At 47.3% G+C, this 117,887-nt stretch overlaps 13 protein-coding genes across 13 annotated transcripts; 5 read left to right on the plus strand and 8 right to left on the minus strand.

The window, feature by feature from the left end:
- Nucleotides 1-12,802: 12,802 nt before the first annotated feature.
- LAJ45_11461 (uncharacterized protein) lies at nt 12,803-14,677 on the plus strand (the record flags this gene model as incomplete). Its single annotated transcript, XM_046120968.1, has 3 exons — nt 12,803-13,414; nt 13,470-14,413; nt 14,482-14,677. The coding sequence occupies 3 exons, from the start codon at nt 12,803-12,805 to the stop codon at nt 14,675-14,677; spliced, it is 1,752 nt and encodes a 583-aa protein (XP_045965825.1).
- A 1,152-nt stretch (nt 14,678-15,829) lies between these two features.
- LAJ45_11462 (uncharacterized protein) lies at nt 15,830-19,838 on the minus strand (the record flags this gene model as incomplete). Its single annotated transcript, XM_046120969.1, has 8 exons — nt 15,830-15,891; nt 15,953-16,830; nt 16,886-16,946; nt 17,011-17,221; nt 17,297-17,373; nt 17,436-18,149; nt 18,219-19,764; nt 19,836-19,838. The coding sequence occupies 8 exons, from the start codon at nt 19,836-19,838 to the stop codon at nt 15,830-15,832; spliced, it is 3,552 nt and encodes a 1,183-aa protein (XP_045965826.1).
- A 17,317-nt stretch (nt 19,839-37,155) lies between these two features.
- LAJ45_11463 (uncharacterized protein) lies at nt 37,156-39,181 on the minus strand (the record flags this gene model as incomplete). Its single annotated transcript, XM_046120970.1, has 7 exons — nt 37,156-37,224; nt 37,296-37,438; nt 37,534-37,784; nt 37,902-38,036; nt 38,106-38,518; nt 38,572-38,772; nt 38,840-39,181. 7 exons carry the CDS (start codon nt 39,179-39,181, stop codon nt 37,156-37,158), a joined length of 1,554 nt encoding a protein of 517 aa, XP_045965827.1.
- Nucleotides 39,182-40,258: 1,077 nt separating this feature from the next.
- Nucleotides 40,259-41,905, minus strand: LAJ45_11464 (uncharacterized protein; the record flags this gene model as incomplete). The annotated part of the gene is made up of 1 exon (XM_046120971.1): nt 40,259-41,125. One exon carries the CDS (start codon nt 41,123-41,125, stop codon nt 40,259-40,261), a length of 867 nt encoding a protein of 288 aa, XP_045965828.1.
- A 1,976-nt stretch (nt 41,906-43,881) lies between these two features.
- LAJ45_11465 (uncharacterized protein) lies at nt 43,882-44,508 on the minus strand (the record flags this gene model as incomplete). The annotated part of the gene is made up of 1 exon (XM_046120972.1): nt 43,882-44,508. The coding sequence occupies one exon, from the start codon at nt 44,506-44,508 to the stop codon at nt 43,882-43,884; it is 627 nt and encodes a 208-aa protein (XP_045965829.1).
- A 6,503-nt stretch (nt 44,509-51,011) lies between these two features.
- Nucleotides 51,012-52,242, minus strand: LAJ45_11466 (uncharacterized protein; the record flags this gene model as incomplete). The annotated part of the gene is made up of 4 exons (XM_046120973.1): nt 51,012-51,819; nt 51,897-51,944; nt 52,011-52,027; nt 52,240-52,242. The coding sequence occupies 4 exons, from the start codon at nt 52,240-52,242 to the stop codon at nt 51,012-51,014; spliced, it is 876 nt and encodes a 291-aa protein (XP_045965830.1).
- Nucleotides 52,243-58,737: 6,495 nt separating this feature from the next.
- On the plus strand, nt 58,738-59,114 carry LAJ45_11467 (uncharacterized protein; the record flags this gene model as incomplete). Its single annotated transcript, XM_046120974.1, has 3 exons — nt 58,738-58,787; nt 58,848-58,968; nt 59,025-59,114. 3 exons carry the CDS (start codon nt 58,738-58,740, stop codon nt 59,112-59,114), a joined length of 261 nt encoding a protein of 86 aa, XP_045965831.1.
- Nucleotides 59,115-67,346: 8,232 nt separating this feature from the next.
- Nucleotides 67,347-67,634, minus strand: LAJ45_11468 (uncharacterized protein; the record flags this gene model as incomplete). The annotated part of the gene is made up of 1 exon (XM_046120975.1): nt 67,347-67,634. The coding sequence occupies one exon, from the start codon at nt 67,632-67,634 to the stop codon at nt 67,347-67,349; it is 288 nt and encodes a 95-aa protein (XP_045965832.1).
- Nucleotides 67,635-71,821: 4,187 nt separating this feature from the next.
- LAJ45_11469 (uncharacterized protein) lies at nt 71,822-73,316 on the minus strand (the record flags this gene model as incomplete). Its single annotated transcript, XM_046120976.1, has 2 exons — nt 71,822-72,561; nt 72,782-73,316. 2 exons carry the CDS (start codon nt 73,314-73,316, stop codon nt 71,822-71,824), a joined length of 1,275 nt encoding a protein of 424 aa, XP_045965833.1.
- A 4,001-nt stretch (nt 73,317-77,317) lies between these two features.
- LAJ45_11470 (uncharacterized protein) lies at nt 77,318-79,398 on the plus strand (the record flags this gene model as incomplete). Its single annotated transcript, XM_046120977.1, has 2 exons — nt 77,318-77,402; nt 77,474-79,398. 2 exons carry the CDS (start codon nt 77,318-77,320, stop codon nt 79,396-79,398), a joined length of 2,010 nt encoding a protein of 669 aa, XP_045965834.1.
- A 10,629-nt stretch (nt 79,399-90,027) lies between these two features.
- LAJ45_11471 (uncharacterized protein) lies at nt 90,028-91,446 on the plus strand (the record flags this gene model as incomplete). Its single annotated transcript, XM_046120978.1, has 3 exons — nt 90,028-90,187; nt 90,250-90,729; nt 90,806-91,446. The coding sequence occupies 3 exons, from the start codon at nt 90,028-90,030 to the stop codon at nt 91,444-91,446; spliced, it is 1,281 nt and encodes a 426-aa protein (XP_045965835.1).
- A 1,798-nt stretch (nt 91,447-93,244) lies between these two features.
- LAJ45_11472 (uncharacterized protein) lies at nt 93,245-94,303 on the plus strand (the record flags this gene model as incomplete). The annotated part of the gene is made up of 1 exon (XM_046120979.1): nt 93,245-94,303. One exon carries the CDS (start codon nt 93,245-93,247, stop codon nt 94,301-94,303), a length of 1,059 nt encoding a protein of 352 aa, XP_045965836.1.
- A 3,122-nt stretch (nt 94,304-97,425) lies between these two features.
- On the minus strand, nt 97,426-99,194 carry LAJ45_11473 (uncharacterized protein; the record flags this gene model as incomplete). Its single annotated transcript, XM_046120980.1, has 2 exons — nt 97,426-99,008; nt 99,080-99,194. The coding sequence occupies 2 exons, from the start codon at nt 99,192-99,194 to the stop codon at nt 97,426-97,428; spliced, it is 1,698 nt and encodes a 565-aa protein (XP_045965837.1).
- Between the last annotated feature and the right edge of the window lie 18,693 nt (nt 99,195-117,887).

A 117,887-nucleotide genomic window follows, 5' to 3' on the forward strand; every position in this document is an offset into this window, starting at 1 on the left:
CCCGGAATTCTAAAAAGATATCCTTGTGCTTATGGAAATCCTCGAGATAGCTCTCCATATAATTCAGTGTGCTCGTCGTATGACTCCCATACTGCGCCATTAAGTGGAAGTCGATTAAGCCTCGTACACATTTCAATGCCTTTGCGAAGTCGCCCCTGACAGCCACCCCCGGTTTCTCAAAGCAGCCGCGAGTGCTCCAAGAACGACCCGCCCAGATTTCTCATCTCCTTCCCTTGCCATTGGGTTGTGGCAACGATATGCCTTGTTCGGTACTGCCAGTCCAGGGTAAGGCGCAATCGAGGCCCAAGCCTTGTCAAATTCCTCCAATCGATTGTGCTTCTTCAAGAAAGCCTGAACCCACTCCATCATGTGCTTCAACATCCCTAGGTAGATATTGTGCAGAATGTCCGGTTTGTTGAGATCGTATGGATTAACCCTCGGCATACCCCAGAAAGCATTTGAAGAGTGTCTTTACTGATCTCTCGCGACAAGGTATTCCACCGGTCCCAGGTTTCCCGGGTTCTCCCTGAATAGCTTTACCCTCTCCCGGTAATCCTCGTGATCGCGCGTAGGGCTCCGGCGAGTGCTCCCAAGACTGTGGAATTCCACCTCGCATCTTGGACAAGAGCGAGTACTAATATTTTGTAAATTTGAATGCTCAGGTTGATCAGCGATCCAACCCGACAACACCGGAAAGCATAGACGTTCGTACCCGTCGGCGCATGCGATTAGCTCGCCTTCCTGAGAGCACTCCCGAATGCTATGAAAGATCTCCCCAAGGGCGCGATGCAGCGCCATTTGACTCTGACGTCGTCAAGCGGGAATTAACGAGTGAGTTCTTCCCGAGCTTAGGTGGGACTGGCAGTAGCCCTAGGAGAATTAACGAATGCCCGGTGGGCTTGCTCCGGACCGATGACTTGATGTTCCCGATGGTAAGATAGATTGGCCAGGCTTTCTTGTCCCCACTAAAATTTGTCAAATGTGTGCCATCTGACGCGCATATAATTGGTACCACAGTCGACCCCTCCGGTAAGGTATTCTGTCCAGAAAGCATTAGCGACTGCCTCTAGAGCACTTGTGAGGCTTACCAGACCTGCGTCTCCCACCACCAATCTCCCGTATGCATTTCCCCGTACATTCTCTCGCCAGATTCATTATGCTCTACCACTGGCGCGTACACCAATGACTCCGAAAGGCCCGTTGGCCTAGAAGATATCGCACAATTACCATTGGATCCCGGTAATAGTAAGGGATTTTCTCTCCCCCAATATCCACCTCCGAATGATGCCAGCTCGCCTTTCCCAATATGTCATTCATTTCGTCCAACCTCTTTATAAAACCTCGCCCAGTCCTGTAGGAGCATTCGCCACTGCTTGACAGAGCGTGTAGAAAGAAACTGTCGATATTTCCTTGTGAGGCCTTCGAGAGTATGAAATAACGTGCCATTCTAAACTCGTATGCTGAGTTGAATGGGTGCCACGGGTATCGGAGAAGGTTTTGTGAGCATTCGTCGTAAGTCCTCCGAGCGGTAGAGACGCTCCCCAGCACCCTCGTAAATCGTTGTCACTGCCTCATGCCTATGTGCATCTCCATCTGTCTCTTCCATCATAAAATATGATTCGGATTCCAGATCTGAATTATTATCGGGATCTTGGTCATGATAATTGATACTGTTGCTCTCCGAACTATCCGAGTCGTCATGGGCATCTGAATAGAAATCGTGAATGCCTTCCGGGCTGTAGTGAGTGTCATCGGGTGCCTCTTGATCGCGCTCCAGGAGTAAAAATTGGTTTCCCAGCCATTCATCTGCTTCAAATGGATGTGTAGTTCGAAGATGTTTATCGAAGTTCGCGGAGGAGCTGTACCGCTTGCTGCAAAAGGGGCAAGACGATTTCATTGAAGTCTCATGATGCTAGCAAAGCACTCCTGAGTGCTCTAAAAATTTGGTTTCTGCCAAGGCCGAGGAGGCTCTTTCCTGCAGGTGCTGCTGCAGAGTGCTCGAATGATTTGATTTGTCAGCCAATGAGGCTCCTCTCACCTGCACCCCGGTCGGCAAGGCTGATTTTCAATACGAGTCTGATGTCATACATCACCAACCTAATACAAACATCAACACCAACACGAAGAAACACCCACCACCCCAATCAGGCGGCCAGTTATGCTAGATTCTATCGCCCTGAGCATCTGCACTCTCTCCCTGAGCACTCGCGGAGTCTCTTCAGATCGAGACAGTTTTCTCAGCGCCAAATTCAACACTAATATCGACTACGAGCTCAAAGAATACATTCTCTCCGAATCAGCTTCCTAGAGGACAGAGTACCAACACCAACAAGAACACAAGCACCAACCCCAACACCAGAATGTTATCGACGTCACCATTGGTACCGTCAGAGCATCCCGAGTGCGCCTGGAGCATTTAGATCAACGTCATATATTGAAGCAAACATTGAGTACGAGCACCCTTGAGTGCTTCTAGAGCATTCGTGGGTTCTCTCGGAAGCGTGATAAGCTCAAGAAAAAAGCTGATCGTACTCGGTATAAGAGCACCCCTCCCTTCCTTCAAGTTCGTGAGAAGTTCCTAACCACCTTCAAGTTCTCCTCTACCTATCACTTCAAGTTTTCCATTGCTTTCAACATTACCTGTTGAAATCTCATCCTTCAAGTTCCTCCGTTTTCAAGCGATTTAACCTTTGCAATCTTTATAAAGAGGATGGTATTTCTCTCTCCTAATCCAATTAATTTTAGAACCATACTCACCACAGTGATACATTAACATTATCAGACTCCAAACACCGCTCAGAGCACTCCCGGTAGCCCACAGAACACAAATCAACTTCCCAATAAGAAGCGATTGCGTGACATAGACGAAGACGATAACGAAAAAACCCACCGAAAAACCAAGAAACACAAATCGTCCCGGAAACATAAGAAACACCGAACTTCCTCAGGTCGCAAATCGTCCCGCAAAACTGTCAAGCCTATCCCGGAGGAGATACCAGATACACCCCCTAAGCAGTCGCCAGTGCTTTCCGGGTTCACCCCGATCAACAAGAGCTAAAAACAAAACCCTGTACCTCCACCAATCCGGACTGAAACCCGGACTCCGCCAAATACTAACCTAGCTCCATCGGACACTGAAGGGATCTTCCCGAGTAACTGGGGAGCAACCCTAACTGATTCCGACTCCTTTCCCGACTTTAGTTCCGAACCCTCTGAACCATACATAAGTGACGATCAAGACCCAGCAACAGGTCCAGCAACAGGCCCACTAGCAGCAGTCTCCACTGCTTCCTCAGCACGCAGCAGTGCTTCACCAGAGGCCCTTGTACGGACGACCGTACTTAGGGTTAGTGCTACGCCACCAGCACCCGCTAGTGCTCCACAAAAGAACGTTGCCCGGAAGACCATAGTCCCAAGTCAAGTTCTCACTCGGTCCAAGTCTAGTGCAGTCCGCTCAACAGGCCCAGCAACAGGCCGCTCAACAGGCCCAGCAGGCTCTGCTACTCACTCACCAGCACCCGTCAGTGCTCCACCGAAGGTTCTTGCACCGGAGACCCCTACATTCAAGCCCCGACGCCCCTCTCGGTTATTTTCTAGTGCAAGCCCGTCCGAACTAATAGACCACCCTCACCAGTACGACAGAGACGAATTAGACCCGAGCCATCGCCGATTGTCCAAGAGACATCCCGAGTGTTCAAGAGACATCCCCGAGTATTCAAGAGACATCCCCGAGCTCGACCGCATTCAAGATGACTCAAGCAAGCAAAGCGAAGATGACTTTAGGTCTACTCAACCTACCTAAAGTGTATACCAGCATCTGCAACAGCCTAAAGGCGGAAATGCAAAATGTGGGTTGGGTCAATAAAAGCACGTCCGGTATGGCTGCGTTCAATGCCCTATGCATTTACTTGATGAACTTGCCCTCCCTCAACGGTTTTCTGCCAATTTGGACTGGGGGTGACTCCGATGCCCGTAGAGCACTGGCGAGTGCTCTACAGTGGCTCATCGCAGATGTTGGTATGAAGGATAGGTTATCAAGGGGACAGGGAGACCGTCAGTTCAAAGAGGCTGCCGGTGATATTGATGATGATGATGACGGCGGTGGTAAGGCAGCCGGAAGACGCTCTCGCAAAGGGAAAGAGCGTGCAGTACCTCCGGAACTCGTGCGAACTTCCATAATGGTTACCGTGGTGGACCCCGATGCTCTAGGGGCATTCTTTATGCTCGTCCCACCTCCTACTTATGACTGGAATGATCCCCTGAACGAACCTTCGTTCATCGGAATTTTGACCAAGATAACTTTCCCCAAGCTATGCAACTTGATCCTGAAGCACACCGCACCCGGCAGAGCAGTCAGGACTATCTGGGGGGCAATTGAGAATGTCCCCCCAGCAGCTGTTCCTCCCGTTCGGCCGGTGGAGGTACAAATTACCGATTCAGAGGAGCTCGAAGGTTGGTTGAAGAACAGCAATGCCAGGCCTCGGAGGATATTGGCGGTCCTCCATAGAGCAGGCGCGGGTGCTAACCTGGGTGGTGCGGAATCCCCCCCGTTGAACCCGGCTTTCCTTCACGTTGAGGAAGATGATTATAGCATGATCGATATTCCTGCAGAGGATTCGGATTACGAGGAGGGAAAGCACCGGATAAATGCCAAAGGACTAAGGGTATATATGCCTAGAACTGATGCCAGTAATCAAAGGCTAATTCAGACTCTTGTTAGGCGTCGCGATAGACAGCAGGATGCTATCGACGATTTAGACCCCAAATACTTTAGGAAGTATCCTTTGGGTGTCGGGGTTGCTGACCCAAACTTCTTACAGGGGACGATCTGGACACCTGCCGGGATAGCAGCCAAGAGAGCTGCTGACGCACTCGCGGCTGCTGGTGCTGGAGGTGGTGGTGGTGGTGGTGGAGGTGGTGGAGGTGGTGGTGGTGGTGGTGGTGGTGGTGGTGTGGTGGTGGTGGTGGTGGTGGTGGTGGTGGTGGTCTAGGACCTCCACCGCCTCCTGGCGGACCTCCTCCTCCTCCGGGCGGCGGTGGTGGTGGAGGACCAGCTGGAGGCGGTGGTGGTGGTGGTGGTGAGCCAGCTGGAGGCGGTGGTGATGGTGGTGGTGGGCCAGCTGGAGGCGGTGGTGATGGTGGTGGTGGTGATGGTGGTGATGGTGGTGGGCATCATTAGTTCCCTTTGGTATAATCTCTAACTTCCCTTCCTGCGGAATTGTCACTAACCTTTTAATAGTTGTTAAGATTACTCCCTGAGCACTCGCGATAGCTATTGAGGTGCGGTACGATTTGGTGTTTTGGATTTCCCTTTGTCTTGCGAGAGTATATCAATGGATGGGTCATATCGGATAGGATTAGATTAGATTAGATTAGATTAGATTATTCCAGGTAGTAATTGCATTGCTTTTATTTCAAAGTCGAATCAAACTCCTAGATTGCTCTCAGAGCACTCGGTACCGCTTCAGAAAGTGCAGTAAAATGAGTGATGATAAATGATACGGTTGAGTGCAGAAATTGTGGTAACATAGAATGATCCCTGCCGTAAGAGGATTAGCGGTGCAAATTTTTCTTGATTAGCGGCGCAAATTTTCTCGCCAAGAATTGATTTCTAATCGAAGATATCGCGAGTGCTCCTAGAGCACTGCGGATATTCCTGCCAGTCATCAGAATGGCTCCCACCAAGCGCTCCTCCGGTTCAGCACCTCTTGCCCCAAAGCGCCCACGACTCCCAAAACGACCTGAAGAACATGAAGATTTACTGACTGACGAGTCTGAAATATCTTACCGAACATTGACTCCACTGCCAGCCGGCACTCGGAGTAGTCAATCGACCACCGCCGCTCAAATAACTCGGAAAGGTCTTCTCCGTTCCTCCGAAACCCCACTGGGAGGAGCAGTCCTAGGAGGGTAGAATTTCATCTCCCTGAGGACCATACTGATAATTTTGAAGCGCAGGAGGAGCCTGAGGCAATTGAGGCGCCAGAGGCAATTGAGGCGCCAGAGGTGGAAGAAACTGTTGATACTAGCCACTCAGACTATGATGATGCTCCGGAGAATGACCATGAGAGCTCTGAGGAGGATGAGGATGAACCGGAGGATGAACCTCAAGCCCCCCCCCATCTTACACCCAGAAGTCTCAGACTGTCGGAAAGAGACCTCATACAGTTCAGCCGACTACTGCCAGAGCACTGGGCAATGCTCGGAGGAAACCAACTGGCGCGGTAGCGGAGGTCATTGCTTCTTCAAACGTGTCGGTGGACGTGGTACAGGTTCGACTCTATCTCGCTCATTGATGCTTTTTAACATGTAAGTATTAGTGGCTAACGATTCAGAGGGGAACTCGACCGGGGCGCGAAAGTAATACGTAAACAAGGTCAAGGGAGAGCAGCACCCACTTCAGCACCCAGCCAGAATGCATCCCAGAGAGCACTCCCGGCATCCCAGAGAGCACCCCCAACACCCTCACAGTCTAGGCCCTCTGCACCTGTTTATGCTCATGAGTATACCTCTTCTACGCGCCATATCGATTTTTCCTCGATGCGCTCTCGATACGGGGAGTCGTCCCCCACTTACCGGACATATCATTCTTCACCGTCTAGCGAGGTAATTGGCGAGAACTCTGTGAGCAGTCGTCAGATTCCTTCAAGCCAACTTCACGGTCAAGGTAGATCGCGAAGAGTCTACGAAATCGAGTACCTTTCCTCATCTAGGGAGGAGGACGAGAGTACTCCGATGCCGGAAAGCGAGGGTATTTTGATTCCGGGAAGCGAGGTTAGTATTCCGGAGGACACTCACGACGTCTTTGAGAACACTGGCGACATTCCTTCGAGCCAATTGACTCAGAGGTCTGTGGTCCCTAATTCTAGGAGTGCAAATGTGCTGTCAGTGCAAACTCAGAGGATTGAGAAGGAGTGTAGCGTGTTAATCGGGGAGCATACTCTTCTACATGAGCCCTTTCCACCTGCAGCAAGACTTTTGGTACTGGTAGTGAGCATGTGGGCAACTGCTAGTCGCCGAGTGGGGTGTAGAGTAGACCTTGATGAGGTCGTTATTAAACAGGTGAGTGCCCCCAAAAGGATTACGAGTGCTCTGGAAGCATAATTGAGAATGATAGGTCAGAAGTCTGCACTCCCGTGTCCATTCCCACTTGATGCACGAGGTGAAAGGGTGCCTGGCGGACTCTACGATATACGGGCTTGGAAATTTTGTGGGGCCTGAGGCGAGGGCGGCTCAAGTGGAATACCTTTTGAAGAATGATCGTTTCTTGAGCCCCCAACAGCATTACGAGCTATGATGCCAGTGGATGCCCAGAGAGCACTCGGGATAGCCGGTAACATATTCTAGACCTACCGACTGCGCTTCCTGGCTCCGGAAATTATCGATATATTGTATTTTAAATACTTCGATGGGGTAAGAATGCGAGGGGTTAGGGATCCCGAATTTCTAGAGCGGATAACCCCTACCCTTATTTGCCTGATATCGACGGCGATCTGGCACGGCATTCGGGCGTAGTCAACAGGGAGTTACGTGAAGCCTGATAATTTTCAGTCGCAGAATGAGAGTGTTGTGAGTAAGTATGGCCCGATGCCCTCATTGATATGGCGGGTGCCTTTGGAGCAATGACGGATGCTCCTAGGGCTATACGGGATTGCCAAGCTGACATCCAAACACGAGTAGAAACGTTCAACAGTATGAGCAACACTTGGAAGGGGAGAAGTAAACAGAACCAGGAGGCAACCTTGGAGGTAATCAAAGATAACCTTCGAGAAAAGGTATGATACTTCTAGATGCCGGTAATGCGAGTGGTATTCTAAATGCTAACCCTAATAGATACGAGATAAAAAAGGGGTAACGATTGAGATTATACCGGAGGAGGGTTTTAGCGAGGACGATGAAGGTCTGGCTGCGGATCTTGCCGTATTCCGAGATGCTCGGAGAACACCCACAAGTGCTCCAGGAGGTCGGGTTGATTCCGACAGTGCCCAGGACGAAGTGATTAATGCCCGACTTCGCGGCATTGACACCGAAGAGGAGGGGGAGGAGGAAGAAGAAGAGCCGGAATTACCTGTAGTGGGGGATTACGAAGGGGGGGGGGGAGGAGGATGTGTAGAACAATCACGAGTGCTAAGGGAGGTAGTGGGGGATTTCTTCTGATTCGTATATTGTATTAGGGTTAGTTAGGGTGTTAAATGGCGTATTGTATTTAGTATTAGGCGGAGGATCACGGTGTTGAATACACCAATTCTCAAAGTGCAGTCGCGAGTGCTCTGGAGACAGTAGAGATCGTCGTGCGAGTGATGTTTTTGTAATCTCATGGGGGAATTGTGAATACCAGAGGCCGGAACGGCGGAGAGGTGTATGCCTAGAGAGAACGGGGCGCCGACATGTAGGAATCGGTACGTCGGGCATGAGCCAGATTTCAAATCACCCCATCCGGCAACGTCAGGGGGAGTCAGGGCAATCATTCTATCCCCAGAGCCTGCTAGAGCAGTGAAGAGTGCTCCAGGAGCAGTCAGGATATCCAACCGCGCAACTGGCGTTCTCTAGCGGGTAGAGTGACGTCCTAGTTACACCGGGCGCTATTATTTAGTGTCGGGGCCCGTTGTGCGGACTAGTGTGCCCCGGGGTGGAATAATGTGCGCCAGACCTCGCCAGGGGCACTGGCGGTATCTCTGGACAGGTAGTTTACCTACCGAGCGCCCTGAGCGCCCTGAGCGCCCCGGGCGTCTGGCGAAGGTTACAGGTTTGCTGATGTAGACGGCGGATGAAGTGGGTGTTTGCGTTGAAGTTTGGGGATAGCCAGAAGCCGACCCATCTGACTTGATGTCCTGGGTGGAAGACCTGGTTATCGAGGGTGATAGGGAGTGTGCAGGTCGGCGCCTTGTCTTTGAGGGTCGCCAACGCATGAGTTCGGTTTTGGGGATTGAGAAGGTGGTGTTCTGGGCGTCTGTGATGGTTGTGATCGCCTTGAAGTGTTCTTCGAGGATGTGGATGTTTTGTTGGTAACTGGGGGATCCCACGATTATTGCAAAATCATCCACGTAGCATAGGGTGAGCCCCGGGGAGGGATCGTGTAGGTGGAGGATGTTCATGTATATGACGAAGAGTAGGGGCGATATGGGGGAGCCTTGGGGAACTCCGACTTGAACGGGGGTTGGGATTCTCGGGGAGCATTTATAGAGGAGGGTGATGTGCCTGTCTGAGAGGAATGAGAGGACCCAGTTAATGATGTAGGTGGGGGTGGCGTTGGCCGCGAGGGTGGAGGCAAGGGTGTGTTTGACGACATTATCAAAGTCTCCCTTGATGTCGAGGAAGAGGGTGGAGACTTTTAGTTTGGCGTGTTGCATGGCTTTGGGCTCGTGGAGGAGGGTGGTGACTGCGTCGGCTGTGGAGAGGCCGGCTACTGCTCCGAATTGGTGGGGATGGATGAGGCCTACTGCCTTGGCGATAGATGCGAGGCGAAGGGTAACGATCTTCTCGAGTATTTTGGAGAAGGTTTGGAGGAGGACGATTATCCTGTAGGAGGTGGGGAGGGTGTAGTCGGTTTTGTTCGGTTTTGCCAGAATAACTCCATTTGCCCTTTTGAGAGAGAGGAGGTGGTAGCCGCTTTTTAGGAGTGGGTTGAGGAGCGCGGGGATGATTTTTGGGTTGGCCTTATGGACCCCTTTCCATACTGAATAGGGGATGGTGTCTGGGCCAGGGGCTGAAAGATAGGAGGTGGGGAGGAGGGTGATTCTTACTGCTTCGGGGGTGATGTCTGGGACATGAGCGAAGTTGAGGGGGGGGGGAGAGCCGGTATCAGGTCTGGGCGGAAAAAATGCTTTGACCAGATTCTGATTCAGAGGTGCGGGGGTAAGGGAGTTGGGGAGGGATGGGACTCTGTCCTCCGATCTTGTTGCCACTTTTTTTAGTTTCCAGACGTCGCTGGTGGCTGCGTTGGACACGAAGGATTTCCAGTGAGCGCGTTTCGCATTTTTGATTGCGTTGAAGTAGGCATTCTTTGCCGCTTTGACTTAGAAAGGGGTACTGAGGCCGCTTCTGAAGTCGCGGTGGACAGAGTGGTAGATAGTGCGGAGTTGGGTTATGTTGGTGTTCCACCACGCTTTTGACCATTTGGTGACTGTTTTGGTGGGGGTGTGGCCTTTCAGGGTATCTGTGAGCTTCTGCAGCGATTGTTCAAACCAGGTATCGAGGTTTGCTGAGAGGTCGGGGCTGGGGACTGTGAAGTTCTGGAGCGTGGGTTGGAGGCTTGGCCAGTCTGTAAGTTTCCAATTGGGGCCAATGATGGGTGTGAAGTCAGTGTTAGGGAGGGCGAAGGTAATGGCGATGGCCCTGTGGTCGGAGCCGGTGGCCTCGGGAAGGGGTTGCCATTTGCTGAATAGGGAGAGGGCTCTTGCATTTGCGAAGGCGAGGTCAATTACTCCATGCCTTTCCCGGGGATCTGGGGAGTGACGGGTGTAGGGGCCTGGGTAGTTCAAGAGTGAGAAGTTGTTGGTTGTGGCGGAGTGAGTGTATGGCCCTGAGAGGCGAAGTTCCCCATCGGAGAAGTTCCTCATTGGGTCTGCTGCAGGGGAGTCGATATTGAAGTCTCCTACTACGATGAGGGGGTTGGGGGTGTGGGCGAAGATTTCGGATGGGTTGACCGATCTCGAGGAGTTGGATAACTGTCTATTATAGATGTTGGTTATCGTGAGGGTGGAGTGGGAGTTTAGGGAGGTTGGGAGGAACAGGTTGATTGAGATGAGGTCTCCTCTGTGAGAGGGGGTTGCCGTTGCTGAATTGCGTTCGGGGAGATAATTGGAGACGTAGATGCAGGTGGATATCTTGTCCTCTGCATTGGTAGGGGAGGGGGAGTATAGTGTGAATTTGGGGGCATTGAGGGGCTTTCCTTTGAGTAAGGGGGGTTCTTGGATCGCGACGACGTGGGCCTTCGAGACTGTGAGGGAGGAGAAGAGGGAAATGAAGACATTATTGCTCCCAGCGCAATTATGTTGTATGATGCGTAGAAATGGTGTCGGGGGACAGCTAAGGTCTCCTAACATTTAGGCGTTGTTGAGGTCCATCTCCGTCACCGAGGTCTGGGGAATCTCAGTGACTTCTTCGTCAGGGTGGGTGGACGGGGAGCCGATGGGGGAGAAGATGCGGCCTCCGTCTCTCATGCCGTTATTGGCCGAGTCTTGTCTTTGGAGGGCGAGTCTGTGCGGGCAGGAGGATACGAAGGCTGGGTGAAGGCCTCCGCAGTTGGAGCATTTGGACTGGGAGACCTCGCAGCAATCCATTGTTGATAGGTTGTATCCTTGGCAAGTGGGGGCAGGGCAGTGGTGTTCAGCTTTGGTGTGGGAGAGAGTGCAGTAGGGGCAGGTCGGGAGTTCCTGTTTGCATCCTCTGATGACGTGGCCAAACTTGTAGCAGTGGGAGCATTGGGTTCCTGCTGAGGCTGACCATATGATGGCGCAGCGGCGGGGTCGGGAAAAGAGACGTATGGTTGTACCGATGTCAGCGGCTTCAGAGCGGGAGACACTGATGACGATGGTGGAGGAGGTTTTGGCGTTGCGGGCTGTGTCGTCAGCGACGAGGAATCTGCACGATGAGGGGGTGATGCCTGTGGCTAGGCGGACGGCCTCGGGGAAGGTAGCCTGTAGTGTGGGTTTGTCACGGATGCTGTATAGGGGGACCCCGTGTACTGCGACGTCGATGGTGTCAGGCGCGGGGCGGAAGGAGGTGTAGGGGTTGTCGGGGGTGGGGATTTTCTGGTTGAGTATGGCGGTGAGGCTGTCATAGAAGGGGGCGAAGGTGGTGTTCAGGACTGTCGGGGCGGCAAGGAAAGTTACTGTACCTTTGGCATTGACGGTGACCGAGAGGGCGGTGGCAGGGGCGACGAGGCCTTGCCTTGCTAGGAACTGGCCAAAGAGGACAGGGAGTTCGGCTGTTAGGCGGTCGGAGTCGGGTACGAGGGTGGGTGTGGTCTTAGTGGCGAAAAAGCGGCGTTTGTAGGTTGGAAGGGGCGTGTCCTTGGAGGGGGATCCTGTAGCCTTTTCGTTCCTTTTTCCGCGTCGTCTTTGCGGCCTGGCTGGTTGTGCGGGAGGGGTTACCGCTGATTTGGCGGCATTGGCGTAAGAGGAGGGCCTGAGGTTGGGGGGGGCAGTGTGGGGGGTGGTAGTTGCTCTTGGGGTTGGGGGGGGAGCAGGGGGAGCGGCGGGGGTCGGGGTATTGCGGAGTTGGGAGATGATGCTGTCGAGGCGGTTGAGAATGCGGGGATCGGGGGAGCGTTGATGGCGGTGGACCTCCTCTTGGAGGTCCTCGTGGTCCTGTTGGAGGGAGGCGATATCGCCTGCCATGGTTGCGTTTTGTTTGGCGATGCCGCACAGGAGGGTGATGACGAGTCTGGTTTCGTCCGAGGTGTTGGGGTTGGCCAGGATGGCGATGGTAAGGGCGGAGAGGGCAGTATTGTTGGCTACGCCTACAAGTTCTTGGTCGAGGTTGCGAATTCCAAGGGCGTTCAGGGCCTTGGTCATGTCAGGGGTGGGGCTTGGCATTTTGAAGCCTGAGTTTTACAGAGTTTTGGTGGGGAATGTTGGTTGCCACGCAGGGTTTTGGTGGTTATTTTCAAAAAAAATGTGCTCGTTATTCCCTATCATTGCGAATCATATCTTGATCATCAACAGATAGTAGCATCTGATAGCGCTCGTCCTTTTTCTTCTTTTTCTTTCTTTCGCCACCTCGATCCACCTCCAAATCATCCAAGGTGTCGCTGCGAGAGCTAGAGTCAAACGAGACAGCCGCCTCCAAACCATCCAGAATGTCGCTGCGAGAGTCAAACGGGACAACTTCCTCAAAATTAACTTTGCTTGGGGAAATCTGGTATCTCCTAAAGACATGGTACAGCCCGGAGGAGATCATGGGACATCTCGTCCTCATACACTGTCGTGAAGATGCCGACGTTGTGGACAAGCTGAATAGCCCGCCTTTCTTTGATCTGGTCAGGCAGTTAGCAACCCTTTTTCTTCAGCTCCAATCCCAGCTTCAGACAGAAAAGAAAGACACCAGTACCTCCCAAATTCTGTCTCTTCCAAGCTACAAATCACTCAAGCAGACGATAACAATTTTGGTTGAGAGGTTGCGAACCCTACTCTTGACGCCAACAGCCGAGTTCGAAGACGACCTCCCAGTGCAGAACCTTCTGGTGATGACCATTCTGGCTGGCTTCCAAATCCTTCGCCGCTACTCGGATGCGCATGACCTACCCGATGCACGGTGCACCTCACTATTGAGAGAGGTTGTAACCAGTAAAAAATGCTTAGGACGATTATTGTTTGACGAGACGACGATGCTGCGGATCTCTCTGGAGTTGGTCATGGATCCTCCGTCGGGGAATCAGCTCAGTTGCTTATGCGACGCGGGAGTCGGATTGGTAATACGCGCGTCTCTAGTGAATATTTCACGTTTACTGACGCTGCAGTTAATAGTCTCCAGTCGACACAGCGTCTCTATTGAAGGCTGTGAAAAGATTGGTCAAAGAGTTTCAGGATAATTGGCTGGCGAGCTACTGCGCTATTTACGATATCATACACAGCATAGCTATCAGCATCATACATTGCCAGGCACATGATATAAACGATCTACAAGACCTATCCGAACTATGCGAGGAAATCTTGAATCACCTCCAGATAGCTCCTACACCCTACGGTGACGGTAGAGGGGACGTGATAAGTTTAAAAATCGATTCTCTGAATAGCCTTGCAAACATATTGAGAACCATACAATCTGAACTATGCGAGACAACACCGCAGCCACAAAGCGACGAGGGCGACGTAATTCTCCAATCGCCAGGAGAGGTACTAGAGTTGCAATCTCTCCAGCGATTCCGAGATCTTCTTTCCTATCGCAAGGACGACGTGTTTCATCAGGACCTGAAAGCTCATGTAACGATTTCTAACTTTATTATGGCCGATAATACCCACACAGAAGACTCGAGCTCAGGCGTTGCAGATATGCAGAGACTTTATTCTGTGAATTGTATTAACTCTCACCAGCACAAAGAAAGCGCGATATCTTCTATCCTCAAAAAGAATCGCGTTGGACCAGATTCCAAACATTTCAACGGACTCGCTCTCTCAGATCTAGAAAATTGTCCGAAATGTTTTAGGACTTTTAACTATCTACGTGAGGTTGAGCCTGTGCGAAAATTGGTTGATCAGGCAAGAGAGCAGAAGATGGAGAAAGAAACCTGGGAGAAAGAGTATCTTGACAGACGTAAGGTTACCAAGCCGAATGCCACCAAGGTATCAACGAATGATAGTGCGTCCACCACTGGTTTAGCCAACCACTCCACACCGGCCAGATCCCCCATTAGTGATATGCCCAGCGGTCCCAACCATGTATCAGCGGAGTGCGAGCTACTTTTCAGTAGGTCCGCAACCCCTCAGACCCTTGTGAATGCTCTCCGGTCCGATCACTGACCATAGTCTAATACTCCAGGCCTAGCCCGTTCAGCCAGAAAAGGAAGATCTTCGGCAAGTTCTCGAAATGTATAGGACGGATGTTCAAGTTAGGACAGACGAAAAGGTCAGGAGAGAAGAGATCAACGGGTATTTGGGAAAATGGTGACACGATACCGACGGCAATCACCGAACGCCCTCAACGTTCGTTTGGCCTTCTGCGCTCCAGGACTTGAACTATCGAATCGACTATAATATCAATTCCATTTTCCAATGACATTTCATGGCCTGTTCACAAGCATACGTGAGGTGAGAACAATGGGCGATCTAACGGGTGATGTGGTTCAACTGATAGCTGACGAGACCAAACTTTGAATAAGATAGTAGGAATGAGGTGATAGGGAAAATTAACCAGGCTTGAATAACCAGAAATTTCCACTATTGCTTTCATCTGAAGCGGCAATAACTACATCATGGGCACCAAAGTACAACACTTGGAGATCCACTGTGTGTAGAGCTGTCCACGACGCTACCGGTCAGAACCCATGTGTGTTAAAGTCGGAGCAAGCGCTAGATGGCCCAAGCCACTGATCGAAGATAGCTACCGTCAAGGACTGTACAAACCCCTGGAATTGTATTGGATTTGGCAGTAAATGAGATTACTCCGGGATAATATATCCGCTCTATCAACCCCCTCCTAATTCTCGTCCTCCGCCTTAGGGCTGTTGCCACTGTGGAAGAACGGAGATTCATTTTGGGTTGCACGCCATGCATGTAGTCACCCCGACATTTGACAGCCCTCGATAACCTCTCAGTGCGGAGAGGTCATCTCTTTGCGTATTATTTATGAATGGCAACCTGTTTACTGCGTCCCTTGATTACTGCACCCCCTTTTCCTTTAGATATAGTCTGAGTAGTGATATAAACTTCTTGTTTTTCTCATGTACTAAGCGTTTTCTCTGTCACGTTCTTACATATTTTAATCCTTATACCTACTTAACGGTTCTCGATACTAGATTATAACTATGGTGTCACTTGATTTCAATTTAACATCTCATCAGTCAAATCTGGAAAGCCATGCATGTATATATATGCTTCTTTGAAGACAAAATCTTTTTCTTTAAAATATGCGCCTACTTTTGAGAAGAATGGTTCAGACAAGCTGGCTCAATTGCAGGACTTGATACAACCCCACCTGTGAGCCGGGACGAAGCGGCACATGAACTTTATGGAAGCGCTATATGTCTTGAGTACATGCCTTAATCTTTGTTATGAAAAAAGATGAAAATGTGAGACATGAATACCAGAATCATCTGGTCATTGTTCAAATTCTCCACGAATACCTGCACGGAAACCCTAACTAATCTTACACCTATTAAACAGTAAAGCTATGCTTCTATAACCCACTTATAACGATGGGCTTTCTCTGCCTCAAAGACATACACTAATTCTATTTTACCATCGGGTCAGTGATCTTTACCCCGGCTCAGCCCAGGTCGCGAAGTACGTACCACTGATATTCCTTGGAAAGCCACTGATTGGGATCGGGATCGGTCCATCTTCCCCGGACCCTGGACATTTGATCAGTACATTTATGATCTGCCGGCTGCAACCAAATCCTGTGATAGTATGAGGTATCTGAAATCGTCCCCCGTCTACGACTGCCTTTATGAAGGTCTTCAGGGGACCTATTTGCGTCTTTCGCTCAATTTCGACTTCAGCCGGAGTATCACTTGCACTGAAGGCAATGATTCTTTGGACGAGAATCTTCAACTCGATCGAACCCTTAGGCAAACGACAGAGAATGCTACCCTCCACTCGATACTTTTTCTCGTCTCTGCAGGAGGCACATGAGTCCGGTATTTGATATATTTTAGTGGGTTCGAAGAAAAATAGCTTTGCGACGAGAAGGTCTGCGCTATGTTGCAATTGCTTATCAAGATCGGTTGAATCTACCTCTAACGATTCTTTGAATATATTGGCTAATATATTTATCGCTTGGTAGTTGTCAAGAGCGTAGTACTCCCCGTCGAATTTGTGGTTTAGTCGATGGTGTACTTCCGGATCATATTCACCCCCTTCCCGGAAGTCCGACCAAGTACTCTCACAATCAATTGTGGAAAAGTAGCTATTGGCCACCGCTTGTGCCGAGGGGAACCTAGCATAGACTGACGTTTCACGAATACGTTCACGATTAGGGAAGTATCCCGTTCCCAAAGAGAGAAGGATATCTAGCTTTGCGTTGGGCCATATCTTATCTCGTTCTTTCGCCGCCCACCTGATGGGGTTGTTGTGGAGGATACCACCATCAAGATATGACACTGTTGCTGATTCGGACACCTTTTTGAATGGTTTAAAATAAAATGGTGCTGCAGAGGTGCATAGACCACTAGTATTGCCCAGGACTTAGAAGTATTTCATCAATACAAAGTGGGTGGTCTTACGCTTCCCAACACTTGATCTCTGCTTCCTCGCCCTCAGCACGTTCAAAGTCATTGTTTTGATCTCAAATAACCATTAGCCAGTTCAATTTCACCTAGATGTAGAAAGGTTATGAGCATCTAATTACCTAGAGACGGGCGGTTATAGTTTGTAATTGCGGCAGCCTGTTTTCCAGAGTCTTTGACGGTCATCAATGCCACCCGGGTCCTTCTCTGGACTTTGCGTCCCATGGCACTTCCGAACATACTCCACTTCTCTCCAACGACATCTTGAATTCCTTCTCTGAGAGGACTGGTTCGATAGGTACTCTCCCAGAGGCCTGTCATATACAGAATTGCCTGTGCAGGTGAGGAATGGAATAATCTTTGCGCAGGCTGGAACCGGGGCCCCCGAGTATGTGTAAATGTACGAACCGATAAGTCTTCAAACTTTCTTATCATGTTCTCTAGACTTAGCCGCTGTACAAAGAGGCCCAAAGCTATGATTCCACCTAGCATAGATAGATTGTTAGCCATAATGCTTGTGATATTGGGCGTCTTCTCTAGGTTATACCTGTACTTGTGCCAACCACCAAATCAAAAAACTGATCAAAGCGAATATTCAGTCCAATCCGTTCCTGGATCTCTTTTAACATCAATAATTCCAATATACCCCTGATTCCGCCACCATCCAGGGTGAGAATTCGCACTCCCGCGAATGGAGGTTTTGTTTGAATACGCTGCTTGCGCTCCCAGGATTCCCCGCAAAAGACACATTCATTAATTTCTATCTCCCGTTCAGTGATATTTGACGGTTTGCCAAAGTCAGAAATACACCGTTCACATAGTGCATGTCCACATGGCAAGACATGATCTGGACATGAGAGTAGACACGAAAAACAGGTCTTGTAGCTACGAACCAGGCCCCAAAGCTCGTGATGTGGGCTCCGGAGAACCTCTTTGCGATGAGCAATGATTCTCTCCACCGATCTTCCCTCCCCTCTCCTGCAAAGATATTTATAGGAGCTCCCGAACTCTTTCCCGATGTTGCTGGTTCTTTCGCGTACAATGTCCCCAGTGTCAGAGGGTAGGAAGTCACCAGTACCGATGAGACTGCCGTCCTTACTACGATGTATAGATTTGTGTACATGCTTTTTTATCGCGCAAAATTCGAGAGGCAGCCCCTCTTTTTGGAATTGACAGTCCGCATGCTGTTTGTAGAAGTTCTCTATGCCGACGGTGCATTTTTCTTCATATGTTTCCGTCCAGATAACCTCGGGACCTAACGCTATTTTAAAGATTAGTATGGTATCCTCGAATTGGTCATCCAATCTAGATCTATAAATGAAGGTATTACCCGGGCCGCTTCCACGAAGGCAATTGTTTAAAATGCTTGAAGCGACAAGCTTTGGAAAGTGGTTGATTAAGTCTCTATTCCTCGTCATCTCTAAGTTCCGTAGCATGTTCATTATGTGGTCCTGCATGCTTTGTGGATTAGGATTATCCTTTCTCGTAGCTTTGTAAAAATTGAATGGGTTGTCATCTGTTGCGAAATGTTCAAATGCCTGGTTAAGTAATTGCGATAGGTCCCGGATACTATAACGCGTCCAAGATTCCTCTTTCTCCTTTGACGTCTTATCCACGCTTTCAGTAATATGAGATCGAAGTAACTGGCACTGTTTGTGCATCTCGTCTGGATTAGCACTGCCCTTTGTTGGAATATAACAGACACGGATGCTCTGGAAATATCGTAAGATGAATGATTCTGTAGAATTGATTTCATCTTTCTTGGGAAGAGTATCGTTCAACTTTTTTCGTTCTTCTTTCAATTCTTCTGAATCATCCCAAACCTTTGGCATATTATCGAAGATGTATTTGTGGAGTGCGATTGGACTCATCAGACTGGGGTTATGATCATGACTAGGTGCGTTGAGAACAATGATGAGGGTTTTTGCCTGAACCTGGTTGATAGATGCCCGAAGTCCTCGGTAAGCCCACAGGAGCAGATCCGAGATCTCCTTAGAAATCTTTTGGGCGTTCCTTGTAACTAGACAGACAACATCGCTGAAGGCGTAAAGAAATCTTGAGTATAGGTCTGTATTTCTATCGGAGAGGGCGAGCTGTCTGCCCGCGCTCGAGTATGTGGATGAGGTGATCCGGATTGCCCGGGCAACTGTATCGCCATCGCTATCCCATGCGGTGTGGGAAGTAGGCAACCCGGCCCCAGAGTTAAATCCTTCGCAGTCCGCAAAGAGAATGGGCGTCGGGGATGCAAATGTCGCTGGATCTTTGTAGAGATGAACGCCAGAGCTAGTAGGGCTTGTCAACGAAGATGCGGCTTCCAATCGAGTGACCGGTGTTTCGAGCGTTTCTGAATGCTGCGCTTGGCCCGAGAAAAACTTGATGGACGCTCTTATTAATGTCGACTTGCCAGTACCGGTCTCGCCAATAAAAGATACCAAGCTCGGAAATTGTTTGGAACTATTTTCCGATCTCGGCTGCAGTAATTCTTCGAACCTATCGGTCACACGTAATATGCCATCCCCTGTTTGCTGATCAGTTCTAGGGTCGACCATGAACCACCTAGCCTCCTTATCCTTTGCGTGAAGTTCGCTCTGTCTCTCCGGATTTTTCTCGCAATAAAACACTTCGTTGATACGAACTTGATCGCGTGCTGGTTGTTTTTGGTGAGCAAGAGCAGTTTTCCCTCGAGGCATATGTTGCTGCCAGCAGGAGATATTATAATGAGGGTTTTCGCCTCCGCATTGTCCCAATTCTTTCAGACATTCGATGCAGGATTCATCACAGAACGCATTGTTCGCACCACATGCGCGGCTACTACACACGTAGAGATTGGAAAGATCTGTGTGCTGACAGTTATAGCAGACTTCCGGGGTTGGATACTAGAGTGAATCAATTAGCTTGTTTGTACATATAGACGTCAAGATATATATCCAGAGTACTATTACTGTACCATTTCGTTGACCTTTGGCTTGTATAATGTAGTCTGGTAATTAAAGTCTTGAAATATGTGAATAGAACGCCGTGTCGAGCCCTTATTACTATAGATATGCTCCCTTGTATACGGAATCAAAGGGACCGATTGCCAAGTAGCATGCTTTTGAGGGAGGATCTCTATTTAATATTTTCATTTCCTCTGCACCTCTTCCGATTGAGAACCAGCGAGGCTGGCGAAGTATATATCTCATGTGTAATCAAGGTAAAGCCTTTCTACATATTCAAATCTCAGAGCGGGGTAATTCAGGCCCCGTCGCGCGCGGCCGCAGCTCAGGCTGGGCGATAGGGGGATTTAGAAACAGTCCGTCTGTTCTCTACATACGTGTAATAGTGCGCACTTGTATGTGCGTATCATGCAAGCCGGGCTGCATTAATAATTAGGATTCTAACACATTCCATTGCAGCTAGTACCTAGTATTGTACGTGCCATTCTTTTACGAGAGGAAATGCTACAAAGTACTTCGGTACTAGTACTAGCGAGAATATCAAATCTGTCAGTTTTGGTACATATTAGGATGTGGATTATGCATGGTTGATATCTATGTATGTATATACGTACCAAAATTTTATATAAGACTTGTCTCCCTCGCGAGTATTTAAGAAGTTTATAAAAATTGTGCTTTATAAAGGATAAAAGAATCGCGAGGTCCGAGTCCCCGAATATTAGGTACATGGCATTATTTTCTCAACCTCGTCTCAGCCTCGTCTCCCTCCCATATCAAACTCATAGATACGGTCTCTCTCTACTCCTAGCTGTGCCTCTTCGGTTAGGAACGTAATAACGTTTCTCATAATTTAGATAAGCATTGCAATTGGAAAACCGAAAACTGAGTTCTCGAGGTGAACACTTTGGCGACCGGCCTGTCATAGTACCCAGAAATAGATGTATGTTGAATAAAAATTTCTTCATGTGGAGAATATTTCTAAAACGAGGCTGTTAGTTCTAGCTGTAATGGGCCACTAGGAATTCAACTCGATATACCCGATTACCATGCAAGACATTTGACTGGTAGCCTTGCAAGTTATCTAGCTACATAGAACTACCAATCAATGTTTTCCCATGGGCCAATGGAATTAAATACACTAAGACCTACATGCATCCTTCCGATTCTGTATTGTTGGATAATAGATTTCACATCTGGTGGCGCGACTATGGTAGTGGTTTGACTTAGAGTATTGATGTTGCATGTTCACTTGTACCCGGTAAGATCCCACTGGGGTTGGTTACATGCGCAACTCTGATATGTAGGGCACGCCTACTATGAACAGAAATCACCCCGGAGTTTGTGTGACGGATTATACGTTAGTTGCAACGCAAACATGCGCACAAATATTGCGTTTAACATATCACGGCTTCTACTTTGCATTAAATTTCATTTCCATATTACCATTGGGTCTGTCAGTATAGTATATATATACTTGTGCAATAGTGGCCCAGTACTTTACAATCACAACTCACAATTTCCTTTCCCACATACGGGCCTAATTAATTTGTAATACATAATATATATATACTCGCGTCCAGAAAAAGAGCCAGAACATGCAAGTGAGAAAGCAGGGATTATTTGTATGGAGTGGCGCTGATCTGCCATACAAACTAGGCATTTTCATTTTCTGGTTCTTTATGCTAGAGGTGGGTACATACTTTTGGGCCATGTGCCAGGCTTCCACCCAATACTACAGTACGATGCCAGCCGTGAGGGTCAGGCGCAGCGTCGCAACGCCCCCCGAACCATCACGGGTACCAGCACAGCAACCACAATTGATCCTTTGGAGAGCTGAATTTTTGTATAGTTGTTAAATAGTAGATAAATAACAATAATTTGACATTTAACATCTTGTGTACCAACCTGCCGTGAAAAGGTTGTGGAAATCTGGTTGCGCGCGCGGCGTTGCGATGCCGCGCCTGACCATCACGACTGGCATTGTACATGTAGTCCTATTGCCCGAAATTAGGTAACTACACGTTAATTAATGGCTATATGTGTATGTATATATGATATTATGTAGTTAATTGGACAACTCTAGAGTACTCTACATCTTCTTAATTGACCTTGTAAGTCCCGCGCTATATGAATCCTTCCTTTCGCCCCGTGTAGTTGTTTCCAGGTGATTTATTTCATCGCGAATCCAACCACCAACCGACACCTACATCCTACCAGATCCAGGCGTTTCTGTTGACTTGTATTGATGATAGATACACGGTCGTACTCGTTGGTGATGATAAGGAGAAGAAGAAGAGAACGGGCTGACAGATAAAAGGAAAGACATGACAGGAGCTCCCCTTTTCCTCCACGACCCAGACCCCTGTCTAGTCGACGCCCCTCTTCTCCTACCTGTTTGACATCCAGCATAACACTACCACAACAGTTTCTTATGTAGAGTCTCTTCCAATCTACATTCCTTCATCGCTCACAGCTCAAAAACTTCTACATATATCTCTACGCAAATTGAGAGGAATCAATAGGGGTTTTTCTTCTTCATAATTAAACGCTTAGTCTTACTACTGCCTGATGACAACCCGTCTTAATGGGTAGACGCTAATCTAGTAAGAGAAGGTTGGAAGATGGGAGAGCCTGTGTTAGATCGACCTGGATAGAGAAATTCGAAGCAGGAGAGACTCTTTGAGAGGGATTACACAGAGGAAGGATACTTAAGGGAGAAGGGTAGGGATTGAAGAAGATCTATTTTGATGGAAAGGAAGGGGTCTTGGGTTCAAATTGACATAACGCTAGTTAATGAAGTTGATGAAGTTATTAAAAGTAAAAGGGGAAGCTGCCATACAATGAGTCTATATAGCTATCTTCCCCTAATGGTGTAGAATACCGTGCGGCGCTATGGCGGCCTTGAAAAGCTTACTTCATGTATAGAGAGCATTCAACTCAACAACGATACCACCCACGGCCAAATCTACTTTCAAGAGATACAGGCAACATATTTTATAAATAAGAAGTCTGTTACCACTTATCTCTAGCTCTACCATCCATCACAACATATCCATTCACTTTCCCTATTACAATATCGAACATGTCTACCTATCTAGATTTCCACGTAATCAAGACTATCGTACTTGCACACCTGATCCACTGGTTCTACCTTGGCCCGCTAGGCGATATCTCTCGTATCCTCTACCGGTTAAGTCTTTGTCCAGCCAGGGTGCTGACTATATTCATATTTCTTTCCGCTGTGTGGATAGCAGTTCTCTGTTACGTGACAATCAGCATCTTGGACGGGTTCGCTACTTGGCTGCGGAGATGATCGCGTAGCGGCGGATAAGCTTTTGTTATGAAAAATAAGAGAAAAATAGGCTCTGCTCCGGGCTTAAGGTTTTTGGAAGCTGGGTGTGCGGCCTAGTAGATAGAAGAGATAGATGAAGTCAAATACAGGTTACAAGATATAAAGCTCCGAGTCCATAGTGACTATGCTATAGCACGGCCTTTCTTCACATCCTCCATGGAAGACAGATCCAAGACTATTAAATTCCGCCACTTTCATATATATAATCGTGGTTATAGGCCTAATAGCAGGGCTAGGAATCGGTACATAGTCAAAGAAATTGCACTAGGTAGATATGCTTATCCCAAGTTTAAATTTCAATGCTCAACGCCCGAGGGCATTGTTTCTATGCGTCAGCTTATACAACTGAGTACGAGACCACAATTATCCTTCGATACTCTCGGAAGATAGTTTCTTAAATAGGAAAGATCTAGGATGAATTTACGAGGAAATTAATACTTGGCAAATACGAGACATTTCAGAATTGAAAGTCAAGCGTGACGCGTGACCTAGGGCCTCACGCAGCACCACTCGTTACTAAAACGGGCCAGAAATTCGAATCAAACCCTATGGATTTTATGCATATCATTCACTCTCCACTCCCGCGGCATATATTCATACTGTCTCCCTTCTATGCACCTTACGGGTTATTGCGGAAATAAAATCGAGTTACATGCCTGTCGATAAATCATATAGTAACGTATGTCACCGGGAAAGCGATCATCACCGGGAAAGCAACCGAACCTCACAAAAAGAGGTTGTGGGCATCAAAATATAATATATGAAGGTAGGTATATATAAGAGGGTTCAGTGTGTCTTTTCCGAACCCTGGAGTTATATAATGAATATAAACCAAAATTTGGTAAAGTCGATAAAGCTTACACTCCCTAACCCAGTCAACGATCTCTCTGAAACAATACTCTCGCCAGATAGAGGTAAATCATGTCAAAAATAGTCGGAAGACATCTAAATAACACTTCTGGCTACTTGGTTCTGTAATTGTATATATATTCAACTTTCTTCAGCAACTTTGGATCAACCCGTTGTCACCCTTGATTGCTTTCCCGGTGACGATCGCTTTCCCGGTGAAACACGTTATCACTCGACACGAGATATCACGGGGACGCAATAAATATTGAGATCTAGACAGGTATGTAGGTTTGAAACTTAATCCTAATACTCTATTAGAATGATCCCGCTGCCTGGATTACGATGCCTAAGGAGTTACTAATGCATACATGATCTATAATAATACACACACGCAGGCCTAGCGCATGCCGAAGAAAAGGGGGTTCAGGACAGTTAGGGTTCCTCCAAAAGTAGTAAATATCGGGGATAAAAGCATGATCCCATGCGCGTACCCTTCCTTATCCATGTGATCTACGACAAACATAGCCTAGCAACTACAATGCCCGAACCACACCCTAGCCTTGTTTTCACAAGTTCTTGTCGCGCGGGTTTCCTATTCCGGTGTCCCAAGTGTTTTGGGGTAACCCTAAACGCGCTATCCAACATAGGAAATGCGTAAGCGGGGATGGGTGGCACTCAACCGGAGTAGGTGGGGGAGGTAATAAGTATCTATGTAGTAAGTGCGGGTGAACAGAAAATACAGGGCATTCTTGTTTCAACGCTTTTCATTGCTTCAAATTACTATTCTTTGCGTAAGAGAGGAGGTGTTATATAATATGTGGGCGTCATATATATATGATAAAAGAAGAAAGTAACCAGATCTTTGGGGTATTAGTGTTACAGGAACTACGGAACACTGTTCTAGAGGCTTAGGACAATGAGGGATACGAGTGACGGGTTGTGATGCGAGGACGGTCGGGTAACGAAAGGACAAGCATAGAAAGGTATCGGGTAGTGTGGGAGCACGCGATGTTACCACACTAGTGTTATACTATTATGACGGCACGTTTACTATTGGGTGTCTCACCCGGAATAGAATAGGAAGCGGGGCTTACGGCTGTAGGCTGTTCTACTTAGGGAAGTAGGTCTAGGATAATAGTATGGTACAACCCGATGACTGGCAATTGCAAGGTTCATGGTTACGTGTCGGAATTAGAATGGAGGACGGGACTATGCGGGGGCGCTTTTCTATCTGGGTTATCTTCGGGAGCGTTATCTTATTCTATTATCGTTGTATCAGTTAGTATTAGAAAGCGGGCCTTGGCATAGGTTCCAACATGTATAAATAGGGCTTGATTCTGCGAAGACTTGAGGGTATCATCAACCATCAAGTCAAGAATCCGAAAGGAATAGGGGACTACAGAACAGCGACTCGCTAAGACCTGTAGAGACCGCCGATTTCTGAGTAATATCTGTTTGATGAGTTGCAAGTTGGACCTGGCGGGTTTCTTAGCGAGGTATTTACTACCTACTCTACGCTATTGGAAACACTAGAGATCCTTGAAATACTTGAAGAGCAAAGCCAGATTTTATTTCTTAAGTACGCTTTACATAGTTACTGTTGTAATCGGCGGTAATTTTTTCAAATGTATGGCTTATAGGAATTTAACACTATATTGTACCTTATCCCTAACTTTTACTCTTTTTACTATATCGCATACACTACCAAAAGTCTCGATAAGACAACTACTCGCTTAAACCAATACTCTGAGTATTTTGCTTAGTGGCGGATAGTCACCGTGCTCTCAGTAGAAGAATAAGCGCTTAGTCTATTAGAAAAGACCAAGGTACTATATGCACCCCCGAGTGGCAACAGTAGCCATCGATAACTACCTTTGCGCTACATCCTTCATCGTTCGAAGAGGAAGCGCCGAACATCTATACTGCGGATATCTTCACTACACAGGTTTTTTCGCAGAAGCAGGAACTACCGCTACTTTCGAGGAACACGACCCCGAAATCCTCAACTACCCAGAACTCTTCCCGATCAAGATCACTCTCTCCCAACGATCTTTCGGACCTGCTCATCCAGCCCCCTGGTTCATTGCCCAACCCTGGTGCAGAAGGCATCCACAGCTCAAACTCGAGCAACTTAGCAATGTCAAGGGCTCATCAGCAACGGTCGGAGGAAGACTACAACATGGAGAGTTCAATCGCCTTGAGAGATCGAGGTATATTAGAAACCCAGGCGAAGAGGCGCCACAGGAAAGAGAGAGATGTGCCGATAGGCTCCCTCTTCGCATCGACGAGGCAGGAAGAATCCTATGGGCAGGCGAGGAGGAGGCAGGTAGACCACCGGGAGTTCTCCCCATACGTCACCCCAATCAGAGAGAGATCCTCTACTCAGAGGCCTCGGTGCCTCGGGTAATGGACGACGACGAGGATACCAACATGGACGTAGAGGAACGGCGGGTGGAGAACCCTTTCGGCGACCTTATTGGGCAAGAAGTCCAGCGACAAGGGGCCCCCGTGGTACAACAGCTCAGCCGCGGGATCGAAGAACTCAGCATGCACGTGCGGGATATCCCCATACTCAGGGAACTCACCCGGCAGCAGCAGGAGTATACCAACAAGATCGTCGAGGACCTCCACGCCAAGTTCGCTGGGGACAGAGCCGAACGCGACAGTCAGCTCAACCAGGTCATGGCTCAGCTACGAGCGGAATCCACCGCCGCTACCAACAACCTCGGCCAAGTCCTTGGACAGATCGTGGAAGCTACTAGGGCGCATCAGGAAAGGCAGGAGCGACAGGATCAGCACATAAATGCGCTGACCAACTTCGTTCAACAACTCCCGAAAGATGGCCCTGTGCAGATACCCGCGGAGGTTATGGCTGCCCTCGAGAGGATGGAACGGGACAGACAAGCTGCGATGGAAGACCAGTTCGCAGGTACGAAGAAGAACCTGGAGGAGATCATTGAGCAGATGCGGGTAGCAGCCAACAGAACGGCAGCAGCCCCCGAAGGCTCAGGAGGCGGAGGCGTAGTACCCCCCCAACCCCCTCAGAACCCCCCTAGCAATTCCGGAGAGAGACCGGAAGGATCAGGGAAACAACCCCCCGTACCCCCTCGCTCCGAGGCAAGAAGCCAGCAAAGTGAACAAGGAGGCAGGGGAGGCAATGGCAATAACGGCAACGGCGGAAACCGCGCAAGACCACGAGACCCATCCCCCTCAGACTCATCCAGCTCCTCCGATTCAGAGGACGATCGTCGAGCACGCGAACGAAGACAGAGAAGACGAGAGGAGCGGAGGCGCCGTAATTGTAACGGGGGCAGCCTATCTATGTATCGCTAGAATCCAATAGAATAGATGCGGCCGTGCAAGATAGAAATCAGGTGCAGATTTATTCAAAGATACTATCGCTAGAACTCAATAATCTTTAAGGGCTCTGCTACCGATAATGGTCTACTCGAAGATGAGGATCCGGTCAGTTGGGCGGGAATGATCCTGAGTACTTATACTCCAAAGGATTCTATTCTCTGCTCCTACTTCCTTACTAAGTTCCGGTGCTGCCTCCTAGTGGAAGGGAAGCAATACCATCGCTACCCCGCTTCTCTCTAAGCGTCAGCGAGTGCTTCCGATTCCGAAGGCAACCACCCTTAGTCAAAGCCTTTGTAACACCTGCAGCCTTTGTTGCCACACAACTAGGGGCCTGCATGAATGAGCTGCCGCTCAGGTGTAAGCTTAATCATTGCTGTAGAGCTTCCGCTTATTGTAGACTTCCCAGGCATAGTCTCTTCCACTGCTGGCGGACTTCCAATGCTCAGAGGATGTGGAGGATCGCTGAGCACTCAGAGCTTCACTCTGGCTAGCCTTCTAATCATTGGCGAGGCACAGACTCGTCAGTCATTGCTCCCATGAGTAGATCCTCTTCCTAGCGCTCAGAATGTAGTTACTCTGACAGTTGGTAGCTAACCACACTGCCGGTACTTGCATGTCACTGTGCAACTGGCTTCTAACAATAACTCTCAGCATGTAACCGGGCCCTGTGTGTACTCATACACCAGACAGTTGAAATGGCTCCGTTACAGTAATAGGCAACAAGAGGTAGAGCTCATGCACCCCCCTCGCACCACCCTGGGTGATACGCCAAAACAGGCAAAGATCCCCTTCTCCGGGAAAGCCGACGAAGACGTACGACACTGGATCGACCAAATGGAAGTCTTAATTGAACTTCAGAGGAAGGTCAGGTGGGACGACCAGACCAAGATCCTGTGGGCATCCCTGGAACTTACCGGAAGCGCGGCAAAATTCTGGCGAAACTTCGTGGAGCGACTATCGGTTGACCCCAGTATCGGGACCTGGGAGAATTTCAAAAACGAATTACGGATTCAATATGGCAATCGGACAAGTCAAGAACAAGCCAAGCAGAAGATGGATAATCTCCGTCAAACTGGCATGATCGATGACTACATCAATGAAATGCAGAATCTGGAATGGGACGCGAAGGTCGGACCCATCGTAATGAAATCCATGATCCTAACAGGAATAAACTCCTCGCTGGAACAACGCCTCTCGAACGCGATCGAGGAACCAGAAGATTTCGCGGAATGGCTAGCCTGGGTTAGGAAGGTCGGACGTAAGGATCACGAGGTGAAGGCCCGGAAAGAAATCCTACGTGGCAAGGATGTCGTGAAACCTCGCGAGGAGAAGTCGGAACGACGAAAATCGCGCAACCCCGCACCTCGGGAAACCTCCTCCGCAACAGCGCACAACTCCAAGGCCTCGGATGACTTAGGTGTCACCAAGGACGAGAAGGAGAAGTGGCAAAAGGAAGGAAAATGTTTCCGTTGTGGTAGAGATAACCACTTCGCGAAAGATTGCGTGGCGACGAGTAAGGTCAGGTTAACCGACCTGAAGAGGAAACGGTATCCTTCCGGAGGAAAGGACCACGGAAGGGAGGGTGAAAAGAAGCGGAAATTGGGCCCCCAGAATGAGGCTTTTAGGGCAAGGATTACAACTTTGGAGGATCAAAATTGATTGGGTATTTCTATTTTTCGGTGTTTTATACTGCGTTACGGTTTCTTTCTTTTGGTTATTTGGAACAAGGTTTTTATGTATTACGGTTATTCTTATCGGTTGGCTACGGGATTTTTCTATATTTGTTTTGCTACACGCGCGGAAATTCAATTCTCTTTACACACACTTTGAGGATGGGGTTACACCCCGAAACGCCTGGTGCGTAAGTGTTGTACCATGATCTTCATCAAACACTCGAACTCTCTATATAAACCCCCTCACCCCGCGCTCAACGAAGAAAAAATCATCGAAAACCACACCCAGAACCAATACAAAACCTTTATCAAACCAACATACAAACATGTCTTCCAACACACAAGAAACCCGCCTCGAGATCGAGATCTCTTGGGATCACCCCGCAACTAGTACCAAACATGTCGCAACAGTCAACGCACTCTTGGACAGTGGCACAGAAGACTGGATCATGTCTTGGGACTGTATCCACCGCGCGGAAATACCCACCCAACCTCGACCAAAGCCTCTCATCATCAGACAGGCCGATGGCACCCCTATGCCCAATTCCGGCACCCACATCACTCAACCCCTTACCCTCCGCATCGGCAACCATCTAGACAGGGCTATCACCTGTGAGGTTGGCTCGTTTGCAGGAGAAGACCTCGTCATACCACATCGATGGCTCAAGGAGCATCAACCAACCATCCATTGGGGACGCAACAGTGTCAGCTTCCATAGCAACAACTGTATAGTCAATGGATGTTTCGTATCAGTCGAGGACATATACGATCAAGACCCAGAAGAGCTGGTCATCAGGCTGTTGAGGGCGTCACCCAAGAAGCAGACGACGATCGAGCAACACCCCTTTTGGGCAAGAGCATCGGTAAACGAGGCTCTCGTTAGTGCTATACCGGTGGAGTTTCAGGAATACGCCGACGTGTTCTCCAAGGAAGGAGCCGCTCGACTACCTGACCACTCTGAATGGGATCATACCATTCCTCTTATGGAAGGAAAGCAGCCTGGGTGGGGACCGATCTATTCGCTCTCCCCACCTGAAGATAAGGCACTCCGGGAGTATTTGGACGAGAACTTGCCCTCCGGCAAAGTCGTCCCTCCACTAGCCCAGCAGCGGCACCCGTCCTGTTCGTTCCGAAAGCTAATGGTAAGCTTCGGTTATGTGTCGACTTTCGTGGTTTGAATGGAATCACAATCAAGAACCGTTATCCACTGCCACTCATGAACAAGCTGGCCGACGCAACGAAAGGAGCACTCTACTTCACGAAGATAGACCTGAAAAATGGCTATAATCTGATTAGGATTGCTAAGGGCGAAGAATGGAAAACCGCTTTCCGAACGAAATACGGCCTTTTCGAATATAGGGTAATGCCTTTCGGCTTGACCAATGCTCCTGCGTCGTTTCAGGCCATGGCCAATACCATACCCAAGGACCTTCTAGATCAAGGCGTAGTAGTCTACCTGGATGACATCTTAATGTATTCAAAGACTAGAGAAGAGCATACGACTCTTGTACGAGAAGTTTTGGAGCGACTGCGACGACACCATCTATACGGAAACCTTGAGAAAACGGAATGGTATCAACAGGAGGTAGAATTCCTGGGATTTATACTATCAGGAAAAGGGAACCGAGTATCACCAAAGAAAGTCCAGGCGATCGAAGGTTGGTTAGCCCCAACCAAGGTCAAGGAACTTCAATGCTTTCTCGGCTTCGCCAATTTCCTAAGACGGTTCATCCACCGATACTCCGAGGTTTGCAGACCTATGACCGACCTCCTGAAGAAAGGTTCCGTATGGAAATGGGGCAGGGAACAGCAGGACGCGTTCGACGAGCTCAAAAGGAAATTTACGTCTGCTCCAATACTCCGACACTATGACGAACACCGCGAAGCAATCGTGGAAACTGATGCGAGTGACTGGGCTGAGGCCGCAGTACTCTCTCAGGTGTTCGAGGACGGTATTCTACATCCGGTAGCTTACCACTCTCGCAAGTTCAACGAGGCAGAGGTTAACTATGAGATCTACGACAAGGAGATGCTCGCAATAGTTTCTGCCCTCTTGACTTGGAGACATTGGCTGGAAGGGACGGACATCCCTATCCAGATACATTCGGATCACCAAAACCTGCAGTATTTCACAACGACCAAGAAGTTGTCGAGAAGACAAGCCAGATGGGCCGAGAAGATAGCACCTTTTCGCTTCAAGATCCATTACCGACCAGGCGAAAAGAACGGCAAGCCAGATGCACTTACAAGGCGTCCGGAGTTCGCAATGGAAGGGGGAGTAATGCGTGAGCAGCCCGTAAAACAGCTACTCAGCGCAGAACAATTTGTCAGAAAATCACGGACCAGCGTAGAAACTGGGTCCGAAGTGGTTGGCAACCCCGAAGAGGAATGGAATCAGTTGGATCAGTGGTACGACATACCAAGCGTAGAGCTGCCTCAGCCACTACAGGGTTGGTATGAACAGGAAAGACGCTGGGTTCGGAGGACGGGTCCGGATGAACACCTCCCTGACTCAAACCTGGAGATCTTTGGACCACCGGAGGCTGCTATCGTAAAGTTAGAGCCTGCCGCTGAATGGAGTCCCGATTCGAATGACCCCACCCACGATGGTCGATGGGTAGTACCGGGCTACGCGGTCAAGCAGGTCATTGAGGAACATCATGATCGACCCGTAGCGGGGCATCTAGGAAGGGATAAAACCCTCGAGTTGATTGATAGGAACTACTGGTGGCCAGGAATGTCCACGGATGTAGCCAACTTCGTCAAGACTTGCGATGTATGCCAGAGAGCCAAGCAACGTCGGAGACACTTGTCACTCCCTCAACCCCTAGAGTTAGCCACCACACCTTGGACTGATATCTCGATGGATTTCGTAGTAGAAATGCCTAAGGAGAAATCAGGATTCCGCAACGTATTGGTAGTCGTGGACCGTTTTACGAAGATGGCTCACTTCATTCCAATGACGGGAATCAACGCGGAACAAACCGCCAACGCATTCGTCAAAGACATCTGGCGTTTCCACGGACTTCCTAGGAGCATCGTCTCAGACAGAGGAACGCAGTTCGTGTCAGCATTCTGGGCGGCAATTACGGACAGACTGGGGATTCGTAGAAGACTCTCCACCTCATTCCACCCCCAAACCGACGGCCAAACAGAGCGGACCAACCAACACATGGAAGGTTATATTCGGGCATATACGGCAGGAACAGGCAAGAAATGGAAGGACCTGTTACCTATCTGTGAATACGCCTACAACAATGCGAAGCATACGTCGACGGGGCAATCGCCGTTCTACTGCAATTATGGCTTCCACCCTCGAACGGATTGGCCTACGGATGCAGAGATCGAACGATTAGACGCCAACGGGAACAACTACTTGGATGAGATCATCACGGCTCATGAGTTAGCGAGAGACACGCTACAGAAGACCTTCGACAGGATGGCGTCAAAGCCAGGACCGGCAGTACAGCGGTTCACTATCGGTCAGAAAGTCTTGCTGGACACTCGGAACCTAGGAGGATACTCCAAGTGGTCAGACAAGTTCACAGGGCCATTTACAGTTTCAGCAGTGGTGGGCAATCGGGCTTACCGTCTCGAACTTCCGGTAGAATGGAAGGTTCACGACGTCTTTCACGAGATGCTGCTGCGACCCTATCGCGAGGACCCGGATCCCACCAGAAAACAAAATACACGAAAGCGACTGGCAACACCCGAGCCACAGGAGGCATTGGCAGACGAGAATTTCCAGCCAACCTCGAACACACGACCCCATACGCGAAGTCGAGGCCCAGCGATCGATAATGACCGGGCTCATAAGCTACAACGGAACAGGCGGGACTAAGCTCGATACCTTTCCCTACTCTATGACTTTTCCCACAGGGTTTTTATTATAGAAGGGTTTTAACGGTCGAGGGCGACGTCTAGGAAGGGGGAGTAGTGTTACAGGAACTACGGAACACTGTTCTAGAGGCTTAGGACAATGAGGGATACGAGTGACGGGTTGTGATGCGAGGACGGTCGGGTAACGAAAGGACAAGCATAGAAAGGTATCGGGTAGTGTGGGAGCACGCGATGTTACCACACTAGTGTTATACTATTATGACGGCACGTTTACTATTGGGTGTCTCACCCGGAATAGAATAGGAAGCGGGGCTTACGGCTGTAGGCTGTTCTACTTAGGGAAGTAGGTCTAGGATAATAGTATGGTACAACCCGATGACTGGCAATTGCAAGGTTCATGGTTACGTGTCGGAATTAGAATGGAGGACGGGACTATGCGGGGGCGCTTTTCTATCTGGGTTATCTTCGGGAGCGTTATCTTATTCTATTATTGTTGTATCAGTTAGTATTAGAAAGCGGGCCTTGGCATAGGTTCCAACATGTATAAATAGGGCTTGATTCTGCGAAGACTTGAGGGTATCATCAACCATCAAGTCAAGGGAATCCGGTTTTACAATATCATCAGTTTAAACGCTACAGAATTATCGCTTAGCACTAGCCATTTTCCTTAACAATTAGACCATAGGGGTTATGGCAGCTCAGAATGTTCCTAGACCATATTAACAGAGAGTTTGTTGTGTCCGATTCATGCAGGAACGTTGCATACAATTCAGAGACATTCCTAAGAAGTACTAGTGTCGATCCGTACCTTTCAGGAATGAATGCATGTACCAGAACAAATTTATGGGCCGTCCAGTGTCAATAACTTGCTTAGGGAGGCTTACGATTAACAGTTAGAGCCCTTTTACTTATACAAGCAGAGCTAGAGGGAAGAGGTATGCATGGGTATCAGGTATCCGCTTGTGTAAAGGATCTAGTATATAACCGAGATTGTAACTTGGAGGGTGACCTTGAATCACGTATCTAAGAATCTATATAACAAGTAGTGGAGAGACTTATAAATGTCTCTTGCAGGTACGTGCTGAGTGTTGCATATATATCTCCTCAGGGTTGGGGTTAACGTCAAACTTCGAATTACGAAGATTTCAGCAGTACTACTGGACGTCTAGATAAGGTTTATGTGCCTGCATTCCCCACATTAATTATTGACCCTGTCTTATGAGCTTCAGAAAACTAGCATAGCCACAGTCTTGGCGCCCAGGATCCATAAAAGAATCAGCATTTGGCATTTGGGCCTGAGATGATCGGGATTAGAGTACTCTAGAGCGATTGGTAGTTGCGGGGGCCATGGACCGGCCGTGTGGAAAGTTCCTTGTACAGAGAGACGAAAAGTAGATTACCTATTAGTAAATGGTGTCATGATTCGTCACTCGGGTGGACCGGAGGTGGTTTGCGGAGATGTTGTGAGACAAGGGTCTCTGTGTAAACCTGTCCGACCAATTGAATACCAGAAGTCGTGCACGATCTACTCGCGGCAGGCAAAAAGTACCGGACAATGCAGGTTTTTGGTTCACCAATGGGTGCGCGTGCTAGGCGTGAACTACTGCAAAAAAAGCCCAGAGACAAAACTTTCATTGTCCGGTACTTTTTGCCTGCCGCGAGTATTTATGATACTACCTACATAAATTCTCCTACCCCGCGCGCGTAGACATCGTTCATGAGATAAACATACCCCATCGATTAGCTCCAATGTACCTACCTTGCGGTTTTTTGTCTCCAATACATAGAGCAGCACGTAGCTACATAGGCACGTGCACATGCACATTGACCAGTATCACCTATAGAGTATACTCGTATTTTCGTGACGTTTGTAAAAGGAACCGCTATTGCATACCATACTAAATTGTGGACTTGGCGCGTAATTGTATGGTATGCAATAGTGGTTCCTTTTACAAACGTCACGAAAGTACGAGTACCAGTTCTTACCTGCATGCAGCCAGTAATATCTCGATCGATCGCCGAGCAAAGCGGAAATACCCTCAATACCCTCGGTTTCAAGATAGAGTTTTAATGAAGAGGCGAAAACGATCGGTTCTACTAGAAATTTATTTACCGATCAGCTAAGAAAATCCTGCCGTGTTATCACGTAGTACGATGGAATGGAGGGCAGAGATAATCATGGATCATCACTCGATTCTATCAAAAGAACACAACTGAAAGGAGCAATAGCCCCCTCATACCACTTCGTAGTGAACCCAAAACTATACAGCAACTCCGAAAAGAAAATACACCTACAAGAGGGGGGGAAGTCTTTCTCAACCCCTCGACAGCGCCCAAGATTAATCGAGAGAAACCTTCCCCCACAAAGCGGCAGACAAAGAAACAGATCGACCTAACGTAAAAGGGCCCTCCTGACCCCCCGGCCGGAGCCAGAGGACCAGAAGAGGCGCTTTCATACGAATATCTACTACCCCCCACCTTCCCCCCTCTCCCGAAGAGGAAGCACCACCAGCCATATATAGCGGAGACCAAGAGAGGCCTTTTTACTATCACTTCCTCCCCCGCGAGGAGGGAGCTCGAGCAGGGCCGTGAGCCATCGACGAGGTAACCTAACGTGACCCGTGCCCCTCTCGGCCCTCACTGCAACCGCAGCGGGGTCCAAGAGAGGCGGGTTTTAACCTCCGTTTCCCGGGCGACAGCGTACGGTTGGAGTCGGGCTAACAAACAAGCCACGCTGTTCAGCAGACGCAGGGTATGAATGTTTGGGTACTTGCAATAACCGATTATGTTATTTTTCAATGTCTTTCATGCAAGTACTTGTATAGTTCTAGGCCATAAATCATGGGAAAGCGCGGCGTAGCAACCTCCCGAGCCACCACGACTACCCACCCAGCAACCACAATTGATCCTTTGGAGAGCTGATTTTTTGTATAGTTGTTAAATAGTAGCTAAATAAAAAATAATCTGACATTTAATATCTTGTGTACCAACCCCTTGCCTTATAACAGCTCTATTCTCCTCAACTAGCTACCAAATAAATCATCAGGTAACAGTTCCCAGCAATGAATTAGACCTTCCTCCACGAGGGGATTTAATACTTAAGGTGATCTAGTACCATATGCCAAATGGGGGTACTGTTGATGGTAAAGCTTCTTGAGGTGTACCCAAACATGTTCAATGGGATGGAATAGGCAAGCCAGTCCTCCAGAACATCTACCCTATTCCCCTCCAACCAGAGCTGTAGACTCCGGTTTTTTGCCACAGCAAGGAGGCTGGTCATTCCCTCCTAGCTGTCTGGCGAGGTACATGGTCTCTGGGCGCCATCGGTGGTGGTGAAAGATTTTGTGTTCAGGCGTTGCGACCTCGCGCCTTCCCATGACTTATGGCATGGCGCTGTACATCTTCTTTTCTGGTTTACAATCATCTGCCACATCCCCTACTCAGGAAGCTGAGGGAGTAAACGAAACTTCCATCTATCGCCACCGCTCTCCACCCCCCCCCCCCCCCGGGGGAAAAAAAGAAGAAAGAAAAAGCACTAGTTACTCCCCCACTACATACCTCCAAAGAACACTGCAGACCCCGAAACAACGCGCACAACACAACGGCCATACAGAACGCAATAAAGGCCGGAAGAGCGGTCTCCACGATGACGGGCAGAAACAGAAACAAATGAAACACTCGAACGACCATTATCACGGACGCCACGCTGCTGGGTAGGGCTTCGTTGTCGCCTAGGGCTCTGAGCGTGTGGGTGGGGGACGGGGTGTTTCCACGGTTGTGGGTGCATGGTGGGGTGCTTTCCATGGTTTTTCTTGGGGTACCGGTTTTTCCATGGTTTTGGTTGTTTGGGGCGGGGCCACGGGGGCAGGAGATATAACTCCAACCCGGAGATGCAACTTCTACGCACGAAAGCCCAAACCCACACGATAAAACCGACTCGCACGAGAAAGTCGAGTGATAATGTATGACGTAATATATACATTCAGCGGTAATATTTTCCCTTACAAGGAGGCACTCTGTACTCTGTCTACTACCTCTTTAAACCGATCAGAGAGCGTACCGTTTATCTACCCATCCTTTTTCTAATCCGCGGCCAGCCAGGGATAGACATCATAGAAAGATCCGCCACAAACGAAAACCGCACATTAAAAAGAGAACGAAAAAGCGTAGTCACAATATCCAATATATGGTATTGCATCTACACCTCTAGCAAAGGACCCCACGCACCTCTATCCTTCCCCCAGGGCATCGATCGATCTAGATATCGTCCGCCCACCCCTCATGCTCATACCCCTTGACAATCTCAATCGAGCGCTTAATCACCAGCTATCACTCGCCCGCACCATCAGCCGCCGTCCTATCCCATAAAACACAGAAAAATGAAGGAACAAACAAACCTTCGCAGCCACCACCGCCCTCATGGCCGGGAACACATCCTCCATGTCCTCAAACCGACTCGGCACGGGATGCACCGGCCCCGTACGCAGCAGGCACACATTCCTACTCACAAACCCCATCCGGAGAATCTGCACGGAGGAGCCTTCACCCTCTATCAGCCTCTATCCAAACTTCTTACCCATCACTCTTTACTTGCTCAAAGAGCGGACATCAAGGGGATGGGGGAGAGTAGCTAACCAACACAATGCACGCCCACGGTCTCCAAGCCTCTCGCCACCTCCCAGCGCCCGCCTACCTCGGCGGCGAGGCGGTGCAGCATGGCGTGAAGGATGTGTACGAGCTTGAGCTTGTCGGTGTGCCGCTTTGTGCCCAGCGTGTTGCGGCCGACCTCGATGGCGCCGTATTCGCGTGCGCCTTGGCCGGACTGGTGTTGCAGGAGGATGCCGTCGAAGCGGAAGTGTGGGGCAGCGCGGGACATGATTTCTTTTCTGGGGGGGGGGGGGTCAGTGGGAGGTGGAGGAGGGGGAAAGGGAGAAGAGGGCAGGAGGAGAATGAAAAGGGAGAAGAGAGAGAAGAGGAGGGGAGGAGGGGAAAGGGAGAGATACCGTGAGAGAGACACGCCGTGCAGGTCCTTGAAGCAGTAGTCAATCAGCGGGGCCCAGATATTCGCATCAAACCAGCCCTCGTTCGGCTCCGGCGCAAAGCTGCACGTCTCCGCCAGATGTTCCATATTGCCCAATCTTGCCCCTCTCACCGTATCAGCAAAACTCCCACAGAAGATAACTACTATAGAGGATAGGAGCACTCACATAGCCCCCACCGCATGGTTAACATACGTCGCATTAAAGTTGACCCCCCTCTCATACCGCACCCCCGCCGGCCGCGGCGGCGTCTCCGACACCACCCGATACCACTCCGCGTCGCCCCTCCCCCCCGTGTACCGCGCACACGCATACTCGAACGCCGCATCCTGCTCCGGCGGGCGCGGTGCCAGCGCCGATATCGCCCTCATCTCTGCGGTTGTGAACAGCGCAGCGGCCTCTGCGTCGTCGCGGTCGATGATGCCGTGCGTGAGCAGCACTGAGGAGGCGGGTGCCTGCTGCAGGTGGGTGTGGAGCGTGTCTTCGAGGGTCTTGACGGCGGTGATGCGCGCTTTGTGTGTCATTGCGGGGAAGCGCGAGAGGAAGGTGCCGGGCGTGGTGATGTCGGTGGGGATGAGGGTCTGGAAGGAGGTTGGAAGAGTGCACGGGCGCGGGCGGGAGAGGAGAGACTTACCGGTAGGCGGTCGTCGTCGGTGTCGGGCTCCGGTTCAGCGGCGGGCTCAGCGGCGGGCTCAGCGACCGGCTCCGGCTCAACCGGGGGTGCGGGAGATGCGGCGGGCGCGGGCAGTGTTCCGGCAATGTTCGCCACACTCGAGTTGATGATGTCGCCGTGCACGACGATGCTGTTTGTCGCCGTGTAGCGCGGGTGCTTCTTCTATCATTACCCCCGCAGTCCATCAGCCTCCGCACACCCGGGTCCCCACACCAGAGCAGACACATACCCTCCCCCTCCCCTTCCACTCCTCCTGCACAGCCCTCGCCCGCTCCCTCCTCTCCCCATCTCTCTCCCGCTCTCCCTCATTCTCACCCTCCCCCTCTTCACTCTCCTCCGCAGACAGGATGTTCTTCAACTCAGTCAGCCAGTAGTTGACCATTGCCGGCGTCTTCTTCGCCGCGAAATGCGCGTGCGTCCTGCAGTGCGCTGTGAAGGCCTCGAGGCTCCAGGCAGCCGGCGGCGTGGCGCTGAAGTAGGCGCTGATGTGCCGCGAGATCTGGGTGGGCGTGTAGCCGGTGCTCGCGGGACCGGACGCTTTGGCGGCGCGGGGGCGGGGGGCGCGGGGCATTTCAGTGAGGTGCGGGTGCGGGTGCGGGTGCCGGGTGATGCGGGTGCTGGGTGCTGCGGTGCTGCGGTGCTCCGGTGCCCGCAGACGAGGGAGACGAGGGCGCGGGAAGACGCGTGCTCGTTGTCTTGGCGACAGCGGGACACGGGTGGTGCCAAGACTGGGAAACCTGGTTCTGGGGTAGTGATCAGAATGTCCCTTTATTTGTCTCGACGGGGGAAGTCGGGACAAGCAGAGATATTCCCATTTGAAATCCACATATGTAATCTCGCAATAAAGTCTCGGCTCCCGTGCATCACTGTGCAAACCAGAGAATTCGGACGGTGACGAGATATTGGCCTCTACTGTGATGCACGAAGCACTGGACGCGATAGTTAACGAATAAGGGTAGATCAGGTAAAAATGACAAATGTCATATTCTCTTGCGATATTTTGATAAAGTGGTCTCAGAGGAAACGAGTGATATTATGTGATTGATACTCAGGCTATTGTAAGGTGCATCCCAAAAACGATGGGGAGGATCTCTCGTGGAAGAACAGGCAACTGTAAAGAGTAAGATTTCTCAAATTGTACACCTCAGATTTTGATATGTAGCTATATATATTTATGGCTTATACTGCAGCTGCTGGGGAACCTTTGTTGAGCAAACAGAGAAAGAAGGCATGGATGGTCAAATGAGCATGAGACGCTTTGCAAATAGTCAGGCTTGATATTATGCCGAGTTCGTTCATGTAGTTAGTAGAGCACGGCAATCCCGGGAACATTCCATGCGACAAAGAAACGAAGAAACCCACCATATTGTCCGTTATAACCCCCCTACGCCTTACCCACAGAAGAGATCGTAGAAACCTGAAATCATCCAAATATATCCATTCCCTAGTGACAGCACCATCGAGACCCCCCAGTATAATATAGAGACGCAAAGGAAAAAAAGATAAACATAATGAAGCAAAATGATGATCGAAATCCAACGCGAGAACACATCTATAGCTCTAAGCTACCCACTGCATGGAAAACATGAGTTTATAACTAAAGGGAGCGCAGAAGGATGCGCATGGGGTATATATGTGAGGCAAGATATCAGAGATGAGGCCAGTAGTCGCTCCACCGTGGGGTCTTGAATGCCCCTGGCGGAGGATCCCGCATGCTGATGTAGGACTCCACCACAATGAATGTCGTGGAGAGAGCGTAGCAGAGGAGCGACAGAAGACAAAGATAAACGAGTGCATAATGCATTAAAACAAGCAAGCCATAGTAAACTAGCCTGGAAAGAGATGGTTTCGGTTGCGGGGGCTCCCCCGGGCCCGATTCTGGGGGCTCCTCCGGGTCCAGTTTCGAAGGCTTCTGCGGCAATCCCGCAGATTTCCTTGCATGCTTAGTACAGATACCGTGAATCTTTCCGATCCCATACCCCAAGAGACCGCGATGCGTCGGGGGCTTGAAAGTGATCCTCCACAAGATAGGAAATAAATCGCGCTCGTATCTGGTGAAGGACGCAATGAAGACGACGATAGATGGGAAGAGGATCATTCCGAAAGAACAAGCTTTCCATAAAAGCGATTCAATCGCAGACGGAAAATAGACATTCCATGCAAGCAGGTGAAGTCCTCCCACAAGGACCACGAGACTGCCCTCAACCACCATGCCAACAACCCCGTATAGTGCTGTTTTCTTTTTGCGTTCCGGCGATGCCACTTTGATGCCTTCAGAGTAGATGTATGTGACGAGATCGAAGAAGGCCTTCGACTTGATGGCGATACTTCCCGGACATGGTAGCTTTGTTACTAGATGGTTTAACCTACTATATTTCTTGCTTGCTTTGACCTGCGCTTGCAAAACACCTGGTATTGTAAAGTCTGGCGGCGTATTCCCGTCCTTTCTCAAGGTAATCTTGACAGGCTCATCAACGTCCAAAGGCTTCGACCACCAGCAAGCGTAGATGAACATTGTGCAGAAAACCTGTATGAGCACATGAATCTCCAAGAGAGTGACTGGAAGTAGACTTCCCCAGCGCGCAAAGGACTGTACGACCAGCCATAACGCCTGACCACAGGCTAGTAGCTTTGCAATATTGTTGGCCTTGCCTTTATCAGCAATCTCTGCCACGTCGAATGAGTTCTCATCGATGTAACCGTTCTCCAGATAGTGTAGGAAGCCAGTAGGGGTTAGAATTGCCGTATATGTGCCTGGCTCCAGCCCCTTGCGCGCCCCTGGTAGTTGATTGTGGTATTCGGGATTGGAGTGCTTGATGGTATCCGTAAGAAAACCTCCCATGACGATGAAGAAAGCCTCATTCATGCCTAGCATCTTCACCACGGGCTTACCCTTGCCCTTCATCTTATCTCCCCACGCCTCTTTGAGTGTTCTTGCCTCGAGGTACTGCCCAACTGCACAGACAAGTAATCCCTCGGGAACGATAACAGAGAGGACCATTAACACACATTTATACCATAGCCGACCGCTCCAGGTTGCCTTCACGTTGATATTCGGATGTACAGCGGTCCAAACACAAAAGATATATGTGGCCGTGCAGCTAAAAATAATACCAACCGTTCCTCGTCCGGCAGGCTCCGCGTGGAATTTGACTTTTCCTAGAGGTGTGTGGTACTCGGACACGGTTTCATTGTATTTTGACGGTGGTGACGAGGGCAGAGCGAAAACAGAGCTAAGAAGTCCCACGAACAAGAGAAGGTACCAGAGTAGTGCCGGTGGGTGGCCGGAGGTCATGCTGAATCGTAGATAGTGGGACAGCAAGCCAGCTCGAAAAGGCGGTGTTTTGGCTCAAGTTCTTAAACTGTACGTAGCCGTCAGTTCATGCCTTTTCTACATATATATATATGCTCTTTACCCTTTGATGATTGCAATCACAGTGGAATTTAGTTTATTATTCCTTGTATAACCAGCCTCACTATTCGATGTGCAATATTGAGATATTTTCCCGAGTGAGAGTTTTGACACAAATTCTGAGGCAAGGGAGCTCAATATTAGCATTGTTAAAAGCCACAGAGAGGTATGGGTATCGGGATACCTCGGAAGAATTTGCAACTACCCCTCAAAGATCTTGGTGAAAGGAGAGATTAGTTTGTCACGCCTCGGTGTAGCGAGGTAAAACCTAAGAGTAATGAAGATCAGAGGAAGTGGTGGGAAAAGAAGTGAGAAGGCCGATCAAAATAGCCACTGTCCCCCCGGTTTAAATAAAGATTCCATTCAGTCTCGGAGCCTTCGCCTGACTGGTGGAGTTTGATAAAGTTTATATCTCATGCGCACGCTGCGCACGCTGCGCACACTCACAAATGATGTACAGTGATATAGCCACCCAGCGAACACACCCACCTGGCGAATAGGGATTAAGGCCAATAAGAATTAGGATATCTTAGTCAAACTCGAAGTTTTACTGACTACTACATACAAGTTCGCTAAATAGGTGTACACTATTTGCTAATGCCTGTACTTGTATGTAGTCGATTTTAAAAATTGCCTTGGCAAAGCCCTCAATTCTGCACTGGCAAGGCATCCAGCTTTGAGGTGACCTTCGGACCGTATCAATTACCTTTAGCCTCGTGTATCTTTGCTGGAGTGGTGTATCGATTTCCAGTAAGAAGACTGGCTCACACAAGTCAGCTGTGATACAAGGCAAGTGAAACTTTCATCATATCTATACCTGATATGCACATATATCTAGAAGCACATTTTGATCGGAGTATCACAGCTGGTTAGAATATTGCTTTATTATGCATGTATGATAACTTGAGATCGACTTAGATATAGAAAATATCGATCGCATTACCGCAGCAGCGCTTGATTATTGGAGATGGCTTATCTTTTGCACACGACAATACATAGTCTCCAACCAGCGATGGTATGCGAGTATCAACGCAGCCAAAGGAGTCAAGGCCCCATGAGCTGTGAAAAAACATTTTCATCCCGGGTTGGATCTAGTTGTAGATAATACGGGTGTGTTTAATTCTAGTATTCGGGGGTGTCTAGGCAGCCACCATCAGATGGACAAATTTTGCCAACGAGTAATAAGGTATCTAGAGAAGGCATTCAAGTACTGAGAATTAATACAGCATGACTCTAAGTTGTGATGCAGAAGCTGGGTCCATGCAGGAAATGTGAGGATAGTAAAAGCACGGAAGATGAGATTATTGTATAGAAAGATAGATCTGCTTCTGAACTATATAGAATTAAAGCACATTGTGTGTAGGATGACTTTGAATGGTTGTTTTGGGTGGTTATGAAGTTGTCTTTGTTGATGGGGTTTTCCTTGGCAATTACGGCCAAACACGAGGGGCGCCCCCATATATATGACGATCAAATATAAGCCGACGACTCGGTATCAACACATATATATTGACATAGTTACAGGCACTCTTGATAATATAATCAAGCGTTACTGGTTGCCATATATCATTTTGTCTGCATACAATAAATAACAAAACCTAGCGGTACGCATGATGCCTGCATACGGGACCCGGGATCGCGAGAAATAAATAAATTCGTACCCATAGAGTAGAAAGATAACGTATACGTACATACTCGAGAGAAGATTCAGGCTTTAGATGTACTAGAAAGTAAAAAAGGAACGGATGGTATACTACCATACCGGATAGATCACGACACACATCTCAAAACATAAAATGAAAGAAAAAGAAACTGAAAGTGTTTCCGGAACCGCCCGGATGGCTTTAACATGGCAATATCTAGGCCTCGGTGTGGATAAAAGGTGCCCATTTGAGAGGTTGCGCGAGATTCTGAGCTCGTAGCTTTTTCACAGCGCTATGAAGTGCAGCGCTGACCTTTCGATGACTGTCCTCACTCTCACCACCCCCGGATCCACCAAGCTGGTCACTGAATAAAAATCGATAGAAATCTCTTGCAACCTGTCGACAAGCAGTATCTTTCGACTCCCATTGAGTTGCGAGAACATGACTAAAACCTGCGAGCTGAAAACCGCTAGCAATGTAGATGTTTTCATCTGAAAGCTTGATGGAAGAGTTCTCTGCAGTCGAACAGGCAGAGGGATATGCAATTTGAGCATTTTGGAGCTTTGCTTTTGATATGTCCGTAACAGTTAACCTATCCTGTGTCCCCAGATCTGTCCCATCATCTTTTCGGAGGATTAGATGACTGTCGGAGGGACGTTCACTATTTGAGATACCATGACAGGCAAAATGAACGGCATGAGAGATCTGAGGTTTTTCAACAACCTTCATTGCGCTCGGACAGTCTAAGTGACTGACGATTGCTTTTCTAATAACCGTGGCCTTAATATCTTCGATTTCATGCGTCGCACTGTGGAGGTTACCTGCGCCAGGGGTAGTTGGCATTGTGACAAGTAGTAGGCAGGGCCTAGATCCAGCTAGAAGTTCCAGCTTTCTTTCTCGAGCATAGGAGAGGGCCTTGATAGTAAGAATGTAAGACGAAATGACTCTACTGATGGTGTTACGCCGGGAATGGCGTGAGTGTTCCCCCGCGGCGTGGAAGGGTGCCATAGCTAGAGGCCCTACTCCGATCCACAAAACCCTGGGGAGCTTACCAAGCTCATGGCTCTGTTTGGTAGTTCCGGTTTCTTTGCTCCAAAAAACCGTTTGTAACCTGTCGAGAACTGACTCCACTGCAAAGTCCCAGAGCCATACAAGAAGTTCATTCATTCGCTTGTTCCTACCCTTGTATGTAGGAAGCCCACCACGTGCAAATGTGGGTATCTGGCTCATCAATTCCTTAGTTTCAGAGTATTTTAATTGGGGAAGGGCTAGAGAATTTATGGCGGAACGAGTAATAATAATAGCATCGCTTCGAATCTGTGAGCAGTTGAAGATAATTATCGGACCTTGTGATGCTATCGACATGAGCTCTTCAGATGTAGGAGGGAGCTGGAGCCTTTCAAACCCAGGAAGTTCGCGAATAGTAGTCAACGTTTCCTCTAGTTCTTGTGCCGCTTGATCTTTTTTTCGACGTTTCCGGTGTTTATCTGTTAATCAAAAATAAAGTGCCTACCTAAGTGATTACAAGCAATCATGACAGTCAATCCACCTCAGACTCAGAAACCAATCAAAATCCAGCAGACTCAGACCATAATGATATCCCTCTTTATACACATTATGAGGTTCGATACTGTCATTGTCCTGCAAATAAGCAGCCTTGGGGCCCATATACCTTCAGTTATAAGACATCAAGTCACTATTTACGCCATTTTCAGAAGCCCCATCGCGCTCTTCCTATTTCTTTTGAGGAGGAAGAGAGAATTCTAAATCAAAATAAGAAGAGACCCCGAATCAGCAGCAATCCATGGACGTTGGCACTAAAGGCTACTGGAAACCGATCACCCGGCAAATCATTTACTGAACCACAATTCCGGAAGCTTCTTGCAGCTTTTATAGTCGATACCAACTCCCCTTTCCGAATAGTGGAATCGAAAGCTTTCAGAAATTTACTCCAATATTGCAATCCGAATGTTCCTGTTTTATCTCATCAAACAGCTGCACGTGATATTCAAAATATCCATGAGGAATTATTTCCGGTAATAAAGAAACAATTGTATTGTCATGCATCTACCGGCGGTCGATTCAATCTGACACTCGATGCCTGGACATCAGGCAATAAAATACCTTATTTAGGTATAACAGCACACTGGATGGATGAGGAATATAATTCCCATAATATTTTGCTCGCATTTCAACGTTTACGTGGATCACATACTGCCGAGAATCTTGCGAATGTTACCCAAAAGATTCTAGTTGACTATGGAATTGAAAACTCAGTCAATTGTATTACAGCGGATAATGCACGAGTGAACGAGAGCATGTTCCAGTTATTGGAATCGATGTTGGACGATTGGACGAAGCAAGATGGAATGATTCGGTGTATGGCGCACACTATAAACCTGTCAGCACAAAAGATATTGCAGTCATTGAAGGGTGAAGCTACAGTACCTGAAATTGTACTGGTTGAAGCAGATGCCGGAATTGGTGAAAATGATGTATCACCATCGGGATCTTGAAGCTAGTTCGGAAAATCATCTCAAGAATTCGTGCTTCAAATATTCTATGGGAAGCGTTGGAGGCAGAATGTTCTGTGATGAAAATTGAACTTAGAAGACCAATATTAGATATGAGAGTTCGGTGAGTTGAGACCAAACAGTAAATATATAATAATCACAATGCTAATAACAATTAGTTGGAACTCGACGTATGTCATGCTTGAACGTCTCCTCTATTTACGCCCTGCACTGGACCGGTTGATGGCATTTCAAAAAAAGCTTGGTCCCGATGGATTCCGACTGACCTCAGAGGACTGGGATCTTATTGAACGACTGGTTGCTATTTTAAGTATCTTTGTTAAAGTAACAAAAAAGGTATCCGCAATCAAATATCTGACTCTTTATTTTCAACTTCCTTTTTTCACCTATCTCCTACGGCAATTAAATGAATTCAACGATTCGACAGAGGAGGGTGAAGCTGAGGAATACCAGATCTTGAACAAAGCATGTAGGGAGGGTTGGGAGGTTTTGAATACTTATTGGCAAAAGACAGACAATCATTCGAGTCAAGCAATTAGTCTTATATTAGACCCTCGTTGCAAAATGGATACCTTCGATCATCTTGGTTGGAATAATTCATGGAAATCAACAGCTAAATGTCATCTTGAAAGAGTGTATCAATCACGGTACTACGAGCCAAATCAGATAAATCGTATAGCAGAGGATCAACTTGATGATAGTTCGGACACTGATGATGAATTTATTAATGTCCTTTTCGGGCCTCAAGTTTCACAATCTTTGGAGCTTTTGCAGCCACCTGATGTAACGGGGGGTCTATGGGCGTAGGGACTATAGTGCCAAGGAATACAACCGAGGCGAAGACGTAGCAATAGGTATTCTTGGCTATGGACTATGGGATGGTTCTACCTGGTATGACAAACCAGTCGAACCCTGCGAGGAGGCGTAGGACAAACGTAGTATTCGTGGAGTAAATACAAAGGTTCCGTGAAGAGAAAAGGGAAAGGAAAGGAAACATGAAAAGACACGAGGCAACGCCCCCTTATATATCCAACCCCTAGTCCATTGATGACTAATACTCCGCGTAATGGAAACCGAAAGAACATAACAGAAACCCCATTACAAATCATAGTTCAACTGCGCAATACTTCCTCTTCACGATCCAATCCATCATTCTAGCCGGAATATAATATTGCCGTTACACCTGACGCCCCAAGTCGGCCTAGAGGCAGACCTTCTGCAGCTTCAGCCGTAGAATCTAATGGACATTCGGCACATCAAGAGATTAGGCAATATTTGGCGGAAAGGATAGAAGACCGGAAGGTCAACCCAGTACAGTGGTGGCTTTTGAACAGACGGAGATTTCCAATTCTTTCAAAAATGGCGAAGGATTATCTCTCTGCACCAGCAAGCAGCGTACCTTCCGAACAAATCTTCTCACTAGCGGGTGATATCATCACAAAGAAGCGGAATAAACTGTTAGAAGGATCTTGTAGTTCTTTACTACTACTGAAGAGTTGGTTAAAGGACCCGGAACTTGAAGACTGGGAATTATCAATGTGTGAGGCTGGAGAAATAGGGGACGAAGAGGAAGAGATTGAACCATCAGGTCCAGCTTGTCCATAACAATTTCGCTTTATATAGGGCCTATACCACCGCATTCTTCACTATTGTACCTTTCATTTGGCATCTTTCTTTTGTCTCTAGCTCTTATAGTTCAGGAGTTATTAAATTTTTAATATCTGGCTAGTTACATGAACTTGAAACTTGATCATTGACCCTCTAAACTTGGCGGCTCGAGCCATTTCATGAGCCTTCTCCTAAAGCTCGAGCCTTATGAGCCCACCCCCCAAAGACCTGAGCCGGCTCATGGACCACACTATAAATACTCCCCGAGCCCAAGACCCACTTTTCTTGGCTTCTTTCCCAAACCACCATATTCTTCAAACCATAAAAGCCTCGACGCCTCCCCAGCCTCCTCAGAGAGTTCCGCTGTTGACCCCATCTCCCGCACTGAGCCCCCGCACCGCAACGACAAGAGATACTCGTCCCCTGTTGATAAAAAGAAAATTCTAATCGACGTAGAAGGAGGAAAAAGTAAAGAGATAAGGGGAAGAAGGAAAGTGAGACTAAGGTACATTATTCAACCCCGCCAACACAGCTAGCCCCCTCTCTAATCTACACCACGCTGCCTTGCTGCCTAATCCCAACATGATCCACTACAAGCCCAATTCTACTGAGAATGTGCCCGAGTTCGTGGTCTTCTTGGACGTACGTACGGGCTCGACAAGGCGCCGCGCAAGGCTTGGGGCATGGGGGAGGGGGCAAGTCAGTGATCTTAAGAACGTGGAAAGGGGGGGGGGGGGGGGGTTGTATCGCTGCTGGGTGAACTTTTGTCTGGACAGGGTGTGATGGAACTGATATGCATGCTTTATAGAAAACGAGAGATTTGACGACCATGGAGATTCACCGCCAATTAATCTGATTATGTGCGGTATTGCCAAAAGTGGTCCTAGCGATCATTGACCTTCCCTCACTGCCGGGACTAGCTAGTGCCATGTCGCAGGAACGGAATCACACCGAAGATCTTGTCTGACATATATGATGTAGTATACAGAAAACGTCGAGGGCAGTCGGAGCTTTGAAGTTATCGAGCTCTGAGCAATCGATCCCACCCGCGCGGTCGGCCACCCGAAATCCCCCGAGCAGACCGGACCTACTAGCTAACAATTAAACCGCAGATCCAGAATCTCCACTCCGACTACAATGTCAAGCAATGTCGGCATATATCCCATCCCGCCATCCTCCTCCACCAATACTACCAAACCCAACCAAAGCTATATATCGCGCTCAGTTATTAAGACCCGGCTGGATGGGACCGACACCGACCACACTTTGTATCGGATACCCCGAGCTGCTCGACCGCGACATCATGGCGACGCTGGGAGGCAACACGTACGCGTGCGTAGACCGGTTAACTACTATACTAGTCATCTGGTAGCCGGGCAGTACGTACGGCGGCTGGCTGGGTCTCGTTTCGACCGATGACTCGTTTCCCCGCCTTCATCGGGTGGGGGATTGGATTTGTGGGGTCGGGTCCCATGATGTTGGCACTTTGAGAGTCGGAGAGTCTCGACGATTGCGGCGTTGATACGCTTATAAAGAAGGGAATGTTGGGAGAGTCAAGAAGGGAAGTCTACCTACATGTATATATATATATGTGCCCAGTTACATCTATATATACCCCCCTACAAACCCTCAAATATCCATACCGATGAACTACAGGTACATGTAGCCATCAAATCCCACCGGCCCCCACAACAAGAACTCTCGCGAATACTCCGTATAGGCATCAAACGTACCCCCCCAAAATCAACAACGTTACGAGAGACAAACACGAGTGAGAAACCATGACTACATCAGCTTTCAGGTGCCGCGACATGCGTTTTAGACCGGCGGGAATATCGGCCCAAAGACATCGAAGTGGCGTCGGTGCCCTCCTGTTGGTGTTTTGATGGACTTTGGCTGGTTTGGTTTCATCATATGTATTTCAAAATCCTGCACTCCCGTCTATATGTATTCGGTGGGGAAATGCGGAGGTTCAAGCCTGGACTAAGACTAAGAATTTAATGTGGCGCATCAGGGATGTAAATATCATTAGTTAACCGAGGAGCTTTACACGCGCGGAAAGAAGATCGGGAATAGGTTTCTGGATGTTACTCCCCCACCCCCTCGGGGCTTGGAATGGACCGGGAAAGACGTATATGGGGTGACTAAATTGAAAGGAATGTATGTATATATACTAGACGCGATCGGAATGGGACAGAGTTCCCAGCACCGGGAACGGCTTAGAGCTCTGGAGAGTATGAATAAATAGTGAATGTTGAGGTCAAGGGGAGGTAAAAGTGTCGAGTGCGATAGTTTCGGGGGGGATGCGCAAGTGAAGGCTAGGATCGCGGATGGATCCGATGATGTTTTTAAAAAGAGCGTACCCGAGCTCGTAGGAACGCAAATACATACGGATCATATTCTTATAGATAAAGGCGCCGATATTTAATGACCTCCGGCATAGAGCGTTGCATGCAAGCAGACCGAAGCTTTCTGTTCACAGGCTCTTGCGCTGGAAATTCTGCAAGGATCGCCGAGTGATAATACATGGGCCAAGAAACCGGGGTGCTGGTCTTAGCTGCTTTGTAAACGGGCGACAAGAATATGGGCCTATAAGCATTTGAATACATCATATGCTTTGAATATATACAGTACCAGAAATCGGGGTGCTAGAATGTGGCATTCCTTGGCAATACGGAGACAATACGGTCAAGTATTTCGGGGGGGTACTTGATGTTCTCACTTCCACGATTAGGCGTCATCTAGAAACCCAGGTCTCGATACCCGGTTGATGGGAGAACAAATCTCCGAGTACGGATTCGAGCCTTTTATGTGTACATGTGTGTTGAGGTTATATATATATATTGTGATCGATACTGACTCGGCATGGTCATGGATTATCACTCGATACATGGCTTGGAATTTCTGTTTTAATTAGTCTCACCTCCCAACCTGGTAGTCGGCTTTCGCCATACGCACATGCTAGATAATCTTTCCATTCTTCTCTGTGTTGTGAAAACGGAGCTGCTCCGAGTACATGCAATGGGTTAGTAACCGTTAGTTGATTATATAATTCATTAATTGTATGATCTGAGTACATGTACTATGTATATAATGTCACATACAGAACGATACACTAAAGATCTAGACTTCAGGTGCAGAACACGCATAGGATCGGAGCTGCACAATCAGACCTGTCCATCCTTGATCCTACATGATACTCTATTAACAAAGTTCCCACTCATCCGGATCATTGCCTTCACCCCACGTAACGGCCCCATAGATCCCCAATTGATTTTTTCCAATAAATCTGGTTCCAAACCTTCCGAGGAGGTCTCCGAATTTGAACGTCCAACCCCCTCCACCCGACGCACACACAAGGCGGTTATTATAATCGCATAGAAGATGCCTCGTTGGACTGTTGCCCGACTGGGGAATCTCAAGACGGACAACTTCGGACCGTATCAGCACCCTTTTAACGCTCCCCATGTCGGTGCCAACTACACGGAATTTTGTCTTGTTGCCTCCATTCGATATATATAGAATGCCAGGGTTAGACCCGTCATCGAACCAGTACAGGTTCGGCTGCCGGATATTGCGGACAAAGTACGTATTCCCGTTGACCCAATCTCGCCCCGCAGCCACTGGAGCAACCGGCCACTCGCGCCCCACGCCGTCGTGGAGGAGCGTCGACATAACCCTCCCCTCAACACTGGCCGGCAGGGGGCTCTTGCACAGGATGTCGACAAGCGCGTTCCACGGTTCGCTGTCGGTGGTGTCGTAGATCCAGAACTGCGGGGTGCTGCGCTCTAGCTTTGTGAACCGAGGCTGTCCGCGGTTGTCTTTGAGGTCTTGGCACGCGCGGAAGAATTCGTCTGCGACGTAGCGTGACTCGCAGGTGAGGAGCTGGCGGGCCCATGAACCGCTTCTCTCGTCGGTCTTCCTCAACCAGCGCATGTATACGTAGTAGAGGCTCATTGTGGAGGATAGAGTGCGTGGGCGGGTGTTGGTAAAGGTAGAGGATGATGTTGCTCTAAAATCGAATCTCAGGTTAATAGAGCGGCTTAATTTATATAGACGAATTCTGTCTCCTCTCGATGACCACAGTACTTTCCGAGGAGTATGGAGTTAACACCTCTATCTCTATTACAGTACGCCCTACAAGTTATTATTAGTATCCCGATGCTTGATGTTGGAGGCCGCATAAAGATATCACTATCTTACCTCCGGCAGCGCTTCGGCTTGTAGTAAAGGTGCGTAGATCGGTGAAAATGGTAAAATCGAAATTTCACAGCTTGGAGATCAGGATTTCATCTTCTGCTCTGATCAAAACTTGCCCATCCGCGGCCGACTGTGGTTGGTGGGCTTGTGATACCTGATAGGCACCATCTGGAAGAGGTAAATTTAGGCCTGCTAGTAACTGATAGTGTGAAGCTCGTCGGCATATGTTTACCATTGCGTTTAACAATGCATTCCAATTGTGGTGGTGTACACCCCAGTACAGCCCAAATACCATATATATATGCGGTTACGAGAATCCACATGTTACATACTGCGTGGAGGATAGTGCACCTTTGATTGACCGATTCCGGCGGGTATCGCGTTATAAGATTAGGCGGGGCAGGTAAATAGTAGCTTATAATGCAGGCCTCTAATTACCAGCATAATTCGAGTTATTAGCATTGACGTCGATCTAGCATGGTTAATGGTGCCGGGCATCAATAGCTGCCATTGGGTTTAGACCTAGCTTTTTTCCTCTACGGGTTGTAGTAGTAAGATATAATCAACCATTTCACAGGGTACAAAATAGGCAAAATACTAATTACTTAATTCTTCTGTCCACGTCTGTGAAATATATACTCCACGAGTTAGAAAAGAGCTTAGATAGTAGACCTAACCCTGGTTTGTTAACCCTAACCCTGGGTTTGCGCCACCTATTACTACTGTGGCAATTGGTCGAGCCTTCTCCACACAAAACCCAACTTAATAACCACCGTAGTTAAATTCTCTCGGCGGGGTCTTCTGGGGAAAGAGAAGCTCTAAAAATCAACGTTGTGAAATATCTACCTTTTCTTTTTGGGTTGTCCCTACTGTGAAAGTATGGCAATTTTGATTTCCGGGGGTCTAGACAAAACGTGCATTGTTCAACGATCAGAGAGAATACTGCCACATATATGTTCAGTAGAGAAAGTATATGTGAGCCACTATATTCCGTCAATTGACGCGCGCGTCCGCTAGATGGCAGATGACCATCCTCAATATCTCAATTCTGTGTTCTTAGTATTGTACTATTTGATTTATCCCATGAAAGATGCCAGCACCCCGAGCCACAGCTCTTTCATTCCCGAAAGGGTGATATACGTTTCTAACTTCTCGTTAGAGGATGATTAGTGGGCTTCCAATCAAAACTAAAATTCATTGAAGTATATAATTAGTATGATTGTATAGCTTAATAGTTGTAGCTCCTCACAAGATCCTTTCATGTGGTATCATCACTGAAAAGTGCCTGCACCATACCTCTGGACCAATGGATCATTGAAACTGTAATAACTGTAGAAGGATCATCCAGTGCATGATTAGTTACACCAGTAGTGGCGAAATTCACCACTTTGAGTCGCCATTGTAGATGTTTGATGGGTGATCATCAGTTAATCGTTTCTTTTTGCGGTATGTGCCACACAATTAAGCGCATTGAGCACATTCCGCCCCTCCCCGCCCCATAACTGCCTCACTTGCATGCCACGGCCTTTACTAATCGTTAGATTCTAGGAAAAGTGGTGAGGAACAGGAGCAGAGCCAGTTACGGTAACAGTAACGGTGTGTAACATTACTCAAAAAAATCCATAAATCAGTATAATAGCCAATGTCGGTAACCCCCTGAGTAACTCACGATTGAGTGTACACTTACTGACTGAAGTGTTCCGGTAGAGGGGGAAGGTGTCTATTGTTGTCATCCGCAACACTGGTACATATGTGGTCCACTTTGAATTCTCAGACATGCAGGGTCCTAGCGGTGGCTTGAGATCTACAGAGGCAGCCGTCGGTTCCGACTTGTAGTTTGCTCAACATATGGAAAGAGGGGCGCATTAATGTTGTGCACCTAGCTCGAGACGAAGTCAGATAGGTGGCCATGGCGCGCACTGCGCGTCTGGGTGGGTCGGGAGGAAAACCGGCGCGGAAATCTACATACCCTCGCTGTAAAGTGCGGTGTCCGGGAAGGCCCTGAAATACGGCCTTACGTTATATACATATCGTGAGCTTAAGAAGTATTGGTATAATACCTCCCTTCCCCGTCCTGTTAATTGTCATAATCTTGTAGATAAACGAGTCGACACCTAGTTGGCCAAAACGTTCCGGAGTTTAGTCACAGGATCTCACTCATTAATTTCTTTCTAACCGCTGATACTAATCTAGCTTCCGAGAGGACACGTTTAGGAAGTAGTCCTACAAGTCTTGTCATTGTACATCTAGATCTACGGTAGCGTTCCCATATAGTAGCACCCAGGCCGGTTAGGTTATATGGAGTAAATCTAACAATTACTCTACTGTGATATAGCCCAGTGCCCTTGTCTTTCCACCCATCCATACTCGATCTTATATGTATATTTACGCAGTGGACTCTTGAATATACAGGGGAAAAGGCCTTATCTAAATAATCATATATAGATCTATACTTCGCATCCACGGGTCGCGGTCCTGACGACGGTATCATTTAGGTAGGGTTTGGTATGACTCGAGTTGTATCGAGAATTGATTGGCTTTTCCTACCTGATCTTGGTGGGTTTGGGTTAGCTCTGTGGCGATCTAGATATCGACCTCACAAAATCTCGTAACCTACCCACATTCCGTCTTATTCCATCTCGTGCTTATTACTACTCGAGTATATAGAACCGGCTCGGCAACTGACGGCCCCACACTGGCCGGCACCGAACACCACTCCCAATTCCCCAGGGATATACCCAAATGCACAGTTCATTTTAGATCCCTTAGCTAAATTAAACATGCTGGACCCATAAACTTGGCACCAACAGCACCTACATCTTGAAGGAGGAGTAATCCTTGGATTCTTTACAGTGCACGAGCGTCAGAAGCCGTATCGACGAGTTCTGCTTTTTTTTTCTTTTGTTTAATTCATTAATTGCATGCAACTCGACGAGTTCTGCACCGCAACCGGTAATACCACATGAGCTTAATTCAGTAGGTTTTTAACAGTAATACTTCACTTCCTAGCTTGCCCCCCTTCACACCAGGCTTTTTAATAGGCCGGCCTTTGATTTTCCTTTGCTGGGCTGGGCTGGTCCGGGTGGTTTTCTGGGCCAGTCAAGCGGAGTAATATATGGGCCGGTTTATGACTATATTTTTCCACCAATTGTGAGAGAAAACAAGTTTTAAATTCCCTTTTAGCCCTTTCGACTTCAACAAACACCTTTGGAGGGACCATATATTTATTTTTCTGTGACCGGTCCTGTCTCTATATGGACCAGTCCAAGGTCCGGTATAGACCGGTCCGGCCCATTAAAAAGCCTGCTTCACACCTCGATCGAAAGCTTTCGGCAGTTGATCATGAATGTTGCCGTTTTATCGGGCATTTAATTACATAAGTCATAGTAACACCGCCCCCAGGCCCAGAAACCCCCCTGGCCTCCACCGATCCCTATGTCAATTCTCTTTTCGTCGCTACCTCAGCCATGGATATTTCATGACGCTGTAACTAGTCCTGCAAACGACTAATTGTCGTTGCTGGTGGTAACGAGTACCTCTTGTGCGTTCTCTTATCATCTCATTATAACCATTGGGGCGTGAAAAGTACCTCATATAATATGAATACTCACAAGGCGTTTGAAATATTGTCCGCCCAGAATTATGTCAGCAAAAGCGCATCTTACGATCATTATCATGAAGATCCAAACAAATAGTTGTTTCGATAACCTTAATCATGCAATTGCTTTCGTGTTAGTGTAGCTGCCCTACTACGGTAGACGATTCACCAGGAATTCTGCATTTCCATAGTAATATGGATGAGAGAGGGATTGATTAATGAATTACTACATGCATAACTCGCCCATGAAAGACCTTAGTGTGTAAACTTTGCGTACAGATATAGCTCTTTAAAGAAGGTTTTAAAACTCTTTTTTAGTGTTCGGCTTTGACATTCTAGTTCTTGGGTCGGAGATACGAAACACCATGGTGGGTAGAGTTATATAAACTCTTCCACTCATCCCTCACCCGGATCGACAAAGAAACAAATTTAATATGGAAATAAACCAAGTCAGATATACAGTGTGTCCACGTGTACGGGAAGCCTGAAGAGCCCCCCTTTTCGGGTTATTTACACAACCTCGAGGACCGCAATCTAACTACATGTATCTTCCACTCCTGGTCTCGATCCTTCCGTCCAGCTCCGTCATAAATCTGCTCGAAGGCGGGGAATTGCTATTCAGTTGAAGCCAAGAGCGAGCGCTACTCTATGATTATTCTTTTACATTTTTCAGTGAAGACACGCGAATACTTTTCTTGATTGAAATCTTGAGTCTAAGCCTCGCCCAAGACAAGAGTGAGTGGTTATATGCATGCCTTGACAGAGTCAACCAAATCAATCAATGCACTCAACGTTTAACGTGCACCCTACATAGGCCTTATCCTTATTATTCAAACTTACTAACCGGGACGTGTTTTGAGTCTATAACGCCAAGGCGTTGATGCAACCCTAACCCTGCTACAAGACATGCCAACCTGAGCGTGCATCCGTCTCGGTCCGGCGCGGAACGGCGATCTTCTCTCACAACCCCTGTCTGTAAACGACGGGAGATTTAGACACAGGCTATACAGCTGAGGGCTAATGCAGGTACATAAGGTTTTATGCTAAGGTTAAAATTTTAGTGCACTCGATCAAGTCAGTTGGCACTAGTGCAGACACTAGTACTACTCTGCTAAGAGGGAGAGTATACTGAAATTCCTAGGTTGTCAATCGGGGATTTCTTCAGCGGCTATCTAGATGTACATGTCCTCGTGAAAATTGTGTGGATTTTCCACTGGCAAACTCACTAAGTTCAGTTCTTGGAGGAAAGGCGACTCAGCTTTTCCTGAATAGCAAGTCCCACCTGGAATATAAGAGTCTAGCCATCAGTGGAAGCAGTCTAGAAATCAGATTGGCAACTGATGCTTCTTCTTTCACTTCGCCCATTACTCATTGGCTGTTTTCCTCTTGAACATTACGTGCGAGTAAATGTAGCGAGTCTCACGATTCAAAATCGAGATCCCACAAAGATTGAATATAATATTACATGTAGTTGGTTGACGGTAGTTCTGGTTTTCTTAGCCGTGCCAAGCCGACTTTTGCGTTAACCAGTAGCAACCACCTTTGTCAGCGCTGCAGCAGCGCACATAATAGCAGTGTAAGCAAGCACATCCACTGTCAATATGCACTCGCCCCTACCGGCATAGCACATGTGTCTCAGGGATAGATCCTTGGGAATAACTTTGTCATGATTTTAGTCATCGCTTCAACCCTACTCTGACCTTGCCGCGATTAGTTTTTGAGCCAAATACATGATTACATCTTGAGCATTACTCCGGTAGATACTTAGTAAACACAACAGGATACCGAATTCGGACGCGGAGAAGAGCTAGGCCCCACTTCTTGGGAACTTATTCCTCCTAGACTAATAAGATCGCCGGATCTGCAGATCACATGACATGCAGATATATGGTGCTCAGCCAGCTTCATTTGAACAAGGGTTTGATGAATAAACTGTGAACATACTGAACTTCCTCATAGCTCTCTTGGAAACAGGGTGTGAGGTCCGTGGAATAGCCGGCAAGAGCCTAGCAATCGACATATCGCAGGTCGCTAGCTAGACAGCTGTTAAATTAGATATCATGAGAGGTCCTTCGGTGTACATAGAACTTCTTGCTTCGTGATATGATAATGTTTATTACGGTCTTTGAGAGAAGTGCGTATACCCTATCCCTCATCCAAAGATTTGTTGATTGCAAAAATATTGGATATTCGATATCCGTGCTTTAATTAAAACGGCTCAAAGTGTACTACTGTATTTGGCAATACATATATACAGCTCATCAGCACACCTAAGGGTTTTCAACACCTCTGTATTTGGTAATTAAACGCTACTCAAGTATTGGCCTATAATATTGCGGTATTATCAATCCTTTTACAGAATTGTGCACTTTCCTTGTCATAGGGAAGCTTATGGTTTCTCATTGATTGGTCATCACTGTTCACTCCGCCACATGTGCACATTTGATTTAATTATGATCCATTTACCAGTGAACTTATAGACTACTATAGCACAGAACAGTAATCTACTTTATCCGACCGAGTCCTAGCCTGTCTTCACGTCTACTCAGTCTTGAAGCTCCTATAATGTGCAGTTTCAACGACCTCAAACGCAGTCAGATGCTTCTACCAACAGCATATACGCGTTACTCGGTATCCATTGTGCAGAAGGCACGTCGTTTCGGCACAGTACCCTGCTAGAGACCATTCACGGCGCAATGTCTGCGGCGCAGCGACGGCACGTCCGGATCGAACGATACCTGTAGTACATGGATATTGCGAATGAGTGAAATTCATGATTCGTATCCGGAGATATACTGGGAACCTCTCCACTCCTCATTTACGAATAGAGGAGTTAATGTAGCAGATCGTAATAAGAACATAAACAGTAATTCTATGCATATCATCCTCTCCTACCAATAATTCCTTGTATGTACCGTAACTGTTAATTTCTGATGGCAGAACACCCCCATCACATCCTCTATAGGCTTTCATCCAAATCTCATATGTATTTAAACTCCCGCATTCCCTCTCGATTTTCAATTCATTCCACCGCACTCTATCTCCTCCAGCAGTACAACAAGTAAACTCAATCTTCATACCCTTCTCGACGCTTTAATCCTTCAAACAAACTAATCACCTACTACAATAACCATGGTTTCCTTCAGTACCCTCATCCTTCTCCCTACCCTTTTCCTCGGCTCGTAAGAATTCCCTGTATTTCCTAGCACTAGTTTCTTCGCAACAACTAACCCACTCGGCAGCGCCCTCGCAGGAATGAACTGTAAATGCCAAGACTCCCGCGGCCAGTTCAACGAAGCCACTAGGACTTGCTGTAGCAGGCAGAGTAACCCCTTGACGTACTTCCCCGGACCGAACAATCAGGTAACATATGATGATTCTCAATCTTTTGGGGAGTCTGGCTGATGAAGAGCATCTAGTGCGCGAACCCCGCAAATGGGATTGATAGCGGTGCTTTTGAGACTTGCTGCAAATCATTGGGCGTCGAAGCTGCTTACTGCTGGGTTTAGATATATAAAAGACATGGTTGGTCTATATCTTAGTTAGGAGGCGGTGGGGGTTGGCTTGTATGTGAGGAAGGTGGAAGGAGTTTGTAACAGTGTTAGTTATATGCTACAATATATGCTCTTTTGTTCTTGAAATCCTATCATAACGTCCCCAGTTTAGTATGTGTTGAAAATGCCAACTCATGAACTGAAAAGTGCTTTCGAATCTGCCGGCTGAATTTGGTACATATTAAAAGGGCTTACGCTGCGACTGGGGCCAATGGTTGTCTTACCTCCCCCCCCACCCACTATTGGTGATTGATACACGCGGTTGAGCAGTTGCCAATTCGACAATGTCAACATCATACTTTACCATGCCTCTGCGGTCTAAAAAAGAGAAACAAACGATATGTATGTGCGAGTGATACCGTAAGATGCCAGCTAAAACCCTAACCCTCAGTCTAGATAGTGCAACATTTATCAGTCTCGACCAGCGTGGTCCACAAAGCGCGACAAGGCGAGCAAGACGGACTGTATCAAGTTGCCTCTCCCTCTGAGGGGATCTGCTTTGGGTTGCCTCGAGCCAAATACCTGTCTCTATGCTCTTCGAGGTACGTCTTGGCAGTACTGTTCTGTCCGAGCGAGATAGCCGCCCTATCCAGATAACATCCGGATAGTCCTCTATACGAACTAATCTGAACCGAATATTCCATTCAGATAGTTGACACTGTCCACAGTGTAATTTGTATATACATGTATTGTCCGTTGTGAGGAATACCATATTACCGACTTGATCAGGAATTTCGACGGACATATTTGCAAAAACCTCTTTCTTTCTTTATATATATATATATATATATATATTTTTGACACAATAATATCCTTGTTGATAGAGATATCCGTTATGGTGAATAATATTCGGATAGTATGTACTATATATCCAAACATTATGTGGTCAGTGCGGCTATCTCAATGGGACAGAGCAGTACTAGTGGGTTTTCAATAGTTCTGATCTGGTTCGATCACACTGGATGTATATCACATACTATCTCTCTTCTAGCGACTGAAAAAGTATATATTTACATGTAGTTGACTTAAGTCAACTAGAGCCCAGGAATATACCATGTATCAAGGTGTATTGGCCTTGTGAAATGGTATATCCTGTGCTACCTCGAGGTATATGTAATTGGGCTAAACTACATAGAAACCAATGTTCAGATTATGGTTCATTACGGGTCCTCTAGCGTGTATGTATAGGCCTAGTGATGCACACGATACAAAAGGTCTCGAGACTTTGTTTTCTTAGACGATACGAGAGAAGACGAGACCTGTAGTTGGGCAAGACAATTAGTCTCGAGACTCATTCAGGCAGTGTCGAGACGTCCCGAAACAACGTAAAATGTTGAAAAATGGAGCATTTCCCAGCTGATACCTAAATTGATACGTTTTGTACAAACGCAAGAATCCGTCCAAGCCCTAACCCTAGTTTTTGGTTTTAATCCTGTATAATACAAGGCCTTGTTACTAATTTCTAGAGATGGAGCTGTGGTCTCGGGACTTTGCGCGAGACCTACCCTAGGTCTCCTTAGCCACAAGACCCTGTCTTTCCAGAGGCAAGACGAGACGAGATCCAGGGAAGTCTCGGCTTGTTTTGTGTTGTGTGCATCACTATATAGGCCGCCACGAGGTCTTTTTTAATTTCTGTAAGAAAGCAAGCGTGTGGTGGAAGCTAGCTTCTAGCTCATATAACATCAGTTAAATTAAGAGAGTTTTATTGAACTATCAGCATATTAAAGCTGAAGCATACACAATTAAAATTGAATTAGCGGTCTTGAATATTCGAAGATGCCGAGGCGTCATACCGTAAACGTTACCAGCGGTGATAAAAGCAGACTGAAAGATTGTACGCAATTAATGAGTTAAGCAAAAAAGAAAGAAAAAAAAGGCAGTACTTGAAGCTACAAGACTTATGTAATTAATGAATTAAACAAAGAAAAAATGAAAGAAGAAAAAAAGGCCAGAAGACCTGGGACCATCGAGTGATAATTAAAGATGCGATGCCAACTATTGCCTAAACAGATTGCTTACAACATATTAGCTCGGTCAAAGCTTTCATCTTCTCCACCATATTATATCTCGAGGGTGTCTCGCCGGCTACCTTCGCTCTCGACTCTGAGGTGAATAATCGTCCTAAGCTGTGTCTTCTATCAATTAAGCCTGTGATAAACAAATGAAATTCAGTGAAACACAGCCTAAATCTTCATCGCCTTTTATTTACATGATTAATATTGGGTGGGAATGGACTATTGCCTGAAAATCTAAATTTTGTTCCATTGGGCCCTTTGGTTCAAAAACGGATACGATCGTTGTCCGTTTTATTTTAGGCATATATATCACGTACACCAACCTTTTCTTTTTTTGTTACGTCTACCTCAGATCTAGAGGCTGTTGAACTTAGCGCGAGTTTCCAGCATGATGTACACTCCTGCACATGTGCCTTCTACACTATATATAATATATGCGCACAAAGTGAATTTAGTACTTACTTGTGCCTTTACCGTTCACCAGGTCGGTTTTATGCTACAATTATTTAACATTGAAGTCTCTGAGTGGTTATAAGAAATTGCATTTGCTTTCAGTTGATATAGCCATATATATCTACTTGCGTCATTTCATCATGTGGGAGTTACATGAGATGTTGAGGTTGGCTGATTGGTATTATTACTACCTTCACTTTCACCACCCGCTCCCCGGCCCCAAGCGGCCAATCAAGAAACTTTGTTAGGGTGCTCAGCCAGGTCTTCCACTGCTTCTTAGTGTGTTATAATCTTCCATGCTTTGAAGACCCATATATGATCTGATAACGGCGGAGGTATAGTTAGTAACAAGCCAATGAGTATACGAGTGATATACGATGATTAGAATAACCTCAAAGTAACCTAACCTGGTTCTTGTGTGTTGTCTCGGGTGACTTATACAACGTATCGTAACGCTGTCTTTCAGCAGAGATGAATCTCTTGGCTAAAATGGCTGAGATCTAGGTACATACGCACATCAACAGATGAGCCCTGCATAGCCGAGTAAATAGCACTTCCACATCTGTATATGGGGTAACTCCACCATCTAAAACATTTCAATAGTCATAGTACTTTACGATGTGAGTGCAGCCGAACCTCCCGAAACCCGTCGTCCCAAACTCATTCATTGACTGGTAGAGAATCTGCACTTGGATGCAGGATGAGGATTTCCATTTCTTGTAAAGTGCAATATGGCGCCAATCCACCACAGATGGTCGTCTAAATAAGAATATTCAAGTTTTGGCCTAGTATACTGCATAGACTAAGCCACATAAATTATTTCAATTGGCTCACTAGGCTCTTGGTATCCATCAAAGGCCCCGTGCTTGCACTTATTTAACTCCCAATACATATCAAGTACCTACTCTTGTCCCATAACTTTCAGCCCCAGGAGAAGGTTTCATTCCGCCTGACATTCGCTTCTTCTGTGGCTGTTGTTTAGGCTTGCTGGCACTTTTTTAAAGTTCATATGCGGTCATATATAGAGTATCATACACAAATTTAGTTCTAATCCATAGACTGCTGTATGGCGGCCAATATCTGAATGATTTCCGTAACGGGCTTCAAGTCCAGCTGCCATGCAATTATCATTCGGGAATACGCTGGACTATGCCTCTACGGAATTTCTGTAGCTGATAGGATAAACAAAGGGTGGGATTAAATTATGCTAAGTATTAAGCTCAGTAGGCCTCTTGCGACCATCCCTCCTGCCCTTGACAAGCCCCTTCGCAACTCCGCCAAGAGTTCGTGAAGTGCGGGGTCACTCCTCACTACAGACTTTGCTTTGGCTTCATTTGCCAAGGCAAGTCAAAACCTCCTCCTCCTACTCCCTCCATAGGAACCTTTCCTCTGGGATATCGAGCTCGAAGGTCACCCCCCAAAGACCACCAGCATCATCCTCCTCCCTCCTGAATTTTCTCAGGGGAACACCTTTTTACCCCCCCTCCATCACAGTTGGGGATTTGAGAACGCATTAAGCTTTTTTTTGGCCCGGCAATATGTCTTTCTTTTGTGTTATCCGGAATTTTTCTATTTTTTTCTTGGGCGGGGGTTCTCTTAGTCATCAAGCTTGTAAGAGGAGTGCGGTTGGTAGTATACCATAACTACTATAACAAGGGGAACTGGCATTGGGGATAGGTTTTTATGCCTTAGGCTATGCCTGCATGCAGTTATTGTACCTAGAATCAATTCATATGATATAAAAAAAAAAAAAAAAAAAAAAAAATAGGCCTCTTGCGACTTGGCGCGTAGATTCGATATCAATCCTATCGTGCACTCTATGGTTTACTCGTAGTTTCATAGCGCTTCCGAACACGACCAATATTGCATGACATACAAAAAGGTGGATTTGGCGCTTTTTTGTATGGTATGCAATAGCAGTCGTGTCCGGAAAGGTCATGAATTTACGGGTATGTCTCCCTAGCTAGCGGGAATTTTAAATAGATTTCCACTCTTTTGATCTACTCTAGGCGACCCACACGAACAAGCAAAGTCGCCAATATGTGATCACTGTGATGCACTTACAAGGGCACAAATCTTTAGGGCAATTCGCAAGAATGAGGGCATCAATTTGCACCATCCATCGTACCTTTACAAATCGAGTGTATGGCATAGGTAGTAGGTCACATGCATATCGGTTGGTTTATGAGATATGACATCCCAATTTATCTTATATACCTTAACTTGCGAGACAGTACCTTAACATGTGAGACATACACATACTCGGAGTGACCTATTGAAGTGGTTAATGATGATCCAGAGACGAAACGCCCCTCGTAATAACTACTCTAATACTCTGCTGTGACCACCTCTTTTCTTTTCATTTTTTTAAATCAATTTCATTATTTCTGGAATAGCATATCGCATGCTGTGACCACCTCACTAGCCTACATCATACATACGTGATTTCTCGCTTATCTGTAAACTACTTCTTAGCCTCATTCTCTACTTAGGTAAGTTACTCTACTCTACAACACACACCCTGCACCTATCAAATTTGTGACCAATAGTGAGCTCACCGGCCAGCAGCTTGACAATGCCAATGTTTATGAGTTACATAACGGTTCCCAGGTTAAGATCCACCGCCATCCCGTTGTGAGCGCGGGCTCTAATCTAAATCACTCACCGAGAGTTAACAAAACGTTTGGGAGTGAGGGCAACTGTTGGTACCTGTCAATCACTTGGCGCCAAGACACGCTTGAAAAGTCTCCACTAGATCATAGCAAGCACACTAGCACTGAGGAAGGTTATGTACCTACTCTAGAGTAGACAGTGAGAGCATTAGACAGAAAGAACACTAGGCACCATTCTAGCATTCTAGCATATGGTTGGTACGGTAATTCTAGTAAATTACGATAGTTACTCACCCATATTTGATTGAGTTACTGAGGGCCGGTTGTTCATGCATCGCCTATTCTATACTAGCAATCTGCGCTTGAAGGTCAACTCCGAAACATGCATGAAGATAGGTACTCTAGAGTCTCTTGTTCTATTGGTTTCGCCAAGGCTCTATAGACAAGCGGCTCGAAATGCGGTGAAAATTGCTGCATGGACATAGGGTACCTGATGTACCGGGCATGGTAGAGTATGTAGAGTATGTACTCTACCTACGAACTTGGTTATCGGCACCCCAGCACTACTCTACTCTGGAGTATATATACTCTATAGATATCTATCGTAGCGCACGTAGAGAGTACATATGGGTACGTCGTGATCTGATCCAGTCCAGACGCCCCCTGACCGAGAGCAGTGAAATGGGTGGAGTAATAGGTGGATATACATACTCTTATCCGGTCCAATGCATCAACTCCTATATCCATGGATCGGCCCGAACCTCAATGTCATATGTACAACTTGTGGTAAGATTATTGTAGAAATATGGGAGGAGTCCTATTGGCTTGCCAGCCACAGAAACCCTGTTCTTAGACCCCTGTTTCTACAATAATTTTACCTCTCGCTGTACTTGACCTGTGCTTTTATGATTTTGCCGGGGTGGAGAGCATACCCCTGCTCACGCGGTACATATCATATTATCATATTGACCTATCACTAAAACCAGCGTTAATCGCCGAGTACTTTCAGGTACAGCGCCGGACAGTCAAAATCAACCCTCATGTTCTTTTCAAGCCAGAAACTAGTCCTAATCAGGTAATAATGATCATTTAATTATCCCAATATAGTAAGAATTATCCTAAATTAATGTGGCCGCCTTGGCATAAAGCTATTAAAGTTATTATTTCACACCTATGTTTTTTTCGGGCAGATTGCACCAAATGTTTGAGAGGTCATAGTGCAGCCAGTTATTACTTATTTTAAATCCCCTTTTATGGGGATGTTTAAAACCATGATTAGACCCATTTAACAAAAGAACATTATTTCTGGACAAGTGTTGCGTTGTTGAAAGTCGATGGGGTGAAGGGGAGTCGGTGGTTGCTCTGGCCGGTTTTGGCTGTCCGACACCGTACCTTGTGCACTGCCCCCTCCTACTGACATTTCTGTAATGGAGTGCCAACAAAATATTGTAGTTCAAAAGGTAGGCGTAGTCGATTACCCACGATTCTCTTCTACCCCACCCCGGGATGCTCGGCAATGGCGCCTGAAATTCACGAACAAAATAATGGGGTAGTACTTGAACGGAAAGCCTTGCGTAACATCTCCTGCTCAGGGCATGAAATACAATACTGTACCTAACACACCTGGGACTACCTCACTTATGACTGACTGGCCATAGTCATTATCCCAAAGCCCCAAATCTGACTAGTATTGAGTGGCGTGGACGCTTGTACAATACGTATGTAACTACAGCACGTATACTGAGCTAGTGGGTATCCGCTGGTCGCCGACGCAAGCGCGGGGAGCCTCCGCGGATGGCGGGCATGGATCAGCGGACTAATCATACATATGTAGTATTCTTCCTCGAAAGCAAGGGGTTTAGTTTGTCTATGGTTTTGAGCCCCATCTGAAGGTAGCTGTCAGAGGGTCATATCGATAAGGAAAGAGATAAGGAAATGAAATATCAGGATAATACAACACCGGCAATTGGAAAAGTCATCCATCAAAAAGGTGGAGTACGCGATTGTCCAAATTGAATGTAATAGGATGCTGTGCATACCTAGCCTACCCTCTACTCGCGACCAGCAACAAGAACCCGAAAATGCACGTCCTAATCTGCAACTTCCATTGGAGTAGAAGTCAAAAATACACCAAAGACTTGCAGCTGCATATTCGGGTTCTTGTTGCTGGTCGCGAGTAGATATTGCGGAGGATGCCTTGGGGGGCGGGGAGGCGTCAACTTCAGGGAACATTTTCTTTTTAATTTGTGGAAGCCGCAAAAAATGCCACCATTACATTGCTTTAGTTTACACAGCAGATCCCCCGGTACCTTAATTAATTGTCAGTATCTTTAAAAGAGGCCAAAGACTGCTTCAGTGATCCTCAAGCTTTCTGCTCCTTCCCCCAATGTTCATAGATTTCAGAGAACTAGCTACCCTCTAACATTCTCAAAACGCTAATATAATGTGTACCTACGTACGCGTGTAATTAAAGGAGATCCTGAACACGAATAATCCTTGGCAAGAAAACAGCTCCTCAGATTCGTTCCTCAGCGCGTAAATTCTTTTCCCCGCCGTAAGGGCATTGGCTATGTCTCGACCGGTGTCTAGGTTTCGAAGCCTTTCTGCACGTTAAGCTGGTCGTGTCCCCGCTAACCCACTTTGGCTAGTACGTTAGACCACCCCCTCACCCTTTCCAGCCAGATATGACTGACTAGATGTAAATACAGAACCCAAAGGGGAGTAGCATGATGTTCTGTTTTTTTTTTTTTTTAAATCATTGTTTCATTTATTTCTGGGGACAAGAATATCACTTGGAGCCTAAGCTATGGCGTGAACAACACCACTCCCCTACCAAACCGCCGAAGAGAACAAGACAAAAGAGATATATGGAAGAGTGTACATGAAGCAGACGCTGAGAAGAGACCCTGACATTCCTCCTAGTGGCCAGCAAACTAAGAAATTCGGACGTCCCCGTCTGGGGTGGTATACTTTCGTACCAGCTACGTAATTTATGACAGGACATAGGAGAGAAGAGAACAAGGGAGAGCAGAGAGGACACTTTAGGTGTTGAGGTTGCGGCGTTTTATTGTGGCCAGTTTCTTGGGCCTGGTGTGGATGAGGGTCGTCTAGGCCGAGCTTGATGAGAGTGAGGTGAGGTCGAAGTCTGAGGATAGGTCATAGGGTGGCGACATGGGTGGGCCCACTTGTGGGGGGTACCCGGTTTTGGTGTCCCTTATGTATGAAGAGAGGGCTGCTAGTGAGGTGGGGGGTGACCAGAGGTCGTCGAGAGATTTTGCAAAGGGTATGTAGGTTGCCCTCTGGGCGCTGCGCTCGGGGCCGCGTAGGATGGCATGTTCGAGGTCTTCGTCTTCGAGGAGACATCTGGGGCATGTCGGGGGGAAGTCCTGGTTCATTCAAGTTGGGTGGGCCGCTAGATAGCTCTTATGGTCGCGCATTTGACATATGCGTCCTGCGATGAAGCGGTCGAGTTTGAGGTGGGGGTATGGGCGTGTTTTTTTTTTTTTTTTTAGATCATAGTTTCAATTGATTCTAGATACATGAATATCGCATGGAGGTATAAACCTATGGTGTGAACTCTACCTATCCCCTATACCCGCCCGATCTTCCCGTTATAGTAACTGTGGTATGCTACCAACCGCACATCCTCTTACAAGGTAGACGATAAGAAAACCCCCCCCTGACTACTACAAGTCGACAAAAGAGAGAAAAAAAAAGAAAAATTTGAGTGAAGAGAGTAACCAATTGGCTAAAAATCGCCGTACCGCCCGAGATAAGTCTGGGTCCGCGATCGAATGCAGTGTAATATCGAAAGGGAGATCCTCCCCGTGGGGATGAACCGGTGTCAAGAAGTGTAGTGGTGGTGAAGAGGAGGAGGAGCGGAGAGAGGTCTCTGCCCAAAGAGGGGACGGCCAGGAGGACCCATAGGGCCCGAAGAAGGAGGCAGTCCCCCAAGGGAAGAGAGAGGAGGAGAAGGTTTTGGCCTCATAGGCAGAGAGGAGACCGAGTTTGAAAAGGTTTTGACCATCTCCAGTGAAGGAGAGGTCGAGTTTGTATAGTTGGGACTTGCTTTGGCTAAATGAAGCCAAAGCAAAGTCTATGATTGTGTAGTGACCCCGCACTTCATCAAGTCTTGGTGGCGTTGAGAAGGGTGTTGTCAAACACAAGAGGGATCGGGGGGGGGGGTGTGGGCATGTATTGATTGTGAATTTATAGTAGTCTGGGAGGGGGTTATTCCTCCAGATTTGCAGGGTGTCTCTTTTAATAGAGAGCGCCAGGCCTGGGTAGATAGTGTTATGGTTCCGGGAGAAGGTGGGAGAGTTGGTGAGAAGTGTGTGGCAGAGGTCGTCTATGGGGAGGCGGGCTACCCCTTTCCTGGTCGAGTTCCAGTTGACGGCGGGGTTTGGGCGGCCTCTTAGAAGGTGCCGGTGAGTGGTCTCTCTGTAGGTGGAGAGTGTGTGGAATGAGTCTGGAGTGCGTGCGGTGACTGGGTTGTATGCGGGGGATGTGGCTTGGATTCTCGCAGCGTATCTGATACGTAGGGAGGGGATGTAGAGGGCGAGCGGAGGGAAAGATGTCTCGGCTTGTAGTATAGAGAGTGGGGTTGATCTGAAGCAGTTGGTGATCCATCTAAGGACTGAGTGCCAGGTGGTCTCGAGCCTTTTAAGTACTTGTGCTGTGGAGATGAGGACGGAGGCGCCATATGTGAGCATGGGGAGGATTGCCATGACTGCTAGTCGTCGGCAATTGATGGGAGTGAGGCCTTTGCTGGCTGAGGCGAATCCCCTTATGATGGCGAAGGAGGCTTGCGCTGAGGCACACCTTTTGGAGTAGTGGTTGAAGGTGTTGAGGTTGTTGGTGAGCTGAAGGCCCAACCAGCGGATTTCTCTTTTGGGGTTGAGGGGGATCCGGTTGAGTGTGATGGGGAGCGAGGAGGGTACGCTTCTATCAGCGCTGGTGCGCCAGTGCATGAGGTCTGTTTTGGGGAGGGAGAAGTGGATGCTGCGTGAGGTGCCTGCGTCTGTTGCTCTGAGGAAGGCATTTTCTAGTAGGGCAATGTTCTGTTGGTGGGATGGGGAGGCAACTGTGAAGGCAAAGTCGTCGACATATGAGATGGTGATGCCGGGGTTCGGGTCTATGTGTAGTGGTGCTACATATATGCAGAATAGTAGGGGTGAGATGGGGGAGCCCTGGGGTACTCCGACGGCTACTGGTAGGGAGGCTCGTGGGCCGCCTGGGAAGAGGAGAGTGCATTTGCGGTCCGATAGGAACGAGAGTACCCATTGGACCATGTACGGGGGGGTGTTCTTGCCGCGAAAGGTGTCTGCGAGGACAGAGGGAATGACGTGGTCGAAACCCCCTTTGACGTCCAGGAAGAGGGAGGAGACCTTCAGGCCTCCGCGTTGGAGGAGCCTGACTTCGTGTAGGAGAGTAGTTGCGGCATCTGCTGTGGACAGTCCTTTGATTGAACCGCATTGATGGGGGTGTATGAGGCGAGATGAGGAGGCGAAGGAATGTAGGCGGTATGTCACTATCCGCTCGAGGATTTTTGAGACGGTTTCGAGGAGGACTATGATCCGATAGGCGGCGGGGGAGTTGTAATCTGGCTTGTTGGGCTTGGGGAGGATGACCCCGAGGGCACTCTTGAGCGCTATCGGGTGATATCTGCTTCTGAGGAGAGGGGTGAGGAGTTGGGGGATGAGGGATGGGTTTCCTTGGTGGATTCTTTTCTAGGCTATGGGAGGGAATGTGTCCGGGCCTGGTGCTGAGTTGTTTGAAGAGGCGGCTAGCGCTTTGGCAACTTCCATGGCTGTTACTTCTGGAGTGTCGGGGAAGAAGCCGGGTTGGGGAGCTGGGGTGGGGTTTGGTTGGGGGGGGAAGAAATGGGATATGAGGGCTTGTTTGACCTCGGTTGGGGAGGAGGCGTTTGGGAATTTGGGGAGCTTAGTCTCCTTATTCCGGGTCGTGGTTTTTCTGAGGGCCCAGACCTGTTGTGAGTCGGCCTGAGCTATAAAGTCATTCCAGTGTCTCTTCTTGGCTTCTTGGATGGCCGAGAAGTATGCATTGCGGGCGGCTTTGTATTCGAAGGGGGGCGATAGCCCTTTTCTATAGGCTCTGGCGACGGAGTTAAAGACCCGTCGAAGTTTTGAGAGGTGGGGGGACCACCATGCATTTGACCATGAGGACGGCCTTTTGGTCGGGATGGCAGCTAGGACTGGTTCGGTGATGGTGGCTAACGCATTCCCAAACCAGTGGTCGATGGGGTATGAGATCGGGTGGAGGGAGGTTTTGCGGAGGGTTTCCTGGATTGCTGTAACGGCAATATTATATTTCGACTAAGGTGATAGATTGGGTTGTGAAGAGAAGGAATCGCGCAGTTGGACTATGATTTGTAATGGGTTTTCTGTTATGTTCTTTCGGTTTCCGTTACGCAAGATATTAGTCATCAACGGACTAGGAGTTGGATATATAAGGGGGTGTTGTCTCGTGCCTTTTCATGTTTTCCTTCCTTTCCTCTTTTCTTCACGGAACCTCTTGTATCTACTCCACGAATACTACTTTTGTTCTACGCCTCGTCATAGGGTTCAACTAGTTGTCATACTAGGTAGAGCCACTCCATAGCCCATAGTCTTGAATACCTATTGCCACGTATCCACCTCGGTTGTATTCCTTGGCACCATAGTCCCTACGTCCATAGTCCCCGTTACAATTGCGGGCCAGGGGGCCTTTTTCCAGTCGGGGTGTGTGTGGTGAGGGAGGTCATGCCGGGAGAGAGGGTAAATCGTAGTTTGATTGGGGTGTGGTCGGAGCCTGCATTAGGGAGCCTGTTGGACCATGAGTGGAAGAGGTTGAGGGCGGGGGGTTTGCGAAGGCTAGGTCAATGACCCTATATCTTTGGAGTGGGTTGGGGGAGATTCGGGTGATCCTGCCGGGAATATTGAGCAGGGAGTAGCCATTGGCTGCGGCTGTGGAGAAGTAAGGGGAGGAGAGTGACTCCTCTCTTCTGTTTATGGTGCGTTGGGGATCGGTGCGGATGTTGTGTATGTTAAGGTCTCCGCAGATGATGGAGGGGTTTCTGGTGTTGCGGAATATCGTCTCCGGGAGGATTGATCTTCTCCTGGGTGAGATGTGTCGATTATAGGCATTCACTATTTCTAGTTGTGCTGCAAGAGAGAGAGTATCGGAATTTCTCCAGTAGATGGCTATGCCGAAGATACCGCCTCTATCGAAGTTGATTGGGAAGTAGGAGGTATGCTGGAGGAAGTCTAGATGTATGTAGAAGGCGACCGATACCGGTTCGTCCTCTATTGTTGGAGGGAATACGCATTCGTAGCCTGGCGCGTTTAGGGGGTGGTTGAGGATGGTGAAGGGCTCTTGTACTGCCACAATTTGGGGGGGGCGTTGCTTGGAAAAGGAAAAAAAGAGTGAAAGGAAGACTGCGTTGCTTTTTGCACAGTTTAGTTGGATTATTGTAAAGGGATTGCTGGAAGGATCTCCGCTGGATATGTCTGATCGATGGGTGGTTGAAAGGGGGGGGGAAGAGGGGAGGGAGGAGGATCGTGCCGGCATTACTGCGACATGGTCAAGTCCTCTTCCGCAGGCCCTTCTTGTTGGGGTGCGGGTACTGATGCGGACTGAGGGTTGGTGGGTTGGGACAGGTTGATCGTTGGGAGGTTGTCTGGGGTGTCTGGAGGGCAGGTGTGGTGCCTTGGGGGGCAGGCGCTGTGGCAGCGGTATGGGTGCGGGTGCGCCTGGCGGGGCACTCTCTGTCAGAGGTGGTGTGGTTGCCAGAACAGTTGATGCATTTGGCTTTCCAGGTAGCGCAGCAATCGATAATGAGTTTGAGGTGGCCTTCTCTAGGGCAGGCTTGGTTAGGGCAGCGGTGGTCTTTGCGGAGGTGGTTGCCTGCGCAGAGCGGGCATGTGGGTGAGGATGATTGGCATCCTTCTGTTGCTTGTCCTAGGCAGGCGCACTTGCGGCAGAGGGTGTTAGGGGACGCTAGCCAAAGTTTGTTACACCGGCGAGAGCGTCCGAATAGGCGAATTTGGTCTCCGATCTTGTCGGTGTCTTCGGCAGGGACGGAGATGACGATTGAGGTAGTGGTTTTCCTGATTCTATTCTCGGGTTTGGTGAGGTATCGGGCTCTGGCGACAGCGGCTCCGGTGGTGAGGGCGACGGCTTCGGCGAGGTGGGGGGTGAAGATGGATTCTGGGACGTCGAGGGCGAAGATGGGGACGTTGTGGATGGCATAGTCGACGTTGGTGGGTGCGAGTTGAAAGTTGTTGAGCGGGTTTTCGGTTGCATTGCAGGCGAGGTTCAGGACTGCGAGGAGACCGAGAAGTAGGGGGCGATGTCCTTGGCGGGGGTGGAGGGGGAGGCAGTGCAAGTGACAGTGCCGTTGCGGTTAACCTGGACCTGGAGGGCTGTGTGGGGGTGTGTGAGGCCTATATTGGCTAGGACTCTACCGAGATCGGAGGGGAGTCTTGCCTCAAGTTGTTGGTGGTTCAGGAAGGGTGCGGGGTTGGATCTGGTTGCGAAGAACCGGCGTTGGGTGGTGGGGAGGTTTGATGCTGGTTGGGGAGCTGCGGGTCTGCGGGGGCCTGCATTCTGGGTAGCGGGGAAGGGGGCGGCGGGGCGGGAGTTGTCCTGGCGTTGTTTAAGTTTTTTGGCATAGGTAAGGAGTTGTCTGTTGCCATTTTAGTCGATGGTTTCGAGGGGATCATTGAGGTGAAGCTCCGCTCCTTCGATCGGGGGGGCCTGAGGGAGGGGGACGGCCGGGGCGGGGCGAGGGGCTGGCGGGGTTGATGGGTAGGTTGCCTTTGGGGGGGACGGCGGGCCTGTGGGGCAGGGGCTGGAATGTGGTTGTTGATGCGCGCGTTGAGGCGGGTGACGTCGGCGGCATGTCTCGCAGCTAGGGTGTGGACTTCTGTGGTGAGTTTCTCGACTTGGGTTGAGAGGCCGAGGAGGAGGCTGATGATGGCCTTGGCTGGGTTTAAAGAGGGGTTTTGAGCGAGGAAGGTGGAGGCGATGTGCTGTAGGAGGTCATCTGTAGCGGGTGACTTTTCCTCTAGGCCCATTTTGTTGAGGAGTTTATGCCTGTCCACTATGTGAAGCAGGGGGGCAGCGAAGGCTGCGTTTGCTTGGAGGTACTCTGGAAGGGGGTGGCCTGCCAGGAGGGGGGCGGGGTTGGTACTCATGGTAATAGAGGGGGGAGATATTTTGGGCTGTGAAGCCTAATAGTTAAAGACTTTTCTGCCTGTGTAACGTGGTTGCAACGTAAAACTTGGAGGAGATTTCAAAAACTCGGTACAATAGCGGGAAGAAAGGTGAGCATGATGTTCTGTGTTGGCATGGGGTGTATATCGACAAGGCCGTCTCGTTTTTCGCTAAGGTGCTTAAGGTTTTCAGCGTGTGAGGGTGGTATGTATGATACTTAGCTGGATAGGGGGTCCTATGTAGGTAAATACTTGGGTTCGTCTGGCACCTGTGATCTTTGTCCAGGATACCTAATAGCAGGCATCATATGTGGACAAGGGATAGATGCTTTATACTTATTCTTGTTCACGCACTTGTATCTTGTGCTGGTGGGCTGGATAAAACCAAACCACGAGGCAAAATAACTGAGCGACATGGTCAAAGGGCAAAAAAAAAAGACAAGGTGTCTGCAGGTTAATGAAAGAAGGAAGCTTACTCGCGACCAGCAATAAGAACCCGAATATGCAGCTGCAAGTCTTTGGTGTATTTTTGACTTCTACTCCAATGGAAGTTGCAGATTAGGACGTGCATTTTCGGGTTCTTGTTGCTGGTCGCGAGTATATATTCCACCCAAAAGATGTTCCGGTAGATCATGCCACGGACTGCAATTGGTGCAGCACTTAGAGCACCTACGGGGGGGAAAATTGTTGTAGAAACAGGGGTCTAAAAACAGGGTTTAAGTGGATGACTCGGCCAATGGGACTCCCCATACTTCTACAATAATTTCCCCCCCGCTGTATACTCCACCAATCGTGACACATATACGGCATGATTTCTCCATCACAATACCTAGGCTGGGAAACCTTGAACGTATTCACCCCATGCTACGAACTACATTCCTGCAGGCGGTGGCGGCAATGTCGGCGTCTGCGGCGCCCTGTTCTGCGGCATCCTTCGGAAATCGTGATCTCTATTTATTTCCGCCAGAGAGTCCCATCGGGTAAAGACGTCTCCAAGAGGAAAGGTTCAACTGTGTAGTACCTGAACCCTGAATGATGCATGCCTAGGCCAATGCCTCCATGCTTCGACTGTGCAACAGACAGTCTCGATTACATACAGTGCTTACTAGATAATAGGTAAAAGGCTGGATACTAAACGCGCAGAACGACGCTTTCACTGTCACTGTCACTGTCTAGGACCAACATGTACAGTCGTTCACAGGGTGAGGACGAACACTGGGTATAGACGAACAAGGATTTTTGGACAGATAGAAAGATCACTTGGGCAGCTTGGCTGTTTCTTGCCATATTGAGAACCCTGGTTCGTCTTCACCCAGTGTTCGTCCTCACCCTGTGAATGACTGTGCCGGTTAAGTACGAAAGCGGCGGTATCACTGCTTTTCCCACGTTTTGTCGACAGGGCTAGATGGTATGGGTCCAATTGGGTGAGTCGACAATGAGCTTCGGAAGAGCCTCAATTTAATACCCTAAACTGCCTCTGGTTGAATTGATAAAACTTCTAGTTGTCAGAAAATAATCCATAATCCTCATCGGTTACATTGATCTGATCCCATGGCCACGGGTGCAACAGGTGGTAAAGGGTACGCCAATGAGCTGCAAACCAGATGTTTTGCAGCAAACTATTCATTATATTTTTCAAAAATATGAAACATTTATCTATGCGTGCAGGTCTCGACCACATTTTGGTAGGGTGGGTAGGTATGTGTGCTCTAGTCTATAGAGGGCACACATGGCACATGCCAGTAATGTGTACGTGCAAGTGTTCTTTCTACTCTACTCTATTCTATTTATTAATCTTTCGATTGTTAAAAGGTACGTGCTGACCGGTCTGCGCACTGAAAGGTGCGCAGTGAATTTCCCTCATGCTAGCTAGGGTAGAATTATTGTAAAGGCAAGGATCTGTGAGCAGGGCCTGGCCAAAAGAAGGAGTAAAAAAGAAATGACACGTCGAGGAGGTATTGGAGAAGGGTGCAACCTCAGACATCCCGTATCATGTGGAACTCAAGATTGATTGGCACGAGTTGGGTTTCTTAATGAAATATAGGGATGCAAATAAGCCATCAATCTATTCAAAGTTTAAACGCGGAGAAGCGTGTTGGCCAAAGCATTATCATTTTCACCCTCGAATTTAATCATACGCTACGGTATAGTAGAGACATACATAGTAGAAATGTCGCGATCAAGATCGTGGGATATATTTTGATAGTATACATGAGCTTTATATTTAGATCTAGAGAGGAAAATCTGTCCCTTCTACAATACCTGGGGTGCCCAGTGCTATGCCTGCTCTGGATAACCCTGGTTGACCCCTGTACCTAGGCGGCATGCTGCAATGTACATATCTGTAGTGTAGAGTACTACTAATCTCATGACGTTTCCGAGCACGACTGCTATTGCATACCATACAAAAAAGCGCCAAACCCACCTTTTTGTATGTCATGCAATATTAGTCGTGTTCGGAAACGCTATGATATTAGCAGTAGAGGTAGAGTAGAGTAGAGTAGAGTAGGTACCTAGTTGGTTTGTTACACAGCAGCAAGTCGGAATCGCGTAACTTGTTGAGTGGGAGACATGTAGGTACTATCGCCTGGTGGGCCGAAACATGCTCAGAATCTGGTGCTGTGCAGCCTTGGGCCAAAACTCACTGCTTGTGGGAGTTTCTTGTTGAAATCTCAACTGTAGCATTACCCTATCTAGCAAAGCAAGCGCCAGGTTTGTACAATATGCAAAGCACCAGATTCTGAGCATGTTTCGGCCCACCAGGCGATCGCGGATACAGCTGTGAACAGGGTTTGTATTTCTGGATGGGCCAATAAAGCTCCCCGTCCCCCCCTCTAGTGTAGTACCTAGAGTACATAGATTTTCTATCACACTGTATGGAGCAAAGTCTTCCAGGTATATATGCACATCAGCACTCCTCGCTTCGATCAGGACTCCTACGATAGTCAGAATTCGATAACCGGGTCAGTCTTGGCAGATCTTGGCCGGGGGGTGGGGGTTCCGTGATCCAGTGATTGAATTTACTTGTCACGTTACACAACGCCGCCTGGAACGAGTGCTCACTGGTGACTGACCTTGACCCACTTGACAACTGTACTCTACTCTAGAGTATGTGCGTCTCATCCCGAGAAGTTAGAATAAAGAATGAGTACTACCCGCAGCCTAGAATCCGGTGTGTGTGGTGTGTGTGTGTACTCTATTAGTACCTGCAAGTGGACCTCCCAGGCCTCCATACCTGTCTCGACCGAGATGGTGAGACCTGCACAGCGCCAGGTTCTGAAAAGTTTTTGATGTACGTATTTCGCTAAAAAGAAAAAAACACCACCAATCCTCATGAGAAGCACAATTCATCCATCGACCTATGCTAATGGTGTTTGTAATCGCTCTTTTGTTTCTGTGTCACCCACCCACATCTGGGTCAGAAACAGGCCGTACATACAGATTCGGATATGCATAATGAGACCAGTAGGGCGGGCACTTTCACTACCACAGCTGCCGATAGATCCGTAAGGGCGCATCCATGGCCCCGCTCGTTATATAACTGTCGCTTCATTCTACACTCCCATATACTGATTCTGAAGATAGTAACATGCCAGCCAGCAGTTCCCACACTCCCGGCTTCTAGTTGCTCTCTAGTATCACGGTCTATCCAACTACACTTAGCCATCTCGGATCCTTGAGTCAGAGTGTTTTACAAACGGATTTTTGCCCTACCAGTGTGCTCAGGCGATTGCGCTTTCGCTGCCTGGAGGCCGACGGGAAATACAGTATCAGATAGTAGGTATCTACTGCCCTTGGCTCTTGAGGGGAAGACCGTGCTGGATCTCCCTGTGACTGCTCGAATCCACCTCCATGTCGATCCCATGCTAATGTCAGGTGTAGGAATAGCTGTTAGAAAACGGGTGGAGAGTTCTCAAACACTTGCCAAAGCTTCAATAATCATTGACGGTACTTGAGACCCCCGCAGGTATGGACATGAATTTGGGGGCTAATCAGTACGAGTGGCGGTGGGGATTTAGAAGCCTGCCGTATTGCACAATATATCTCTGAACTCTCCGCAATGGGTCTCCCTACTTCGTACCAGCTATCCCTGGTACTCATGTTGATGATTGTGGGGGTATTTCATATATGCCTCGGGTCCCCAATACCGCAAAGTAGTTCAGATGGCACCGAGTCGGACCCAAATGCCACCCCACCCGCTGGCGACGGCCTCAATACTGTCGATGCTGGCGCACTAGGGATTGTTACTTGGCACGCGGAACCAAAAGGCCGCGGCACCATTGGAATTCTTGTTAGTTGTTCAGCGACATATATCTTCTGTATCTGGACCAGTATCCATCCCAACATCATGCCGGAAACTTCAAAGATCTGCCGACTATTCTACAAGACTGTGCTCATGTTCGTTTCGATAGTGCTTCCGCCGGGTATAATGGTTTGCGCGATGGGTGAACTCTATGATGCATATAGGGTCCGGAAAGCATGGAACGAAATGAGGAAGACCTGGCACAAGGAGAAAAAGATTACGGCGATAGACGAGAGCAACGAGCTAGGAATGTACGGAGCATTCTTTGTCGTCATGGGGGGTTTCGTCGTGCAGAGAATGACATTAGAAAAGGATGCAAAGGGGAAGGTTGTCGAGCCTCGCCCTGTACCGTCGACAGGAAGGGTCGGTAGTCCAATGTCTTTCTTGTCCGGTGCTGGCTCTCTACCGAGCAAGGCGATCGAGATACCGAAGTCCGAAATCCAAGAGATAGCTCCAATTACAAGCAACCCTTTGTCTACGTCGACCCCTTCTGTTTCACGCGCGGAAACAGGAATATCGGGACGTCCGGATACTACGATGGAGGTCTACTGGACTATTCTCACCCCTGAAGGCTTCATCGAGTACGTGAAAGAGGGCCGTATAACACCAGCCTCCTTCGACAAGCGTTCTATGGACGACAAAGGCAAAGCGAACATGATTGCAAAATTGTTCGCATTCCTCCAGGCACTGTGGTTGATTGTGCAAGCGTTCGCACGCTGGGGCGATAAACGTCGCCTGCCATTGTCCCTACTCGAGGTACACGTGATCATACAGGTTGTTTGCACATCAGTTATATACGCCTGCTGGTGGAAAAAGCCACTGGATATCTCTGAGCCAATCGTGATAGAATTTGTGAAAGGAGTATTTCCATATATCACTGACCAAGAAAAGCTCGACCAAGCACTTGCCTCAAGCAAGGCCTCCGTCCAGAAAGCCAACGAGGCTCGCGAAGCGGCGCTTGCCGAGAAGCAGAAACCTGCATCGGAATCCCCCCGCTACATAACGACGAAAAAGCCAACTTCAGACTTTGTCGCAGTCATGATAAAGGCAATCTTTGATATCACCAAACACATTTACTCAACCAAGAATGAGTGGTATGGCATAGTGGCAGTGATAGTGGAAGGGATTCTTGTTATGGTTGTGGGAGTGCTGCATATCATCGTCGCAGTGGGATACGACAAGAAAAGCTCAGCCCAATACCCGACAGAGGCGGAGGCAATCCTATGGATCATTTCCTGCGGAGGGATGATTGTGCTTCCATTTCTTGTGGTATTCATCGACCTCTGTACCAGGTACGAGAGGGACCTATTTCGCATTCTCTGGGAGGCTCCTTACATGATTGAGGGGAGTACGGGCGACCGGAGTAAGAGTCGGCGTTCGCTCATACCATATACTTTCAGAGAAATGCATAAGATGTGCGCAAAACGTGTAGACCCGGATCCAAACAAGCCCAGATCATCATTTTCCCGAGTTCTCTTGCTGGTCTGGCACTACTTTCTTCTCTCGACATGTATCTTTTTCATCACCCTTACTTTCGCTTGTTCAATCTACTTTACCATTGACTCATATATTGGCTTGCGGAGAGCAACGGACGAATTATTTGAAACTCCGCTGTGGATAGACTTCTGGCCGCATCTATGAGGAAGCAGAAGTCTACCGGACGATCCGCATAATTAGGGTGGGGTCGATTGAGGAAAGGGGAGGGGGGGGGTGGCGTATATCCATATATTTTTAAATAATGTTGGTCTGACTTTCCTTTGTTTCATTTCCTTTTGTTCTTTTATGAATTGTTTATGTATGCAGTTTGATGTCCCGCTCTATGACCTGAATTGAATTAGCTAGGACTTTTTTATGACTAAAGCTAAGATTTATAATCACTAGTCATATTTGCCTTGTGTTCTTAATTAATTGCCTGGCGTTACAAGTATGTGGTCATGCAGGATCGACGAGGTTGAAAGATGGTAGATAGACTCTATACTTATATGTAATGATGCAGCCGACCGATTGGAGAAGTAATAAATGTGGTTATTACTTTTCTTCCGGGGGATTCGCCAGGTTCCTGTATATTGGGGGGTAACCACGAGCCGACGCAGGCAAACGTTCGGTTTATCAAGCACAATTATGATCTGCCAACGTAGTCCGCGCTAGCCAAGCACGAGCAGCTGTCGCCAGAAGTTGAGTTGGCTATATTTTGAATCTTTTCGAAGCCGAGTTCCGCAGCCAGCATCCTCTCGCGCTTCAACTGTTACAAAGAGCTTCAGAATATTCAACCCTAACCCTAACAGGCATTTCTGCACGGTTGATATTACACTTGTATAAGCCTATCATCATCGATTACAGCTTTCAAGAACTCTACTAGCAATGTAAATGAATCAATTGATGCATTACCCACCAAAGCGAATTGAGTAACCGAATCAATTGATTCATTTACCGGGGACGCCGTTGGTAAATGACACAAGTGATTCATTTCCAACCCCAAGTGATGCATTTACAGAGTGACTTTTTGCAATGCATTAAAGTAGCATTTCCTGTACCCATTTCACCCGAACTGTACATTAAAATAGCATTTTCTTTACACATTTCCACTATATTCCACTGATATGTGCATAAACCTATAATTATTCTGTGTTATTTGGCGTAAGTGATATACATGTAGTCTATCAAGTGTTTCTAGGGCTTCTAGGTTCAACCCTCACTGCTAGCAATTATTTTTGCTGTTCTTAGGCAAACAAATAATTGACCGCCTAGAATATCCTCTTTCGGACTAGCTCATTTATTATTAATGTGTACGTACATCATGTACTGAACTAAGGGATTCATTTACTGATTCGTTAACACATAGTAAAAACGTGACATTTCCCGATGTCGTTAACCACCCAATTCAGGGGATTCATTTCCCACCAAAGTCCTAACGTTCAGAAATGATTCATTTATTGACTCATTTACTTACACTGTAGAGGAAGCTCGTGGAGCACACCGATTCGACTTGGGTCGATGCTACGCTATAGATCGATATAAGGTACATATACAAATTATATACACCGGCGCAGGACCCTATAATCCCGAACTTGAAGTATTACATCTACGCCTTTGAAACGTTCATAGTGATGGTCACGAGACAAGATGTCTCGAGTTATCGTCTCGAGACTTTTTTGCAAGAGTTGGCAATACAGCAAGTGTGAAGGGACAACCATCTCCAGACAAGAGTGAGGTTGGTCTCGAGATATATATGCTAAGTACAGGATTCCGGCGCCACTACCTATACCTAACGTAAATGTCTAATAATAATCAGCACGTCATTAAATAATTTACCTCTTTATGGATCATGCACGTGATTATATATTAATCCAAAATTTGGATATTCTCTTAACAAGCTCATCGGAAACCTTCGACCTTTACAGGAGATCTAGACACCCCTCGCCAAATATCAATTAACAACTGTTACAGTGTGGAGGGTATTCCGGTGGAAGGAGAAGGTGCCTATTCCAGGATTGGATATGAGACTACAATTATCTCGTGATACTCTCGAGACCTCTTGAGACTCCTGAAGCCGTTTCTTTCGTATTCCGTATAAGCAGGGGGCGACTTGGGATTGGCCACGGAACGGAGGGCTTGGGCCGTGACAGATTTTGACCCGGGCTTTTGCCACATTTAATAGCCCTGTGGGTTTCGGATATGATTTGGACCCAGGTATTTCCAGAGAAGGTCATTTAGCCAACTATATTTCTATCTTAGAAGGAGGGTGAGAAAGGGACAAATAACTTTGTACTATATTTATGTATTTCGATAATTATATAACTAAATTATTACAACCTTTAATTCGGGGCCCATATATCTTCACTCAATGTCCCAGGCCTTGAGCAAGCGGGCCGGGCTAGGCCGGGCCCTGCATATGTTTGACCTGGGCTGGCTTAATCGCCCTCTGGAACGAATAAGATGAAACCACTGCGAATCTGATCTCTTCTCGTGGCCCTCATTAAACATTCACAACTGTCGCTTGGTTTGACGTGAAGGGAACTTGAAAGAAGCTTCATACATGAGGAATGATCCCAGTTACAGAATTATAGTCATTAACTTTAAAACCTCTTTGATGCTAGCTTTGGAAGCCATGTTTTAACACAACGTGCTTCTACAACCGAGTGATGCTTCATAAAGCATCGCTGAGTCTTGTACCGGAGTGGGTCTGTTCTGTCTAAGCGAGATAGCTGCCCTATCCAGATATTATTTACCATCACGGATATCTCTATCAACGAGGGTATTATTGTGTCAAAAAAGAAGAAAGAAAAAAAAAGGTATTTACAAACATGTCTGTCGAAATTACTCCGACCCTGATAGTTCAGGTTGTAATATCGTATCCCTCACAACGGACACTATATACCCAAATAACACTGGTGGACAATTTCAGCCACCCTGAACAGAATATTCTGTTCAGATTAGTTCGTGATAGAGGAGGCTCTTCGTATGGTATGTACAGTACGATGCCAGCCGTGAGGGTCAGGCGCGGCGTCGCAACGCCCCCCGAACCATCACGGGTACCAGCACAGCAACCACAATTGATCCTTTGGAGAGCTGAATTTTTGTATAGTTGTTAAATAGTAGATAAATAACAATAATTTGACATTTAATATCTTGTGTACCAACCTGCCGTGAAAAGGTTGTGGAAATCTGGTTGCGCGCGCGGCGTTGCGACGCCGCGCCTGACCCTCACGACTGGCATCGTACTGTACTATGCAGATATTATCTGGACAGGGCAGCTATCTCGCTCGGACAGCACAGGTCGATACTGGGAATAGCCCATGACCTCAATATATGCTATACAGAAAGCATAGGTTGCCTCCGTGTCTTCTGTCATCCATGACCACCTGAGCACTCCTAGAGTAATCATCTACTGGAGCAGTGATAAGGAAAGATCCAGCTTGGAGTAGCGGTAATTAATTTTATAGTTTGACTAACTTGACTACTACTAAGGCTCTGTCCGGAAGACACGCTAGTCATGATCCCAAGAAAATTGTGACACGGAGAAATTTTGAGAGTTTGAATACACTATTTCAATTTCAATCCAGAGCCCGGGAATAATGATCCTCGCAATTGCAATCAACCTCTTCGTTGGGACATGACCCACCAAATACAAACAACCTTAATACAAATTTTGATGTGGTAAGCCCTTTCTGCGCAAGATTATCAAGAAAATATTAGAGGCGTTTGGATGACAATATCCATCATCCAAATCGCAACTGGCGAGGATGGTGGTTACAACAAAAGTGTACTTCCAAACGGAGTCTGATTCTCCAAATAACAAGATGATTTCCGTGTCGGTTGGGAAACAAACAATTTAAAACGAACAACGAGGTAGCCATCATCTGCATGCAATTAATGGATTAGAAAAAAAGAAAAAAAGATAGTGGCCACTGTGATCATCATATATCACTCGGTCATATTTTCTCACTCAACAAAGAGAATGACAGGTTTTTTTCTTCTAATTCATTAATTGCATTGATTACCCGAGTGACAGAGGGTAATCATGGTGGTAGTTCATGCGGGTGTGTGGAGGATAAAAGGTAGATACACGTCTTGATTATTCATTCCTTCTTAATTGAAGAACAAGAGGTAATGACTAATTGAGTGTATTTTCGTATATACAGCCCGTACTTTACCGTTGAGACGGGTAGTGTTTGAAGCCTAATATTAGGCTTAATAAGGCCCCCAAAAGCAATATATCATCCTTTTTCGATAATTCGGCCTTATTTCTTTTTATAGTCCTTATTACATTAGGGTCAGAACGGGTATTTCTATAAGCCTGAGAAGCAGGCGAAAAGTCATATTTAGACCTTACGTCTCAAATAAGCCCAAATTTGGCCTGTTTTGGGCATAAGTGTGACCGTTGCTCAGGGTTATGCATGTATCACGCTTTTTTTAAGACCTTTTCTAGGACTAAGGCTTCCGAATGGCTAAGGATTATAGAAATCCGTAAGGGAATTAGAGCTCAATCTATGAGTTAGGGTTGGGCACTTAGCAAATATCAAGCCGTCTGCGCCTGTTCATCTCCATCACCTCTACAATCTCCAAGTACCATCAACCCCCCCCCCCCCCCTATTCCCCCACAATCACCATCACGGTTATCATCAAAGTGGGCGCTAATCGACGAATTGAACAGCGATTAATCCAGCAGCAGCGAGACCAGCAGCAGCAGTGAATACAGCGCCAAATAGAGCACCAAATACAGCACCAAATCGAGCATCAAATAGAGTGCCGAATCGACGCCCAAATCGACGCCCAAATCGACGACTGACGGGGCACCAAATCAACGTCAATTAAGCTCCTAATAGGTAGGCAGGTAAGCAGGCAGCTGCGGAGGTAGGGAGGTAGGCAGGTAGGCAGCGCGCGGAGGTAGACAAGCAGGCAGGTAGGCGGCGCGGAGACAGGTAGGCAGGTGCGGAGGTAGGCAGGTGCGGAGGTAGGCAGGCAACCAGGTAGGCGCGGAGGTAGGTGGGGCACTAGCAAATATGTACATAGAATTAGGTAGACAGATAGACGAATATATATGACAATCGCGCGATGTTGTAGTCAATGTACCTTTTGCCGGGTGATCTCATTCTGCCAGCAAAAACTGCTAGTGAAAGCCGTTAACCGGGTTAAAGATACTAGTGTGGAGACGCCAGGGGGCAGCTTTGCATCTAGACCTGTCGCGACGACGTCACTTGACAAAGGGACGCAAAGCTCTCGTCGCGGGGCACCCAGGTGTCGGTATGCAGGTAAGAAATCGCTTTGTGTCTTCTGTCGCGTCTGGGGCGCCTAGGCGTCACAAGACGAGACTTCATTTTTTGCTGATGTACTGTTTTGTTATTTCACTGGTTCGTTTGTCTAATATACTAAACTACAAGTTAGACTTGTATTGCTTCAGTTCCTGACACTGGTGTACTTCCCTTTTGGACAGGAAATAATTCATTGGTAGTTATTTGAGGATTAGTACTTGAATGTGGCAGTGAGATTATCATTGGTGAGTACTGGTTCCCGGTTATTGCTGATGAGGTAACATCCAATAAGGGTTTAGTCAACTTAGTACTCTAATTTCATATAGGTACAAAAATCGTTACTATCTGCAACACATACGAAGGTAGATAGTACATCACTAATCTAGACAGAAACAAAATTGATAATGCGATACTGAACGATTACTGCAATTAGAAACTTTTATATTACAATCCACCCCAACCGTATTGGTGTTGCTGTTCTAACTCATCTTTAAAAATTGCTTAACTACTAAAATTGGCAGATGACCCGGTACTGTTACAAATCTTCATGAGTAAACTATTGTCTCCCTGAATGAGTTGGGGGGCAAAAGTACCAGCTCACTCACGAACCATCCTTTATATTTTTCTAAAAATAGTTTAACTATCGGGAGTTGATGCAGCTGAATTCGGCTATCACGATATTTTGCGATTTTTCTCCTGTATAGGAGCTGACTACCAAAGAATAGTGCACCAGTAGGTTTAACAGGGGCAGTCTTTCCATATATCGCTAGAATCCAATAGAATAGATTCGGCCGTGCAAGATAGGAATCAAGTTGCAGATTATTCAAAAATACTATCGCTAGAACTCAATAATCTTTAACAACTCTACTACTGATAATGAATATGGAGAAGAATCAGGACAGTTGGGCGGGAATGGTCCTGGGTACTTATACTCCAAAGGACTCTATTCTCTGCTCCAGCTTCCTTACTAAATTCCGGCAGTGCGTTTCATCGGTAATGGAAACACATCAATAAAGAATCATTTTGCTCCGTGGGCTCCATGGAGGCGACGGAGCCCACAGAGCACACGGAGGAATTTTGTCTCCATGGAGCGACCCTATTTGTTTCTCCTCCGCGAGCCAAATATGAAATAAATTCTCTTCTGCGAGCAAATATGAAATACATTCTGCTCCGCGAGCAAATGTGAAATAAATCAAGTCACAACTTGTGACCTCGCCACTACTAGTAGTCCTTTATATGCCGTGAATCGTCGTCTATTACTATATATACAATCTACGCTAACTACATCAACCACCTGTCAACTCCGTGCGCACCTCCGCGCCTACCTCCGCGCCTACCCGCTTACCTAACTCCGCGCCCGACTGCCTGCCCTCCTACCCGCCTAAGTCCGCGCGCACCTCCGCACCTACCTCCGCGCGCTGCTGCCTGCCTGCCCGACTGCCTGCCCGCCCAACTGCCTACCTATCTACCTTTGGTCGATTTAGTCGTTGATTTGGTGTCGAATTAGGCATCGATTTGGGCGTCAAATTGTGCATCGATTTGGGCGTCAGTTAGGGCGTCAATTAGGAGTCTGTAACAGTGTCAGTACAGGCGTCAAAATGCAGAGCTAGGTAAATACGTATCCAGGCATCGAGGTAGATGTCGAGGTAGGCATTGAGGTAGGACCTTCCTTCTGAAGCAATTTGAGGATTCTAATGATTGGGAAACCTCTGGAATCGATGACCTTTTCATGGATGAAAAGGGAGGGCATACCGGAATGGCTTTTGTCTGCTTATCATATCTTAGCCACAGTCGTTATTCCACATTTCCTCCGGAGAGTTCGATTTGCCCATCTTCCCGACTTTTAGAGGAGAAAGCCAATGAAGACAGGAACATCTATGATGATTGTGACAATCCAAGGGATATATTTCTAAAGTATGCGGCAATCTTTTGGCACCGTCATGCAGATGCCGCAGAGCCAACGACAGACCTTTACGCGCCGTATCACTTTGGTACATTTATCTCGACTGATGTCAATGGTACATTATATCTGCGCGTGGCATGATTAACGGTATTGATTAACTCAGATGTCTGCAGTTAGCAGAAGTTGTTCGGAATACCAGCCATCCACAGACATATTCCGCCAGTGATAGACGTCAGGGAATGGATGGTGCCACTTACAAACACGCCCGCCAGTAACAGACGACTGCTGATAAGTAGCGATGTCTGTGTCGAATGGACCGGATCATCATCTGTTATCAACTCAGCAAATCTACCACCAGAATCTATCACTCTTTTCAACTGTGGGTAAACATGTTTCTGCCCATATCACCTTCTGTTGATTACTGTAATGAGATCGTGGGGGGAAGTAGGACGAAGACAAGAAATTATGTCCCCTGCCCTATCTTATAAGTCCATATAGTTGGCTAAGTATGAAGCTGTACACGATACTGGGTAATAAGTGGTTGAACCGGACAACAGGTGAACGGGAGCTTAGCATGGATAGATCAGGGCGTGGTTGAGGTGATGGAGGTGGTAGGAGGTTATTCTATAGATGGTCGTGTTGGGCTGTGATTTATGCGTACCCAGGCGTGGCCTATGGTCCTTTGGCGTGATGGTGTTTACACGTTCTTTCGAATTCAGAAGCCTCTAGGCGCGTGTTTCACCACTTAAGTTTACAGGAAACGACATGCACATGTAGGTGACGGGTAGCTGCTTGGCTGTAGTGTGTGTGCTATGATCAATTAATCAGGGTTGAGGAAATCGATTAGGGGTTCAGCCTTAACTAGATTGAGAAAACTAAACCGTGTCGTGATTTGACTTGTCCCCCCCAGTTAATCTACTTTTAATCGATTTCGGTCGTAATACCCTTTTTCCGAGGGTTCTATGAATAATTCTTCTCCGAACGGATCAACTACCCCTACACACCCAAATCACTAAACCATAGGGTCTACCTGTCACCTTTCTTAAAACTATGTCCAAATGTCTTCTCAAGAACACTTGAAACTGCAAGTCGAGCAAGTTCATAACCGTCACCGTCACTCCGGCTCCGACTCCGGCATCGATTCGGAACATCTACGTGCATGCAGACATGGTGTCGATACCTGGATCGTAGCGGGTTGATTTCACTGACTCGTCAGTGAATTATAATTTACATATTCTTTGCGCTATCATAAATTGCCTTAACATGATATCGAAACCTCTTCTCATAATTCCAAGAGGAGGTTTTAGAAATTAAACCATTTTGACGACAATTAACCCGTACGTAGAACATGTAGTGAGCCAAAACCACTATGGTTCACTGACAAGAGTAATTAAAAGTTTGCCAAATTTCACTAACTCCAGTCAGCCAAAAACTACGATACAGGGGACAGCGCTAGCAGAGAGACCTATTTCCAAAACTCAAAAGTGGGGACCATCAGGGAGGTCAAGGAACAAGGATGTCCGGAATACTGAGTGCTTCGATATGTGATTCTTAAGGTTTAATAATGTATTCTTAACAAATGCTCCAAATTTGATTCTCCTACTCGCACATTGGAACGCCCCATCATCCTCCCATGGACCCAGGTACTGTCAAACTGGAGCAGAAAAGAAGGTAGAATAAGGGAAACAATTTCAAGCTCGCAACCATCCCACCGTTTCGAGAATAATGATACTTTCTTCTAGTTAAGCTTCTCGGAATACCACTTAACACGCTTAACTTGATATGATGGCGCTTCCTGCAGGTACACATGGCAAGGAAAGTGCTTTCCGCCAGCCTGCTGCGCCGCCGTACTGAAGTTCATGGTGAGGTGGCGGTCGTCGGAGACCCTTACACCGCCCACTCGCGTCGTGTAACGTACCAGGTGAACCCCTGCATTTATATATATGATATTGTTAATTATCATAAAAGACTGAGGAGAGGGCAGCACCGATGTACATCATCAGGACTTTAACAAAGACCAAGCAAGTAGCGGTGCCATTCTGGTGTCTCAATACATCGCGGGAAGCTCCCTCGGCACTTGGTTTTGCCGAATCACGAATACCATCGCCTTTCCATTTAATGACAAGAGATATGTTTGATAGAGATGAGGAAAAGTCAGGATTAATAATGATAGATCCCTTAACTTGAGTACGGTTGATTTTCTGGGCTTCGTGTTTGGATGGCGCCCGAAGTCTTAAACCTGGGTCTGCAGGAGGGAATGGGGACAGAGGACAGGGGACGTGGGCAAGGACGACGTCTCAACATGAGGACTAGGTTTCTGTTGCCAAAATAACTAGGTTTAAGCTTTGTCAAATGGCTAAGCTAAGAATCGGCTTAGGATAGTTGTAGAAACGATTAGTTGAGTCCGTGTCCGAACGAAAGAAGGAAAACAAAGTTAGACATCGAAGCTTAGCTATTGAATATTTTTCATTCCCCAACATAAGGATCTAAGATGGGAGAGTTGGAAGAACGTGACCAGCGCCGGACACATGATGGGAGGTTAGCTGACGCGGCTTGCTCGAGAAAAATCAGGAAATGCGGTCTCGAGGGTTCCTCGGTCGCCTCATGTACAGCGAGATCTCGAGAGGGAACATTATTGTAGAAATATGGGAGGAATCCTATTGGCTTGCCCAGTCATAGAAACCCTGTTTTCAGACCCCTGTTTCTACAATATGTTTGTCTCTCGCTGTATGAACTCGAAAAGCTTGCAGCTGAAATAGCAGCCACCCAATGAAAGAAAGCACACACATCTGAAGGTGTTTGGGATAAATGGCTACGTTGCTGTGTATGCATGCATTTTGATCAGATTGCGTGAAGGGGGCATGTTTCTCGCGGAACTGGGAGTAATAATAAAATTTTATCACGCCATAACCTCAGGGTTGCATGCGTTTAAGGGAATAAACAAAAATCAAGAAAAAGGGCGAGCGTTTTTTTCACTTTCTTGACTTTCAATTATAGAGGGCTATATGATGGCCCTTTTATACTACTAAAGAGACAGAGTATGACCACATAATAACATAGATATGACTTAGGTACTATACTGTGTTCCACAGATGAAAGTTTCCCAAAGAATTATCCCCAGGCTCGGACACAATCAATTCAACAGTACGTGCTCAGTGGGTAATCAAGTGTTCTTTCATACAAGGATCTTGAATCTGTATAAACCCTAACCCTACCATGCAACCTTCCCGTTGTAATTGGGGGGAGACTCAGAAGTACCTATATACATGTACTTAGAGTAATGTACAATACATGTAGTCCCCATCGTTCCCGTCCCTATCTAACGAACCGATCCTACTATGTGCCATCCACTCCCCAAGACGACCCCGCTGCATCTCTTGTCTACTGTACATACCCACTCAGGATCATCTCATCACGCTGAATCAAAGCGTATGAATGGTATTTCGTTTCCGTCCACTGGACCGTTCTACACGTCTAGTATCTCTCTCAGCTCTCCCCAAACAGTTCTTTCACTCTCTGTGCAGCAGCAGCAGTCGGGTGCTATCTTCTGCTAGACTCAGAATTCGAACTGTTAAGCCGCTGCTCAATCTCAGCTCCTTTCATCATCCCGCCCCCATGACTCCCTCTCCAACGACAACCATCACCACCATAGATGAACAGCAGGTACCAAGGGATACATACATACCATTGGGCGAGGATGTCGAGGACGTAGAGCAGTATGGCGAGGGCGGGTATTACCCCGTCGACATCGACGACGAGATCCACAACAGGCGATGTCGCATCATTCACAAATTCGGTTTCGGATGCTACTCCACCGTCTGGCTTGCCCGGGACCAGCAGGAGGACGCCTGGTTTCACTCAAGCTCCTCCTAGCAGATACAGCTCGAGATAGCTCGGAGATCCTAATCCTGCGACAGCTGGGTGCCGCCGCCCAGGTCAAAAATCATCCAGGACATCCGTTCGTCTTGGCACTACTCGACGAGTTTGAGGTCCAGGGAGTGAATGGCTGTCATCGCTGTATAGTCACAGAAGCTCTTGGTCCGAGTGTTGCTGCAGTGAAGTACGAATCGGAGGGGAACCGACTGCCGAGACATATCTCGCACATAGTGGCTACGCAGTGTGCCAAAGGGTTGGCATATCTCCATTCTTGCGGCATCGTTCACGGAGGTGCGTATATCACCCGCCGTATCTCAAAGAAGGGGGGGGGGGGGGGTTATCTCGCCAAACTCAGTACAGTAAATCTTGTTCTTGGTCCTACAACTGATTTCAAGAAGTGCGGTATTGCATCTATCAAATATATCCTTCCTTTTTGGACGGGTATGTGTCATTGTGACTGATCTACGCTGACCTCCTCGACCAAATCTTCACAAGGCCAACATTCTCTTCAAAATAGCTGACCTTGACTCCTGGACCGTGAAGCAAGTGTGCGAGTGCTTTGGAGACCCCCGGAAGTACGAAATCAACCGGATCTACGGCCAGTCACCGACTCCCGCTACACGACAGGATGCTGTGCGCCCGCCGAACCCGATCAAATTGATCCAGTATTGCTTGACAGATGCGTGTAGGGTCAGAATCGCAGATTTCGGCGAGGCATTCCTCCCAGCAAGCCGTTGCATACCCAAGGACCTCAATACACCCGTTCCCATGGCCGCGCCCGAGGTTATCTTTAAAGACAATGCAAAGATGGGGGCATCGGTCGAGATCTGGGCGCTGGCTTGTACGTTGTTCGAGATTCTCGGTGACCACAGGCTCTTGGAGTCGCTCATGGCCGACCGCGACGAGGTCTTGATTGAGATGGTGCGGACCTTAGGCAAGCCCCCCGATAGTTGGTGGCGTGATTGGAAAGGGAGGACAAGGTACTTTGAAGAGGATGGGTCGTTTAAGCCTGATTCGGGGGACACGAGCGGGGAACCAAGAACGGTTGACCGAAAGGAACGAGTGGGGGAAATACTGAGAGGAGAAAACGAAGCCACGCAGGAAGAGTTTGGGGAACAGGAGGTTTGGCGTTGGAGGGACTATTGGCGGGCATGTTGAAGTATGAGCCCAAGGACAGAATTCAGGCAGAGCAAGTTGCAAAGGAGCTGTCGGCCATGTTTTCGAAAGGTTCCGAGAATTAAGTTGTGGGGCTGCCTATATTACTACAAATATCAAAAACAAAGTCTGATCTCCCAACACGATTGTAGTGCAAATATTCGAGTGCGAGACATGTCGGCTCCTGGAATATATACCCCCACTCCATCATTTCCTTGTTTGTCTACTCATTTTACTCATTTGCCTGTATGTTGGTGAGAGGCAGCGGAAGAATAGGCAGATATGTATCGTGTACTAGTTTTAAGAGACCTGTCGCCTCGCTCATTAGCTATCCGGTGAATTGAAAATGCCTCCAAATGACTGGTGTGAACTACATAAATGCTTATCAACGACCGCTCATTATCCAACCTGATGCTCAACATATTCGCACCATGATCGACTCTCCACTTCGTTAACTTCTTCCTTTATTTTTATTTGTTCTAATAACATGTGAGACACGTACGTCCCAATCCATGAGGTTAGGATATGTGCGCCAAGAGCTTGAGTCCCGGCTGCGCGGGGTACATATGAGGCTCGGATGCTCGTGGTTGAAATAAGCTTAAATGGAGCGGTGGCGGTCGCTTACCGCAGGATTTGGAGCGTTGCGCCCGGGTGTTAGGAAAGATCCTGGTATGGTGGGTTCGCCCGTTGTGGTCTTAATGTGTAGTTTTAAGATGTGGCGAATATCAAATGATTGATGCGATCGTAAGGTTTGAGGCAGGGAAAAAAGTTAAGAAGCCGTTAACCTCACTGACGGTATTTCAAATCAAAGTGGCAAAGTAGTTATAATAAGAGCTCGTGAAGCGAAGAGTTTGAATAGAGTAAATCAACAATGACAGTGAACGGTACCTCAACCATTCGGCCTGGCAGATCCGCTTTAAGCTCCCGAAGTTTGAATTCTTTGAATACTCTACAAAGAGTAGAATTGCCTGATATTTCCAATGATCCTCCACCTTTGCCCTCTACTAGCTCGCTTGATGCAGCTAACACTCCCCGAGAAATTGAGAGACTTTTTCGAGAGTTTTTGAACTTCACCACTGCTCGGGCTCAGAACCACTTACTACAAGAGCTTGATACAATAACCGACTCAAGCGAGAATGAGAACTCTTTTGCACTACAATCTGTGAGAGTTATCAGTTGCCCCTCAAAACCTACATACAAACAAAATAGAAGAAGGTCTTTTCCGAGAGAGTATAAGCTCAAGGCAATACAGTACTATAAGTGTACAGTTGTAGAAATACAGCCAGAAATTTATCAGGCTATTTCTAAACGGCTTGCCTCTAAAAAACTGGGTATTACTCCGGCAATGTTGAGAGACTGGCTAGCGAAAGAGGCGGAAATACAAGTTGCGGAAAAAGGAAAAAGAGATTTGGGACCGGGAAAATCAGCACAATGGCCTGAGTTAGAATCACGGTTGTTTCGAGATTTTTGTGACTTTCGAGCAAAAGGACAGTCAATAAACCAATTGTGGTTTATAAGAGCTGCAAGACGTTTATTTGCAGAATTATATCCGGATAAAGTGCGGATTTCCTCAGATGGTGAGAAAATCTATGGTTGTAAGTTCTCGGATGGTTGGTTTTCTGGTTTCCGATGTCGTTGGCGAATCGCATATCGAGCAAAGACAAAACAGGCTCAGAAGGCACCGATAGAAGCACAACCAAGCATTATTCGGTGGATGCAATTCAATCGTCGCTGTTCACAACTACGGCTCGGGGAAAGGCAAAGAGACATAGGACGCTACTATCTTTGTAACATTTACAATATGGACCAAACACCTCTACCTTTTGAGTTTCTAGATGGCAAGACATACGACTTCAAAGGAAATAAAACAATATGGGTACGAGCCCTACGCCCTGGCTGGTCAAAACGTCAAGCAACATTAATGATTACTGTTTGTGGAGATGGTGTACCACGATGTTATTCATTGATAATATTCCGTGGTGAATGTGTTGGTGCAAATGTGATAGCTGAACAGCTGCATTACCATCCCCGAGTACGAGTTGAGTTCAATTCCAAAGCCTATAGCAACGAGGATATCACTTTAAAATGGATACACCATGACTTGAAATGGGCGACTGACTTTGATCCCACTGGCAACCTACCTCGTCTTGTTGCTTTGGATGTATTCGCTGGTCAAAAAACACCTAAAGTACTTAAGGCGTTCAAAAGTCTTAACATGACTACCTCCTTCATTCCGGAAGGCTGCACCTCTCTTGTGCAGCCACTCTATACATCTATCAATAAAATTTTGAAAAATCGCATTAGTCAACTGATTGATGAGGAAATGGATCGGAACCCTAACAAATGGGATGATAAAGCATTCAATGTTAGTGATAGACGAATCCTTATTACCCATTGTGTAGGAGAAGCATGGGAGTGGCTGCATCGGGAGCGGAAGGATATGATTGTGAAGGCTTTTCGTCAAGTTGGTCTTACTTTACCAATAGACGGCTCGCAAGACTCTGAAATCAAAATCAAAGATTTACCAGATATTGTGGTTGGAAACTGGCACGAAGGTGGTATTGATTGCAACTTGAACCGGATGGGAAAGACAAGTGATGGAAGTGATATAAATCTGGATGCAGATGAGGCCAACATCTATATGCCAGACATCACTAGAGAGCTTGAACATCTTGCACATTCACCTGAAGACGAGGAGTATATTCTTGAAACAGGACCCACTACTCAAGAAATCTCAAGAGAATGGGCAATCAGAGTGTCAGGGAGAGAGAAGAAAGATCTAGCAAATAGTCAATCTCAGTCCGAAAGGGAACAGGTAGTACGGGCAGCGATGCAATTGGATTTTCTTTGTAGTAATTGATACAATTATTCACGACCCGCTTTTGGTTATATTATAGATAGAAATTGTACCTATATAATTTGAAGACTTGCTATTAGACCAACTTCATACGGGGAATCTAAATCTTCAATCAGATATCACCCGCGAGGCCTGGTTGTTGAGATATCCTGAAATATGGATGGGTCCGTACCCGTTAAAATCAAAAATGAAACCCATCGTTAAAGAACTTAAGGACTTGAGTTAAGACCGCATTTTTGTCTAGATTCCGAATCTGCAATCAGAAATTACCCGCGAGCATTCGTTGTGGAGATATAAGGGCTTTTGTGATTCTTCGAGGTTTGTGTGTTAGCCCTAACCCACAACCAATGAAGCAATGATCACTCGCGCAACATACCAGGATCTTTCCTAACACCCGGGCGCAACGCTCCAAATCCTGCGGTATCTGGTTTGAGGGCGATCGTGAGGCTAGGCTTAACTAGAAGGGAATAGTGTAGGGGTTCCAGGTTCGAATGGCAACGGGTCGCAGTACCTACATCTCACCACTTTGTTGAAGTTCGAGGGTCCTCAAACCACAAAGATTACAAGACCCACAACTTCATAAAGTACACGAACCTGATCGGTCGCAGGCTCTGAGTACCACTATCTATACGACAGTTGAAATTTCTTTGTAGCTGCATCATGGGATATCACTCGCTCCATACTAGATTTTGTACCCGAAGATATAGACCCCCTGCGCTGAAGGGTCTACGCGGAACAAACGTTTCTGTTTAGTACTTGAAATGCTACCTTTCCCTCGTTCAGGGAATGGCGTCTATGCGGAATAGCGTTGGTCCTATGGAATTGTTTGTAGATGCAAGCACGGTTCACCACCGCCACCCTTCTCCGCTCGAGGCCGTAGCTATAGTCTAGGCGTTATTGCCGCTACCCGAGTGGTTCTAATTATAACAAACAAAATGTTTTATCCAGACTATTGCACCCCCCATACCAGCAGTTCCTGCGTACGCCCTCAAGAAAAACCTTCAGCACGACTATCGCCACTACAAAAGACGGAACAGTCCAGTCCACAGGCCAGTCAAAGGCAGAGGAGGAGGAGGGGATTCTCGGTGCACGGGTTTGACAAAAGGGCGGGGGAAATGTTGGAGCTTGCGAAAAGAATCTCTTCACAAGGACGGAGTTCACCTCGGTAGAGCGACACCTCTGTCAAACCCCGCCGTCAACTGAACTCTAACTCTCAGCCATATTATCGTCGGTTTAAATATGATTTATCCGTGCGGGGGGGGGGGCGAATTGGTGAGTTTCCGGAGACCTGCATGGCCGCCGCCCCCTCAGAGCTACAATGTAAGTATAGCCTATCTGGCAGGAACATGAGGGGAAGAAACCAAACTGGAGAGAATTGGGAAAAGCAAGCGGCGCGCGCTTCTACTTCTATGTTTTCTCTCCTAGTTTTCTTGTAGGCTAGTATGGGCAAGTATCTCTGATTAATGGATATACAATTGCGCCCCTCTTGACTGCTTGTAGCAAATCTGCTGTTAGAGAGTTCGAGAGCGCAAACTACCGAAGGGTTTTTTTTTGGCGATTTCTCTCGAGATAGATGTGAAACCTGGCTGGTGCATTGCAAGGGTTTAGTCATACTGGGCCGGTATATGCACCATTCTATGAGTACCAAGTTGAGACAAAATCTTTTCACTCGCAGCCAACTGCCCTACGTATACACATACCAGCTACCAAAGTCGGACAAGATTTGGGGGTAAGAACTTTCGGCTAGGCCAAGAGTCGATTCGCTTCTGTTACTGCCCAAAGTACGAGGTTGTCAGAAACTCAGTAGATATCAGCGACGTAGAGTATCTGCTGCAATGATTTAGCTTGGTATATAGCTGAGATACACTATCCATAATTGCACGTAAAGCCCTAATTTCCACAAGGAAGTATGGATGCGGTATCTTGCTGAAAAGACGAGGGGTAGCCCATACAGACACTTCTGCCTCTTTTGGAGCAGTTCGCGCGAAAAACCTAGTATGTAGCAGCAGAAACAGAAGCAGAGTTAACAGAGAGTGGAGAGAGTCGGGTAATGAAATTGAGTGCATGGTGATACGCAGAAAATGGAGAGGAGACAGGGGTGCGGGAGGAATCGAATCGCGAACTCCCACCACTGGCGACACAACAGACTTGTATAGCTGGTAGACTAATCACCCGAAACAGAGCTTGCGGCAATATTTTTTATGTATTTTATCGAGAAGTACGGTGTTCATTATTATGCAAGCACATCTTGGTGTTGTGATTGTGCTTGACCAGCTGTGGGAGTTCTTCTCTTCAGTTAGTTGGTCAACCCGGCTCCTTACATCTGCAAAAGAGTGTCGTCAACCGTGTATCTCTACGCTGGGTAAAGATGCGTTAGGACCAGTGCCCATCGCGTGTAGCTTCGATCTGAGATTTTGAGGTATGGCTTCCAGGTCGGGTAGGATAGTGTCAGTACTATGATTGAGTCTCTCTGAAATTGGGGTTAGATAGGGCCAGGGTGAACCGTTCGATGAGTAGATTCGACTTGGGTACAATTCATGGCGGGATGAAGTTGGTGGTGGATGTATGGGACTATCCATAGAGAGTCTTACTATAGTTCACTCTCCCCTGCTCTGACGCGAAACACTAAACAGGATGACTAAGATTGGACGAGTGATAATTCATGATCAATAATGACACAATCTCACACTGCAAACCTAAGATTTCATCCCTGTTATTATAGTAAAATTAAAAAAAAAAATCTCTAGTCTCAAACCTATTACTATTGCTTGGTTATAAAAGACTATTCTTATTTACTAAACTTTCTTTGAAGACGACAAGATTTCTTATTGCAAACCACCTTAAATTTACAGGATGAAGTTCCTCCAGCAAGTGTGGCCCTGTACAGGCAGAAAACAACCTAAATCTAACTAATTCATCGCACCACTTCATATTCGAACCACATTCTAAATCCAGAGATTGAACACAAAAGAAAGATCTCCGAAAGATATTGTCAAGTGTGGCCCTGTGGCAGGTCACAGCTCAGATCTAACTAGCCCATCAAAACACCCCATATTCGCACCCAATTCTAAGAAAGACCTCCGCAAAAGATCATTAGTGATACCCTTAGAAACTTGCACCCTCCATCAAACCATAGACTCGTTCCTGGCCCTAGGCCCCATGAAGAAATTGATGATACCAGGCCATCTCAAAAGTGCTGAGATCACACCGCGAGAATGAAGGGAAGCGCACAAAGAAAAGATCAGAGTGACTCCAGTCCACTTTCCAATGAAATGCCAGAGCCTCGAACCTTTGGACCATTGAGAAGACACCGAGTGGGTTGGAGCATCACCTGGAAGTGATAGCAACTCTTTGATGCTACCTAAAATTCTTTGCTCCACCTCTTCCTCCAGACCCTCTCCACCCAGCGCTTCAGTAATCATCCCCAGATCAAGTGTATCCGGATTATAATCGTCATCGATGCCCTCCTCCGGAAACATGTGATGAAAGATTTTGTCGGTAATGTGGTACATACAAAGGGGATTGGATGCGGCAATACAGACAGCCTCGTGAATGTGAGACTTTGTAGTAAATTTAGCGCTGCCCAAGGAAGTCATCTTCGTAGCGTAATAGTTACGGTAACCCTCGAGTTCCTCTGGAGAGTTTTCCCACTTGGTATCGGGAGTGCCGTAGCCGTACATGAGGGGGTCCCAATCGCGTGTAAGCCATGCTGGGTATGAGCAGCATCCGATGCAGTCGGGGGCTGTTTGAACGTTGTCCCAGTCGATGATTGCTGTAAGAGTCCCATCCTCGGATACAAGGAAGTTTTGACCGCTAAAGTCGGGGTGGGTGAGCCCGAATGATTCCTTTCCTTCAATCGGAGAGGAAAGGGGAAGGTTTTCAATCATCATAGCAAGCAGCCTATGCATTCCAACGCCATACGAATCGTCTGGAGCCTCCTGAGAATCATGTAAAGAAGTTATGTACTCCTGGGAGCTATCGAAAGGCCCAATGTGCTTAAAAACAGCACCAGTATCTTCTTGTGTCGCATACTGCTCCATCTCCACACCTTGATCAAGGACATTGATTGGGCCAACTTTGGGCGAAAGAGAGCCCACCTCAAATTCCAGCATTCCAATTTTGTTGAACCTAAACTTCGTGAGCTGCGACATGGCGTCGGCAACGGTGTCCAGGATCTTGTGCCTGCGTTTTTCTAGCGGGGTCGGGCCACACTCATCCCACCAGATCTGACACACGGGAGTTCCTTCGTCGAAAGGCATGATGATGTAGGGTGACGTGATTTCATTTTCGGTGTGGGGGTCAAAGCTAATGACCTCAGGGATCGGGATTGTGGTGTTTTGGCGGATGAACCCCATGGTCATAACTTCCGACTCGAGACGGCGCGCAGTGGTGGAGGATCCCTCCAGGGTTTCTAGGGGAAGTCGCAATATCCACTTGACACCGTCGGAGAAATTCAGGACGTGGATCAAATTGAAGGATCCACAGAGGGGAGGAGAAACCAGAGTGCAGGTGACCTGGTTAGCTGAAGGTGATGCGGACCATCCCTGGTAAATGCGAAGAGCCATGGCAATTATGGATTCAGGCTGAATCCTTTCAAGTAGCGAAGCAAACTTGGCGAGATAATCAACAGATCCAGCGGATGCGTTGGATCCGCAGGATGAAGCACGGGGGGACGCCGGGGCGGCGGGACTTAGTGCAAGGTCGGAACCTGTGGTGGTAACTTCGTTAGCTGGTTGAAAGGAGAAGGGGATTGGAGGGGAAGTAAGATAAAAAACACACCAACTAGAGAGACCGGGGATTGAGCACTAGAAAAGAGAGACGGGGTGTAAATGGCCATGGCAGGTTCTCCATAGCCCACGAGGGGTATACGCTCCTCTGTACACGACGAAGACATTGAGAAGAAATGTGTTTTATCCAGTCCTGCCCTTAGAAATGAAGTATTTATTTATATTTATATTTTTGTATGAGGGGCAGCAGTGGAGCAGGTTGTGAAGAAGCTTGTTGCTAAACCGTTGTGGTGGTTGTGGTTTTCGAGGAAGAGGAGGAGGGGTGCGGATGTGGTGTGGTATTTAAATACTTTATCGCCAAGCTTTGTAGTCCTGGTAAAACAAGAGGGCGGGACGGGAACAGTGCTAATCAATTCTATTTTGTGTTTGAGCGGGGGGTTAATTGGGTGAGGAAGAATACATGTAGATACATGTACAGTACGATGCCAGTCGTGAGGGCCAGGCGCGGCGTCGCAACGCCCCCCGAACAATCATGGGTACCACCAGCACAGCAACCACAATTGATCCTTTGGAGAGCTGAATTTTTGTATAGTTGTTGAATAGTAGATAAATAACAATAATTTGACATTTAATATCTTGTGTACCAACCCGCCGTGAAAGGTTGTGGAAATCTGGTTGCGCGCGCGGCGTTGCGACGCCGCGCCTGACCCTCACGACTGGCATCGTACTGTACATACTTAGCTGTTTACACACACCTTTTTTTAAGTGTATTTTCAGGGTATTTTCTTGCTTATATAACCAATATATATGCCTTTTCCCCGAATTTTGTAATATCTTGGGATCAAGTGAATACAACGCTATAATTTTGGAAAAAGCATCATTAACGTCAGAACGGGTATTTCTATAAGGCTAAGAGGCAGACTGAAAATCTTATTTAGACCTTATGTCTCAAATAAGCCTAAATCTGGGCTGTTTTGGGCATAAGTGTGACCGTCGGCCAGGACTAGCTACGAATAAGTCTTATTTAACACCGTTTGTAGAATTGATATTACCGATTCACTAAGAATTATGTAAATTAATAAGATCTAGTGGGACCTTGGGGGCGCAAAATTAAGGTTCCGTGGGTTAGGATTAGGTACTTAGTAAATATCAAGCCATCTGCGCCAGTTCATCTCTATCACCTCTACCACCTCCGTACCATCATGATCTAACCTCCCCCCACAATCACTATCACGGTTATCATCAAGACGCTAATCAACGAATTGAACAGCGATTAATCCAGCACCAGCGAATCCAGCAGCAGCAGCGAATCCAGCATCAAATACAGCACTAAATACAGCACCAAATTGAGCATCAAATTCAACCAATTGAAGTTAATGGGCAGGAAGGTAGGCGGGTAAGCGGGTAGGCGGGTTGGCGTGGAGATAAGCAGGTAGCCGTAGGTAGGCGTAGGTAGGCATAGCCTGAGGCAGGCAGGCAGGCAGATAGGTAGGTAGGTAGGGGCGGAGGGGGCGGGGAGGGCGCGCGGCCATCGAGGTATATAATGTCAAATTAAGCCTTATAAGGTATCATAAGCCTTTGTATTAATAAAGTTTTAAAAAATGATAGGCTTGTAAGAGCCTGAACGGACGACTAACTCTTATTTGAGACATACTGCTTTTTATAGGCTTACCTTAGCCTGTTTATAGGCTTATAGAAATACCCGTTGTGACGTTAAAGTACATGTAGTTTACCCATGAATAAGACCAACTAATTCCGGTAATTCCGATCCAAATATGAACTCTACCCAATCAAAAAGCTCCAAATCAGAAAAAGTCTAAGTCCAATATCTCACTAATCCATAATAGGGCTTATCTATTCTTTATTTGATAAATTGTGGACTTATATACAGAAAAAGCATCACAAATATATGCGTAGAGACGGGAACGTACATGTAACCGAAAGCTTAAAGTCATGTACACACATGTATCTAACATGTGGTTGCAGTTCGATTGAGTGGGCTTTGTCGAAAGCGACGTACTGTGAAGCGGGTTCCTTCTGCTATCTATTTAACAGAGAACTTGCACACATAAGGATCTACAACCAGGAGTTCGGGTTGGATGCAAAATTAAAAGCTACAGACTCCAGATTAAGGGCTGCTGGTGCCAACAGTGGATGTAAAATCAAAAGCTACAGACCTCAAATTAGAAGCTGCCAGCGCAAACAGTGGATGTAAAATCAAAAGCTACAGACCTCAAATTAAAAGCTGCCAGCGCCAACAGCGGATGCAAAATCAAAATCCACAGACCCCAAGTGAAAAGCTGGGCACTGAATGGGTTCGAATGGTACACATGCTTACTGCATCGAGCACAATTGATGAAATACATAGTAGTAAAACCTACGAGCGCCTGCCTGGGGTACCTTTACATTCAATTTTTGGGACGGGTTTCAATCAGTGAGTAGGACTATTTAAACCCACCTTCCCCCCAACCTCATCAATTATACATCCTCAGAAAAGCACATCCAAACCTGATTGTTCTCAACAACACATAAAATTTACCTCGAAACAAGTAAACACCGAGAACATAGAAATGCAGTCGGCTGATCCCGAACGCACGGCGAAACGCCACCACCACTGGTAACCATCCTGTTATACAATTATTGTAAAGTCTTTCCTCAAGATTGCTGACATCTCCCCCCTCCCCCCCGGGCCCCTCTCAGCCCAACATGCTACAAGACTCTGGATTTCAGCCGATGCGAGAGGAAAGGGCACGTGGACAGGTGCCCAATTCACCCTGACAGCTACCAAAAGCCGGGCTACGAGTGTCCCAGATGCAAAACCGCCCGGCTCATGGCGGAGCGTCTCGAGAAGGAAAAGAAGCTTGACGAGCTCGAAGGCAAGGAACCAGAACAGGAAAAGAAACCCAAGCCGGCGGCCAAGAAATGGGGCAAGTGGTAAGCACAACATCGCCTCACGAGGGGCTAGGAAGAAATGGTGGAAACGTTGAGAGATAGTTACTATGGAAGGGAGGAAAAAACAAGGAAGTTGAGATCATATCAACTTCCTCGCTGCCATTGTTTTATTTGATTTCATGTCCCACGATCTTTCTGTACCTTTCCCTACACCTGAGAAGTTATAATTTTACGAACTTTAACCAGTCATTACCGTTAGCTGCTACTATTCTGTCTTCAGTCTTTTCTCTTAATGTTCGTTTTTATCTTTTCTTAAGCTTTTCTTTTTGTTTTCAGATGCTTTTTCTCTTTTTGATACATCTTTCTGGTATATCTTTATGTTCTTCATCTATATGTTCACTGTGTTCGTATTCGTCTCTATGTTCGCTCTTATACTTTCCTTCTCCTGTACCCCTTCCTCTTCCTCCCCAGAGTTCCCCACCAAAACTACAATAACCAGCCCCTCTTAAAAGCAGCACACGATTACAGAATAACATTCTTCAGGCTCTCAGCTACATCAACCATTAGTATTAGAGCAACTTACAATCATTAGTAAGAGCGCTGAAGATTTGTCGAAGGTGCAATTTTAACGCGTGGTGTTGGGTGATTATGGCTTCCAGATCCCCACGCATTACATCACCAATCCAAAAGAATTTCACTACTACTTTAATCATTTAGCTATAGATACGAAGGTACTTGCTCTATCTGATTCCTGCTAGCTAGTCCCAAACGGATGGACAAAGAACTAGATCTGAGCCCGGCTCGCCAACTGAGCAACTATGCGCTTTACTCCTAAGGCTGTTCGCGGTCCATGCACTCATCATCACGACGATAACCCAAAAGTTAACTTACTAATCCTCTCGTCGAAATGAACCCATTGAGGTACATGCTATGCGTATTCCCGCTAGCTAGCTTTCGAATGGATGAATCAAGGCTGAGACCTCCTCTCATGTGCCTAGTGGTCTATTTGCATTCGCCCAGTGAAGCTTTTGTCATGCTGAGAGAACAGAAACTCGCCCACAGAGGTGGTCATACAAGAGGTCGAAGTTGCCTCTTACAGCGGATATGGTGGGCACTCGAAGCTGGTCAACGGCTAGAAAGGAGGCTTCAGCCTCCTATGTGGCTGGTAGCTGGGGAAAGCTGGTGCAGTATTTGTGCGCATAGTCTTTGGGCTTCATCGGGGTACCTCCACCACTGATAGGTCTGGGAGACCGCTCAGTGGGGTGAGGCATGGCGATGGGTTAAGAGATAAGTGGAAATGTCATCACGATCAAAGGACTTTCTTCTCTCCATGTTTTTGAGATGAACCTAGTATGCCATTATATTACACCGGATGAGGAAATAGGCAAGGGGAAATCGAAGATCACAATCGCTAATCAAAGTAAGAGGAGTAGATTTCGAAACTTGTGACTTTTGAAGGGTTCCAACGTTTACCCCGCCAAAATGCGAGAAGATCTCCCCAATTCTTTATTTTTTCCCCAATCCGTAAGCGGACCCCGAAGGATTCGATTGTGTTGTTATATATATAGAATTAACCCACATAAATAAAGCCACTTCATTTAAGTTCAATGGCTTTCGAAGCGGTGTCGGTCCCGGAATCTGGAGGACTGGTGGGATATAGAGAAAAGGATCAAGACAAAGCTACCGACCATCCACTCTTCTCTTCGTCCGCCTTGAAGGGTAGTAGACTTGGTCTGGAAGATTGTTTGATGTCTGGTGAGCCTAGCCATCACAGTTTTCACCTACAGGCACCCAAAAGCCCGTTTTTACTCCTCATAGCTTCCCTTTTGATCGCCCAACCTCACCCTCCACTTGAAACAGCTGGACGAGAAAAGGAACTGATCTAGGACCTAGCTGCTTTCCAAGACCTAGGTCCAAAATCTTGAGGAAAGAATACTGTCCCCCCTTCTCCCCCTCCTCTGGCGCCAGAAGCCTATCTATCAGACATCGGCTTTCCGTATTGTAAATTGAACTCGAGTTAGTGCAAGCGCTCAGATCATGGGCAAAAGAACCTTTCTGACAGCTAAGATGCCAGCTCCGGTGGAGCCAGCAGTATGCGAGGACCAGCCTGCCTTTCGTCACATTAAAGCCATCCCCATCATCTCTCAATCTACAGAAAATTACCAAATCTAGTAGTGCAATGGTGGACAGGATTTTGAGGTTGCCCAGGAACCGTGGCCCCACAGTTCCCGATTGCGTGACTATGGGTTAAATAGGACACCCCGAGTCCATCGGCATTGTCATATATATAGGTACAGTGGGTCGTGATCGTGATGGCAGGGGTGTAGGTGGTGTTGGGGGCTGTTGGGTAGGGTAACTCCCTGTGAGTCTTGGCAACCAGTCCTGCTGCATCTCCGGCGCCACTACTCACCAGTCGGGTACCAAAATTGATGCCTGCATGGTACCGAGTACACCGTCTCGAGCCTACGACAAAGACCACCATCGAGATTTAATGAGGTCGCATTTCTCCACCCTTTGACTCGATGGAATAAATGAATTTCAGATTCTGACCTCTGGCTTACCGAATCGGGCGAATCCCACTCCTTGACTTCAGTGTATTTTCTTACACCGACTCGGATTCTGATCGTCAGGTTACTGCCCGAGGGTGTTTTCTAACAGTAATTCGGATTTCAATCTCAGACCATGATATTCGCAATACTTGCAACCCACTACATGAGTGACGATACATGAGCGATATTCCATATTGTGTATTGTTGTAGTCTGGTTTTGTATATCCCCTTGTTAGATTTGCTCAAAATTACTAAGCAAATGGATTACTTCTGGTAACTTACTGGATTATATTTTCCCGACCCGCAAACTGAATTCTTTTGGGGCGTGTCACTTTTATCTGAGAGCCGCTAACCCTGAAACCTAAAGAAAATTTTCATATATACTCATAAACTAAATTCTAATAAATAACATTAACAACCAACAATCCGAACAAAACTGATAAAAATCTTTTACAAACACGAACCATTATATTATTAGACAGGCTCAGGAGGCTCTACTCCTTCCTCACCAGCACCCGTCATTGCTCCACTGAAGGCTCTTGCACCAGCCACTGCTAAATTCAAGACCCAACACCCTTTTCAGTTATTTTCTAGTGAAAGTCCATCCAAAACTAATGGACCACCCCACACCAGTACGAAAGAGATGAATTAGACTTTAGTTATCGCCGATTGTCCAAGAGACATCCGCGATTGTCCAAGAGACATCCCCGATTGTCCAAAAGATATCCCCGAGTGTTCAGCAGATATCCTCGAGCTCGAGGATATTTCAGATGACTCAAGCAACCAGGGCAAATATGACTTTAGGTATATTCAAGCTACCTAGACTATACACCAGCATCCGCAACGGCCCAAAAACGGAAATGCAAAATGTAGGTTGGGTCAATATAAACATCTCCTGATTGGCTACGTTTAATGCCCTAAGCCTTTACTTAATGAATCCGCCCTCCCTCAATAGCTTTCTGACAATTTGGATTGTGGGTGATGCCGATGCCCATAGAGCACTGCCGGGTACTCTAAAGTGTCTCATCTTGGATGTTGGTATGAAGAATAAATTATCAAGGGGACAGGAAGACTATTACTTGAAAGAGGCTGCCACTTATAGTGATGATGATAATGACGGTGGTCAGGCAGCTGGAAGACTCTATCGCAAAGGAAAGAAACTTGCACACTCCCGGAACTCGTGTGATCTTCCATAATGGTAACCGTAGTGGACCCCAATGGTCTAGGACAGTCTTTATCCTTGTATCACCACTTGCTTATGCCTGGAATTATCCCCTAAACGAACCTTCTTTCTTCGGAATTTCGAACAAGATAATCTTTCCCACTTATGCAACTCGATACAGAAACACACTGTACCTGTCAGAGCAGTCAGGACTATTTGGGTGGTAATTGAGAACATCTCCCCAGGAGCTGTTCCTTTTAATTGGCTGGTTGAGGTACAAATTACGGATTCAGAGGAGCTCAAAGGTTGGTTGAAGAACAGGAATACCAGGCCTCTGAAGATATTGGCAGTCCTCCAAAGAGCAGGTGCGGATGCTAACCTGGGTGATGCGGAATCCCCTCCATTCAATCCGGCTTTCCCTCACATTGTGGAAGATGATTATAGCATAATCGATATTCCTGCAAATGAATCGGATTACGGGGGGGGAAAGCGCCGGAAAAATGTCAAAAGACTGAGGGTATATACGTCTAGAACTGATGCCAGTAATAAAAGGCTAAGTCAGACTCTTCTTAGCCATCACGAGAGACAGTCGGATGATATCGATGATTTAGCCCCCAAATACATTAGGTAGTATCATTTGGGTGTCTGGTTTATTCACCTAAACTTTTTAAAGGGGAGGATCTGGATACCTGCTGGGATAGCAGACAAGAGAGCTGTTGAAGCACTCGCACCTGTTGGTGCTGGAGGTGGTGATGGTGGTGGTAGAGGTGGTGGTGATGGTAGCGAGCATTATTAGTTCCCTTTGGTATAATCTCTAACTTTCCTTCCTGCGGAATTGTCACTAACCTTTTAATAGTTGTTAGGATTAGTCTGTGAGCACTCCCGATAGCTGTGGAACTGCGGTACAAGTTGGTGTTTTGGATTTCACTTTGTATATCAATGGATATGTCATATCAGATAAAATTGAAGAAGATTAGATTAGGTTAGATTAGATTAGGTTGGATTACTCCAGGTAGTAATTGCATTACTATTATTTCAAAGTGGAATCAAACTCTTAGATTGCTCTCAGAGCACCCGGTACCTCCTCAGAAAGTGCAGTAAAACGAGTGATGATAAATGATTCGGTTGAGTGCGGAAATAATGGTAACACCGGATGATCCCTATTATATGAATACAGTGGCGCAAATTTTCTCAGCAAGAATTGTTTTCTAATTGAAGATATCGCGAGTGCTTCTAGAGCACTTCGGATATTCCTACCAGTCATCAAAATGGCTCTCTCTAAGCACCCTTCCAGTACAGCACTTTCTGTACCAAAGCGCCTATGACTCCCAACACGACTTGAAGAAGATGGAGAGACTGATTAGTGTGAGATATTATACTCATTTCTGATGGCGTGAACTTAGGGTTAAGGTAAGCCCCCCCCATCCCCAAAAACACGGAGACCCCTATAGTATGCAGTTCTACGTGCTGTACAGTCCCCTTCACCCACTTCTCCTTTGATATATAGGGGACGTACGGTTGACTTGCTTTTGCCTCCTAGAACAAGCGTCGTGAAGCGATTGTTTTACCTGTATGGATGCATTGCGTCCTGACCGAAAGCAAGTTTGCACCTGCAATACATACAAATTTGCAAGGTTTCACTACTTTCTCAGGTATAACTCTCACCTCCACAGCCTACACATTCATAGCCTGGGCTTGCACCACCACCTCTCCGCCAACAAATCCAGATCAGTAAAAAACAATGGAGTCATATATAATTAGCTGTCAACGGTGCACTAATGCCACTAATCTGGGCTCTCCGTGCTCCCTGTCGTTTCCACCTACCATGGTTAACCAATCTCTGAGATGACCAATCATCCTTTGCTAATTCGGGTGATCTGAAATACGATATATGCCGTAACCTAGTTCTGATTCCTTGGTCAATGGCGAATGATATCAAATTTGACAGAATATACTGTGAGGATTCTCCCTTCATACCTCAGCTGTCGGTACCTTACCTGCTACTTTGATTACCACCTTCTGCTTGTATCTGGTAATGGATTTAGATAACTTTTCGAATACCGTTGCAGGAACCAAATCAATGGCTAGATCGAGTCCCAAATAGCTGTACAACGGAGATTTAATTGAAATCTACTTGGTGACAGATTGTGTACTAAATTACCCAGTATCGATAGCAAGTAGGCACCATATTATACCTCTTTCTGGTGGGGTCAGCTTCGGGTTAGGGTCAGGTTAGGGGTCAAATTTTGTATGTGCAAACCTTGTCAGTCGCGCCGTATGGCAGCTATTTGACTTGCTATTGACACCTCTCAGCTACCGTATAGCAGGTATTGGATTGATACTGACGCTGATAGACCTGCCGTACAGCAGGTATGTTACATGCCAGTGACACTGGCTGACCTGCCGTACGGCAGGTATGTGACATGCCAGTGACACTGGCTGACCTGCCGTACGGCAGGTATGTGACATGCCAGTGACACTGGCTGACCTGCCGTACGGCAGGTATGAGACATGCCAGTGACGCTGACTGACCTGCCGGTGACGCTGACTGACAAGCCGTACAGCAGGTATTTGACATGCCAGTGACGCTGACTGACAGGCCGTACGGCAGGTATTTGACATGCCAGTGACGATGACTGACCTGCCAGTGACGCTTACTGACCAGCCGTACGGCAGGTATTTGACATGCTATTGACGCTGACTGATCTGCCGTACGGCAGGTATTTGACATGCCAGTGACGCTGACAGACCTGCCGTACGGCGGGTATTTGACATGCCACTGACACTGACTGACCTGCCGTACGGCCGGTATTTGACATGCCAGTGACGCTGACTGACCTGCCAGTGACGCTGACAGACCTGCCGTACGGCAGGTATTTGACATGCCAGTGACGCTGACTGACAAGCCGTACGGCAGGTATTTGACATGCCAGTGACGCTGACTGACCTGCCAGTGACGCTTACTGACCAGCCGTACGGCAGGTATTTGACATGCTATTGACGCTGACTGATCTGCCGTACGGCAGGTATTTGACATGCCAGTGACGCTGATAGACCTGCCGTACGGCGGGTATTTGACATGCCACTGACACTGACTGACCTGCCGTACGGCCGGTATTTGACATGCCAGTGACGCTGACTGACCTGCCAGTGACGCTGACAGACCTGCCGTACGGCAGGTATTTGACATGCCAGTGACGCTGACAGACCTGCCGTACGGCGGGTATTTGACATGCCAGTGACGCTGAGAGACCTGCCGTACGGCAGGTATTTGACATGCCAGTGACCCTGACTGACCTGCCGTACGGCAGGTATGTGACATGCCAGTGACGCTGACAGACCTGCCATACGGCGGGTATTTGACATGCCACTGACGCTGACTGATCTGCCATACGGCGGGTATTTGACATGCCACTGACGCTGACTGACCTGCCGTACAGCAGGTATTTGACATGCCAGTGACCCTGACTGACCTGCCGTACGGCCGGTATTTGACATGCCAGTGACGCTGACTGACCTGCCAGTGACGCTGACAGACCTGCCGTACGGCGGGTATTTGACATGCCAGCGACCCTGGCAGACCTACCGTACGGCAGCTATTCGACCTGCCAGTCATACTGCTCCAAATCATAGTTCAAATAGGCTCTGAATAGGCAGCGATTCTGAACCAAAGCATGCACCAAGGCATGTAGCAAATAGGCTCCGAATAGGCAGTGAATCGGCAGCGATTCTGCAGCTATTCTAGATCAAAGCATGCTCCAAAGCATGTTCGAAATAGGCTCCGAATAGGCAGCGAATTGGCAGCGATTCTGGACCAAAGCATGCACCAAGGCATGTAGCAAATAGGCTCCGAATAGGCAGTGAATCGGCAGAGATTCTGCAGCTATTCTAGATCAAAGCATGCTCCAAAGTATGTTCCAAATAGGCTCCGAATAGGCAGCGAATAGGCAGCACTTCTGGACCAAAGCATGCACCAAGGCATGCACCAAAGCATGCCCAAAATAGGCAGCGCTCTTGCAGTGTATAGGGCTCCAAATAGGCAGCGAATCTGCAGTTATTCTGCAGCGAATAGGGCTCCCAATAGGCAGTGATCCTGCAGCGATTCTGGACCAGAGCATGCACCAAACAGCCAGCAATGCTTCAGAGAATAGGGCTCTAGATAGTCAGTGGCTCTCCAACAACCCTGCAGCAAATAGGAATCCATATAGGCTGCGAATCTGCAGCGCATAAGGCACCACACGGCACCTGATTGCCAGCTGCTTCCACCAAATGGAGACACCCCCCCTTCCACCGCCATGGCCTGCAGAATTGCCGGCGCCTGTATGGAATCAAGCTCCGACCCAGCCGGCAATTGCAGGTATTTACCTCTGGCAGCAGGGACCAGCGGGAGAGGCCAAGTGATCCTCCATGATCCACCCACACCTTCCTCGCCGCCTACTTTGACCACTGCATCGGCGCCTACCTCTTGCCTGCATCAGCAGATGAATACGTATTTACCTAAGTCTGTGTTTCGATGCCTGTATTGACACCACCACAGGCTGAAAATCAACGCCCAAGTCAACGTCAAATCGACGTTGAAATTCGACACCAAGTCGTTAAGTAATTGTAGAAAATATACCCATCTCATTACTTAACTGTGAGGTCGGCGGGCAGGGAGTTTAGCGGGCAGGAGGGTAGGCAGCGCGCCGGGTAGGCATGTTGGCAGGCTGAACTGGAAATATGTGCCTGTATCACCTACAGGTATAGAGCATCGAGCACTACGGCCCTGGAAGTGCTTTTATTAACCCAACCGACGTTCTGCATCTGCGCTTTAAGGCTGTTGCGGATATTAGTGTAGACTTTAGGTGAGTTGAGCAAACCTACAGTAATCTTTGCCTTGTTCACCTGAGTCATATTATACTCATTTCTGATGGGGTGAACTTAGGGTTAAGGTTAGCCCCCCCCATCCCCAAAAACACGGAGACCCCTATAGTATGCAGTTCTACGTGCTGTACAGTCCCCTTCACCCACTTCTCCTTTGATATATAGGGGACGTACGGTTGACTTGCTTTTGCCTCCTAGAACAAGCGTCGTGAGGCGTTTGTTTTACCTGTATGGATGCATTGCATCCTGACCGAAAGCAAGTTTACACCTGCGATACATACAAATTTGCAAGGTTTCACTACTTTCTCAGGTATAACTCTCACCTCCACAGCCTACACATCCATAGCCCGCGCTTGCAACAACACCTCACCGCCAATACATCTATATCAGTAAAAAACAATGGAGTCATATATAATTAGCTGTGAACGGTGCACTAATCCCACTAAACTGGGCTCTCCATGCTGCCTGTCGTTTCCACCCAACATGGTTAACTAATCCCTGAGATGACCAATGATCATTTGCTTATTCGGGTGATCTGAAATATGATATTGCCGTAACCTAGTTCTGATTCCTTGGGCAGTGGCGAATGATATTAAATTTGATAGATGATACTGTGAGAATTCCCCCTTCATACCTCAGCTACCGGTACCTTACCTGCTACCTTGATCACCACCTCCTGCTTGCATCTACCACTGGATTTAGATAACTTTACGAATACCGCTGCGGGAACCAAATCAATGGGCAAATTGAGTCCCAAATTGATTATACTCATTTCTGATGGGGTGAACTTAGGGTTAAGGTTAGCCCCCCCCATCCCCAAAAACACGGAGACCACTATAGTATGCAGTTCTACGTGCTGTACAGTCCCCTTCACCCACTTCTCCTTTGATATATAGGGGACGTACGGTTGACTTGCTTTTGCCTCCTAGAACAAGCGTCGTGAGGCGTTTGTTTTACCTGTATGGATGCATTGCATCCTGACCGTAAGCAAGCTTACACCTGCGATACATACAAATTTGCAAGGTTTCACTACTTTCTCAGCTACAACCCTCATCTCCACAGGCTACACATCCATAGTCCGCGCTTGCAACAACACCTCACCGCCAATACATCTATATCAGTAAAAAACAATGGAGTCATATATAATTAGCTGTCAACGGTGCACTAATCCCACTAAACTGGACTCTCCATGCTGCCTGTCGTTTCCACGCAACATGGTTAACTAATCCCTGAGATGACCAATCATGCTTTGTTTATTCCGGTGATCTGAAATATGATATTGCCGTAACCCAGTTCTGATTGCTTGGGCAGTGGCGAATGATATCAAATTTGACAGATTATACTGTGAGGATTCCCCCTTCATATCTCAGCTGGCGGTACCTTACCAGCTACTTTGATCACTACCTTCTGGTTGCATCTATTACTGGATTTAGATAACTTTACGAATACCGCTGCGGGAAGCAAATCAATGGCCAAATCGAGTCCCAAATTGATGTAGAACGGAGATTTAATTGACATCTACTTGGTGCCAAATTGTGTACTAAATTACATTGTATTGATAGCAAGTAGGCACCATATTATAAACTAACTCAAGTAACAAGTCAGAAACTGAATTTTTCACAAAACTGCAACAAAACAAAGTTAAATTGCTGGGAAGGAGGTAACAAAGGTAGTACTTCAAAAGTCAACTCTAGAAGAAGGCAAACAGAAGTGCTCAGCCACTTAGGGTTAGTTAGGGTTAGTCAGGGTTAGTCAGGGTTAGTTAGGGTTAGTCAGGGTTAGTCAGGGTTCTAGTAGGAGAATGTCGGACAGGATTTTGAGGTTGCCTGGGAACCGTCGCCCCACAATTCCCAATTCCGTGCTTACCGATTAAATAGGCCGCCCCGAGTCCATCGCCATCGTCAAATATGTAGGTACCGGGGGTGGTGGTCGTGATGGCAGGGGCGTAGGTGGTGGTTGGGGGCTGTTGGGTAGGGTAACTCCCTGTGAGTCTTGGCGGCCTGTCCTGCAGCACTTCCGGCGCCGTCACTCACCAGTCGGGTACCACGATCGATGCCTGCATGGTACCGAACGCACCGTCCCAAGCCCACGATCATGACGGCGCTCGAAATTTAACGATGCCGAGTTTTCCCATCCTCCGCTTCGATGGAATACATGAATTTCGGATTCTGACCTCCGGGTTACCGAATCGGGGGAATCCCACTCCTGGACTCCGGTGTGTTTTATTGCACCGACTCGGATTCCGATCTTCAGCTTACCGCCCGGGTGTGTTTTCTAACAGTAATTCGGATTTCAATCTCGGACCATGATATTCGCAATACTTGAAACCCAATATGTGAGTGATGATCCATGACCGACATTTCATATTGTGTATTGTTGCAGTTTGGTTTTATATATTTTTTTGTTAGGGTTGTTCAAAATTTTAAGGCAATGGATTATTTTTGGTAACTTATTGGATTATTTTTTTTGACCCACACACCGAATTCTTTTGAAACATCTTAGTTTTGTCTGAGAGCCGCTAACCCCGAAACCTAAAGAAAATTTTCAAATATACTCATAAACTAAATTCTTATATATAATATTAACAACTTACAATCCTAACAACACCGATAAAATTTTTTGGAACACGATCCTGTGTGTCAGTAGACCGCAGAATATACTAAAATCTTATCGTATATCTATTTGTACGGCAAGTTATTGACACTCTGGTACCTGAATTGTGAACTCTTATCCCTCCCAAACCACTTGTTTAACAAATGGAAACAATCTTCGTAACCGGAGTAAAACACTCATAACCTGGCATACACAACCCCCTTACGCCCCTCTACCCCACCGAGCACTGCAGGCAGGAAAAGAAGACTTTGACAAGTCTCTCCTACCCCCAACCGATCCGGGATATCCGTCATCTCCCAACAAGGCGTACTGAACCTCTGCTTCGTGAGAATCCTAACAACAGGAATTCTTGCCCCCCCACATTTCGCCGAAACCCAACAAGCTCAATCAACTCAATCTACTATCATCGAACAAATCTAACTGAACAATGAACCATTCTTCATCTTCGCAGAACACACCCCATACAATGAACAATACACACCCCGATATTACTACATCTACTTAAGGGTTGTCCTCCAGGAATCAAACGCCAGAATAGAGCTGAACTATATGTTGTGGTTAGATTAGTGCAGGTAGTCACTGCATTACTATTATTTCAAAGTGGAATCAAACTCCTAGATTGTTCTAAGAGTACCCGGTACCTCTTCAGAAAGTGCAGTAAAACGAGTGATGATAAATGATTCGGTTGAGTTCGGAAATAATGGTAACACCGGATGATCCCTGTCATATGAATACAGCGGCGCAAATCTTCTCGCCAATAATTGATTTCTAATTGAAGATATCGCGAGTGCTTGTAGAGTACAGCGGATATTCCTACCAGTCATCAAAATGGCTTCCTCCAAGCACTCCTCCAGTACAGCACCTCCTGTACCAAAGCGCCTATTACTCCTAACACGACTTGAAGAAGATGAAGAGATTGATGAGTGTGAGATATCTTACTGACTATTAACCCCACTGCCAGCCCCGCACTCGCACTAGTCAATTGACAACTGTTACCCAAATAACATGAAAAGGTTTTCTCGGTTCTTCCGAAATCTCCACTGGGAGGAGCAGTCCTTGGAGGGTAGAATTTCATTTCCCCGAGGATCATACTGACAAGTTTGAAACACAAAAGGAGCCTGAGGCAATTTAGTTACCTGAGGTGGAACAAATAATTGATACTAGCGACTCATACTATTATGAGACTCCGATAAACGGCCATGAGAGCTCTTAGGAGGATGAGGATGAACAGTAGGATGAACCTCATGCCCTCCCCTTAATCTTCCATCCAGAGGTCTCTGACTGTCAGAAAGAGACCTCATACAGTTCAATCAATCAATGCCAGAGCACTGGGCAATGCTCAAAGGAAACCAACTGCCGTGGTAGCGGAGGTATTTGCTTTTTCTGACGTATCGGTGGACGTGGTACAGGTTCGACTCTATCTCGCCCCTCGATGCTCTTCAACATGTTAGTATTAGTGGTTAACGGTTTAGAGAGGAACTCGTCGGGGCGCTAAAGTAATACGTAAACAAAGGAGAGTAGCACCCACTGTAGCACCCAGTCAGAATGCATGCTACGGAGCACTCCCGACATCCCAGAGAGCACTGCCGGCACCCCAGAGAGCACCCCCAACACCCTGACAGTCTAGGCGCTCTGCACTTATTTATCTATATGAGTATACCTCTTCTATGCGCTATATCAATTGTTCCTTCATGCACTCTCGAAACGGAAGGTCGTCTCCCACTTACCGGACATATCGTTCTTTACCGAGTAACGAGGGAATTGGCAAGCACTCTGTGAGCAGCCGTTACGGGAATTATCGATATATTGTATTTTAAATACTTTGATGCGGTAAGAATGCTAGGAGTTAGGGATCCCGAATTCCTAGAGCGCATAACCCCTACCCTTATTTGCCTGATATCGACAGCGATCTAGCACGGCAACCGGGCCTAGTCCACAAGGAGCTACTTGAAGTCTGATAATTTTCAGTCAAAGAATGAGAGTCTTGTGAGTAAGTATGGCCCGATGCACTCATTGATATGGCGAGTGGCTTGGGAGTAATGCGGGAAGCTATTAGGGCTATACGGGATTGCCCAACTGATATCCAAACTCGAGTAGAACCGTTCAACAGTATGAGCAACAGTTAGAATGTGAGAAATAAACAGAACCAGGAGGCCACCTTGCAGGTAATCAAAGACAATGTTTGAGAAAAGGAATGATACTTCTAGATGCCGGTATTGCGAGTGGTATTCTAAATGATGACCCTAATAGATACGAGATAAAAAGGGGGTAACTATTGAGGTGTTACCGGAGGAGGGTTTTAACGAGGATGATGAAGCGTTGGCTGCGGATCTTGCCGATTTCCAAGATGCTCAAAGAACACCCACGGGTGCTTCAGGAGGTCGGGTTGGTTCCGACAGTACCCAATACAAAGTGATTAATGCCCAACCTCGCGGTATTGACACCGAAGAGGAGGGGTAGGAGTAAGAGGAGTAGCCGGGATTACCTGTAGCGAGGGATTAGGAAAGGAGGGAGAGTAGGATGTGTAGAACAATCGCGAGTGCTAAGGCAGATAGTGGAGGATTTGTTCTTTTCCGTATACGGTATTAGGGTTAGTTAGGATATTTAAATAGTATATCATTTGAGTATTAGGTGGAGTATCACGGTGTTGAATGGACCAATACTAAAGGTGCAGTCGTGGGTGCTATGGAGGCAGTAGAGATCATCTTCCGAATGATGTTTTGGTAATCTCATTGGGGAATTGTGAATCCTAGAGCCTGGTACCGTGGAGAGGTGTATTCCAGGAGAGAATAGAGTACCGACATATAGGAAGCGGTACATCATGCGTGACTCAGGTTCTAAAGCACTTGATCTGGCAAATTCAGGAGGCGTCAGGGCAATTAATCTATCCCAGGGCCAAGCGGAGAAGTTGGGAGTAATACAAGAGTAGTAAGGACAAACAAGCGAGCAACTGGCGTACCCTCTGGATAGTAGTCTAAAGGGTGCAAATCAATCCAATTATATAATTATGATTACAACTGAAACCATAAATCATCAACAGAAACCGGAAAGTTTAGTTTATCAACGAATCAGATTACATCAGCAAGCTACCGTATGTCTCCAGAGATTTCTACTTGTCTCTAGAGACAGCTGCTAAGGCGAATTGTCTTCTCAAATCTCCCATGGATGCTCGTGTCTTGCTCACTCCCTTGAACCTCTGGAGCTGCCCAGTTTGCTCTGGATGCTCTACAGGGACATCACCCAGGACCTCCACCGAATATCGAACACATGTACTGGAGTCAGTTGGCGGGTCAGATAGCAAGTTGCCAGAATACAAACTAATGATTAAACACACTGGAGAGCGTCTCAAGTGTTATATACTGCTTGAGGAGCCTTGGCCACAACTAGACTGTCTTATAGTTAATATTCGAAGATTTTGGACAGAATCAAACAATCATTTTAATACAACTTCAAATCTGACTAAAAGTTCTAGAACAGACGTGAGTAGGTTTAAAGCCTTCTATAAGGTTCAGGGAGCCCTTGCTTGTGCGACTAGGTTCAAATTATATTTTTATAAGTGAGATTACACTTTATTTATGCTATCAAAGACTATATGGCGAATGGTATCCTATATGGGATGAATGTGCTTCTTACAGCTGATAAATGGGCCACCAAAGTCAATTATCTACTCGAAAAGAAACGTTTCATTAGTGACCCTGACAATTATTCGGTAAAGATTTCTTGTTTTCTGTTAGCATTTTAGAAGGCTCCAATGGACTTCAGACAGGCCATCGCCAATTATAGGCTCCAGAAATCCTGTTCGTGATATTTCTGAAGTATTACAAATACGAAAAGATGCGTGGTGCAAAGGATCCTGATTTCATCAATGGTATTTTTCCGGAATTCAGATGCATGATCTGTACTGGGATCTGGTTTGTCCTCCGATGGTAGACAACTGGAGATTACGTAGAAGGTTTGCACTTCAACACGAGCCAGAATATAGATATCATGTGTAAGGCGTCTCCAGCCCTGTGAAAGGCTCCTGCTGACTTTTGAATGTCAAGCAACAAATTCTAGGATGATGGATACATGGAAGAAGAGAAGTGTAAAGAACGAAGTGGGCACTCTAGAAGTGATACGAGAAACGATTCGAGAGAAGGTGGGGCAGAAGGAAGATGCTGAGGTATTGGCAGCAGATATCACGGCGTGGAGGGCTGCAAAGGCCACTCGCAAAGCTCAAGGAGATAGAGCTGCGGTCGAGCAGGGCAAGGTGGATAATATTCCATGTCGCTATGACTGGGTGACAGGGCAAAGGAGCTAGATGAAGCGGCAGATGTTACACCAACGGCCTCTGAAGCCTAACGAAGGAAATACAGTCTCATGGTTAAGAGTTATAGTTTGTCCAATGGGTGTATAGCAATAGGTATTAATATAAGGCTAACAAGGGTTAAAAACCGAAACTAGGGTTAACTAGGGCTAACTAGGGTTACACACCGAAACTAGGGTTAGTTAGGGTTAGTTAGGGTTAGTTAGTTAGGGTTAGTTAGGGTTAGTTAGGGTTAGTTAGGGTTAGTTAGGGTTAGTTAGGGTTAGTTAGGGTTAGGTAGGGTTAGTTAGGGTTAGTTAGGGTTAGTTAGGGTTAGTTAGGGTTAGTTAGGGTTAGTTAGGGTTAGTTAGTTAGGGTTAGTTAGGGTTAGTTAGTTAGGGTTAGTTAGGGTTAGTTAGGGTTAGGGGTTAGTTAGGGTTAGTTAGTTAGGGGTTAGTTAGGGTTAGTTAGGGTTAGTTAGGGTTAGTTAGGGTTA

Source organism: Morchella importuna (genome assembly GCF_003444635.1).
Source record: "Morchella importuna strain M04M26 chromosome Unknown Morimp01GS069, whole genome shotgun sequence".
NCBI lineage: Eukaryota > Fungi > Ascomycota > Pezizomycetes > Pezizales > Morchellaceae > Morchella > Morchella importuna.